Source organism: Vidua macroura, chromosome Z (genome assembly GCF_024509145.1).
Source record: "Vidua macroura isolate BioBank_ID:100142 chromosome Z, ASM2450914v1, whole genome shotgun sequence".
In the NCBI taxonomy this organism is placed as follows: Eukaryota; Metazoa; Chordata; class Aves; order Passeriformes; family Viduidae; genus Vidua; species Vidua macroura.
Genome location: NC_071611.1, coordinates 31,173,435 through 31,290,223, shown reverse-complemented (window position 1 = coordinate 31,290,223; position 116,789 = coordinate 31,173,435). Strand labels below are relative to the sequence as shown.

The following is a 116,789-nucleotide window of genomic DNA, read 5'->3' as shown; positions in this document are numbered from 1 at the left end:
CTAGGACAAGTTACAGTCTTCAGTCCCTTCAAATAATGAGTTGAAGCTGTGCAGGGAAAACAGCAAATACAGAAAATGTGTACAACAAAACTCTGGATGGAGAAGATGACAATGATCTCACCTCATGCTGTTGTTACCCAAACAAAAACTCTTTCATGCTCTGTTCTGCCCATGGTCTTCTCCTTCCTTTTAGGCCAAGAGGTCATGCCATGGAAATAGGCATCAAGAATGTCCTTTCTTATAGGACATATAAGATAGAAAAATCTTATCTCTTTAGTGCCTTTTGAACATTCTTCAAAGGGTAGCAGAGAGTTTTAAGACTTCAACAAAACAAAGGGAAAATAAAACCACATGCTCAAATAGCTAAGATGTACTCAACATTCACTCTACATAAAACTATCTCTAGCCTTCTTCAAACAAAAGATTCTGATCCTGTCTACACTCTCCTGACCAGCTAACACAGCCATGCATATACCTCACTATCTTTTCCTCCATGGGGTAGAAGACAGTGTTACAGAAACTTTTATTCCTGCATTTCTTGTTTTATCCCTCTTTTCTTTAACCTTTACAATCAAATCTGATATTTTCATAGGAAAAAAACCTGATGCACCACAATGCAGCCAGCACATCAACACATGCCTTCCTATTGTGATTAAAGTTCTCCTTCTAAAGGATATTCATTTACATATGCATGTCATAAGAGTTCATATAAACATATCTGAACTCCTTTTACTCTTCCTAGCTCTTCCTAGCTCTGTAACCACAGCAAAACTAAACCCAGAGCAAGGAACTAAAGCCTGCCTCAAGGACTAAGTAAACTCTCTTCAGTCTGACTAGTCTGACAAAGCTGAGCTGTACTTAATAAGCACCATGTCAGGAGGAGAGGTGACGGGAGAGGAGCTGGCCCTATGAGGTTATCGAACAGTTGCCTGGGCTGTTATTTGTCTGTGCATCAATCCACTTCGGGGATTTTACTGGCCTGACTTTATTATCAGCTCAAGCAAAAAACCCTGTATACCCCTTTGCAGGCCAACACAGATTCATTTACGTTGCCGTTATTATCCTTGATCTTCCAGCCAGCCATGAGAATATCTTTTAAGGAGACACTAGTAGCAGGCAGAGTTGTGACATGCTTGCAGAGATGGGCTAAGTAGTCTGGTTTTTTTACAAAGTGCCTGAAGTTCCTTTATTCCATTCCACTTACCTAAATGGCACTTGGAACATTTCAGAACAATGAATTTTACAGATAAAGATGCTACTTAATCTGTTTAAATGAGGGAAGCAGAGTTATCAAACTGTGAGGGTCTAGGCTTAAATATATCAATAGGTACATGCCCAGAAAAAGACATTCTGCCTTGGAGAAGCTGGAGCCTAAATCCAGTATTGAAGAAAGAAAACCCGCCAAACAAACTAGTGAAACCTACAGTCTCAGAAACCAAATGGTTTCTTAAAACAAACAAACAAACAAACAAACAAACAAAAACCACCAAAAAAAACCTAAAAAAACCCCACCACTATCTCTCTATTCTAGCTGAGCAATTCTACTTGTCAGCAAGAGACTTAAAATGCATCAGGGCATATTTTTGTTACAGGATATATCTCAGGCTTATATTGATGCTCAGAACCTTTTCCCAGGCAGACTTCTGACATTTTTCACAGCTGCATCTGGGGACATGTTAAGCACCTGCACAAGGCACCATTATGCTTTAAATAAATAAATAAATAAATAAATAATGCCTTAAATAAATTAATACAGCACTACAGCTTCAGTGTAGTGCTGTATTTATTGCTCTCCTCCTACTCCTTTTTTACTATGGTTAAATAGTAAAATTCTAGAGTAAAATGTGAAAGTGGGAATGTGGCTTCATATCAAATGGCAGAGAATTATTTCACTTTTAGGTGTGGATGGGCACTGAGAAAAAAAATCATAGAGTGGTTTGAGTTTGAAGAGACCATAAAGACCATCTAGCTCCAACACCCCTGTCATGTGCAGGACACCTCCCACTAGACCAGGCTTCTCAGAGCTCTATCCAACATGGCCTTGTCACTACCAGGGATGGGGCATCCACAACTTCTCTGGGTAACCTGTTCCATTACCTCAGCAGCCTCACAGCAAAGAATTTCTTCTGGAGAAGTCCTTTTAAGGGTGCTTGTTTTCATACCCCTATCCATTTTGACATGCCTTTACATCCATTCTAGAGTAGCCACAGGCAAAGCAATGGGCTGTAAGAACACTTCAGAGATTGGCTGAGCATAATGCAACTGTTTGCAATTGAATCTTATTTTAAAATCTCAACATTTCCAAAAAAGCTGCACTTCCTTCATTGTTACCTCTGCATCAGTCTAGGGACTGTTATGGAATAATACATAGTCTGATGTTTTTCATATAGAGACATTTTGGGGGCTAAATCTTCAGGGAAGTTTGCAAGTCCTACATTCATAGACCAGTTCTGCACCTGAGGTACTGTTTTCTCTGTGCATGTGACACCCACAAACTCAAAAATTATGATTTTTAGACAGAGCATAGGAAAAATTCAGTACTTCTAGAAGTTAAAAATTTCTCTTAAACTGGGTAGCAGAAAACGAATAACTGATGCTACTTGTAATTTCTGTGATTTTGACATGGCTTCTCAAATATTTCTGAAGAATATTTTGAAACCTCCTCTTTAATCTTTTCCCTGCCTGACAACTATTGTTTCATAGAGAGACTTACTGCAGTTGAGGTATTATATATATTATATTTGTTGTGCTCACGTTTTCTATTGAGAGATGCAGTAAGAGAACAAAATGGAAATTCTAAACTTAGGTCAAGATTTTCAGAGACATTTCATGTTCTTGAATGCAGCTGAAATGCTTTTTTGGTAGATATAATATAATGACTGTTACTTACTGTTGCTATTTAGTCACTCTTTCCTTTCTAAGGCAGCTTGTCTCTTTGTCAGATACTGAAGATGAGGAGAAGAAGTTACCTTCAAGTACTTTTGTTTTTTTCTGGTGGCAATACTTTGATATATGAAGCCATACAGGAATTAATGACCTTTGTCAGGACATGACCTCTAATTTTCTGGTCTAATCTTCTGGTCTAAGATTCTGCAAATTGCAGAGAATACTGAAGGAAGTTATCCTACATATATATAGAAATTAATGTTACAACAACCACAGCAACAAAAAAAAAGTTAAAAATACGTAAATGAGAAAAACTAACAACACTCCCTTTCTCCCACTCTCTTTTTGATTATCAGTTGGGTTACTTCTTGTTTTTGGATATCTGATCTTTGTCTTTACTACAGGATTCATAAGCTTCCAGATCACAAATAATTCAATCTAAATTGTGAAATGATTTCTACCATGATTTTATTATGATATATAAATAAATATTTTGATATCATTAAAAGAGGACTATGCAAAATGCCAAGTGGAAACTTCTCAATGAAATTGGAAATTGCTTTTCATCAAGTTGTATACAGGAAAGGTCAAAATATTTGTTAATCCTGTAAATTCAGATAAAGTTGTAAAGTTTTTAAAATTTGAACCACATTTGGCCCCCAAATTCAATATGTGTGGATACCTTTTGGAAAATGCATATCAATGCCAGAGCATTGAGTTTTCTTGTCTGAAGTAATACCGTGTGATCTAAAATACTAATTCCAAAGCTTTGCTTTTCCAGCTGTACATGTACATCATTGTATAGGGTTTGTGTATCCAGGTTCTGGTAGCAGGAGTGGCTCCTGTGAGAAGCTGCAAGAAGCTTCCCACGTTTCAGACAGATCCAATCCTAGCTGGCTTCAGGATGGATCCACTGCTGACCATGGCCAAATCAAGAAGGAACAGGAAGTTGTTGCACAGATGTTAATACACTCAGAGAAGAGCAGAGTGAGAATAGGAGAGAGGAACAGCTCCACAGGTGCCAAGGTCAGTGCAGGGTGCTTCAGGCACTAGAGCTGAGGTTCCCCTGCAGCCTGTGGTGCAGACCATGGTGAGACAGCTGTGCCTCTGCAGCCCATGGAGGTCCCTGGGGATGCAGAGATCCACCTGCAGCCCCTGGAGGACACCCACACTGGAGCAGGTGGATGCCTGAGAGGAGGCTGTGACCCTGTAGGAGGCCCATGTTGGAGCAGGTGCTTGCAGGGACCTGCCCACCCATGGAGAGAGGAGCCCATGCTGGAGCAGGTTTCATGGTAGGACTTGTGACCCTGAAGGGGACACACACTGCAGCAGGCTTTTCGTGAAGGACTGTACCCTATGGAAAGGGACCCACACTGGAGCAGTTTGTGAAGAACTGTAGCCTGTGGGAAAAACTCTTGATGGAGAACTGTCTCCCATGGGGAACGCCCCATGGTGGAGCAGGGGAAGGCCTCTTTTCCCTGAGCAATGACAAGAACAACAGGTGATGAATTGACTATAACTCCTATTCCCTGTCTCCCTGCATTATTATGGGGAAGGAGATAGAGCTGAGAAGAAGGGAGGAGTAGGGGAAGGTGTTTTTAATTTTCTCATTATACAGCTCTGATATATTTAGTAATTCATTTAATTAATATCCCCAAGTTCAATCTGTTTTTTGACCTATAAGTGGTCCCTTCCCCATCCTTATCTCAACTAATGAGCCTTTTATTTTCTCTCCCCTGTTCAGTTGTGGAGGGTAGTGACAGAGCAGTTTTGGTGGGTACCTGACATCCAGCAGGGTCAACCAACTACCAACTACTAAAAAGCCCTTTTTATGTCCCCTACCCGGGCCTGATTTGCTGTATTCATCCCTTTCCCTCTGTGCACAGGCACTCATGCAACCCTCCTCTGTTCCACTCTCAAAGTGCATAAGCCACTCAGAAAACCCACTAGAAAACTTCATTACAGTCAAAATCACCAATAGATTTTGCCACTGAAAGACAGGTCCTACACCCGTTCATGGTTAGGGGCATTTGCGGCTCCCGACATTACGTGGCACGACATTAGCCTGTTTTCGTGCCTTCAGGTCAATCTGGTAAGTATGAACAAGCTATAGAAGCATTACAATAGCGGAGTTTCTTAATGTGGCAGGATGGGGTCAAATGTCAGGGAAGTGCTTGCTTTTTCACAGATGCTTTACTGGTTAATCTTTAATAGTTAAAAGGTTTTTAGATTAGAGTTTCTAAGAAAACACCTTATTTTTTTTTAATAGGCTACAAAGAAAGGTGGGGAGAAGAACAGTCTAAGTAATATAAAAAGGGAAATAGATAAAGGAGAAAAAAAAAAAAGGAAGAAGAAACCAGAGAAGATATAGTGGAAAACTTTCTCTACGAATTCCTTTCATTATGCTGCATTTTATTTTTTTAAAAATCTACCAAGACATAAGAGGATTTTCATTCATGGAGAGCAAAGAAGCAATCCAATTTTGCAGCAAAGCTTGCTTTCTTGCCACTTGAGGAGAGGTGACACAAAATAAATTTTAATGATTTTGAACTCTATCACCCAGTTGCCAAGGACATGCCTGTAACCAACTGTACTGTCTTTAACAGCCCTGAGGAGTTCAAAAACTGTAGACACTGTGGTTCAAAAACTGCAGGCAGAGATGGCAGAGTGGTAAACAGGGCTGGCTGTCCCTGATTTTGTCATCTCTGGTAATACCTTTGTCTTCTTGAATAGGTGATAGCTCTGTCTGTAATAACATTTGGTGGATTTGGAATAATACAGAGTAACTACTTACTGGCAGACTTCTGCAGAGTCTGATCAAGGAAATCTTCTCTGGTTTGTGTAGCATGAGCTCAGATTTTATTAAATTTGGGAGAACTCTTACTTTCCTCAAGACATTTTTGACAATAGCTTTTAACGAAGCCAGGTGTCTCTGTCAAGGCACTGTAAAGCAATGCTACTTAGACAACCCCTTTATTTCTTGGCTAATTATCCCATAACAATTTATAAAAATTTATAATACAATTCATAATATCTATAATCTGTGGATGCAATAAAATGCTTTTTTGCTTTCCTGTTGGCATTAGATTAAGGTTTTCATCCTTTATGAAATCATTCATTTGCTTAATGTACCTCTACTAACAGTATTCAGTGGTATGAGAACTGAAGCGGTTAAAGCTTTAGGATAGCAGAAAGGAAGAGGAGTGGGTGATATGATCATGCAAAAGAAGCAAGGTCTAGTATTTGTCAGCTATACTCAGTTATCCATTTTCTGCGTTAACACTGGCCTGGGACACCACAACAACGGGATGGCATGGGATGCTGTTGAAAGCACAATGCAGAATCATCTTATAAAGTGGTAAAATCTCAATTCTGCATGGAGCAGATCTTGCAGCTCAGTACCATGGAATCTTCTGTCTTGGACATAGTGACAAGAGACAAGGCAATGACAACATTTTAAGACAAATTAATTCTGTTTGGACTAGTGAAACTAATGAAACTTGAATTTGACAAATTAGATTTGCATTCAACAAATCCTGATGTGAAAGGCAGGAATATTAATTTGGGTGAAAAAAGAAAGATCATCTACAAATGAGCATAAACAACAAAGCTGACGGTTTATATTGCAAAAATTATTATAAAACTGAGAAATACTTTAATATAGCAGTTAGTAGTAGTAGTGATGATGATTTACATCATCAAAGATTTCTGTAATATCTCAGCAATACTTTTATTTAACTCTCTTCAGATAAACTAGACCTTGATTTATATAATCACTTTTGTATATGACTGCAAGATTTTAAGAAGCTGCAGGTGACTGAGGAGAATAATGAACACATATCAATTATAAGAAAATATTAAAATGCCAAGTTTTCAAGACAACATTTTTGACTGACTTTAATGAATAAATGCTCCAGCTGTGGAAACCAATGAACTGCTAGCTCATAGAAAAACATTGTACTTGGTCCAAGCGAGCTAACAAGCAGCCAGTGTGATTCTAGAAACTGCATGTATATGTTAATACCGAGTTATAAAAAAGCTAATGAACTCTCCCTCCCATTTTCCTTACTCTGTGGTACATTTCTGCTCTAACAATGTCTCAGATCAATGTTCTTCTGCTCAAAACACTACTTCCTCTGTATGCACCTAAGCACAACACGTAACCAAACGGAATTCGAGAAGAAAGGGGAGGACATGCCTAAGGACTGCCCAGAGAGGCTGGGTGATACTTCAAAGCAAACAGAACTACCAATTTTAAGATAAGCTTGATGAATTACATTGGATATATAAAGGACTGAGGACTTTGGTGTACAGACAGGCAAAGATTATGTCCTGGCTTGGAGAGTTGTGTGGGCATGGCTATGTGCAGCAGAGAAAGGAGATGCAAATTAATAGGAAAGATTATTAACAGCCTGCTGTGGAGAGAGGAGACATGAGCTAGGGACCATGAAGGACCTTGATTTAATTTACCCTAGATAAAGCAATGGAGATAAAGGGAAGATGGAGCAGTGTAAAAAACATTGCTTTCACAGCTCCTATGACCTGCTCCACATGGAGGAGGACTTTCATCTCCAGGTCTGGAAGATCAGGACAACAAAGAAGTGAGCACTAGCCATGGTGATGCACCACTGTAGCATGGAGGATTGTCCACACCCTGTGTACCTTGTGGCTTTTCCATACGTAAACTAGAGTGGCTCCTTTGTTTCTTGTATGTGCTCATATTGTCTGGGGTAGAGTTAATTTTCCCCACAGTATCTATCATGGAGCTATGTTTTGGATTTGCACTGGAAACAGTGTTGATAGCAAAGGGATGTTTTAGCTGTTGCTGAGCAGTGCTCACACAGTGTCAAGGCCTTTCCTGCTCCTCAATGTGCCTCACCGTGGGGGGGACACAAGTAGCTGGGAGGGGACACAACCAGGACAGCTGTCCACAACTGACCAAAGGGATATTCCGTACCATATAGCATCATGCTCAGTATATAAAGCTGAGGGAAAGTGAAGAATGGGGAGGGGCATTGGTCAGGGGTGAGCAATTGTTTTTATTTGCTTCAATTGTCTTTCTTGAGTTTTATTTCTATCTCTTTGTAGTTTGATGTTTTCTTTGGTTGTTCTTTTGTTGTTGTGGGGATATTTTGTGTATGTTGTTTTTTCTTTTTCTTTTTAATTACAATTTAAAATTACAGTTGTAATTATTTCAATTATTTAAAATTTTTTATCTCAACCCATGAGTTTTCTTATTTTTATCCTTCCAATATCTGCCCCCCCTCCATCCTTCAGGGTGGGGGGGAGTGAGCAACCAGTAGTGTGGTGTTTAGTTGCTCTGAGATTAAGCCATGACACTCTTATTTTTCTTGTGCCTGTCACACTTAGTGCTTGAGCAGTCTTGTGAACTACTACCTTTTGACTTGCATAATTTTTCCTCTTTCTGGCAGGGAAAAAACTTTGCTAACACAGTTTTCAAGGCCACCACAATATATAATCAGCCTTCTTACTGATATGAGATGTACCAGTAAGACCTTTTACATGTTTAGGCTACACAAAGCAAGCCTCCTTAAGTAGTGAAACCTATAGTCCAACACAGGGGAATTCTGCTAAGCAGCAATATAATTCTTATACTACAAGATTCAGCAATTATCACAGGTATCTACATTTAATACAGCAGCTCATTGCTGAGTGTTATTTAAATTACTTTGATATACTTCATTAGTCAACCTAAACTTCAATAGTTAACCAGAGTGGCAGAACAGGATGAAGCAGCTATTTCAGACATTCATTTAGGCCCTCAGGTATATTAGCTGTCTGCGAAACAATTAAGTGTTCTGGAAACTTACTTTATAAATAATGATGAATAGTATTCAGATGTCAAAGTTCCATGCAACTCTAAAGTAGACTACTTTTTTCTTGGGAAATAATTTGTGCACTACCCTGAGAACATGCAATACATTCCAAGGACATGCCAAATGTGACCGTTTCCCACAGATGTGTAGGAGAATCGCTCCGTCTAAGGCTCCTGTTGCAGTAGTGTCAGTTTAAAACCACTGAACAGCATCAGCCTGTTTGAATACTTCGCTTAACTTCAACTCTCATAGGCCATAATGCACAATTCAGGTACAAAAATATATTCTCTGGGCGATATATTACACCTGGAAGAACTACTGATGGGGGAAAATCTATCATTTTATTAAGTCCCAAGACATTTTTTTTTTCCATCTTTGCTAGCATGAGAATAATCCTCAACTGATTTCCTGTGGTGTTACAGAACAGTGTGGGAGGTTGATAGCAACAGTAATTAACTGTTGAGCAACACAAGACACTCCCTTTCTAACTGCCACAAAACATGAGAACTTGATATTCTTAACATACACCTACTCTCTGGTGTATCTTTTATCACAGCAAATATGGGCTCCCCAAACAGCCACATTCATTGTGTCCTTTGACACAGTGTGCCTACAGAAAATAGGAAAGAAGCCTGTCAACAAAGCTCCATCCATCTAGGTGAAACAATGCAGCATCCCCAGGCAGGCGGATCAGCACGTGGTGGGGCTGCTCACATCTGCTGAACTCATCAGCTTTGTGTCACGCTGCTGCCTGCAGAAGACATACACTAAGCCCGACAGAAGGATTATCTTTTTTTCTGTCACTCTGTTTTCTTCCCAGGGGTTTCTGTCCCCCTTTTCTTAAAATGGCAAAGACATGTTACTCATACAGACCAAGATATATTTATGTGGATGAAATTAAAATACTGCAGGCAGGCATTAATAACTATATTTCTTTCAGAGGCCATCCTGGACTACTACACAGAAGATTAAGAATCAGCTTTAAATTCTATATACAAATGGAACTGGCTGGGTACCAAATTTAAATTTAATTCTTGTCAGTGATCTCCAGCAAAATCATAATATATTTCTTCATTTATAATGAATATGTATTTTGAGGTAACTTTTCTAAAAATATGATTCAAAATTTTCTTAAAAGGTTTTAATAATTCTGTTGGGAGCTAAGACCTTTAATGTAAAATAGTCTATTCAATGAAAGCCTTGCAATTAGAAACAAAAGAAAGGGACAATACTCAGTATTTTCCAAATGTGAAGAGAACAGCAAAAAAGTCTTTTAATAATCCCCTTTTCTCTGCCTCCCACATTAATCCATTTTATATTAAACAAAGGCATATACATATCATTTTTGTTGCTGAATACATTACCTGGTTCTTGCTTAAACATGTTACTTTAGATTACAAACATATGGCTGTAAAAATAACTGGTTGGACCGATTTAAACTGCTGATTATAATCTCCATTTTGGCATGAGGAAATTTATTACAAAACCTGTTTAGGACTGCAGATGTATCTCTGCCTCACAGCTGTAAGAAAAGGGTGGATTTGCAATCTTCCCAGTGTACAGATCTTAGTGAGTGTTTGAAAGAGTCCTTAGCACAAAGCTAAAATGTTTCACTAAAATATATTGGTTTTTTTCTAAGTTGGAAGGCAAATGGTGATAAAATGAAAATTAGGAAAAATGCTATATGCCTATGCAATTAAAATATTCTTTCATGTGTAAATAAAATGCTTCCTTAATAGCCACAAATATTCTTTTTTCAGTCTTTTGGGCTCAATGGAATTTGGCAGGACTGGGCGTGGGTAAGGGCTGCCGGCATGTTGGATGACATTGGTTAGTTGTCATCTGGGCAGAGCCTGTGGGCTGGTGGGTAAGGCTGACTACACACACAGACATGATTAGAAGGGATGAAGATGTGGAGAGTAGTTATGCACCTGCCTGAATTCCTGGCCATTCAGTCATCCCTTTTTATCCTCCATTCCCATCATTTTTATAAAATAGACTAAAAGAAAACAAAAACACTGGACAATGGAAGAAGGCATATCCATTTCATAACTCAGCCTTAACCACACAAAAGGACTTTATTGATATGTTTTACATACTTTTGTTTAGTTGGGTGTTACAACCACTAACTGCTGACCACTGAAACTAATATATTGCTTTTAAGAACATCTCTCAGGTGTCAAAACCTCAGCACCCATCTGGGTGGCAAAGTATGAGAATAACTGCATAACAATAGCACTTAGCAGCCAATACTCAAGCTCCTTCTTTAAGGACTACTTTAACCATGCTAAAAAAAAACCTCTATTTGCACAGATGTTGTTGTTTAACTGGTATGCCCATAATGTGACTAGGTATTGCAAACTTAATGTGTACTAAGCTAGCAGTAAGCTTACCCATTCACTATGGCAGATGCTAGGCCAATGTGCACTAAAGAGCCTACAATTCTCAACTAGTGAACCAGACCCTTGCCTCCATGTAAAAATGAGGTGGGACCAAAACCAAGAACTATCCTCCAAAGGTGCCAAAGCAGCTGTATTTCAAGTACTTTTATATCTTCTGTGCATAGATATATGTGTATGTATATGTGTTTATATTCAAGGTAGGATAAGAACTATAATACAAGTATTTAAAAAAAAAAGGGAAGAAAAACATAACAACCAATCCTATTGATGTTGGCAAATCTGAGATTTTTTCAGGTTTACTAGGATGGGGTTCTTAAATTATGGGTCCTAAGCTGATGGAGGAAATCATTCTTGATTAAAAAAAAAAAAAAACTGTCTTGTGAGAAGCTTGGCCTGACAAGAAACCCAAACAATGCAAAAAAAGGTGGCAAACAAATCCTTAAGTTTCAAGACTTGTCAGTCTGTGTGCAAAAGCTAGTACACCAGGCACAGAAAAAAGGGCAAAGGGAGGTAAATATATGGTGTTAACCTGTAATTACTGGAGAGAGAGCTATATAGAAATTTTCAAGTGCTAATGCTTTCTTCCAAATCTGTGAAGGAAGAAAAAAAGAACAAGGTTTTTCTTGGCTGTCTTAGTATCAGGTACTTGTTGAGCATCATAACCTAGGCATAAATAATCAGAGTTCTATCTTACAGCCTCCACATAACTCAACTTCCACTTAAGCTGAACGAGACTTGTCTTAGGCTCTTTGTATTTCTTCAGTTGGACTAGCTCAATCAGACTCCACCTTCATTGTTTCTTTAGGCTAGAAGGAAAAGAAAACTCTTTGATCTCTTGTAAGAACAAATAAATTTTTCTCCATCTTTTGATACTTACTGTATCAAGGTCAAATAAAAATCTCTGCCTTGGCACACAAAGAAAGTCTTCTAAGCAATATTCAATTCCCAGAACAGCCTGAAGAGATTAAATTCTCTAGAATCTAAGATTAGATTCTCTATGTTCTCTGATACAGTATGACTAAATCCCAGCACCACTAGTGAGATAAGAATGCAGTTCATTGCAGCCTAAGCTCTCTCCTTAAACTCTTAACTTTTACTGTTCTTAACAGTAAGAATCTAGCTATGAGCTAGTTGACTCTCAAATGAGTAATTTTATTTCAGTATGAACAGAGCACCCATTTTGACATCTGATTGGATTTTTATATGTGTTTTTTTTCTGACCGATGGGTAAGGATGGGAAGTGTGATTAAGTCTATACCACTTTACTTGTTCCACTTTGGGTTCTGAAAGAGTTTTGATACTATAAAAATACATGTCACAAGCATATAAGCAGAAAAGCATAAACAAAGGGGAAAGCTCAGACTTATTTCTAACATTTAACTTACACACAAGAAAGATACTGCAGTTGCAGCTGATATTGTTGGCTTATTACCTAGTTCTTGGCAGTGAGAAATCATATACACTGTACCTTCACTGTTCTTTAAATTTTTTCATTTTGAGGACACCAATACTCAGTAATTAAGTACAGCTGCCATAGGAATGCAGAAGATATAATTTTTTTTCTAAAAAAAAAAAGCTTAAATAAAAAACACAACTACGGAATGAAGTAGTGAAGGAAATAATAGCAAAAATGCCATTCTTCAAAGTAGAATTTTCACAGAAACTGGTGTTTGAGATGCTGGCTAGTACCAAGAGGTTTTAAAACTTGCAAACTAAACACCGCATGTCAGCAACTGCCATTATGTGGAAGGCTTGCAGGTGCTGGGTTGTAGAATGCGTCTGGATTCTTGCCCACATGAGAGACAGGTGTTTCTCATTTTCCTCATCAGAAACACCTCTCCTCCAGCAGAGGACAACAGTCAAGAAGGAAAATAATATCACCAACAACTGGTATCAGAAGAGGATTTGGAAGGACTCCTATGAAGAAAATATTAGCTGCCAGTAGGTGCAAGAAGCCCTCAAGGCAACTAATTTCTATTTTCAACTGTTTCAGACACTAAACACAAAAGTATCTGGGTAAGAAGATACTTGGACAAACAATTCACAGCCCACCTCTTCTTGAGCTGACTCCTTCATTCATGGTGCAACTTAAGCAAAAATGAATGTTTAAAAGTTTGTTTGGCAATAGTGCATCAAATCCCTCTCCCGATGTGATCTGAGAAATGCTTCTTAGGAACAGCACCCAGACTGAGCCTCTCTTGACTTACCTGTAAAACCACTGTCTGCTCCCAGGAATTTGTGGTATCTAACAAGCTCCTGTGTTTTAACGAACAGCCTTGGACACTTTTTTTGCCTGAGTAAGAACCCAAGTGTGACAATATGTTTTCTTCTCACACTTTCAAAGAAAGTGTCCAACCCAACATGTGGCCAGGATAGAACATTGTTATGACCAAAGCCCCTCTCCTGCAGCCCTACAAACAGTGCTCCAAAGTGAGACCCTTTGAGATCTCCTGGAGTGGCAGCTGAGACCAGCAAAGCCCCTGTGAGTGCGGCCTCTCAGAGCCAGGGAACTCCCAAGTTTGCTGTTCTCTGAGGATCCCTGAACAGTGATACCCCCGATTCCTTGAGGCTCCACCCTTCACAAAGGCATCTGAAGTGGGTATTTCACTACTTTTGAGGGGAATTTTTCACCTTGTACAGGCTCTTTGTGTCTGTGTGCGTGCACGTATGCATATTCTGTACCAAGTGCACAAGAAATGCTGCTCTCCTAGATTTTCTAAGTACTTTTTTCTAAGTACTTTCTCCTAGATTCTCTAAGTAAGTAAGTTTAGTAAGTTAAGTCTGTAAGTAAGTTACTGCTGTGGTATAGTAAGTCCTACATTAATCCTTTGCTAAATCATTTAACTTCAGTTATAGTTATGTGGCATAGTTTTTCGTTTATTTTGGACTGGATTGATTGAGTCTGGGTTTTCGTTTGCTTTTTCTCAGTGTGCCCTTAAGAGTGAACCTTTAAAATTAACCTTGTCTTGCTGTTGCTTTTATACTGGACCTGTTTTTACCAATACTTTTACTGGTGATGCTTTAAGCAATCTGAAAACATTATTTAGTGACAAACTACATTATGTCTGAAGCACAAACTAGTGACTGAGATGAGACAATAACCCCACAAAACTCCTCCCTTTCAAAACAGAGCAGGCATTAGGACTACAAATTGTTTTAGATGAAAACAGTTTGGAAGGATTACATTCAATATTTTTAACGTGAAATGTGATCTATTCTCTGCTTTGTACTGTACCTCAACCCTGTTTCTGTCCAGGAATCCTTCATGTTTGCTAAAGATGTGTGACTCATACATAGAAGGCTGGTCTTAAAAACCTGCTAACAGGAGCAACAAAAACTCTAAACTAGTTTCTATTCTTAGCTTTCTGGGGCAGATTCAGGTATTAGATGATAGGGTCACCATATAAATACTTGAATAGAGGATCCCTGCTATACCTCTTTCTGAAGTGAATACTGCATTTATGGAAAAACATGCAAAACTGAAAATGCAAGAACAGGCACAAACATCTGTTGACTCCCACAGCACATAAGCACTTGAGAATGGATACAATCTGCTCCTTCAAGACATTAATAAAGTAAGCTGGAAGTATTTCTGAGCTACTCCTCTTTAATGGAAAATCTTCTGTATCATGTGTATTGGAAATGAATGGGTTATTTCCTCATGTACTAAAGATAACAGAAACAAGTTAATTTTGACTGGTCCCAAGGGCTTTTATTTTTTTGCTTTATCAGCTGTTCAACACTGAATAAAGTATAGTGATGTGTAAGTACAAAAGTCAGCAAGTATGAAAAAGTAATCCTTTAAATTTACAGTGACAGAGAAACACAGAGAACAGTGGAAAGTTATTTCTGAAAGACCTTGCTCTAACAGAACTGTACCTAAAATCCAGTTGTGATAAATCCAACAATATCCAATTCTGTAAAAGTCTGTGAATGCAGTGCCAGAATGTCAATTTTGTATCAGCTCATAATTTAAATTCAGCCTTCATCATCACTGCTGCTCCATGCGTCTTCATATGCTGGATTTACATGTTGTTGAGGCAGAGACTAGGGAAAATAAAAATTCTCAGTGTTTTGCAAAATTAAAAATACTACAATAAAATATGGGCAAAGCTAAATGCACTTTTTAAATTACTACATGTAGACAAACTATTCTATTTCTCAAAAGTACTGGATTATTTTTAACTACTTTTTTAGACATTGTGCTGATTAGACATGATAAATTATGAAAAGAAATAGTACTATATTTAATTTCAATTTCAGAATAAAATATCTGGAGGACTGACTGGAAGTATTACAAATATTTGGTACAAAATGTAACAAATGTAGTAACTGTGTTTATTGTGTGCGACTGGTTCAATTTAGATCATAATATCCTCGGCCCATAATAACTTAGCACTACAGTTTCAGGAAGCAGCCCTGGCCTCTATCCACATCCAAGAAATATTTCTCACCTCAGCCCCACTAGGGTCCAACTAAAGGGCTTGTGTAGCTATGCACTGTACTGAAACACAGTGACTTAGGGTAACTTTTCTTCCTTGTTTACTGCTATTCTGGGTTCAGATTCTGGTCATACAAGCACTCAAATACCTATTCTAGCACCTGAGAGGAAATATGAATTAATGGCCTGTGGACAGCAAAACAGCTTCTTACAGAGACATCTCATCTACAGGGCTCATCTACAGCATTTGCAAACAGCAGCTGTAGCTTAACAGATTTCAAAACAATGGCATATATTACATACTGCCACTGCATCTAATTTAAAGGAGCAGTTCTAATCAGAGCTAAGTAAATAATCTTGTTGCTGTAGATTTTTGTTTTTCAGACTAAGAAAAATATAATTTTTTCACATCAAAATTTTCATGGTAAAAATGTTAATTTCAAGTCAACACAATTTGGGTTTAGGGTATCAAACCTTTGGAACAATTTTTCTTGCCTGCTTAGGTGCAGGATAGTTTTGAAACACAAAAACTTTAAAAAAAGCAAATATTACAACAATTTTATGGTTCTTATAATTTCTTCATCTAAAATGGAATGATGCTGAAATTTTAAAAACTGAAATTTTCACATGTTATGGGCCAAAACATTAATACACCTTTATTTTTCAGCATCAGTACAGTTTGTCAGACTCTGATCCCATGAATGGTTTCAGTTCCTTAAAATATAGACTTTTTCTCACTCAGGCTGTTCACTGAAGTATTTCTTGTCTGAGAGAAAGTATTCTACTGAAAAAGTCTTACATATGATCTTCCCTGCAATCAGCCTGAATGTCTTACCATGGGCACAAAAATAAACATATTTAGAAACTCCTTTATTGTATCTTCACATCAAAAATATTTGTAAATGAAGTGTGGTATCCCTAATCTTACTACTTAATATGCAGTATATTCTTAAACAATTTAAAATACAATCTAGCACCTCTACAATTCCAAAACAGGACAAACTGCAGAAAGCAGTTTGGAAATTAGAAATTAAAGAAGCAGAATTTGAAAGACCCATAGTCAAATGACATGAACTACTCTTAACTAAGTAGGAAGCTAACAGCCTGCAAAAGATTTGACTAGACTACAAGAGAAAGCGTCTTCTCAAAACCCTAAAAGAATCAAAAGATTGCACAGAAATGACAGGTGATAGGTGACTCTCCTCTTAATTAGAAATTGTTAAAAATGTTGGTGGTGAATCACATACTTCATACTAACTTTCCACGCAACCTTCCCAAGTATAACAGCCATAAAATAATACAGTTCAAACTCAAAAATTCACTACCTTTTCAGAAATATCATCAGGAACTGGCTCTCGGGGAGATGGTATCCACGCAAGAATATTGCAGTCTTTGCTACCACTATAAAGTTCCTGTAAAAAAACAAGCAAAAGTTACTTTCATACAAATTTACTGAATAGTGACATAGATACCATACTGGGCAGAAAAAAAGGTAGTGAATGTTATTTAAAAATAAAGGCAAATAGTCAATTTCTAATTTATTATAAATCTGGATAAGTAGCATTTAAAATAATATGGCAAAACAAAATTAATATGTTTTTATATTTTTTCCCCAGATTGCTCACCGTAACAGCAAAACCACATTGAAATTAACTGTATTGCTTAAATACATTTTTCTTCTTCCCTCTCTCTTAGCTCCTGAAAAGACACCTATTTTAACAGTTAGGCACCTTAAGAGATTGTTTATGGACAAGTTAAAAAAACTTGCAAACAAGCAAGAATCTAGCTAAATCCCACACAAACAAACAAAACAAAACAAACAAAAACAAACAAACAAACAAAAAAAAACAAAAAACAACAACAACAACAACAAAAAAACCAACCAAACAAATATTTTATTATAATTAAAAACCAGGAATAAACTCAGAAGAATCAAGGATCTAGTAATACACACCAGAAAAGAGAATATGTATGGAACAAAGAAGTATTAAGTAAATGTAGTTTCAGTATGCCTAGGGAAGGAAAAGAAAAAATAGAGTACAGTATGAGGCTTGTACCCTGTTGGGAAGGCATAGATCAGAAAGACTAATTTATTACTTTTAATATAAATAACTCTTATTAGTTATTATGGTAATGACTAAGGACTGAGATCCCATTGCACAAGGTGCCCTGCAACACATGGCAACAAACAGTCCTTATGCCAAACAGCTGTAAGTCAAATATATCTTAATTTTCTTACTGTTCTGTACTAAAGAACAGTTCTGTACTAAAGGAAATACAGACTTCTCTGTCACTTTAAGATGAGATTTTGTTGGTGAGAAATACTAACACAATCTCTGCAGTAAATTTTGCACCTATAACACCTGCATTTTCTGATGTGCTACTTAAATTAACAGGTATGAAGATATTCTCATATGCCTGCAATACTGAATTATATTCCTGCCTATTATATGTGATGTCTGACAACACTTGAGTATTGTCATGTGTTTAACTGCCTGAATGAGGTACATAGGTTTTTTTTTTTGTGGTATTCAGGCTGACAGTATGAAGTATGAAAGGCTTGCTTTAAGTATGCTGGCTTTTACACTTAAACTAGCAACTCTCTGCATATGTGTATGTTATGAGTATGTCGATTCAATGTAAGCTCAATGCATTATCACAGGTCTGTCTTTGCAGGAAGTTTCCTATATAATTTATATATAATTTGAACTGCATGAATTATGTTGACATTTGGTGCAGAAACTTAATTCCTACAAACATTTATGTGGATAATCTTATTAAAGCAAGCTGCCATACTTTTCAAAAACTGGTACTATGCAATAAATTGTTCATGCATAAAAAAATTCAAGATTAGAGTTTACAATTTTGAAATAACCATCCTACTTACCTTGCTTAAAAGAAGATATGGTACACCAAAGTATAGGTCAAATTCTACTTTATTCTGTCAGCAATACTCTGCTTGGGCCTTCTGTCTTTGATAGAATACAGAATATCACTAAGAACTTTAAAAGATCTTTCTACGCCAAAATATCTCCTTATGAGCAATGTCACGGTGACATCCGCATACTTCCATTTTAATCCTTCTTACCACTTGTCTCACTTTCTGATCCTGGTATGGCAAGATCTTCAGCTAATATCCACGGCATTAAGCAATACTTACAATTAATTATTACTACCTGAACTGGTGACTCACACCATAAGTCAATCAAAAGAAGAGCTAGTGACCTCTATGTAGAATTGTGTTATAATACAAGACAGACACATATATTGCACTACAAACATGCTCTATGCATGTTTATAGTACAATATATGGAAAGACTGCAAATAAAACCCAATTTAACTTTCAGTTAACTTTATGTAATAGCCTACTACTGGATTTGCCAAATACCTTTGCAGATGTCACTAGCATTTCTTGAACAGTATGAGCAGCAGTATGATTTAAATAAAAATTGTTTCCTGTTGTATGCCTACTATTTTATGACATGTTATTAATACATGATGATTTATGTGATTTCTTCTTCTGAAAGGGCAACATAGGTCTTGTTTGTTTATTTAAATCATTCTAAGCAGATAATATGGCACACTGGTATCTAGTGTGTTAGATCCAACTGTAAACATCATCTAAGGTATTGCACAATGAACATTTTCTCTTCCACACCACCCTTGAAATTACTGACCTCCTATTAAATTAATGCTTCTTATAAAAGGGCCAAATTCTGCAGTTCTTATTACTCAAGCAGTATAACATCTTATTAACTTTACAGAGATATTTATGTAAGAACAGTACAGGCACACAATAATATAGTGGATTTTATGGTTCTGTTCCTAGGATCAGACAAGGCATATATACACACATTAACTAAAGCTCATACCAGTCTCTGGAGACAGCTCCGTACTGTACCTCAAACATAAAGGGTATTTCACTCAAATATGCTAATTAATTTGGATAAGAAGAGATAAAGACTAGTATAATTGAATTTCAAATAGTTAGCTGCTTGGTTATCAGTGATCATATTTGATTATATGGTTCCAAGGAAACATAAGACACTTCTATTCTCAAATACATAATTGGTGCAAAGTTTAAGTTAGAGCCTATTCTAGTTATGAGGTGAAACAAAGATAGCAATTAAAATACAGTTAATGAACAGAAAGAACATGAGGGACTGATAGGAATCAATATCAGTAAGAAATTCTGAACACAGTAAAAAATAGTGAGAAATATCTAAGGACCAGACTTGAGGATGGACAGTCACCAGGGTTAAAGACAGCAGGAAAAGTTTACAAGACTGTTAATATGGAGAACACTTAACAACAGAGAATACTAGATGGAAATGGCCGAAACTACAGAGAAGATATAGATCTTGTTTCTCATAAACACAGGGTACTAAAGTCCAATTAAGTGCTAACAAGTAACAAAAAAGTTACAAAGCCATCTGCTCCACATTTCACTAGTGTATACACAGATTACATCAGACTTAGAAGAGCCACCAAGGAAAACTTCCAGCTTGCTTAATTATATTTTGATACGTATTTAAAAATTACAAAGCTGAAAGTGAGATGATAAGCCATTCAGAAAGAAAAAAAAAAGGCAGAATAATATAGACAAGAATGAACTGACATTTTTAATCCTAAACAAAACAATGGAATAGATTATTAAATTATTAAGTTACTGTAGAGTTAAAATATAGGTATATAAATATCACTCAACAGAATTTGCAATACAGCAGGTTTTGTTAAGCAGAAGTATTTTACTTAAAATTAGTAACAAAATACAAATATACAGTTGTGAATAACTTTACAGCATATTGATTTAAAAATGCTTGAGAGAGTAAAATAGAAGAGGTGACTATAAATTTTACAAACTTACTGGCAAAATCATAATTTCCATTGGAATTACAGGAAGACTGATGAATGCAGTTAATTGTGTCAAGATAGGATAAGATACTTGGAAGTGCATGTGTGAACACAGTGAAAATAACAGTAGCACTACCTTTGGTGTTGACATCCTGATTAGAGTCTGTGTATTTGGCATGGCCTTGGCACGGTTTTTTGGTAGCAGGAGAGGGGCACAGGGGTAGCTTCTGTAAGAAGCTTTGACCATGTCCAACAGAGCCAATCTCTGATGGCTCTAAAGATGGACATGCTGCTGGCCCAATTAGAGAGGTTGATAACGCCTCTGTGATGACATTTAAGAAGAAAATCATAACAGTGCACACACATTTTTTTCCCTGGGGTGGTGAGGCAGCATGGATGCCACCACCTGGGCGCAGCCCATGGCTTCCCCTTGCCTGGCCTGTGCCCCAAGCCGGCTGTGCTGCTGGCAAAAAGGGCCGGGGCAAGAGGGGCTTCCCCCTCCCAGCATCCTGCAGGAGGAGAAGCGTTAAACAGTGCCAGCTCTGTGGCAGCCACCACTGTTCACGTGGTGCTGGCACGGCCACATGGCTGATGGTGAAAACACGGCAAACGACTCCCCAACACGGAACCTAGGTGAGATCAACTTCTTGGTGCTGTGGGATCCTGCAGGAATTGTTGCATTAGTGGAACTTGTTGGCAATGGTACCTACGAGCAGCAGTTTTACTTCTAGATAGAGGAAGAAGTGAGGAGATGTGAAGGAAAAGAACATGGCAGCACCAAGGTCAGTGCAGAAGGAGGGGGAGGAGGTGCTTCAGGTGCTGGAGCTGAGATTCCCCTGCAAGCTGTGGTGAGGACCATGGTGAAACAGGCTGCCGCCTGTAATGCATGAAGTCCACAGGTGATGCAGAGATCCACTCACAGCCCATGGGAAAAGTGCTCATGCTGGACTGGGTGGATGCCAGAGAAAGCTGTGATCTAGTGGGAGACCCATACAGAAAGAAAGGGCCCCTGCTTCCAGAGACAGAGGGCCCTTGCTTCCAAAGTACAGCAGCCCATCCTTAGAGGATTGCACCCTGTGGACGAGTGACCCACACCACACCAGTTTTTGGGAAGACTGTTTGCCCATGGGAGGGATGCCATGGCATGGCAGAGAAAACACTGCTCTCCCTGAGTGAACAGAAAATGATCTCCAGTGATGAACTGACCAAAACCCCAGGCCCTGCCTCCCTGCACTGTTGGTGGGAATGAGGGAGGGGGTGAGGTAAAAAACAGTGTTTTAAAGGCCTATTTTACTTCTCATTATCCTCTTATGACTCTTTTAATTCTTTTTTTCTCTCTCCTCTGCTCAACTGTAGCAGAAAAGAGTAAGTGAACGACTCTTGTGGGTGCCTGGTATTTGGCCAGTGTCAAACCATGACATATAGCAATATGTTTCTCAAACTATTTAATACAACTAAAAACAAAGCATTTACAAAAAAAGAAAATCCAGTCACACTTCTACAGATAGAACTGAACTCTAGAAAAAGGTGCTTCTGAAAGAGAATCAAGAGTCACATCAGATAAGCAAATGAAGTTGTTGACATCACAAACTTCTAGATACCGTGACTGATGTAGTTCTTGTGTGCATATGCACACACGAGAAATCCTTTACCTTGGATCTTAAATGCCAAGGTAGACACACCACATGTAAAACAAGTAAAACATTTTACAGAGAGATCTAATTAGCCTTACCTCTTCAGTTTATCAAAAAGAACACCAAAGATAACTTTATATAAATACACTAGAAGTCTTGTTGGGAAGCTATTCTTGAAAAGACAAAAAGCTTTTCAAGAACGTTCTGGAAAAGATGTGCTTTAGCCACAATATGAATATTGCAGTTGATATACCTCACTGACTACTCATATCAGAACTGCCTTCCAGATCTAGTGAGGCTGATTAGCTTGGGGCCTACTGTGTTTCCATAATGTGTCCATAATTTTCAGTGAAGTCTGTCTCAGTGATACAGTCTCAATGATTCAAAGCTACCGGACTCAAAGCAGAAGCTACAAGAATCACTTCTATGATGCTTCATATGAGAGGTCATGAAAAGATATCTACACACCCTTTCTGCCTCAAATATTTCTGCCTGATACTTAGAAACAACAGGCAAGGAAGGGAAAGCTGGAACATGAAGTATGATCCTTAATACATGAGGGCAACTATGTAATGGCCTGAAAATCCATACTATCATCCATTCTGCTCTTGGCACAACACATGCTATATGAACAATCTGTTCTAAAGTATCTCATAACAAATTAAGTTTTGTTATCCTAAACTCTTATTACAAGAAAAAAATATACTAGAGGGGGATAGGAAAAGAAAAAGAAGCAGAGAAGAAAAGGAAAAAAAATCTGTCAGTACCATGATTCCCTCTAATGCAATGGTATTTCTCAGTTGAAATGTTCTCTGACTAATTAAAGAATCTCACAATGTTGTCAGCATTTTATCCAAAGTGTAACTACAGGATCTTGCTATATTTGAGCAAGATCACCTTAGCAAAGTATTTGAGTACTTTCTCAGTACTCACAGCAGTACTAATACACTTCACATTCTTTCTTAATGTGATTAGTCTCAGGTATCCCTGAGAAAGACAACTTCTCTTCAGTTTTACAGAAAACAAAATCCTTCATGCATATGCTCTATTAGCATATGCAAGCAAAAAAATTACTAAAGGTAATATTGAGAATATGTGAGACAAAACAAGCAGTGGAAGGAACCTAATCGAGAAAATGTCATTCCAAAAACGTGACTAAACTTTTCCTGGATGTAAGTCACAGTATTCCTTCTTATGATCTTTGATTAAAGCATACACCTAAAAAGTGAATGCTTTTATAGTGCAAATGGTATGTCAATCTGCATAAATATTCCTGTTTGTCTGGAATACTGCTTGTATTTTACTTACCTGAAAATGAGGTTGAAATACACAGCAGTTGACAGTACTATAATGCCCTCTAAGCGTAGTTATCAGCTCTCCTGTGAAAACTGTATAAACAGCAATGGTACTTCCATACGGAACAAAGGCAAACTCTGGATTACAGCCACAAGAGACAGCAAATTTGAGTCCTTTCCTACTTTCATTACAGACTTTCCCATAGTTCACCTGCAAAGTGAAAGATCACATAGTCAGCTAATAAGTAAAACCCCAGGAAATTATAATAAAAGGTCAATTTTACTTAATGTTTAATACTCCATAAAATTAATTTTGGGTTATGTTAATATATCTCTTGATATTTCAAAGTATAGATGTCTATCAAGAGAATGATTTTTATGTTCATTAAAGTTTACTCTTCTAAATATCAATTTTAAGAATGAGACAGAAAAAAATGCCTGAAATTAGCAACTCCACACTAAGAAATATAATTTGCACAGGGTGTTGCATGCCATATCTGCATCAAGCATGTAAACCGTCACTGAAATTAGACATGGTTAGGAATTACCACCTGTTATGGTTTAGGAATGGTATTTTCCAATTTAGTAGTTCTGCTAAAACCACTCACTCCCCTGCCTCAGATTCAAAGTACAAAAGGCAGAGATCACGGGTTGAGATAAGAACAATTTACTGGAAATAGCAATAAAAAACCAAACAGTAAGAGCAACAATATTAATAACAAAAGGTATGAGACAATGAAATTATTTACAAGTTCAACAAAAGAATAGTGGACCATTTTCTCCCAGGGTAGCTTTGAAAGGAAAAATTTCTAAAACTGTAATGGTGAGGTGTAAGGGAAGTTTGCAAATTAAAATAGTATAAAAGCACCTTATTAACACCTGTACTAATGTCTCAAGCTATAGTTTCATAGAGTTTCAAGCTCCTCACAAGTTTTATACAGATAAAAATCTCATAAAAGATTGAAAGTTTCCAAACATGTTTGGAAATATTCCAGTTGGCTATATCAGTCTGATTAGGTCAAACATCAAAAATGCATTTATGAAGAGACAGAGAAATATATTCATGGAAACAGCATAGCCTTCCTCTAAACAAATTTAATTAAAACAAAGCATTACCATTTTGACTATTTTTTCATGAAGAAAATGTGTTGTGTTAGAATATTTACAAGATGAACTTCACAAATTTCTTAGCTTATAGTCAAAAGATTTCACAATTGGAATTTTTTTTCCTTACTTAATTCTAGGCCTTCAGTTTTAGGTAGGGAGATTTAAGATTAACACAGAGAGCTTTGCTAATACTGTAAACAACAGTGACATTGTTAAAAGAAAATCATATGTATGGCTTAGTTTCTATATGTTTTGAAAGATATAGAAAACAAAATTTAAGTCAAAAGCATGGACTAGTCAAGGAAGTAAAAGGACTATGGTGTAAACTTGTATTACCTGTACATGCATTTATTGTTTGCTGATGCCTTAAAATTATTTTAAGCAATATCTCTGGGCAGTGTGTGAAAATACAGTACCCTGGACAATACAACTCTGAACTTTAAAAAGCAAAGCAGGGACAAGCTATTCCACACCAGATTAGAAAACTGTAAAATAGCCTATGAAACAAGCCAATGAACTAACAGGCACAAAAACAAAAAAAAAAAAAACTGTGATCCAGCTGGTAATGGGAGACTGAACAAACTGTATTATCTACTTTGGTGGTGGTGATTTGAAGACAGAAAGATGTTTGTCTATGAGGTGCTGGGAACAAGCTGGCAAATATGAATACCATGGGTCTTTTTATTTAAATATCTATACGGAATTATTTTTGCTCTGTTCTGAAACTAAGCAGCAGAATTTAAGATTTCTGAGGTATACCAAAATTTCTTTCATTCCTGATAGCAATGACAGACCATAATTACAGCTGACTAAAATTCCACAGACACTGACTTACCTAGTTTGCTCTTCTTTCAAAATAAACAAAGAAAACTATTTTCTTTACTGAACAGAAAATTAAAACAAGAACCTTCAGCACAAAAAAATCCACAAGCCATTGAAAAGACTGCAGTAGCAGTAGGGGTTTAACACATTTCCCACCCCTCATTCCTGCTGTTGTGTGCTTCCAACACAAATCTGGAAAGATGGATGAACAGATATTTTTAACACTGCCATGCAACTCCACAGGAGAGATTCCACGAAAAAAGAAAGAGATTTGCAGGAAAGCCAGGCAGCCAGTGAAACTCTCAGGTACAGCCAACTGCTGTATGGATAGTTACATCAGCAACGAACAGTTTCAAAAAACCCAAAACTTTCTACCAACAGTCACTGCTTATTCAAGTTTTTATTACTGTATGAAATTTTTATAGCTATACTCTCAAATTCATGAACTTAGAGTTACCATATTCAATCTGTAAGTATATTAGGCTTCTTCATATTCTTTTTCTTTATAATAAGTAGAAGAAAAGAAATCTGGAAGAAAAAAATGTTCACCAAATCTTCTAGTGATGAAATTGAGCAGCTATATCCTTTATGAAAATGAAATCCAAGTTCTACTGACAACTGCAGAAATTACAAATCTCTTAAAATTAAATGAAAGTAAAAACACAACTGAAGTTCCTTGAAAACTTACTAAGGTGTTTTCTCCAGTGGAGCTATTCCAGAGTCGCATCCGATCATCTGTACCAATGGTAAGCAGGTGAAGTCCATCATTTGTATAGCATAAACCATTAACTCTCCCATTGTGAGCAGTGTTTGCTGTCAGGGAAAAGAACTGTCTCAGGTTTCTAGAGAAGAGTTACTACTTTGTATGCATTTTTACTTCAATGTGGAGCACTGGAAGTGCTATTTAAATGGTAACATTCAGTTAAAAATAATTTATTTTTTTGTTTATAAAAGCATCTGGCCAGCTAACAGCCACCAACAGTGCTCCTCAGGGTGCAGTTCAAGGGCCAGTTCTGTTCAATCTATCATCCAGTTTCTGATGCCCCTAGCCTGTCAGTGTTCCAGAGGCATTTGGACAACACCCTCAACAACATGCTGTAGCTTTTGGTCAGCTCTGAAGCAGTTAGGATAAGGTCTCTCTGTACTATACTGCAGTACCTAATTTAGGCATACCTTTAGGTAGAAGTGTGAACTGCTTTTTAAAGATTTTATTAGAAAATAATTATTATCTGCTATTGATTCAGTTCATATACATTTCAATAAATTAAAAACCATATAAAATTGATATTAGATAACCAAAAAATCATCTTGAACCTTTCTAACAAAAATAAAGTTGAAAAGAAGTTGTGATTGAACAAGTCAACGTGTTTTTCAAAGGAATGTATGAAATGGCACCAGTTATCTTTGGAGTTACATCAAATTTTGTTTTTCATTAAACAGTATTTCTTCTTTTTTGACCAGGTACTAGCTTTCTTTAGAAAATTTTTCTCTCAATAATTTTTTTAGTTTCAATCAATTATATATTTATATAAAGGCTAATCCACAGCATAAATGAATTCTTCCACTCACGAAAAAGATAACAAAATTTTCCTTTTTAGAGGAAAGCCATTTATAATAGATACACCACTATGGTTAAGGCAATCCCTGTAAACAATGTCCCAAACAACAAACACTGACTCTATAACAGAAGTAACTGAACAAAGCTGAATGGCCTCTGTTATGTACTAAGTTACAACTGGATTATCACTACTCCCCTTGCTGGTCTTAGTATATAAAACATTCGTGAAATATAAGAATGACTCCAGTTACATATGAATTACCACCAGTTATATTTTGTATTACCTGTCTCAGAAGATGCTTTGGACTTTTCTCCATTGTACTGATCAAGTGTACTCAGACATCCAGAAGCTCTCCTCACATCCCATAATTTTACTCTACCATCAGCACTAAGAAAAACAGATTTGCTAAAATTAGGGAAATTGAGTGCACTATGGTTCAAAAACTGTCTTTGGTCAAAACACCTGGCACTCACCTTGGTCCAGCAACTATTCTGAACTACTCATCATGTGGGCACACTCAAGTCAACAGAACATTAAAAATATTTTAAGGTAGACTTCAGACTTTCCTTTACATGTATTAATAACTTCAGCTGGCACACTATGAGGACCTAACACAATACACTTGTCTCTTTGATTACAATGTAACACCTTTGCATACACAGAGAGCCTGGGAGTAAACTTGCTAATTCTTCTGTTGCCTAAACTGTAGCTACAGACTTCAGCATTGTCTGTAATAGTGGTCTGAGAATTTGAGCTTTTGATATCACAGATCTATTGGATCACTGGTGCAGAAGCTGTCTACAAGCAAACAATTTTTAATTTGCTACAAGACAAACAACAACAACAACAAAAACCACAAACAAACAAACAAAGCAATCCCTAAACAACACACTGTTAAAATATTTTCCAACTTTGATAAGCCTTTCAGAAGCCTGACTTCAGAAACCAAAGGTTTGCAAATCTGGTAAGTTCACTAAACTTATAAAACAGCCATTCCATTGAACTCATGAAATAGCTATTCTTCTCTGCAAAAGAAAAAAAACCACGGCATCTAAAAAGCAAGAAATGTCATACTATAATCAAAAGCTAACATACACAGAAGTTACCGAATAGCCAAGAGGATTTTTTACATTAAAAATGTCTGAACTGAAAACAAAAAAAGCCCAGGAATATCAACATACAATTCATATTCACTGAATTACTATTGCTTGGAAAGTTACATCAGCTAAGCTACCCAAGTTATTCCTTTTGACGTAAGTGATTACCAGAACAGTAATTTGAGCTAGACATGTTTTACTTTAGTACAATATGGATTAGCTATGCACACACTAATAAACAGTAAGAAGCATCTCCTTAATATTCTACTATTTTCTTATAGCAGTAGTTACAGTTAGTGTTTCAAAACTCTGTACAAACTTACTATAAAATAAGCATGACTTGTTGACAGCTCTTCAGGTTTCATTTTTCTAGGAAAAAGCTATAAAATTGTGAACAAGTAGAAGTCAAAATTAACTCCAGAAGTGCATTTGAATTGAAGTAAGTCTGCCTAATGAATGCATAAAATTTTTACTGACCAATATTTCACTACATTTAACAGTTCAGCAAGATGCTTACCTTCCTGTTGCCAAAACATATTCGTGGCGTGGGGACCAAGACACTGCCAATACTTCTTGTCTGTGACCTAAGAATTACATGAAAAAGCTTATTATACGCACCATTTTAGGTAAATAACTGAAAGTAAAAGCAAATATTTAGTTGTACAGAATTCACCAAGCCAGAATAATAATTTAAATTGTAACATCAATTAAAATTTTGTGAAACTATATTATTTTCGGACAGAAGCTATTTCTCCTTTTTCCTTGAGTGGGATTGCAGTGAGCAGAAAATGATGCACACAGTATTTCATATGTATAATTTTTGATAATAAAGATGGTTTTACCTATGAAAAATACATTACAGCTCAGTCACAGCTTTTTGTGCAGCACTGGTAATTTTATACATGGAAGAAACTTTCCATTTATTTTTCTTCAAATCCTTTAATAATGTTAAATTTAAACTATATCTGCCTTACAATTAAAACTTTACTCATTTTATCCTCTAAGAGTTTTGTCCTGAATTTGCAGTATTTTTTCCCTTAACTATTAAAGTACCAATGAAGCTAGTGAAGGGTGTTGAACACCTGTTGTGTTCCTGCAAGGAACAGCTGAGGGAGCTGGGGGCTTTCAGTCTGGAGAAAAGGAAATTTGAGGGGACCTTACAGCTCTCTAAAACCACCTGAAAAAAGCTGCAGCCTGGTGGGGGTCAGTCTCCCAAGTAACATACAACAGGAGAGGAAGTGGCCTCAAGTTGCACCAATGGAGATTTTGATTGGGTATTAGGAATAATTCCCATACTTTCCAAATAAAATTCTGGCAGGAACAGGTTGACGAGGGCAGTGGTTGAGCCATTACCCATGGGGATATGCAAAAGATGTATAGATGTGCCACTAAGAGACATAATTCAGTGGTGGATTTGGCAATGCTGGGTTAAAAGCTGGACTCAATGATCCAAAAGGTCCTTTTGTATATATGTATGTATGTGTTTTTTGGTTTTATTTTTTTTTGTACACACACATGCACAGATACACACACTTTAAGACTTGGCAAGTTATGTTAAATAACTACAGACAATGGGAAGGATAAGATGTCCTAAATGGAAAGACCACAATCATGCCTCATGCCATAACAGAAACATATTGCTGAAAAATAAACTAGATCATAAAATACATTTTTGCTAACACAGTCTAGAGATGGTGTGAACCACCTTATTCCTGGTGCACCTTCTAGTAGGTGCTTTCCCATTACCTGAATTAATCAAAGCACTGTGATGACCAGGATAATAGGAAAAACCTCCAAGATACAGGTACTACAGGATACACTAAGAAGGCTTAGAGCAGACAGATTGATTGGGATCCATTAATTAAACTACAGCCATGCATATACCTCCATTTCAGCTGCTAGAGTTAGCCTATGTGAAAATATTTATACATACGGTCTGATTGACCATATGACACTACTGATTTCTTCAGTTCTGCAAAGAATTACTAGATTATGCCTAATCAATAACATATTCTACTTCCACTTATTCCTCCAATATTGCACTTGAGGTGACAGGCTATTACAGGCTGTGTACAAAGACACAACAGAGCTTGTGCCTGGAAAGCATTAACTCTTGTGCCAAAATTAAGAAGCCCTGATGAAACCAAACAGGATCTTTAAAGAACTATTTTTGTCACTGCTCTGTCTGGAGTTCTTGGTTCTAGGAACAAAACATGATATGGCTGTTGTAGCCAATTAAATTTGTAGAAGTTTAACAGTTTAAGCTCTGCATCACAAAAAAATCACCTAGGCTCCTTTGAGATTTAGCTGGCTAGTGAAGAAATAAAGCTGCATTTGCACATTGCTGTGTCTGAGTTAATGTTTCTCTACAGTTGAAGCATTAAGATTTGCCTCATGATTGCCTTTTCTTGAGCATGTGTATATATATATATGCACACTCCAGAAAGTACACATTAGAAAAGGGCCACCAAAGGCAAATTCTCATTGAGTGCCAAAAGTAATGGATTATGGAACAATAAAACCTTACATTTAACTGAACTAGGAAAATGCAAAGGACTTGGTAATATCCTTCTACAGAAAGCTTGTTCTACAGAAATCAGAAACTTCTGAACAAATCCATTCAAACACCTCTATGGGATACTTTCTTAAAAGCAGTGAAATTTTCTTTTTGTTTTGGTTTCTTTTCTGGGTGGGGAGTTTCTGGTGGGGAGTTTCTCTTGTTTTACTTAGTCTTCTTTTTTAAAAACCAAGTAAAATATCACTTGTTGATCACTCCATAACCCCCCAAACCAATGACTACATTTAACCATGTAATAAATAGCAATCAGTATTGATTAGACCATGAAAATGCCCAAACATTGGTAGTAACTGCCCATTGACTAATGTTTGTATTCTGCAATTCATTAGCTCCAGAAAAACACCCAGAAGAACCTCTTGCCACTGTGTAACTTTCACAACTGGCTACAAATAAATTAGTCATGTTACTGACAAAGAATACATTGTATACAGTGCTTCTTTACAGGACTTGTTTTTAGTCAAAGTAGTTATTGTTTAACATTTATGTTTCAGACTAAAAAGTACCCTGCAGAATGTGAGAACTGGATCCAGACTTCAAATCACAGAGCTGTACTTTGGGGCTTTTGGTACCAACTGTAACAAGAGAAACAAAGACAGCTAAAAAAAACCCCAGTATGTGAAAGAACAACAAAAAAATCTTAGCAGACAAAAAAATAGAAGAAAAATGCTAGCTGCATAACTGCTTATTCAGTCAGAGCAATGCTTCTATTAATATGATGCTTCAAGCTTAATGCTTCGGTTAATAGATTTACATTTTTAGTCCAAACAAATTTACCATGTAACAAACAAAATTTAGAAACTGGAAGTAAACAGGATTGTACTTTGGAAACTTAAAAATACCTCCTCAAATATATATTTTTTTTTTGCTAAACATAGTTAAATTGTGTACATGTAAGCAATACACAAATCTATTTACAAAATTTACTATATTTGGATCTAATAACCTTTAAATGATAACTTATGTAATGAAAGAATCTAATTACAACTAAGAATTTTTTCAGTAAGGAGAACTGATTGATGCATTATTTCAGAAGAACAAATATGATACCCTCATGCACCTCATCCAACTAATGGATAATATTTTAATGGACCAGTAAACTTGCATCTTATCAAGACTTATTTATGTAAAAATAAGACAGAGTAGGGGAAAAACCCAACTGAAATATTATTTGCTTATTATTATAATCCTTATCTATCTATCTATATCTATCTGTTTGTTAAAAACAGATACATACCTGCTATTAAACAATGCTTTGTAGCAACTGGAGACATGTGATGGCTATAGACTGTCCCTTCAAAGTGAAATATATCTGCAGGCTGATAATAAAAATATTAAATTAATTACAATGAAAGTATATTAACAGAATGTAGATGCTCACCATTATTTTTCAAGTAACAGCTACGAGACTAATACAAATATTACTATTTACACAGTAATGATAACTCTCCTGGTTAGAAGCCAGATAACACAAACATCACAGAGTAAGCCTGTTTCCAACAGCAGGACAGCACCAGAGCCCAGAGATGACCCAAAAGACAGACCAAGAAAACTGACAAATGAGAAGCATGAATGGAAATGATTACAGTTATCAAAAATTAATAAAGCTAGTAAGTAAACAAAAAGTTAATAATATAGAAATAGTCAACAGGAAGAAGGCACTTCAGACTAAGTTTAAAGCCCCTTTTAATTCACTAATAACACACATTATTTTCAATTCCTAAAAAAATAAAACAGTTCCATATAAAACTATTATCTGCCTCATGATTGTTTAAAACTAATAGAATATATTTACTTTGATAAACTTTAATAGCTACTTTAATAAGTACAATTGCTTCCAGGTAAACTGCTTTTTTTGTCTCATTCTAAAATACCGTATATGAAAAATCTCTTAAAATTGAGTTGTTTGTATTTTCAAAAATACCATTTAGTGGCTGAACAGGTCATTCAATAACTTTTATGAGTATACGGTGTCTTTCAAGAGACGGTCACAAAACTATCTAACTACCTGAAAACTTAATTGTTTATGAGAAGATTTAGCAACTGCAAACATAGGTTTATATAAAAAAAACCAAAAAACCAAAAAACCCAAAAAAACCCCCACACTAAAAAAACCCAACCCAAACCAAAATAGCTATAAATTTGTTCTGTATTATGTCCCTAGAATGACAAACCTCTTTTCAAAAAATTATTTCACCATCTGTGAAATAGCAGTCAAACATTATCAATGTAAATTCCCGATCCCTATCTATGAACATTTACATATCAATGATACTATGAATCAGTGTAAATGTTCATAGGGAACAGGACAAACAGCAGTCATGAATTCACAGTTCAACACAAGATGTGAGGACTACTGAATCAAAGCAACATAAATTCCTAAAGAACCTGTTTACCTTATTAATGTCAGTTACATTGGTTAGCATGGTTTTAATGGTTTCTCTCATTCTCTACTGATTTTTAGAAATGGTGTTTATAGTGCTTACAACAGCAGAATTCTGGACCTAGATCCTGTATGCCAAGACTATCAGTCCTTCAAAAGTACTGGTTATTAGATGCTGGTTATTAAAAATAAGTAGTTACTGCCATTAGACTCAACAATCCCCAAGAATGAACTGCAGACTAGACCTTGCTGGACAAGTTTACCCAGCAAAAATTCAACTAGCTGTATTCCTGTTCATAGCAAAAGCAGAAAGAACTGTCCCAAGGGTTCCAAGCTCTCCGGCAGTTCAGACATTCAGGTCTTCAGAAATGGGCAGGTACACACCAAGGTGTACACAAATGCTAGGACCACCATGCCACCACCCTGCTGCTGTACCCACAGTTCTAACAGTTTTCATCTTCAAGATGCATAGTCCTCTTCACCTCTGTGAGAACTTCAGATATGCAATAAATAATGTACACAAAGAAGGTTGCAATCTATAGAAACTCACTTACTTGTAAAGTGTTTGTATCCCATATTTTCAAGGTTTTATCAAATGAGCTCGATGTAAACATGCCAGTGTCATGAGGATACCACTGGACTGTCTCCACACTGAATTTATGTACATCAGGATGACTCCTAAAATCAATGAAAATATTCCAACTGGTTAGAGTTTTCATAACCATCTTGTAGTTGTCTTGGTATTTAATAACAAGTTGAAACCATAAACATTTTTCTTAATTTGTCCTGAGGTTTTCAAGAAGAACTGTATTTTTGTTGGCTTGATTTTCATTCAACTAATACTCATTACTTTGAAGGGTCTTGATTTCAAGAAACCACAGATCATTACATTTTCAAAATACGGTAACTGTAGCATATCTCAAGACATAAATCACAAAAACTGTCTTTTGAAATATTTAAGTTGCAATGTTTACAGATCTTATGTTAAATGTGATGGCCTAATGCTACAAACCATTTATGCTTCTTAGAAATGGATCCACTGAAAAATACAATCATACATACAGTTCAAAAAATTCATTAGTATTAATGAATAATTACAGCTACATAGTTATTGGCAATTCCTGTCTGACAAAGTCACCAGAGAGTAGCAGCCTAAGTTACTGAGAGTCATTTATATTTGCATTCAGAAATCAAAGAGGGAGAACAATAGGAAACTTTCAACTGAACTGTGGATATTTAGAGACTGCAATAGAATTAATAATTAACTGTGGCAGAAACAACAGACAGCAGAGCCAATCTTGACAGGATACAGACTCAACTGACCAGGCTCTGAATAATATATGTCATTCAAATACCTGGTAAACGACTCATATCTGAGCTGAATGCACATGGATCCAGCTTCAGGGGCCCAAACCCAGCTGCTTGCTTACTCTACCCTCTGCAGTGGGATGAGGGAGAGCATACAAATGGTGAAGGTGTGAAAAGTTGTGGATTGAGATAAATACATTTTAGTAAGTGAAAGGGAACAAATCAAAACAAACCCTATGAATCTGGGGAAAAAACAAACAAACAAAACAAACCCCCAGCCAGTGAAGCAATGCAAAAGTAACCCCTTACCATAGGCTTAGACTGCTGCACATGACATTTTACAGTACGGAATATCAGTATATCTTGGTCAGTGTGGGTCAGGTGTTGCAGCTGTTTCCTCATAGCCTACCGTCCACCCCCTGAAGGGGCAGTAAGGAATGGTGAATGGCTTGACACTTTCAAGCACTGTTCCGTACTCACTAAAACATGAGTGTGCCATCAAGACTGGTTACAAGTCCAAAAAGTACTACAAACTACCACAAAGAAAATTAACTCCATCCCAGCTAAATGCAGTATTTATGACAAAACTGCAGCTAGAAAAGGGTTCATGAGATTTCATTACTTCAGCTCTTAGCTTTGCATTGTTCTATCAAATGTCCTGGCCTCCACAAGCAGTAAGTATTGCAGGGGTATCATTACGCAAACAGAGATGTAGATCTTCAGTACTGCCATGTATAGAAGAGTATGCACCTCTCAGCGTACCTATGCCTAGCCTAAATTTATGTACAGCAGCACTGCATAACTACCTTTTAAAGGCAGGAGTGGATCATCACAGAGGAGAATGAAAATCAACACCTTTCACCTCTGAAGGGAATTAAAAGAGATATCATCTCAATGGGATGCTGAATTCAAAATAACTAAATGCATGACAACAGTCTTACACTGTTGTAAACTATGTCAAAATGTAGTGAATTATGCTGAAGGGAGAAAACCATACATACTTGCTCTTCTAAACATGAGTGTTGGCATACCTTTAAAATATCCCATCCAACACTTGTGATTTGTCTTTGAACAGACCTAAATTCTCAACTGAACGAAGGCCTTCAATTCAAGAGTGCTGAAGTGCCATTTTTAACAACTCAGCCTCAGCCATCTATCGAACTGTCTCCTCACACTTATAACATTGATTCCTCCTTAGTCAAGAATACAGGTCAACAGTAAATGTTACTTAACTCAACACGGTCTCTCAAATAAGTTGAACTGTTGATGCAGAATAATGTTCCCACAATCCAATCAGCTCACTCACTGCTCCTAAAAACCTCTTATGCATGATGGACAGCATGGCTACATAAACAAGCCCTCACTTCCTCTAGGCAAACCAGGAAGGATGTGACTGGTATCCTGGGAACAGGATGGGGAGTTCTAAACAGCAAGACTCTGACTTATTAAGGAACAAAACTAGTCACAATAAATAGTGATTTAAATAAACTGAAACATCCTCTATGATCTCCCCTTTTGGCTTTTGGAACAATCAATGGTTTCAAATGGCTATATGACTTCAGTGGGAAGGTGTTAATGGAAAAGACCATAAATTGATCACAGATGCACCTAGTATAGTCCAAACCAATGTTTCTTTACCAATTCTATCCAAGCTCAACTGTGGATGCACTGACGACAGCTACAGTCACAAGGGAAGGCGAAGAAACCATTAGTCATTGAAATTCGAGAGGAAATTTGGGATAACACAACTGAATTTCAAAGAAATTCCAGTTCTGCTGGTACTTGGTCCATTTTACCTATGATCCCATCAGCAGCACAGCCACAGCTTTTGTGTTAACAATACAGAATGCTTCACTATATGATATAGACCCAGTCATTGCATTAGGATTAAACCACAGCAGAACTATATGTATCCTCTGGAGCACAGAGTATGGGCCTGAAAAGCACAGAGTATGGGCCTGGGAAATAAATGGAAGACTACTGATGCCAACATGTGCATTGCATGAGGGCAACAAGGATATATTTCTGAACATAACAACATCAAAACCCAAGGCATTTGTTGTGACACTGAGCAAAATTCTTCTCATTTTGAGATTCATCCTAATGAAAACTTGGAAACCATGTATATTGGTAAAGGATGAGCTTTTATGAGACCTTTTTGTGATTTTGTATTTGTGGACAACATTACTGTAGGCACAAGTAATCACTCTCATATCTGTGCTATAACTTTGCCAACTTTATGGAATGTAATTTAAGTTATTCAGCTCCTACTGTATCCTATTAAAATATTAGAATCTAATTATACTCTGATTGCAGCCATTGGTATGAACCTCATGCTGCTAAAGAAATCGTTATAGCATGAAGACCTGAGATGCTTGTTGAAAACAAATGCAAAAAAATGGACAACAGACTTTGTTTACTGTCGCAGAAGAAATAAATCACAGGATGGAGTATGTGAATAAAGTGGTGGGACACCCTTTTTGGATGGTCACTAAAAGCTACCAGAATTCTCAACAGAGTACTTCACCCTGTTGTCATGTTGTGGATGGTAATCTAATAATCATATTGTATGTTAACACTGTATGAAACAATTAGCCTATTGGCTACCCTCAATAATACCAGATAACCACACACTAGAAATGTATTAGGTGATCTGCACTGTATAAAAGTGTGAAACATTCTTAAATTCTATTTGGATATTATGAAGTTTGAGTGACTAATCATTGGTGGATTTTGTGGAAAGATGTCTGGGGGTGAAATGGGAGGAAACTGAGAAGCTATATTCACATCCTAACAGAAGTTATAATGAAGGAATTATAGGGTGAAGTGCAGCTGCTTCTTCTGGATGGAATGTGGTGAGCATGACTGAAAGCTATTCCACAATGATTGCCCATACAAACAGCCTGCAACCTCAAGCACCTGCTAAGGGGGTGAAACAGGGGGTGGAGCCAAGACACCATGGTGAGGCACTGTTGAAATCCCTGCAGGGAGGGGTACTTTGATAAACCACATAGCACCTGTCCCCCAAGGGAGACAGAAGATGTCCTTCTATTGAACCAGCAACTGTGGTGAAATCACTCCTTGGATGAACTTGGATCATTATCATCTAACTGTAATACTAACACAGACCTCCATCCCAAAGTCCAGAATCACAGAATATTCTCAGGCAGACACAAGGATGATCAAGTCCAACTCTTAAGTGAACGGCCCATATAGGAATCAAACCCATAACCCCTGGCATTACTAGCACCATGATCTAAACAACTGAGCTAACCTCAAGTTACCCACCTCCAGGGTAAGATCGCCCCTCACTGAGCATGTGCTCTGCATTTTATTGATTGTATCTTTAAGAGCAAAGGGAGAGAATTTTACACCATTTAGTCACAAAGGTGTAATACCTCAAGCTCCAACTAAACATAATGGAAAAGTATAGAAGTAAGTCAAAAATTGTGAAGTTAGGGAAGATTCCATTGTAACTTTTGGGATCAGCCAACAAGGTGATCTGTCTTCTTCCCCAGAGGAATGAAGAACCTTACTCTATGTGCGTTTTACTAGGGATTAAATTTTGTCTGTATATTGGCCTGAACATGTTTTTACAGTCAGAAACAATCTCTGGCAGGCTTCAAACCTTAACCTGTCATAATTTGCTTGTATTAATAAACACTGTTATTCCATAGTTAGAGTGAGTCCTTCATGGACACTGACACTCACTTGTAGTGGGTAATATACTTGGATAAAGTGGGAAACCCCACTGAGGGGGGTCTCTCTTATGCTGTTGGTGTGTATCCCTGAAAAAGTCAGTTGAACCACCCTCTGATCCAGCAGGACTGTTCAGTAAAGGGTCCCTAGAACAGGGTGCTGAGGGGCTGGTTGGACACAAAGGTCTCAGCTTTCCCAGGGCACTGACAGACTAATCTAACACTAGGGGTTGAGGAAATCTTCCCTTTTCACACGACATCTATATTTCTGATTTCATCTGAGCTAATAAACCCTTCTGCTCACTTGGGTTGCTACAAAGCAAAAAAAGACACCTTTAAAGAGAGTTAGCCTGAAGCCAGCACTGACAATACTAAGCAAGAGATATTGAGCAATTTTTGAGCTTAGTTTAATGACTTCTGCATTGCTTCTCCACCTCTGAGGCATATCCTAGAATGGCCTGTTACTCTGGCACAGTGCTAAAAGTCAACAAATTTTATGCCTCTATTCTTTAGGGAGGTGTGCTGGTTTTGGCTGGAGTAGAACAATTTTTTTTCACAGTGCCTAGCATGGGATACGTTTTGGATTCGCGCTGAACAGAGTAACATAGAGATGCTTTTGTTGTTGCTGAGCAGGGTTTACAGACAGCTAAGGCCTTTTCTGCTTTTCAGACTGACATGCTGGCAAGGGGACTGAGAGTGCCTGGGAGGCTGGGAGGAAACACAGTCAGGACAGGTGATCCCAGCTGACCAAAGGGATATTCCAGATCATGTGACATCAAGCTCAGTATATAAAGCTGGAGGCAACAAGGAAAGAGGAGGAGACACGTTTGGAATGATGGCATTTGTCTTCCCAAGTAACCATTATGCGGATGGGGCTCTGCTTTCCTGGAGATGGCTGAAGAAGTGAATTAATTTCTTGGTCTGCTTGTGTTTGCAGCTTTTGCTTTCTCTATAAAACTATCTCAACCCAGGAGTTTTCTAGATTTTAGCCTTCCAGTTCTCTCCCTGATCCCACTGGTAGGGGAGTGAGCAAGCACCTCTGCAGAACTTGGTTGCCAGCTAGAGTTAAACCATAGCAAGCTAAAAATCTTCAGTACCTGCAGAGCCAGGAAATCAAGCTTGACTCAGAGTGAGCTTACTCCTGAAGAGGCATTTCTACGCAATGTGCAGAAAAATCTAAACCCATGGAACTAATTATCTAGATACATTAACTGTAAGTGTACAATACTACACTGTAATCAACTCTGCACAAGAAAATCAATTCTCCCATAATCCACAGGGCTGAGGAATGCACTAATGAACTCTTGAGTAGCTCTGCAGAAATCACCTTTATCTGGCTAAGCTTAGTAGTGGCTACATGCCGTTCAGGATAGTTTCATGTCTCAGGATGTACACTGTTCCCAGCTCATTCCATATGAAGTATTTTCATCCATTAATCAAATTATCCCAGCCTTTTCTACCAAAGACAAATACAGAATTAATTCTATGCATAATAGGTCACTGTCATTCATTCTTCCTAGACATGTTTTGAGAAGTAGAGACTACCTTAAAGATAAGCATTATCTGCATATTATCTAGAAATGGGTACTGTTCGTTTACTCTCAAATGCCATTTTTTGTCACAGGTCAGCATGAATCATATGAAACCAGGTAAAGCTCTTTGTGCTCGCTCCCAGGAAAACAGGAAAAGTTTTATTTTTGTATTTGCAGTAGTGGTCCTATATTCCAGATGTGAAACAAAGGGTAAATCACAGCCTACCACCAGGAATTACCTCTTTTGTTGTTCTATACTACTGGATCATCAGCAAGCCCAGTTCAGGGTGTATTAAGAAAAGCTTTAAAAGGCCTTTAGCAAGATATACTTTAAGCAACTTTGATACCAGACCTGTGTTCTGCCCTGCAATCTTGGAACACAGGCAAACTTTCACAAGATGTCAGCACTATATCCTTCAAAGATAGGAGCTAGACAGAGGAAAGTGTTTCTGCAGTATAAATTCACTTATTAAGTCAGGAACTCTGAATAATATTCCAAATATCTGAATATATATATATATATATATATATATATATACTGTAGCTAATTAGCTAGTAAGTATTTAAAACATACTAGGAAGCTTCATGAATACTACAAATAAATAATTAAGGCACGAAACCTACTAAGGTTATTTAAGCAATAATAATCATAAGCCTGTCATTTAGAGCAGTGCCACACAAAATCCAATTCTACTAAGAAAATTTATGCCTTGAGTGGAAAGAAATAAAAGACACGTCTATGCAAATTAACACTTACTCAATAAACAGATAACCAACTAACCATCCTCCTAAACAGATTCTTCAAGGATGGAGTATTTCTACTGATCTAACTGAAGTTAACAATAGCCTGATTTTAGCACAGATTTGATAGCTTTTACATGATGCCTTCTTAGTATGAATTTCTTCAATTTGCTGCATCTGTTTCAGAATTCATTTCAGTTTTGAGACTTGGAGATGTATAGTCATTATAAGTTCTTAACTACAATTTAAAATAATTTTGTGCAAGAAGCCTGGCCATCAACACTTGTTCTATTAGCTATGTTCTGTTAGCCTTTTTCTTTCCTATGACCCAAGATATTGTTAAGGCCTTTTATTGTTACAAATCTGTTCTGTTCTTTTATAGTTGACTCATGAAGCCTCTGACTCTTAGACCTCAAATAATTTGCAGACTGGGAAAAAATAAGGGGAAAATGCAGCTACCAATCTATTATGAAATAGAATATCTCTTACTGTGAGTCTCTGGTGAAGTTCTAACCTACTAGACAAGCCTTTTTCCAAATAAAGGAAAAAAGAGCTTTTGCTAGAAGATTTAATGTCTATAATGGAAAAATTTGTATTGCCTGCAGGGATGGCCTGACAAATCAATAAAGGTTTAGACTCTTTATAAAAGATTACACACAGCACGGTAATACCCTGTTCTTTAGAAAAACACATCCTATTTTTCAGTAGCACACCTGTCTTCATTCAAACATGTTCTTAAGAAGTTTTGTAGAAATCACTTCTGTACCTGCTGAACACCTGATGAACTAAAAATAGCTACTAGTAAAGCTGGAAAGAGAGAGAGTGGAAATAAAACAAAACTGCAAATAGGTATTGGATTTTTTTCCAGACAGTTGAAAAGAATTGTGCAAATAATTGCATAATAATCTTGCTTAAAAGAGTATTTACTCAAATATATGTATTATATATATTTGGGGAATACAGGAAATATTTATACAGCAGTACTAAAACTTCTTTCTCAGTTACTGGCATAGAGGCACCAAATTTAAAAATGAAACATTAAGAAAACTCACAGGTCAGAAATGATGAGTTAGAGGAAGGTCTGGGTTTCTTTTTTTTTCCTGTCTTCTTTTTCTAGTGTTAAAATTTAAGGTTAGAATACTAGGTCTGCCTTCTTTTTGTGGTGTCTACAGCAACATAAGACTGTCTAACTTTAGTTTTCATGTGAGTACAACTGGTATCCTTAATTTTAACTTTTGAAACTGCCATAGATTTGCTCAAACAATACCAGAGTTGCTTTACAGATATTGTAACTATTAGAGTAGACAAATCAAGCATAAAACAATTAGCTCTTGCTACTAGCTTTCCAAGATTTCTGGCAGTATTTTCTACAGTCTTTTTATCCTAGAAATAAGAACAGACATTAATTTGCAAGTTTAATTTTAGCCACATATGAGCTATATCGTGTACTTTTGAAAGACTTTCAGAGTACTTACCTTCCAACTGAAAAAAGTGCTTTACAAGTGTAACTTGGTTTCCTGCTCAAGTTTTCAAGGTCATAAAGTACAATAACACCATCCGATCCACCAGATAACATGCTGAAAGTGTTAATGAAGCACAAAAGTTAAAACACTCATAATCTCGATATGCTCAATGTAACGATCATGTTCAACAAGACAACAAATCCGTAGTACCAAAACACAGTGAATTACTTATGTACATTTGTACCAACCAAAGTATATACTTACTATCTTCCCTCAACAGGCTCTATATCAAGGGTGTTGATACCACTTCCATGTATTCTTTCCACATCTCGATCTTTATTTAATTCCAAACTTAAAACCCTACCCAGAAAAAAAAAGGAAGAAAAAGAGATGAAGAACAAGAACAGAATCATTAAATCTTATTATGTACCTCTGAACAGCTGAAACCTAGTTCCATGCTCCTTCAATGCATTTAACTTGCCATTTTTTTGCAAAACTACACAATACAGAGATAGAAATAAGTCTTGTGAAGTTGGCAGAAAAAAAATACTTTGTTGTTTGGAATGTAAGGGAGAAATAAATACATAAAATGGGCTCAAAGAAAAAGTAAAATTGCATTTTGGGTCAACATATTAAACAAAACCTGGAATTGTAATTTGAAAACACTAAGAAAAAGAAATATTAAGAAGCTTGTAATCACCACAAATATTGGCTACTTTGAAGCTTCATCATGTATCATCCTTTCAGGCTTCATCCTGCTTGGAACTATGGACACCTAGTGGACGAAGTAATTTAGTTTACCAAGTTTACAGTACTTCTTTTATTGAGACGAAGTTTGTATGCTACATTTTCTGCAATACTAAATAAAAACTAGGCGACCCCCAATGATGAAGCTTCCACGACAACATTTTCTGACCTGCAATTCTTAGCGTGTATTTTTGAATACATTAATATTGCAGAATCCAAAAATATATTCGGCTTCATTAAATCATACTACCAGATATAAAATTTAGCCTTGCAACATGATCAGAGCCTCCTACAGCACCATTTAGTACAAAGCATAACACCACCACAACAAAAACATAACTAAATAGGTAACCAAAATGCTGTGAGTAAGAGTGCCCCTACTCAGCTTCAGCTCAAGGGGCAAAAAATCCTGTTGTGACAACCTTAGGCTGCTACAGGCAGGCCCCCAATATCATGTCTGTAGACATGCTAAAAAAGCAGCAAATCATTTAAGCTCTCTTAAACTATGTGAAATATAATTATGTGAGAATTCACCTAGAATAAGAATTCTGACATACACAAGACACCCAATTTAAAACCTTTGAGCTCCAGATGGAATTTCAGGAAGCAAGAAATCCCCCTGTGTGGAAATGGGTTAAAATATATGACTTCAAAATGCAGTTATAAATAAAATCCACTTAAGACTAGTGATTTTTTTATTTTAAAGTCAAAATTAAAAAGTTTCAGGAGGGAAATGCTAAGCAGACAATTGTCCAAGTAAGGTTAAGTCCAGCCAGTGAGTAACCGTTCTTAACACTGAATGCTACATGAGGGCAGAGGGCACAGAGGGACATAACTGTATTGTCAATATGCACCCAGAAACAAGCTTCCTGAGCTACCAAAATTAATTTCAATTTTAAATATTTGTTTTACAATGATACAGCATCCTAAAGCCATAAATCGCCAACACAGATCGAGAAGTTGTGTGAGTAACTGAACTAAGGTAGGCTTTATTTGATTTATCTTGAAATACATCTGCAAAGTAGATTCCCTGGTATTGAACAAATATCACATTATAACCTTCAGCAGGAATATTAACAAACCCGTCTATGCTGCCACCTATTCCCACAAAAATTGCTAAGAAACTCCCTGCATCTGATTCTTCTTCAACCTGCCAAAAGGCCGGGTTTGGGAAAAGGCAGGACGAGCAGATGAGGGCACACGAGAATTACAAACACCTGTTTGCTCACAAGCGGAGCACAGCCGCACGCAGATCGAAGCCCCTGGAGGAACGGCGCTGACAGCAAGGGCGGTAACTCAAGAGGTGCAGGGAATGAGGCACAGTTCATTGCGCTGTGCACACTCTGCCCAGAGCTGAGCACACCGTACACTAACTAACACCAAGGCTGCTGACCCACTGCTGCAGCTCCCCCGCTCCGGCCCCCGCGCACAGGGCGGCTGCGGCACTTCAGCCCTTCACCCCGCCCCGGGCCGGGCCGCCCCAGCGCGGGCCGGGCAAAGCGAGGTTCCGCGGCAGGGCGGAGCCAGGGGCTGCCGCTCCGGGGCCTCCCCGCGCAGGGACACCCGCCCCGGCCCCGGTACCTCCGGGTGCGCTCGGCCCGGCGCAGCCGCGCGGGGTCGTCCAGCCCCGCCTGGCGAGCAGCCATGAGCCCCAACATGGCGAGAGCACCCGGCCCGCGCTCCGCCACGCCGCCATCTTGTGGCGGGCGCGGCCGGGATTGGCTCGGGGCAGGCCGGCCCGCGCCAATGGCAAGCGGCGTTGCTGGCGCGCCCGGCCCCCATAGGCGCTGCGCACCGGCTGGCGCGAGGCGGCGGGGCCGGGAGGCGGCGCGTGCTCCGTGTCTGTGTCCCGGTGTCTGTCCGTGGGCGGTGGTGCCGCGATCTTCCCTCGGGATCCCGGCATGAGCCGTGCCTGGCAGGCTCTCCGCGCTCTGCGGCTGCGGTTCGTGGGGCCTGCCAAGGAGCTGGTGGGCACCGACCAGTTTGGCAACAAGTACTACCGGGTGCCCAAGCACGAGAACCGCGCAGGTACGCACCGGGGCGGCGTTGGCAGGCGGGCCTGGGGGCAGCCGTGCACTGCGCCACTGCGTGGCCCTCCGCCCGCCCGCCGCTGTCCGCAGCCGTCGGGGCGGCTGGAAGGCGGCTGATAAAAAGTTACAGCGGCTGAACAGTAGCGGGAAGGAAAGTGCCGCGCATCGGGAAACACGTGCGGGTTTTTGGTGCTCTAATGTCAGAAAAACTGTAAAGCCACTCACTGGAGGGTTTCAGAGCGCAGCCTGTACTAGGTAGGTAGGCAGCAATTATTTGCTCTTCTTGGTAATTCGGAGCGCTTCTGCATAAGATTGTAAAAGCTAAGTCCAGAGAAGGGTAGTGGAGCTGGGGCAGGATCTGGAGCACAAGTCCTGTGAGGAGCAGCTGGGTGTTCATCCTGGAGAAAAGGAGGCTCAAGGGACACCTTATCGCTCTACGACTGCCTGACAGAAGGGGGTAGCCAGGGGTCGGCCTCCTGCCTTAGGCAACTGGTGACACGACTAGAGGAAATAGCCTCAAGTTGCAACAGGGGAGGTTCAGGCTGGACATCAGGAAGACTTTCTCCTCGGAAAGGGCTGTTAAACATTGGAGTGGCCTGCTCAGGGAAGAGGTGGTGTCACCATCCCTGAAAGTGTTTACAAAACCACTGGACGTGGCACTTAGTTCTATGGTTTAGTTGACATGGTGGTGTTTGGTATTAGGTTGCACTAGATGGTCTCAGAGGTCTTTTCCAACCTAACTGGTGATGTAATTCTGTGAAATTAATTCTTATGTGTACATTTATCCCACTCCTGTAGAAAATACTTTTCTAGATTTCTGCCTGTGTTTCAGGAGTTCAGATACCCTTATTCTGTATGTACGTAGAGAATAGGAGAGTTCATATGGGAAGTACTACTGTGTGATTTTGTGAAAATACTACTTGTGAAAAGTCTGATTTTTTTTCTGAATATTTGTCACTGCTTTAGCTTGATCTAAAAAAACCTTAATCACTCAGCATCAGCAGAATGACAGAACTCTGAAAGAAATAAGCATGCCTTCTGCTAGCAAAGAAGAAATTGATGTGATTTTTTTAAATGAAAATGTTAAAATGTTGCTTTTTCTGTAGTACTACGTGTATCAAAGTATTGTGCTGTTATAAATTTCCTTTCTGTGACCTCATGATACCTATTTTTTTCCTCCATTTCTAGTTGACAGACTGGCATTCGCTTTCCTTACAAAATGGACTTCCTTGTGAATGTTCATTATTGTTTTAAGATACAGTACTCCCTGACTTTTGTTGTCTGGGGTTACTTGGATGTAGGAGATTCTGTTTCCCCACATACTGGTGACTCATTTCCACTGTAATTTATGCCTTTACTTCTGTGAATGGCCATCCTTGTGCTGCCAGTATAGAAAAGATATGAAGTTTCATCTATTCCAGAGCAGGAAAGTATGCCAGTTTTCCCTCAGGCTTGTGGCTAACGAGAAAAATCATTCTGACACTAGTGAAGTGATTACAGATAGTTGCAACCACTGCTGTGGGTGGTGGCAACTAACTGCCTCTCACAACATTTTTGAACAGCATCCTGTGCTGTACAAACAGGATCACACATGGTATTTGTGGGCTTTAATAATTTTGTGAAGAAGTTTTAAGATATGGATTGCAAAGGTAATAGAGATTGAGGAAGGTCTATAGAAATTAAAATGTGCACTGAAAATTTCTGACGGTTTGTTTTTAAAAGGAACTAGGAATTAAAAAATGCTGAGAAAGCAATGCTCTCTTTTCAAATGTTGGTAGTAAATTAGAAAAATCTGCTGCATATATAATTCATGGTTCACCCAATGTTCTAACCATATAGACACCAGTGCAGGATTGGAGCAACACTAGAAAGAAAATGAGTTGTAGATGAGACCAGTGAGATGTTGTGTGTAGGTTTCACTGCAAGATCACTGCAGTGTGTCTGCACTGTGCTTTGCTGTCTGCCCTATGGATTTAGGGAGAACTGAGTAGGTCTATCACAGTGCCAGGCCTGATGTGCTCGATCCCTTTGTACTGTACTGGATTTTGATCCAATATATTGCAGAGTGTGCAAAAAAGGCAGGTCTTGATTTCTCTCTCTTCACTTAGGGTAGATCTGTCAGGACAGGCTGGGCTTTGTTTCAGACCAACATCTCACCTTAAGCTGGAGGTGAGAGTATATAGTGTAGGTAGTGTCTGTACCACCTTCTGCTTTGATCAAGAGGCATCTGACACCTTTCTTTTGGCCTGCCCTGGTCTTTGGCAGGAGTTTGGAACAGAAATAGTGGACTGTGTGATGCAAAGAATTAATGTTTTCTTTCTGTCTGTTGTGAATTGTGCTCTTCTACACTTGAGTTCAGGGTCCAAAACACTTTTGGAACCTGAAGCCTTGTCTGTAGTAGGGAAAAGTAGGAGCAGGTCAATGTATACATTGATGTTGAGTTTCCTAAGTGGTTGATGTTGAGTTTCCTTGTACCTCCATCATCTGTGATTAAGAGAGTTTGCTTCTTAAATTTAGTCTGTTTTCCAGGACTGAATATCTGAATATAGACTTTGGAGATCTCAAAGGGATACAAAATTTTTAGGTATATGCTGCAAGTATGGCTTTCACATTGCCACAGCACCTAATATGCTGTTATTTTTCAAAATGTTTTATAAATGAGGATTTCTTCTTAAAAAAAAAGGTAAGTTATGCATTCAAAAACTACTTTGAAATCCAAATCAGTATGTGGTAAATAAAGGCAACACAGAATTAACAAAACTACACTTGCTTTGATTCAAGTCACTACAGTAGATGTGGTCTCACCAGTATCCTAAGGTCTTGGATGACCAGGTCAAACTCAACGTGTAGCAACTTCACCCTGAGACCACCTTTACCTCTGTCATCATAGGAGAGTTACCTGGAGTTCCTGATTTTGCCTGTCTCTGAGTAATTAGGTTCTTAGAAGAACCAGCAACTTCAATAGGTTTTGTTGGGATGAAGGGAATAATTGTGGAGAGTAAAGAAGCATCACTGATGTGCAAGTACTGGTTTAACATGTGTTTTGCCTTCATTCAAATTGTTCTAATGAGAACAGCATAAAGGTATGAGTTTACAAGAGTACTGTAGTTCTCTGGGGCGAATATAGAAAGGATTGGACTTCAGAAGTGGAAGGGAAGAAGGGTGTAAAATAATGCTCTTTCAGTCTGGTTGTCTTATTTCTCTTGAAAGAGAGAAAGTGAATGTTTAAAATTCCTAGACTATGAGACTAAGAAGTCATTAGATTCAGTAAAGAGAGTAATGGCTGGAGAAAAAAAGAGTTAAGAAAAATTTGAGTGCCAATATAGACGGAAAGATCCTAAAAAAGTAACAATACTGCCAGCAGGAATATGGGAGAATTCAAAATTAGAGTAGTTAATTTCCTGAAAGCATGAAACTTGAGACTAGGTACATTGTTTACTGTTTATCAAGAACTTTTATTTTCAAGTGGGGAAAAAACTATCATTTTGAAAGTCAGGTCACACCAACAACAACATAGTAAGATGGGCTTATTTGATGTAAAGATGGTTCTGTATTTAATGATATTGTGTAAGTGGTGGATTTTTACAAGATCATCCTAAAGTGATGACAGTGATAAAATGCAACTATACCAAGCTTGTTGTGAGAGGAACATCCAGCATAACTCATTAACTCTGAGATGACTCTTCAGTTGGTTGTGATAAAAGATGGGAATAGACGATGGAGTAGTGGTGATTGATGACTCATTTCAATATCTTGGACAAGTATTTCACTAAATAGACTAGACTTATCAATGTAAGTAATTTATTTTTCTTATTATATGACATACTGGCAGGGCATTGCCGTAGCTTTGGTACATGATTAATTGTTCTTGCAGTGGAACATCGAGTGGTACTTAGAGTGTTCATATATTTTTAATTGAAAAACAAATTCCTCATACAGTTTATGCATTTATTGCAGCAGCGTTGCACTGTTTCTCCCGGCTCCGGGCAGCTCCGGCGCCTTTCGGCACCGCCTCTCTCCAGAACTCGGGCTCGCCACTAATTCCTGTGTGTCGCTGCTGCTGCACGCCAGTCGGAGTTTGCCCACGTGAGGGTCCTAGGCAAAGAGGGAAGGAATTTGTCCAAATCACCCACAAAAGAAAGCAGGAAGGCTTTATTGTCGCAGAGAGCTGCGGTGGGGGGTTGCCACCTGCGATTCCCACGCCCACGTGGGGAAATGGTGCCGGCACCGGGGGGAGTGGGATGATATAGGGAGTGTGACAGGGAGGGCAGACACCCCCCCGCCCAATGAATACAGATGCTGTGGTGATGACATGTACTACAGTGACCAATAGGAACACAGCAGGGGCAGATAAGGGGCTTCGGGGCGAATGGGTCCATGGGATCGGGGTGACAGACACAGAACTCCTCAGGACTGGACGGGGGAGTGGTGACAGGAGTGACAGGAGAACACTCCAATGGCAGGCAGCCTGGAGCTAACAACCATGGCAGGGGGGAACACGAGGGTACACAGGATTTGGCTAGCTAACATAGATTAGAACCCCTAATCTAAACCCAAACCTGGGATGCAACAATTACAACCAAATATATCTTGCTGGAAATAGCTGATTCCATTTTCCATTGAAAATAATTTATAAAGACTCTTAATAACCATTTTAGTTTAAAAATGCAGGAAGATAAGGGGCCCTAAATACTCAAGATCTGGTATATAATTTTCTAATCAAAAGGCTGATTAATGAGCAGGTTATATTTACATTTTCAATATATTCATTTGTAGTTTTATGTATTGTAATGATTAAGAGTTAAAATGAGCAGTATAAAGTACCAACATATACAAATTTTTTTAAGAACAGTAAGCTATCATCAAGAAGTCAGTTTATTTCAAAGATGATGTATGAGTGTTTAAAAGCATTTGGCTTAAGTTTTAAGTTCTCTTTATGGGAGCAGCAGACTCAGGTTTGATTTGATTTGATTTGATTTGGACCATCAGCTTACCAGGAACTGCTGGAAAAAGCAGGAAGCATTCTGTATTCCATAGGTTGCACAAGCTCTGCATTGGGGGCTGTGGTGGCTACCTACCACGACCTCAAGAAGACGAGATGCGCTGGCTAGCACTGCCCATGTGAGGCCAGGTGGCCGCCACGTGTGTGGGCACTCCAGGGAAACGGTGTCTGCCACCCTGATAGTGCTGAGTGCTGCGGCGTGGGTTATGCAGCTTTGGTAGCTTCACACACTGAGAGGAGATGAAGAGATGAGAGAAGGACACTTGTTTATGAGCCCAAAGAGTCTTTATTCCCCCAGGTGAGGCAGGAACAAAGACGCTCTCAGGGTGGGTGCAGAGACAAATGCCGAAGAAACAAAAGATGGCTGAAGATTAAATAGGGAGTGGGCAGACAGGGGTGTAAACCTGTTTCGCCCAATGGGGACAAATGAGAGAGGGATGACATCGACTATAACAACCAATGGTAACGTAACAGAGGTGGGCTGCAGCGTCACACTCTTTCTCCCAGGTCCAGGGCAGCTCCAGTGCCCTCCGGCACTGCCTCCCCCCGGACTTCTGGGTCCGCCGCTTCTCTCCCATGTGCCGCTGTTGCTGGCATGCCAGTTGGGGTCAGCCAGGTTCTGTCACCTGCGCTACGGGTCCGAGGCAAAGACGGAAGGAATGTCCAGATCACCCACAAGGAAGGCAGGGAGGCTTTGTTGTCACTGAGAGTAGGGGGGTAGCAACCCACTCCACATGGGGGAAATAGCCCTGGGACCCAGGAGGGAGCGGGATGATACAGGGGATGTGATAGGGAGGGCAGACGCCCCTCCCCCCAATCCGTGCGGGTGATGCGATGATGACATAGAACAGTGACCAATCAGGGAACTGCAGGGGCGGACACCGAGCCTCGGGCTGAGTGGGATTGTGGGGATGGGGCGGCGGACACGGGGGTTCCTGGGGCCGGATGGAGGAGTAGTCACAGGAGTGGCAGGGGGGGAAAATCCAAGGGCAGGCAGCATGGGGCCAGAAACCGTGGCGGGGGAAGACACAGGGGAAGCACAGGGGTACCCAGGACTCGGCTAGCTAACACAAATAAGAGCCTCTAAAACCCAATCCCAGGATGCAACAGTGGGCACAAAGTCTGGGGACAAATAGAAAGGCTAAGGTGGGGTGATTGATACAGAACTTTCTTGAAGAAGCTGGGGGTGGTTACAGGATTGACAACCGACAGGGAGTGAACAAACCCTGACTGATGGGACCAAATAAGGAGAAAACTGGGAGAGGTGAGAAGATTGACAGGTAACTGGCAATCTGAGTGGCAGGAACTCTCGGGGTAAACAACTTGGAACAAACCACGGTGAGGGGAAGAATGGGGGAGTACAAGGAACAAACCTAACTAACATTAATAAAACAACTGACTAAATAAAACCAAACCACAACAGGGGGCCATTTTTGACCTAAGTTTCTGATGCTAAGAGCTTAAGTTATTCAGTACTCTTATCAAATACCATTGAGAAATACATGTGGCATCACGAAGTTTCAGTGGTAAATTTTGTTGCTAATAATTGAAAGCAAGCACCAGCTTCTGTGGGAAACATTTTCTTCACATGAAATGCCTACTCATATTTGCATAAGCCTGTATCTTGTGCAGTAAATTCTCAACAAACCAAAAATGTATAAATAAATAAGAATCTATATAAGGAAAAGTACAAAGTATTCAGTTGCATTATGTATCTGTGAATTGTCTTATATCTGATTGAATCCAGTCTTCAGTAGATGTACACTTTTTAATAAAATTTAGAAAGATTTAAAGTTCTATTGAGACTAAAGGAATCCTCCATATAGTTTTAGTTGCTCCTTGTTTCCTGTTTTAAGTAGTGGCCTGTCACCTTCCTGTTCATCAGAAGTTTAGAGCAGAATTTCTGCTTTCCTTCAAAATATTTTATAAAACACAGCTTTTAATTGAAGACTAGACTGAAACTTTCCTGTATTGTTTTATGATGAATGGCAGAGAGTGGAAGAAGCAACAAATCTCCAAAGCATATCTTCAGAGATAAAAGCTATGGTTTTCTTCTGAGTCTGAATGTTAGTTTCCTCGCTAACAGGAATGAAGTCTGAAGAAGAGACAGAAACTGGTTATGATTGTATGAAGCATTTGTAAGCTGATTATTTAGAACTGCAGATAATTGTAAGTCATATTACTGGACATAAAAAGTAGTTTCTCAAGTTTTTCAAATGTTGGTGGAAAGCTAATAAATTTTACTTTCACATGTCTAATGTTAAGATACTAATGAAACACAAAATTTGAATATTAAGTCATGAATAGAAAACCAAATTTTAGAGAATTTAATTTGCTTGTTTATGAAAATAATTCTATGGAGAAGGTGAGAGTTTGTTTTTTTTTTTCCAGGTACAGACTCACACCACAGCAATACCAGTCAGAGTTTTGTCCAGGTGGTGGCAACGTTGTTTCAGAAACAGAACAGCAAGTACTGCCAGCTCTCTTGAGTATTCCTTTATGGAGAGGTTTTAGAATGCAGAAACATAGTTCTAAAATAATTGTGTGTATGTATGTTGTACAGAGGAAGGACTTGCACTGCAGTCTGCTAGTTTCTAGGACGGTAATTCTGGAAATGACAAAAGAGCTTTTCAATCTGGGTGATACATTACGTAGCAAAGCAATTACACTTTGAAGAGCTCATTGCAAGTTATAAAAGCATTAATATTTGAAAAACAAATATCTTTGTTTGCAGTGATATAGAATCATAAATGTATGAAAAAGACTTCCAAGTTCATTTAGTGTAACCTAATACCAAACACCACCATGTCAACTAAACCATAGAACTAAGTGCCAAGTCCAGTGATTTTGTAAACACTTTCAGGGATGGTGACACCACCTCTTCCCTGAGCAGGCTGTTCCAATGTTTAACAGCCCTTTCCGTGAAGAAATTCTTCCTGTTGTCCAGCTTGAACCTCCCCTGTTGCAACTTGAGGCTATTTCCTCTAGTCATGGCACTACACTGGCTACCCCCTTCTGTCAGGCAGTCGTAGAGCGGTAAGTGTCCCTTGAGCCTCCTTTTCTCCAGGATGAACACCCCCAGCTGCTCCTCATAGGACTTGTGCCCCAGACCCTGCCCCACCTCCATTGCAGTTTTCTGGACTCACTCCAGCTCCTCAGTGTCTTTCTTGCAGTGAGGGGCCTAGAGCTGGACACAGCGCTGGAGGTGTGGCCTCACCAGTGCCCAGCACAAGGGGACAATCCCTGCCCTGCTCCTGCTGGCCACACCATTGCTGATCCAGGCCAGGATGCCATTGGCCTTCTTGGCCACCTGGACACACCCTGGCTTGTGTTCAGCCACTGTCACCAGCACTCTCAGGTCTTTTTCCATTAGGCACTTGCAGCCACCCAGTCCCAGCCTGTGGAGATGTCTGGGTTTGTTGTGATCCAAGGGCAGGACCCAGCACTGGGCCTTATTGAGCCTCACACCATTGGCCTCAGCCCATGATCCAACCTGCCCAGATACCTCCAAGAGACAATGCTCCCACTCAATTTGGTGTCATCTGCTAACTTACTGACAGTGTATTCAATCCCCTCATTGAGATCATCAGTAAGGAAATGAACAGGCCTGGCCCCAGTATGGAGCCCTGGGGAACTCCACTGGTGACCAGCCACCAGCTAGATGTAACTCCATTCACCACCACTCCCTGGGCTCAGTTAGCCAGACGGTTTTTAGGGAGATAAGCGCATCTGTCCAAGTGACAGTGCCAGCATTTCCAGAAGATTGCCGTGGGACACTGTGTTGAAGGCTTTACTGAAGTCTGAGTAGGTAACATCCACAGCCTTTCTCTCATCCATTAAGCAGTTCACCTGGTCATAATCAGGTTGGTCAAGCAGGACCTGCCTTCCCTAAACTCATGCTAGCTGAACCCGATCCCATCGTTCTCCTGGATGTGCCACATGAGAGCACTCATGATGATCTGTTCCGTATGTTTTTCTTTTAGCTGGCAGAAGTAAACTAGCAAGAGGCATGGTATGTTAATCTCTCTGACTTGAAAAAACAGGAATAGCAATAAGTAGTCATGCGGACAGGTAATAACTTGCATATTATCTGGCTGTTGCTGCAGCCAGGTTTGATCTTCAGTGTGTATATTGGTGTTAAACAGAGATGCTGATTTGTTGAATTCTGTCTGCTACTATTAACATTCATATGCTGTACATTTGCAAGTTAATTGTTGTGCATTTGGCTTGAAAAGCTGTTTTGATTCTTTCAGTAGAGGTGTGTGAAGAGGTAATGATTTGAGTGGGTATCTTTTTTTAGATTTCTTCAGTTGCCAAAAAGTCAGATAGTGTGAAAAAAAAATATAAAAATTTCCATGTATTAGTAACTACAGCATATAGAGAGACAAAGGTGGTGTAGTGCTAAAAAGATAGATGTTTTCAATAGGTAGAAAAATTGTAGCAGTGTTTTAATTGTGATGATTTGAACAGCCGACACCTGTAGAGCTGAGAATAATAGGGTTGGGTATGTTGTAAACATGATCAATTACCAACCATACCAATCAGGACTATTGGTATATCATCGTGCCTGCTTTGTGACTAAATTCCATTTACTTTACTTTCATTATTCTGAAATGCAAGGAGAATTCAACTTACTTTTCTGCTTCAAAAGGAGAAAAAAAGTCCATCATTAATATGCAGAAAAAGAACAAATCACCTATGTTTAAAGTTTTAGGGTTTGAAATCATGTTGGAATCATGTTGGGAAATGAAAGAACAGATTTTACAGAATAGAACAGAAGAGAGTTCAAGTAGTCAGTAGCAGGTACAGGGAACTTTTTTTCTAATATGTGTGTATAATTAATTTCAGCACATTATTTACATGAATGTGGGTAAACAAGATTATAAATACTATATACATGCTTTGTTACTTGTGATTCTGATGTGAAAATTTGCAGTGTCCGTTTTTGCTGGTACCTAATTTTGTGTATCTTTTTTTAGGAATTGTTTGTTACTCTAAAATAAGAGTGCAAATAAAATTAAGCCTTTAAATAAAAGTGGTGGGGCTACCCACCAGTGGTGTAATTTTAAAAAAGAAGATAAAATGACAAAGAGCTTAACAGAAGAGTGCAGTTGAGAAACCATGAGATTAAAAATAGCTGAGTAATGTTGGCATGCTACCCTATGGGCCACTGTAACCTTTTAAGGTTGTCTTGAAGAATAGAGAAGATGGTAAAGAATTAGGTCTGGCTTCTGCTTTGTGCAATAAGTTTATTGTGCTCTATATTAATCTTTAAATTAACAAAGTTTTTGTCACCAGGGGCTTTATAGTTTTAAGGTCATGTTTGCCGATACAAGAACTTCTTTGCTTTGAGGAAAGGGAAGGATCAGTTTCCTACTCAGGAAGAACACTGAGAAATGAATGTGACAGGTTGAGGGAGTGGAAATGTTGAAATAGGGAGGTGAGATCTTAAATTCGAAATGTCCCTTGTTTATGGCCATCTGTGTACGAAAAACAATGTTATTTCATCCTTCTTGAAGTGAAGGAGTGATTTGACTAGCCTCTTTCAACTAGATGAACTGGAGACACCATCAGCAGGAATTCCAGTCAGTATGAAATTTTTAGAAGAGGTCAAAGAAATGGTGGATTCTGGCAGACTTCTGCAGGCATTGGTCAGTGCTGTAGGAACTGAAAATGTCACTAGCTTTGGAGTGATTAAGTACATGTGCTGATTGATATTTTGTGTCTGTAAGAGGGATATCAAACTCCAGGATGACAAAAAGTTAGTGCAGACAACTACAAACAGAAAGATGGAATGGAAAGATACATAGCAATATGCAGCAGGATGTCCACTGAATAGAGCATCCACTACAGATGTTGCTGAACAAGTCATATTTCTTCAAGTAGAAGTCTGTGCAGCAGTGGGGGAAGATGTTGGAAAATTATTTTAACTCTCAGACAGTAGTATATGACCCCTGTATTTGTGGTTAGTGCTTAGTTTTGGACCACACAGTGCTTAGTACAAGTACCATAGGTAAGTGTGGCCTTGTGTTGACTCCCTGTTGTGACTAATAAGTCTTGTGACACCTAGTACTTCATTGTTAATTTATACTAGTGATTAATATGTACTAGTTGATGTCTTAGTTTTGAGAACACAGATAGAGTACTGGAGTAAAGAATGATAAGTGCATCATGACCTGACCACATATTTGAGATACTCTCAAGGAAAGAAAATTTGTCAGAACATCTGGGACCATAAAAATTAATTTTGAGGAATGGGGTGTTCCCAAATGACCACAAGAAGACCCTCAAAAGACTCATATCCAAATAAGTTTGGGCTACAGGGAAATCTCTGTTTTGACACCTGCAACACCTTCTTACCCTTGTTCTTTGCTTTACTTTGGTGTCTGCAGAGTTTTACTGTTGCATCCCGGGTTGGTTTAGTTAGGAGTTTTAATAATGTTAGTTAGCCGGTTCTGTGCACCCCCATGTTCCCCCCGCAATGGTTCGCTCTGGGTCACTTACCATTGGAGCTTCCCCATGCCAGTCCTGCAGCCACCCCCTTTTCATTCCTGAAACTTCTGTATCAGTCACCCCATCCCTGCATTCCCATTCATCCTGGAACCCTGTATCCACCCCTGTCGTGTTCCCGTCGGTTGCCGTGGTCCACGTCACCCCCCTCTTGCCTGTCCCCATTGAGCAAAGGGGCTTCCACCCATGTCTGCCTGCCCCTTATTTAACCCCATGCATCCTTTGTTTCGTTGCCATCTTGCCCACGTGGGCACTAAGAGCGGACACTGCTCTCCACCGCAGTGACTGTGAGACAATAAACCTTCTCCAGCAAACCGCAAGGCAAGGTGTGCCATTCCTTCACCTCTTCATCTCCTCCCAGCACCAGTTACAGAATGTGGCAGCCCACGCCAGTGCGCTAAGCACCAGAACGCCCGGACACGCGGCAGCCCCGGACCCCTGGACGATATGCAGAGCCTAGCCGGGTTCCCCAAGCCACTCGGGACCAGGGAGAATCACGCAATGCCGCATTTTACCTCTGACATATTCTCATTATTCTCTGGTTGCAATTTCATCCGTGTAACTGTTTTATCAATGGTATCAGGGAGAAGAATGGTCCCCCTGTTATCCAAGAGGAGGCAGTCAGAGAGCTGCTGAGCTGCTGGATGTTCATAAATCCATGGGACCAGATGGGATCCATCCCAGAATGATAAGGGAGTTGGCAGATAAGCTTGCAAAGCCACTCTCCATCATTTACCAGCAGTCCTGGCTCACTGGTGAGGTTCTAAAGGACTGGAAGCTGGCCATTGTGACACCCATTCACAAAATGGGTGGGAAGGAGGATCCTGGTAATTATAGACCAGTTAGTCTGACCTCAGTAAGGTTATGGAACAGTTTATACAGAATGTCATCAGAACCTAAAGGATGGCCAGGGGATCAGACCCAGCCAGCACAGGGTTTATGAAGGGTAGGTCATGTCTGACCAACCTGAACTCCTTTTATGGCCAGGTGACCCCCGTAGTGGATGCAGGAAAGGCTGTGGATGTTGTGTACCTGGTCTTCAAGGCCTTTGACACTGTCTCCCACAGCACACTCCTGGAAAAGCTGGCAGCCCACGGCTTGGACAGGAGCATTCTTTGCTGGGTTAGGAACTGGCTGGATGGCCGGGCCCAGAGGGCGGTGGTGAACAGTGCTGCATCCAACTGGGGCCAGTCACCAGTGGTGTCCCTCAGGGGTCTGTGCTGGGGCCAGTTCTGTTTAATATCTTTATTGATGACATGGATGAGGGGATTGAGTCTTTCATTAGTAAATTTGCAGATGACCCTAAGCTAGGAGCATGTGTCGATCTCTGGGAAGGTAGGAGGGCTCTGCAGAGAGACCTGAAATGGCTGGATGGATGGGTGGAATCCAGTAGGATGAAGTTCAATAAGTCCAAATGCTGAGTCCTGCATTTTGGCCACAATAACCCCCTGCAGCATTATAGGCTGGGGACAGTGTGGCTAGACAGTGCCCATGCAGAGAGGGACCTGGGGGTACTGGTGACAGCTGACTGAACATGAGCCAGCAGTGTGCCCTGGTGGCCAAGAAGGCCAACGGCATCCTGGCCTATATCAGGAATGGTGTGGCCAGCAGGAGCAGGGAGGTCATTCTTCCCCTGTACTCAGCACTGGTGAGGATACATCTTGAGTGCTGTGTCCAGTTCTGGCCCCTCAGTTTGGGCAAGACATTGAGACGCTTAAGCATGTCCAGAGGAGGGCAATGAGGCTGCTGAGGGGCTTGGAACACAAACCCTGTGAGGAACAGCTGAGGGAGCTGGGATTGTTCAGCCTGGAGAAAAGGAGACTCAGAAGTGACCTTATTACTCTCTACAACTCCCTGAAAGCTGGTCTTTTTCACCAGGCAGCTACTGACAGGACCAGAGGACAGGGTCTCAAGCTGTGTCAAGGGAAATATAGATTGGATATTAGAAAAAGTTTTTCACGTAAACAGTGATAAAGTTCTGGAATGGTCTGCCTGGGGAGGTGGTAGAGTCACCATCCCTGGATGTCTTTAAAAAAAGACTGAATGTGGCACTCAGTGCCATGGTGTTACCAATGCTGCTGATGGGCTTGGCCTTGTGCAGTGATGGGTCTCTGCTGGAGCTGTCCGGCCTTGCCTCATAGGGGAGCTTCTCACAGCTTCTTAGGGAAGAGAAGCTCTCTGTAGGCATCCCCTCCACCAACAGAACCTGGCCACACAAACCCAATATAAGCGACAATGCGTTATTTTTCTCGGCTCCGGTCAGCTCCCAAGCGCCCGGCTTGGGTACCTCAGCTTCTCGTCAGGGCCGGCGCTTGTTGTGATTCCCAGGCGCTTCTGTTGCAGTGCACCAGGGCGGGCTGGCCACGCTTTGCCGTCGGCGCGAGGGAGGAAATAAAGAAGCAAGGGAATCATCCAAATCCATCTGCGTGGTGGCTGGAGGCTTTAATGGCCACGGGAGCCGCAATGGAGAAGCTGCAGACCTCTCCCAACCTTGTGTGGACAAAAATGGCCCCAGGACTGGGGAACTGCGGGATGATATAAGAGTGGGACAGGGAGGGCGAGGGCCCTCCCGGCCAATGAATACAGATGCTGTGGCAATGACATGGACCACGGTGACCAAGAGGAATGTGGCAGGGGCGGACATGGGGCCTCAGGGTGAGTGGGTTCGCGGGAATGGGGTGACGGACACAGAATCCTCAGGAGTGGGCAGGGAGTGGTTACAAGAGTGGCGGGGGGAAGCTCCAATGGCAGGCAGCCTGGAGCTAACCACCATGGGGGGGGGGGAAACACGGGGGATGCACGAGGGTACACAAAACTGGCAAACTAACAAAGATCAGAACCCCTAATCTGAACCCAAATCTGGGATGCAACATCTCCCAGCTTTAAAAAATATAAAAAAGACAGTTGCTTTGACTTGGTCTCATGCGCGGTGGCCTCTTCTCTCAGCTTCTTCTGCTGCTACGACTGCAGTGACTGGCTCGCAGGTGGAGAGGGCCTGGAGGTGATGCTGGGGCTGGTTCTTCCCTTGGTGTTTGGGGATAGGGGAACTGGGGCAACAACTTTATTACAAACACGTGGACTGGGGACATACATGGACTGAGGTAGCTGTAAGGAGAATGCTATTTAGGGAAATGTTGGGTCCTTTCTCTCCTTGCGGCACCTGCAGTTCCAGTCTGTCTAAAGACCTGTTTAGAAAATTGATGGTAAATAATGCCTTGCAAAGCCTCTCGTGCGGTGACAGCACCTGCACATCTCCCCGCTGCTTCCGGAGGACCCGCTTCAGTGTCTGGTGCATCCTTTCTATTATGGCCTGGCCGGTGGGGGAGTGAGGAATCCCGGTTTTATGTTGGACCCCCATTCCTGCAGGAAGTTGCTGAACACTTGGAAGTATACACTGGACCATTGTCAGTTTTAATTGTGGCTGGGACCCCCAAGGTGGCAAAGGCGTGTATGAGGTGTTTTCTCATGTCTGTGGTCCTTTCCCCTATGTGGGCTGAGGCAAAAACTGCTCCCAAGAAGATGTCCATGGCTACATGGACATTCCTGAGTTTCCCAAATTTGGGGACTTTGGTGACGTCCATCTGCCATACCTCACAACTGTGGTGGCCTCTGGGATTCACACCTGCTCCCAGTGTTGGTAAAGCTGCCTCCTGACAGTTGGGGCATGAGGCCACAATTTCCCTGGCTTGGTCACGCCGCAGATGGAACTGGCGTACCAGACCTGGAGCATTTTGATGGAACTGCTGATGGCTGAGCCTGGCCTGATCGACTATACTTGGCTGGCCTCCCAGCTGTACTGGGGCTGCCCGGGCATCTGCTCTGCGGTTCCCCTCAGCAATAAAGCCTTGGAGATCCGTGTGTGATCTCACATGCACCACATAAAAGGGATCCTCACGGTTAGAAAGCAGGTGTACCAATTTTGTGAGCAACCCAAAGATGACCTGATTCGGGACCTCCTTTGAGACTGCATGTTCAGCTCTAGACACTGTTCCTGCTACATACACTGAATCCATTACCAGATTAAAGGGTTGATCAAATTTCTCAAAAGCCTTCATGAAAGCATCCAACTCAGCCACTTGTGGGGAACCTTCCACTATCTTAACATCAGATTCCCACAACTGAGTCTCTGGGTCCTTCCAAGTCACCACTGACTTGTGGGACTTCCCTGACCCGTCTGTGAACACTGTCAGTGCTCTGAGTGGCTTCTTACTTTGTAATACTTTTGGTAACAATTTGAACTCTGTGTTGAACAGATGATGGCCAGGATGTCCAATTTGAATTTGGCCTGAGAAGCTGTCTAGAGCAAACTGCAAATTTTCATTTTGTCTTAAAAGGTGTTCAAAGGTCTCTTTGGTCATCTTCCCCGTGGATGTTTTGATGGGGAGGTGGATACATGTGAAGTCACATCCTGCTAGTACTTGCAGACAAGCCCTGGCCTGTATTATGAGCTGCACCATCAGCTCCTGTGGCCTGGTGATACTCTTGGACTGTTTGTGGCCAAGGAACACCCACTCTATTTTTAAGAGGGGGTCCCGTTGGCCCTTGTCCCACTGGAATATCATTCCGTATAAATGGGGTAACTCATCTAGGATGATGAAGCGGAAAGGCAGCCCTGATTGACAGCAATGGACTTGCCTGCTCGCAATGGTGGTCTGGACCTTCTTGAGTGCGGCTCTGGCCTCCTGGGTCAGGACTCTCAGGGAACCTAAACCCTCATCCCCCTCCCTTTCTGCTAACAAGTCAAAAAGAGGGGATAGTTCCCTTGTGGTGAGTTCCAGCCATGGCCTGATCCAATTTAACGATCTGCACAGGCGCTGGATGTCATTCAGTGTCTTGGGGTTGTTACTTATCTGAATTTGTTGAGGCCTAATTGTTCGGTTGTTAATTTCTAGGCCCAGGTTCTTCCAGGGTGGTAGCAACTGTACCTTCTCCTTTTGTAATTCAAATCTGGCCACCAACAAGGCGCTAACAGTGTCTTCCAGAGCTACTTGTAAGACCTCGCTGTCAGGGGCACAAATCAGCACATCATCCATGTAATGATAGAAAATACAGGATGTCCACTTGGCATGCACTGGGGACAGAACCCTGGCGACATACCACTGGCATATAGTGGGGGAACTTTTAAGCCCCTGAGGTAGTACTGTCCAGTGGTAGCGCTTCATAGGGGCTTCTCTGTTGATGGAGGGTACAGAGAAGGCAAAACGGGGAGCATAATCCTGATGGAGTGGGATTTGGAAGAAGCAATCCTTGATATCAATTACGGCCAAATTATAATTTTGGGGTAGCATAGATGGAGATGGCATACCTGGTTGGAGAGAGACTATGTCTTCTATGGCTTCATTGATTTTTCTTAAATTGTGGAGGAGTCCCCACCTGTCCTTCCCCAGTTTTTTAACTACAAACACCAGAGAGTTCCAGGAGCTGTTAGTTTCTACTATGTGTCCCTTTGCCAATTCTTCCTCCACTAATTTTGTGAGTGCCTGCAGTTTCTGCTTACTCAGCGGCCACTGCTCCACCCAGATGGGCTTATCTGTGAGCCATGTTAATTTCTGTGTGGGGCACTCCTTAATGGCCACACCTAAAAGTGCTGGGGGGGCGGATATTCCAGTTTGGGTCCCCACTGGGACATGGCGTCTCTCCCCCATAATGTAAATTTACAATCGATCATGAACGGACGTACTGAGGCTAGCAGTTCGTTCGGACCCTTAATTTGGATAATATTCTTGGATTGTTTTGCTGGCTGGGGCCCGCCTAGTCCTAAGACTGGCGTGGCCACGCTTTGTAGCTCCCAGTGTGACGGCCACTTCTGTGGTGGGATGACTGTCATGTCTGCCCCTGTGTCCAGCATCCCCTGAAGATATGCAGAATGCCCCTCGCACTTGAGTTTGCACCATACGAGGGTTTTTCCTCTCCCAGCTTCCCAGCATAAAAGACTGAGAGTTCCAAGTCATTGCACAGAGCATGGGGAATAGGAATTGCCTGTGCAGTGACTTGGCCCTTAGGTAGGAAGGGGAGGGGCGGACGCGAGATAGAAGAGCCTTGGATTAAGAGTGGAAATTGCCGGAGGAGCCTCTGTCTCTAGTGGGGTGCTTTTTGTGTCTCTGGCAACGAGGTACCTGCAGTTCAGAAGGTCTTCCTTCCTTGTGGTTTCACAGCAGCAGATGTGCGATAGAAGCTCTGCTCTATGAAGAACTGCCAGTCCTGGGAACGAAAGTGGACAGAATTGGTGAGTCAGAGCCAATAAGGCTCCCTGATGTCAGTAGTCGAGAGGCAGCCGCTTACAGATGGGACAAGATGGTGTATCGCGGCTCCTCTTGTGGCACCACGACTTGCCTCATTTTTATCAGCACGCAAGGCAAGTGCGCGTTCTTTCCCTAGTTTTTTGAAATTGTGGGGTTCCCGTCCCCCCTCCCTCCTCCCGCGGCCCCGGGTGGTGTAGTCTTTAGAAGTGGGCAGCGATCCTGAAAATGTCCCTCCTGATGGCAATGGAAGAACCGGCGTGTAGATGGAAATCGCCTCGGAGCTGAGTTCCTTGGAGGAGCAGCAGCCAATGCGACCAGCTTATCTTTGGGTCTCTTTGGGGCCTCCTCCTCCATCAGCTGTGATTTCAGGGTGCATTCCCTGATCTGGTCGAGGGTCGGCAGTGGTGAGGCCGGCAGTGACAGGATGATTCTCTTGCACATTGTATTGGCGTTCATGTGCACTATTTCTAGGACTAATCCGTCCCGGTGTTCAGGTCTCTCCACCCATCTCTCGACCACTGCCTGGACCCGGTCTACAAAAGCTACAAAAGGCTCCGCAACACCTTGTTTAATTGCTGTACAGGGCACCATTGGGTCCTGGGTGGGCACGCCCAGGAACGCACGCTCTGCTGCACCCCTGGACGTGTCCAAAACAGCCGTGGGAATTCCCCGAGCTTGAAGTTGCCCCTCACTCCATTCTCTCTCACCCACAAGATGGTCCAAAGTGATTGGCTCTTCCACGAAATCCAGGCTGTGTGGCCCCTTGGATTTCGGGAAGCAGGTCTGCTGCCAGTTTTTTCCACCTCCTCTCCCACAGGTTGTATTCTGATGGGAGAAGCAGGCAGCTAAACTGCTAAAGGTCTGCTGGCACTATGGTTCTAGATGTTAAAGTTGCTTTTAGAATGCCCTTAAAGAATGGGCTTGTTCTGCCGAAATTGCGCAGCATTTTGCAGACCTCATTTACTGATTCATAGGGAAGGGGTGTCCATGTAGGGCTCTCCCCTCCCCTAGTGTAGGAGGCTAGAGTGTGGAGCGACTGCTCGACTTTGTAGACTGGGCACCATCTCCTCCCCTCCCCCGGGTATCTGAGGAGCGGGAGGATGTGGGGGCAGGGTGTGAGGGACAGGGCGGGGAGAATCTTCTCCCTGGGACAGTGGGGCGGAGGTGACAGAGCCCTCCCTGTCGGGGGTGGGTGGGGCTGATGATGTAGCAGGCAGGAGATGGAAGGAGGGAATGCCCACCCGAGGGGGAACAGGTGGTGGGGGGGCAACCCGATGCCTTGAGTGTGCGGTGCCCATGCCCACAGGGAAGCAGGAAGGGGTGGGGTCAAAGGTGGGGACAAAGGGAACAAAGGAGAGAAAAGGATTGTGGGAAGGAGAAACCCCTCCACGTGGCCGTCCTCCATCTTGGGAAGACAAAGACCCCGACCATGTGGCCGCGGCCTCCTCAGGGGAACAAAGAAAAGGGTTCAAACAAACAGAACTGCACGGGGTAGCGCCAGAACTGGGATTTCTGATTGGGAAAAAGGGATTGGAAAAGGGGTTTGGGGTCAGTTCCTCAGTGAAGTAGCTAATTTCGCTAAGGTGGGGGAACTGGGGGGCCTTGGGGGAGCCAGGAGCAGGGTCCATGTTTGTGGAGCTGCCCTGTGCCTTAGAGCGGCGGAATACTCCCCCCTGCCCACCCGGGTTAGGGGAAGAAAGGGTAGGAGAGGAAGGTGGGGAAACGGGTTCAGGGGAAGCAACAGTTTTTCTTGATGGCTTTTTCCCTTCCCGGCTTGCATCCTGCACAGACTCTGTTTTTACAGACTCCGATATTAACAGATGGAACTTGGGGAAGCAGTCTTTCACAGAGGGATCCCTGTTGATTCCCTCTGCTAACCTGGCTCCTACCCGCTCCCAGAACTCCGTTTTGTAAGCATCCTCCGTGGTTACGTGGGGGAAGGAAAAGCACAGCCACCGTACAAACTGTTTAACCAAACTTTTGGGGTAGAATTTCCTTAATCTGGGAATAGAATTCCCTCTGTTGAGTAGTTAGCACGGTCCCCATGCTACTTCTACCCACACCACTTCACCCCAGTGCAGAAAAAGCGAAAAAAAATCCAAAAAACCGTGAAAGACCCCGGCGGCCGCCGCTCACGTTGCGTGCTGCGTGTTCTGTACCCTCGGAAACGCAGCAAAGCCCACCCATGTGAAGGGGAGTATTAGCTGGGGAGTGCCGTATTAGAAGGGGAGTGCCACTAAATACTCACCAAACCGGAATCTTCACAAATAAAACTGCTACCAAGGTTCTCACTCCCGGGAAGCGTCTGTTCTTTGGCTTTGTTCTGTTCTGTGGCCATGAAAAGTTGCGCTTCCAATCCCACGCGGGGAAAGCACTGCGTGCTTTCCTGTGGGTGGCAGAGACTTCACTGACTTACTTCGGGGAGTTTGTGGTCCCGTTTTCAGTCTGGCACAAAGCACTGTTCCGGCACGCACCACGACTCTGTGGTGGCGGCGGCAGTTTTCCGCATGGACTGTGCTCACTCGTCTCAGTAGCGGAGCTCGCTGGTCGGCAGCGCGGCTTCGTGGTGGCGGCGGCTCTCTCCGCGTGGCTCCTGGGCTTCTTGTCAGGGCTGGCACTTGTCGTGATTCCTAGGCGCTTCTGTTGCTGCGCACCGGGGCGAGCTGGCCGCGCTTTGCCGTCGGCGCGAGGGAGGAAATAAAGAAGCAAGGGAATTGTCCAAATCCGTCTACGTGGCGGGTGGAGGCTTTATTGGCCGTGGGAGCCGCGATGGAGAAGCTGCAGACCTCTCCCAACCTCGCATGGACAAAAATGGCCCCAGGACTGGGGAACTGTGGGATGATATAGGAGTGGGACAGGGAGGGCGAGGGCCCTCCCGCCCAATGAATACAGACGCCGTGGTGATGACATGGACCACGGCGACCAAGAGGAACGCGGCAGGGGCAGACATGGGGCCTCAGGGTGAGTGGGGTCGTGGGAATGGGGTGACAGACACAGAATCCTCAGGAGTGGGCAGGGAGTGGTTACAAGAGTGGCGGGGGGAAGCTCCAATGGCAGGCAGCCTGGAGCTAACCACCGTGGGGGGGGGGAAACATGGGGGATGCACGAGGGTACACAGTACTCAGCTATCTAACATAGATCAGAACCCCTAATCTGAACCCAAACCTGGGATGCAACAAATATATATATATATATAGCAATGACTCATTATTATGGCTAAGAGTGTCCCAATTTAGCAGTTGTAACAGGAAGATATACAATGTAATGAAGAAATTCAGATAAATAAATTGAGCACTTTGATACCATGTTTTGCTCTCTGGATTATAATGTGCTACCCAAAGACTGATAGCAGTCAAGGTGAAGGTTCTGCTTCAATCAGGGGAGGAGTTCATCCAGGACTACAGTTCATATTTGATTAGTATAAACGTTAGTCATGAAGGTCGATAAGTAAATTTACTGCTGCATTGTTAAACTTAAATCAGCTGAATATTGATACTGTTTCTTGGAATATACAGTATGTAAGAGAGGAATTAGAAGTCATGTCTTAATTCAGCATCTTCGGTACAATAAATTGATACTCAGAGGAGACTGCTGGCTGCTTCTGCTCTTTCTCCTGTAAAGCAGACCTACCGATTAGGAATTGAGGAAGAGGGAAATAAAGTTACCAGGCACTCAGAACGTCAAGATCTGTGTTGTCCAGGCTGGTGGCTGTTATCTGGAGTAGATGCATCCAGATAACAGGGTGCTGAAGGAACATTTGCTCCCATGACCAGATATGAGGAATTATTTAATTTGTAAAGAAAAGAAACTGCTAGCAAGTTGCTAACAGTTTTTGTTAGCAAACAATTGCTAACAGTAGCAATTATGGGGGGGCAGGAGGGGGGTGGGGAGGACGTAACACCCCCAAAACCATAGGCAATTAAGGATAGTAGGTGTTGTCTGCTTGATGGTCCTGCACTCTCACTCCAAGTGACACTTGCTGCTACTTTTTCAGACTATGGTAAGGAGATCCAGGCACAGCAAGTTCAGTGTTAGCCTGATTTTTTTTTTCCTATCTAGCAGCTTTCCTTGTTCTCCTATCAACAAGCCTTCATTTTGTGTTGAAAGAAACTAAAAAACAGATAAGCCTGCTTCATGCACTAGAGCTTCATTGTTATATGAGAGTTGTGAAAGGTTGAGGCAGAGCAAGAGTACCAGGACACTGCAAAGAAAAATAAAACTGTTTAAATATGCCTAAAAGTGCTAGAGTTGATGTTTAACCATCAGACCTTATATACTTGTACTTTAGAGGTGGTGGCTTTTCCTTACAGGCTTTTCCCTATGTTAGCTACAGTGCTGGCTAGTGTAGTCATCACAGTATTGAAACAATTAAAGGTTCAGATGGACTGGTCCTCCAGAAATGTTAAAAATGTTTGTTATGGTGCCAACAACCTCTAATTGTGGAACTATACCTGAATGTTTCAGATATAGTGACACAACTTTCATAAGCAGTTGTAATGTGTCTTTTCCTATTTTTAATCAGTCAGGAAATGTTTGTTAATATATGATGGCTTGATTATGGTCAGAAGCATCTTTATGTTTTCTCTTTTACTACATAAGGTTTTTAAAATGCAGACTTTGAATGGTTTTCCATAAGAAATGAGACAAAACTTACTCTTTTGAAGCCAATGACAGAATGTCTTATCTTCCAGAATTCTACTTTTTGCCATTTTTGCAAAATACATATTGAGAGAGTTCTGTATTTTAATGGCTAATTTAATGCATGTAGTGTGTTCTGGTGTTTAAACTGTAAATACTTGATCTAGGCAATATGATAGAAACGTTGAACTCTAAAATTGCCAAAAATTAAACTTCTTCAATTTTCTGCAAAACTATTTGGCTATAGTAAAATTACCATCCATATTTATTTGTGTGATAAAGTAAATCTCTGATCTGAGAGTTAGTAGAGTCTAGTATTTTTGACAAAAAACAGCAGTCTTCTTCCTTCTTCTGGCTGCTCATGTCTGCTTTCTAATATTCATTACAAGTGTTTGTGCAGCCTTGTGCTAAGTCTGTTACCTGTCTGACCTAGTGTGCTGTTTTTTTTCAGCAAGAGGAGTTACTTGGTCTGGTTCATGGCACAAGCTGTGTAAAGAGTTAAAAAGCATCCAGGAATGAGAACAATCCCAACTGGCTACTTTCTGTGGCTCGTCTAGTTTGAAATGTTAGTTGAACTACTAATATGGGTAATTCTAGTAATTCTAAAGAGTCAAAGGCTACATTTTTACCTATCTTTTGAAGATTTGCAAATACTGGTATTGTTTTTCTTAGTTCCCATTTGTAATAGCAATAAAACTTTTCCACTGTTGTCTTACACAAAACAAAAATCTAAGTTAAACTTATGTAATGATAATAAAATAATCAAAATAGTAGTTGTGGAAATAAATTGTGATTATTATTTTATCTGTTTGGGATTTTTTTTTTTTACTACTCAGTGTAATAACTAACTCTGTAAGAGTTTCTTCAGATCAAAATGGAGACATTTTTCTATGCTATTAAAATGCACTTTTAATATCTCAGATATTTCTATATGGATGTTTTCTAATTTCAGGGAAAAAAATTTGTTTAGTCTGTTTCTGATTTAAGAACCAAGAATCAGGATCTACAAGCATTGACATTGGTTCAGCGTAAAGTACCAAAACTTCCTAGGTTGTTCCTGAAATGACTAAGTGGGAAATGACAGGTAGTTTATGAAATCATCTGGTTTTGTGACATTTTCATCATCTTGGATTGAAAAGACATGCTGTGTAAGCAATTTCTGAGCCAGATCTGGAAAATGAGCAGCTCTGGATTTGTGTCTGACCCAGATATGTAATAGCATGGGAAAAAGTGCAAAGAACTGGAGCCAGAGTCTGTTGTGAACCTGAAGGTGAAATGAGGTTGACTCTGTTGATTAACATGAATTTGTCATTGATGAAAGGGAGAGATCTTATTCATCCTTTACCTTCTCTTCTTTAAGTTGACAGTAGCATTCATGAGAACTGTTTCTGAGCTAGTTTAATTCAGTTGAAAAAGTTGAGCATGTGGTTCCCTGAGTTAAAAGCATGGGACAAAGAAAGAAGGTGGAACCTTTGAGCTAAAAGTGGGAAGGGAGATGGGTGACTGGGTAGAGGAACCTAGAAGGGGGAACACATGCCTCCTTATGTAGTATTTCTATTGGATTACTGATAAGATTCTGAATTTTGTTTTGTCTTAGATTAAAACAAATCTCTTGTATGAGAAAGAAGTGATAATATTTGCTGAAATTGGAAGCTTACTATGATTTGTTGTTACAAGGTTTTGGCAGGTAAATTAAACTGTTTTTCAGTTCTGGAAGAAGCCATTTAACCCTGTCACAAGAAGAGAAGGTTATCAAATTGAGTATTTTAACAAGCTTTATAGAAACGTTTGCCAATGGAATATCTATTAAAAGGTCTGTGAGCAGATCCTCTACAATAGTAAGGTAATGCTTCTGAGAAGGTCCTTGTCCATTCCACACCAGGACTTTCCTTTGAGAGCAGGGAGGAGTTAGGAAGGCACAGTCTCCTGCAGGGCATATTTGATTTTAGATTTTTGCAACAGGCACGGTATTTCCAAATGTGACTCTATCCTCTGAAACAGACTATAGGTATTATCAAAGAGATGTAATTAATTAGTTTCTGGAGTAATTAATCGGTTAACTGATTTCTGCTTGTGTCACCCAAGCACCTTGGAGCCATTTACAGCTGTGTCTAAAATTGAAAGAGGGCTTCAACTAGTTACACATCCTAACCTGCCTCTTGAATGACAGCTTGACACTGTCTCTTGCTATCTTTTTTTTTTACTAATTGTGACTGTATCTCTGACCTTGTACCTTTAGTATGAAGGGTAGTTATCAAACTATCTTGTACTAATACATTTGTAAGTTATTGAAGTATGTAAGACATCAGGTCTTTTAGTATGAATTACTATCTCATGACCCAAACAAGACTGTTGAATTTTACCAAGTAATTGATTAGGGTATAAGTATTGTTTAGTTGGCCATGAAAGGGAGTCACCTTATCCCAACCAGTGTGGTCCTGGCAGAGTGACAGAGTAGGGGCAAACACTCAAGTTGTTCTAACCAAGGGAAAATGGAGATCTCTCAGATTTTATTCTACTGTCTCTCTAATCTAAAAGATTATCTAAGTTTTCACCCGGGGGGCCTACTGCTATGAAAATCTTGCTGGTTCCTGGACTTTACCATGAAGAACTGTAGGAAAGTAGAGGTGCACTTTCTTGAGTTTCCCACTTTGCCACTCTTTTGGATAAGAAGAAAGAATGAGGTGATGGGTGAAGATGGAAACTGGCTTTCAAGCATTTGTATTAGCCATTCCTTGCTAAAATTTGTGAATCTGTTGTGCTGGAAAAACTGTTATGTTGAATGCTTTTTTTGCCTCGAAATGTTCCCAAAAACTTCTGCATCTTGAAAAAAATCATTTGAATTGTCCTCAAAAGTCTAAAACAGCAAGAAGTTTAGATATAAATTTAGTTTCAGACTGCTTACCAACATTCATGTACTTACCATGCAAACTGAATGCATTCAGTAATCTGGTCTGTGGTATATGTTTACAGAATGGCAGGTACTCTTTAAAAGGGGTTGTAATGGAAATGCCAGTACAAAGTTACATTACCTCTGTGTCCCAGATTGAAAAGCAAGATGTATTCATTTACCATCTGTAAGGCAGTTGTCTTGTGTTAAGTGGGCAGTTTTTCCTTATCTCTTCCACAATCAATCCTCCCTCTGGGGAGACATCTGCTGATAATGGGCCATTGAGTGTCCCTGCATGACTGATAAGAACTATAAGGTCCCATTGTGAGATGCTCTGTCCACAGGGAGGAGCCAAGCATTCCTACCTGCATATATAGTCTTGAGTTTCTGGCCCACGAGCACAGCTTTTTCTGCGCTGGATTTTCCCAGAGGAACAGCTGTCTCTTTCACTGCCTCTTCAGAGGAAGACTGCACCCTTTTCTACAGAATCAGTACTCCAACAGAACTACACCTGACACTCCAGGAGGACTGCAGCCACAATTCCAATTGGACTGCTACCAACACCTTATCCAGCAGGGTGTCAGGTTGTATTCTGACTCTGTCAGTGTTGTTTTGGTTCACTGCATTGTTTATTTTATCTTTTTATTTTCTTCCCTAATAAAGAACTCTTATTCCTGCTTCCATATTTTTGCCTGAGAGCCCCCCTTAATTTCAAATTTATAATAATTTGGAGGGAAGGGTCTACATTTTACATTTCAGGGGAGGCTCCTGCCTTCTTTAGCAGACACCTGTCTTTCCAAACCTAGACACACTGTTAATCAAAAAAAGGGAACTAGGATTAAAATACATCAACTTGCAGACTGTCCTCTTTTTAGCTGAAAGGGATTGTGTTTCTTCTCAAGTGCTCTTGAATCCCTGTACCTGTATTATCCTGGCGTAGAGAACATGAAGGAAATTGTTCTCTATTACCAAGGTGTGGCATAACATGAGGAAGGACTACAACTACCTAAATGTAAATGGGCAATTAAGTGGAAACTTCATGAGCTAGAAGAGAAGAAATCGATAATCTGTTATAGTAGCACAGTGGAAACCAAAGACAGAATCAGTGTGATGCTGAGTCCTGTTCAAATGTGTAAAGTGCAAATTGGGTCTTCTTTATAGAGGGGTGAGGGAAGGAAATAAATTTTACCAGCTGTTCTGTAAAATTGGTTTTGTTTTTTTTTCTTCTGTTGGCAAACATGTCCTGAGATCAGGTCTGACTTCAGCGTCTAGCTTCTTGTATCTTCAGGTGTAATAGATATATTAGATAAAATAGGCATTACTTAAGAATAAAATCACTGATGCTAGATCATGTGTTCTGCATGTTATCAAGTGTGAATTTATAGAGGCTTGTGGTTTAACCCCAGCCAGCCACCAAGTCCCATGCAGCACTTGCTTCCTCTCCCACCAGCAGGATTGGGACAAGAGTTGAAGGGGTAAAAGCTGGAAATATTGAGGGGTGAGATAAAGACTGTTAAACAGGGAAAGTGAAAGCCATATATAGAAGAAAATCAGCTATCTCAAGATAGCAGTGTAATGGTTACTGAGGAAGATAAGTGGTGTCACTCTAAATGTCCTCCCCTTACTCCTTTTTGCCCTGCTTTGTATAGTAATGTCACCTTGTCTGGAGTATACCTTTGGTCAGCTGGGGTCACCTGTGCTGGCTGTGTGTCCTCCCAACCTCCCAGGCACTCCCAGTCCTCTCACCACCATGGCAGTAATTGGTGGTGAAGAACCAAAAAATACCTTGGCTCTGTGTGAGCTCTGCTCAGCAACAAAAACATCTCTGTATTATCAACCTTGTATTCAGCACAAATACAAAATGCAGCCCCATGCCAGCCACCATGAAGAAAACTGCCTTTACTCCAGCCAAAACCAGCACAAGGCTACTAAGTGGATTATAGGCATCTTGACTCATACACTGACATTGCTCGATGTAATGCAATAGCAGTGATGATTCCTTGTCATTTTTCTTTCAGCCTCCCTTACTATCTCTTTCTCCCTTCAGGTGTTTAAGAAAAAATCAAACAAAAAAGTATGTTAGGAAATCTCAAATATTTAACTTCCTCCTTACTGCAATTTCATTGTCTGCCGATGCCTGTTTTCTATCTTCCATATTCTACCAAACAACAACAAAAAAACCCTTGAAAAGAAGCACCTTCTTCTGAAACTAGAAGAAAAAGAATTAAATTGGAAGAATAGTGAAGCACAGTTGCTGCTGGTGAAATGTATTAGTTTATATACAGTTATTTCAGATTTTTATCTTATAGTAGGAAAAGACCTGCTGTAGAACTACTTCAAAATTTTCTGTACTGCTGAGGAAAGAACAAGAGCCATATCTACTTTTCTTTTATCATCCTGTATGTTGTGGCACTATTTTTCCCATCTGTGTTGTTTAAATTTATTTTCAGATTTTTATTATGCCTATGAGCCACAGCAATGTCTTGCATCTCTGGTACCTGCTTGGTCATTGAGATGGAAGGATAGCCTTTATTCAAGATGTTTAAAGTTGATGCCTAAGAAGAGGTACTGTAGATAAATATGGATAGTAATGGCTATCCTCATTACCAAAACCACAACCCTTTCATGGTGGAAATTTTATACTTCATGTCAAATAGAAGGTAAAAGAAAATTTTGAAATTACTTTGTGGTTATTCATGGAGTTCTTCCATTTAGTGAATAGAATCAGAAAATAAATTTTGCTTGGTTGACACAGACCCATATGTGATTGAAGTCCACGTGTCTCAGGCTATAGAAAGAGGAGAAGGGTACAGAGGAGACTCCTCCTTGCATAGGAGTTTGAAAACAAAGTACCCTGTAGTCCAAGTGAAAAATAGAAACCTTGTAGAGGGTCTAAAGACACACTTGAATTCCCACAGTTCCTGACTAGATAACTAATCTTTGCAGCAGTATTACAAATTCATGAGTAGGGTGGGATGCATATACCTTGATGTGGGAAAATTATTTTGTCATAGTTGTGTCTGAATGGCAGATTTAGCACTGTGGAAAATCAGGAAGATGATACAGAAAATATCCTATGCAGAAAGAACTGACATATCAGAGAGAAGTCCTGAGTACTAGAAAGAAAGAAGGCGAATGATGGCATTCATAATGAATATGTGGAAAGGGAGGATAATAAGACCTGGTTTAGGCATGCAATTTTTTATATGAAAATTATACATGTATTTGGAGAAGCCAGTGAGAGAGATGGTAAGACAGAAGGAGGCAGGACTAAACTCTTAGTAGAGAAGAATTTGTTTCTATGTATAAGATGGGTGAACATTGTGATAGGAAACTCAGTAGAACTATGGTAGGTGCTTAGCAGTAATTTGAATCAGAAAGAAATAGTAAGAGTGATTTGATTTATATTGTGGTATCTGTACTACAAATACTTGTCTGAAGGGTGTTTGTGTTGCAAAGATTGCAGTGTCTTCAGAGGTGAAACACAGGAAGACAAGCAGGGATGAAGGACAGGCAGTGCCATGAGGCACTTGCCCTGTAAGTAGTCCAAGATAATTATTAGTTATGTATTTCTGAGAGTAGCTGTTAGAACAATTGCTGTAAATGCAGTAGTACACTGGATCTTTTCTAGCTCATCTTGCTGATGCAGTAGAAAAAGCTGGAAGCCAATGAAGTAGCATAGACAGAAAATGCAACTGTAGTGAGAAAGGGTGTGGTACTGTTTTTTTTTTTTTGTTTTGGTGTTTTTTTTTTTTTTTTTTGTTTTGGTTTTTTTTTTTTTTTTGAAAGCAGTATTGTTGACGGACTCTATAGAGGAAATACCATGAAAGGCCAAATAAGTAAACATTGGCAATAAGGTGAGAGGTGGAAAAGGGTTGGATCAAATCAGAAATTTTCCTCATAATGAATATAGTTAAAAAACAAATGGAATAATGGAATTAAAAGGACTGAAAAGTTTTGAAAAGCACTCTCTGGTGGGAGCTTTAATGTTGGGTGGTGATTGATATTTGTGATTCGGTCCATTTATAACTCATTTTTTAACTGGTAAAACAGTTCAGAGGGGGAAAGTGAGCAGAAATGTATCGGCATTTGAGATCTAGAGGAATTTCATGCTGCAGTGTTTTGTTCTTTTTTTTCCTCTGCTGTCTTGGTTTGACACTAAAGGTGAACACTCCAGAATGAGTGGCCTACATTAATAGGTTCAACCAATCCCTCCCGTTCCAATCCAATTGGTTCAACCAATTCCACCAATGAGGAATGAGTATTAGTAGATACAAATGGAAAAAATACCAGTTGACTAACAAGCAGAGCAGCAACAGTCAAGAAATAACAGCACATAACTACCAGATACAAAATTGCTAAGTCATACAGACTCTTCCTAAACAGAGACACAAAATACTGTTTATTCATGACAACTACCAATACAAAATGTGTGTGTTTTTCCTCAAATTAAACCACTGTGTATTAGTCTTTAACATATAATTTAAGTATTGCAGAAATGTATAGTGTGATATAATGATGTCAGCTCAATCTCTACAGCACTCATTATTTTTGGGATGATGCACCTCTTCTTAGAAGGCAGAAGGCAGTATCTTTCAGTTTAATTTGAACTGTATTTTAGGTATTGGTCCAGTTAACAAACAGTAAGAAATTCCATCTGTTCAATTGTGGAGAAGAACATTTATTCTCTGAAGCACATTATAATTTCTAAAACTGACAGCATAATCTGTTGGGTTTTGGGCTTTTTAAGTTTTATTTATACTAAGGTGACTCTTGGTACAGTGTTGATTCAGAAATAAGTGATTTTTTATTTAAAACTGACCTATCTCAAATTGTGAGGTTTTTTTCTGTCACTTCTATGGCCTTGCAGAAGCCACACAAATTATAATATGTATGCAGTATTCACTAATATTAATTATCTCTTTTTCACCTACCTCCCCCTCATACCCTCAAGTTGTGAAAAGTATAGCAACCGTTGTGCATAATTTTAGTTACAATTCACAAGTAGCAATAACATTTTACCCCTTTGACTACCCAGCTCATTTGTAGCTGGCGTATCTCTGAATACATGCCTCATGCACATGCCTCTTTTTCTCAGGGTAGTTTCCCAAGGTGTGTTCTGTTGCTTGCCTTCTGTTGTGCTGAAAGACCTTGCAGATGATGAAGGCAATACTTCTGTGAATTTGGAAATTTTTGTGTTCTTAGATGGCAGTTTGTCATTTACTCAGTATTGCTTTATTTTGTGTCTTTTCAATAGGCATTCAGATTTATTTTTTAAGTTAGCGGCAGACTGAAACTTCTGTGTTACTGTAAAGTTTACACAGTAGGTTAAATCATCACTATTTAATACTTTAAAGTGTTAATGTTTTAAAATAATGATGTTTTCATAAATCATATGCAATAGAAGACCTCATAACTGCTTGTGAAATTGAAACAGTTTATAGGAGGTAATTTCTAGGCAAGAATGGATAGCCGCATGAATAAGATGGCAAACTCTTGGACTGACATTGGCATAATGGGGTTCTGATGCATTTTTTAAGTGAACAGACGTGGATGCAGAGATTCTGAGGTGTTTCTATAAAATACTGAGCCATTTCTGTGCAATGAGGTTCAAGAATGCATTGGCTCTCGATTTGGATCTGTAAGTATATATGTCTACCCATTTTATCTAGTTGGACTAAATGAAATTATTTCAATTAGACCAACTAAACTGGGGAGAAAAGAGAGGACTAGAAGGAAGATTGAGCTGACTAAAGAAATTATGACATTACTAATTGGGAAGACATACAGCATAAGGAAGTTGGCCAAAAGTATAAAAAGTTGACAGAGTTGGCTCAAAAGAAAAGATGCTATTGGATGCATGAGAAGTTTTGTGTAAATGCGATGAGTAAAAAATTACTGAAGATGAATGAGGACTAAAACACAGTACTTAATTCTATGTAGATAAAAAGAACCTGCAACTTGTAAAATGTAAGACAGAATGCAAAATATGTTTAACGTGGACAATAGAAGTATTATTCATTAGAATATTTTTTAAAGCATGGTAAAGACCTAACAAATACCATGTCTGCATCTGAAAAACGAAATAGTGGACTAAAAGGAAAGTGATTGGTAGTTTCTTCAGTATAGTAGGTGTTAAGGTAGTGTAAGTAATAGATGTTTCATTGGTGCTAAAGAAAGTAAAGTGGTGGAAAAAATTGTTAGAAGACAACTTTCCTGATGGATGTATAGGATATGATGTTGGATTAGTCTGATAGGTTCTACCCTGTATCATAGACAGGACTTCCACTGTTTGCCTTCAGAAAAAAGGTGGATCCCCTATGCTCACCTCTTTTTTTTCCAAAGGTGTTCCATTCTCCTGGATGGGAGAATCCATACACTCCTGTTTTCCTTTTCAGTGCTCTCCTTTCAATACTTTCTCTGTAGGACAGTACACTGAACCTGCTATTTGTGAGGCAGACTACAAGAGAAATTAAACTTAAGAGAGTCTTTAACATGTCTGTCTGCATGGTTGACAGCTAAATTCTGTAAGACTAATGTCCTTGAGGGAGGGAAGTTTGTGTAGTGGAGTTGAAATGTCATAGGAAACAACTGTGAAACAGTTTTTTGATGGTAGCTGGTTAATTGGGTTTTTTCCCTTTGTCAAGAGAAAATAGGCAAATAATAAAACAGTTCGAGCTAATCTTTGAATAAATGAAAGAAAGACATTGAAACTTGTGCTAGTTTTAGTGGTGACTAGGAATGCAGCTGTAAATATTAATGAACATGGAAGGTTAGAATTTGATGGCAGATGCCTAGAAATTGTTTAGTGATTATATTTTTCCTTTTACATCAAGATTTAGAGAACTTTTATATTGTGTGCACAGCTTCTTTAGGATCTTTAGTGATTCTAAATTCTTTTTGTTGATAATCTCATTGATGGAAAACATTTGAAAATTACACTTAATGTATAGAATAACAGAAAAAGGATAATGTTTGTTTGATTATGCATTAATTAGCATGGCATCACTCCAAATGAGGCTTTCAAGGCTATCATAAGTAGTGATACTGAAGATCACTGAGCAACATGATTATTCTTACAGTTTTGCTAGTGGTTCAGAGGTCTGGAACACAAGCATCTCTGCAAACCTGCACACAGATTTCTATTATACTGAGAAAATTTTTTGGACAGGCTGGATATTAACCTTGTTTCCTTTTAAAAGAAAAACCTTGTGTATAATTGGGTGATGCAGTGTTATTATAGATGCCATTATCTAAGCAATGCTTATAGAATTCTAGAAATGAATCAGGTTTTGCCTGAGGGATAAGCTGACATTTCCATTCACTTTTTAATTTCTCGGACTTTACTGGGTTAATATGACAATTTTTCTCTAGGGATCCATCAGCTGATGGAAGTACTGTGATTCTGTTTCCTTCTCTCTCAAAGGTAACAACTGTATTGTTTCTTTTTTCTCTTCTTGCTGGTGTCCAAGTGCTTTTCTACAGGCTTTTCCAGAGAGAATTTAGTTACAAGGTTATGGCACTGGACAACTGGCCACTGTTGCAGTATTCTTTGTGTATCATATCCCCGCTTCCTTGTCAAAGTGCCATAAACTGTGAAGGCCACGTAGAACATATGAGAGTTCATGTTCCCAGAGAGGGCGTGTGGTGAATCAACTGGCTGTCCTCCAAATAACACAGTTTTAACTACTGCATGTGCCTGCTTTGGAAACTATTTCTTGTTTGCTTTATAAGACTTAGTTAAACTTCACAGCAATTTTCAACAAGATATTTTTCAAGTTTTTTTTTTTTATGGAATGATTAGATTACATAGGGATTACCTTGCAACAGGACATTTGGATGAGAAAAAAATGGATCTGTTGTTTTTTTATTACTATTCACTTCACTTTTGCCTGCTTCCAGTATTAGCAATAATTTTGCTGTATTTTAAAAATCAGCTTCATAAGGTAGTAGTGCTCCCAACCTTTTTAAGCAGTCTTGCCATTTACAAACTTTTTTAGTTGTCTTTGGATGAAGGTGAGAAAAAGGAAATCTTCTTGAACTTCTATGCATATGTGTGCAGGAGGTGTTATTAAATTAAGAGCAAAGCTTTTTAATGTGGGAGGAAAGTCATGCAATCTGCAGATTGCAGTAATGCAATCTGTACCTTAATACCATAAAAGTTACAAATTTTGTTTATTTGTTGTACTTCTGATACCTGGCCAAAGGACAGGTTTAGTGTTATCCTAGGTTATATTGGAAGGAAAAAGGGAATCACACTTCTTCAGTGGCTTTATAGTGCAGAAGATGGCATTGGGGAAATACATAGATCATAGTGGTTTTTAAAGGATCACAGATGGGTTTGTACTGCTGTGGGTTTTCTTTTATATAGCTTTGTGTGGCTTATTAACACTATTTTCCGTTTTCATTTACTTCCCTAAGGTTTGAATTACTTTGGTGTTTTCAGTTTTGGTAGGATGCCTAGAGGTTAGCAAACGTGACTCCACACATAAATTGGAAAATTCTGCACTTTCATGGATTCGATGGAAGTTTAATCAGCTTCCTTTGGAAGTGCTTCAACACCCTGCACTTTAATATGACCTAGAACTTGGAAGATAAGGATAAAATATAAGTAATTTTTTTTTGAGAAATTGTGAAGTTTTGAAATAATACAAAATAAAGTTAAATCCTAAAGAGGCCAGCTATTAAATGATTAATCCAGTTAGGAAGTATTCTTTGTTCCTGTGCTTTGAAATGATTAAAAGCTCTTATAAGTAGTTCTCTAAATATTTTGAGAAATAGAACTAGATTGTCTTGTTATGCCTACCTTCCATTCTGGTAGGCTCCACAGATAAAAATAACCAAATAATAGTCAGGAATCTATTATAATGAAAGCTATTATAATACATTCAGTAATTACCACTCTTGCTACCTACCCGAGCAGAATTCATAACTAAAACTTGTGACTGGAAACCATGTGGGATAGAACATCTGCTTCACTATATAAAATTACTTGTATTAGAGGAGAGATTGGTGTGTGTCTTTGTTTTGCTGTTAAAGCTAATAACTATATGACAACTAAAAGTGAAAGTATCAAGATTATTTGATCTAGATGCTGTAACTCAATGAAACGAAATCAGAGTTCTGTCCAAATAACATTTTCAGCAAAGTTGAGGGCTGTTTTTGTCATTCTGAGCAGGAAACATGCTAAGAATAGCAAATTTATACGGGTCAGTTTAGTAAGTGTAGGAAGCCCAGTAATTTTTCTCTGAGCGACATGCCCCTCTGACCTATCCGTTTGCCAGAGCATAAGATTTCACCTACTGCAAGTCCTTCTCCAGCTGCATACCAGCATTCTTTCCTTGGGTGTTTTTTGGAGACTAACCTTATTTTTGACAGACTAGTGCTCTTGCATATTTATTGGTTGTTAAATCAGTGAATTAATTATACTGAAGTTTAAGAAACCAGTGAGGGAAAGTGTGTAGATCAGTTTTGAGGGTTTGGAATTGTGATCAACTCTCAGGTCATTCCAGTTCACATAAACCAGAATGCAGGACAGGTAACTGAAGGAGGGGGCAGGGAATGGGGAATGACTCAGCTGAAGAAATGATGTAGTGATAAAAGAAGTAGAAATGATAAAGTGATAAAACCATAGTACACTGAAAGTCTTTTGCAATGGAATTACTCTGTAGCTCACTTTTAGGTTTCTTTCCTCATTCTGATAATGAACTGAAAGTTTGGTGTATACAAAAGAAGATACCCATTTGAATTTTCTCTGAACTGAAAGACAGGCTTGTGTTTTAGAATGTGGTATTTGTATGGAAACATCCAATACAGTGTCATTCTTTTCAGTGATGGTGAAGTGCAGTTCAGTAAACCCTTCACCCATCCCACCACAATATTTATCCCCAGAGAGGAAAAAATAAAGTCAGTTAGTTCTCAACTGCATGAATATATACATCGTCATTAATAGTGAATTTCTCTCTGTGAATATTTCTTACTTCCTTTGTATATAATAAACAGGCTAATTAGTTGGCTTTCAAATTGGTTAAGTGGTATTGTTTTATATATTTCATGTCAATGCGTAAAGAAGAGAGAAACAAATATTTGTCTAAAGCAAAATATTTGAATTGCTATAATATACCTGGTAAGCTATGTGCGCCTCCTAAGCTACTACAAGAAACAGTAATTGAATGAGAAACTTTATTTTGTTTTATTATATACAGAAAAGAGTAAACAGTTTGAAACTTTACTAAAGTGTTGATTTTTGTAATTTATGCATCTATTTTCTGTTTTCCATCAAGATTTAATGTAAGTTGGGACTTAGAAGAAACAAACTATCTCTATGAACTATTTTGGCACCACAGAAAATTCTTTAAGTTCTATTGCAGCTACTTTCTGGGGGTTTATCACTGCAAAATACTGTAAAACGAATAGCAGATTCAAATAAATGATTTGAGAGTATTTGGAGTGTTTTGAAGGCCTTTCTATTTTTCTTCTAAAAAGAACAAATGGGATTTAATTTTTTATGTAAAATAAAAAAGAAACAGATAATTTTTCTTGGGTTATTTTTAACCCTTTCAGTGTCAGAGTTGAGATAATGAAGGGGAAAATTATTTGTCTCAGTCTGGCAGGCACTATATCTGGGCTGGCTCTATTTTAGTGCAGCTCAAATTCTAACATGGGAAAATTGCAGAAATTTACAATTCAAAGTGTGTTTCATCAGGGAGAAATCCACAGATTGTTTTGACACTCAGTTAAAAATTCAGCATGAAGATGGACATCTCATGAAATTTGCAGCTGCTGATTGAATTTATATTTCCATAAAGGCCATCAACAATAGCAGCCTGCAGGGGAAGTGGGGGGAAAAATGACAAAACTTGTGAGGCTAGCATTTTTTCCTCCGTCCTGTAGTAACAGGATTACTTGTAAATTACTTGTAATAAGGTCCTATACTGACATGATTAAAGAGAAATATAGGCAGCCAGAAGGGAAAGATTTTTCAGTTTAATTGATTTGAACTAAAAATGTTTGAATTTTGATCTTTTAATATACATGCAGTCATCTGTACAGTATGTAAAATGCAACTGTAAATCAGAAGTGTCCTTACACTGAAAGATAAGACTCTTACTGATAATTACAGAAGATTTATCATACATGTAATTTGATTGTATAATAAATTCCCAGATTAGAAAATGAACAGTATTGAAATATACTAATATAGATTATCTTTTTAGGGGTGAAAATCTCATCTCATCTGTGGCATACTCCCTCTCATTCATACACAGATAGGAGAGAATGTGTAAGATTTGGATTTATTTGTCTGAGTAACAAGTCTCATTATATTAATAATTTACAAAAAAAAAATGTAGTCACAAAAAAGAAATTCATGTTATCAAAACACTTAGTAAGAAATGCCATTGAGACAAATATTATGATAGAATATAACAAATTTGTATATTTCTGTCCCTTTCTGTTTTTATGGAAGAAAGAGGACAGGAGAAGAAAAATGTCGAAATATTTCTGAAGTGTCATCTTTTTTAATAGAAGCAGTAAAGCACTATCGTTGTCAATCCTTGACAACTTTGTTTCTGAATATCTGTGCATCTTAAGACTGTGGAGCAGTTCAGTGTTGAGATGTTTTCTATAATCTTGATGTTAGAGATTTCTGCCTGTAGCTCTTAAAGCACCGCAAGGCAGCTATACACACCAAGCTGTGTCCAGAAGTCTTTTCCTCATAATTTGTAGTCTGCATTGGTGCCATCCTTTGCTGCAGTTAAGGAAGGTCAACAAATATGAGTTTTGAGGTCAGTAGGCACTCAAGTGTTGCAGAAACTATAAACGGAGTTCTCCACAGCGTGGCAATGCAGAGTTTAGTATGGTGAGACACAAGTCATGTGTTTTTGATATTTAAGAATTAAAGTGCTTGTGTGACATCTTAATACAAAGACATAAGGATCACATATCTTAGCTGCTCACCCCAAAGAATGAGTTGGAACGCTAATTAGGTTAATTGAGCAACTTTGCAATAATGAAAATCTCTCTGAATGTCTTTATTTCTGAGAGTTTGCATTTTAGAGATTAAATTGATAAAGCATAATACAGTAACTGTTTTTAATTTTACTACCAGTAGGTTTAGGAACCTACTAGTCTTTAATGTAACAAGAAATGAAATTGTTTGGTTATAGAGTTTATGAGTATCACAGCTTGTGCTTTTGGTAGCTGTAAACTCTGCCTGTCAAACACTTGTATTGCAGTTATTACAAGCTATACAATTCTAAAGGTCACCATCCAAAAGTGGTCATTCTTTTCTTTCTCTGGCATCAGGGTAAATGCTTTCACATAGAAATTTTTGTATAAACTTATTGACAACTATTACAATAGTTGCACCTGGTGCAATACTCTTAAATCTATGAGCACTCAAATAGGTATTTAATGATTAGGTACCTATGTACATACTGTGAAAGCACATAAACCTCAGTTTTTTCTGTTTAGTCTACAATTTAGTTAAGCTGGGACTGTGGAACTAGAACAGGGAAAATCGTCAATTGTATATTGCTTTTTATGTGTGTATTTGCTCATTCTAACTTGAAAAGAGACCACACAAAATCTGAGAGTTGAGTAGAAAAATAAAATAATGGGTTGACTCAGATGTAAAAAGCTTCAACTTACAGTTAGTCCTTGTTCTCAGCTGTTGCACTTTAAGTCTTTTTCTGCTCAAATTAGGTTTGAAAGCAGATCAGGTATTGCTGCAATTCCTTGAGTATGTGAAGGCTTTTTTTTAATTTCTTCACCACCTACACCACTCTGAGCCCACTAAAATCAGCTAAACTACAGGGTTTTTTCTCCAGATCAGTGTTACTGGAAAGTACCTTAACTAATGGGTGCATGCACACAGGCTAGCTTAAAGAAACAAACTTTTGAAGAGAGCTTTGAAAGTAACCTAACAGTGTAAAGCTAGAGGGTAATTAAAAAAGCCATCCCAAAAACCTGTTGAATGCTAAATGATTTTACATTACTATTAATCAATTAAAATATTGCTTACCAGTGTGTGTTGTTTAACATTGTTTACAAAAGTACCTTTGTAATACTTGTTTATCTCTAACCAAATAAACGAAATATTCTTTATTTTTGTGTAAATGAAAGATGCCATTTTGTAGAAAAAAGAATAACATTTAGAGCTCTTTAAATGTTTGTAGGATATGCATATACATGAAGTGGGTAATACATCTCAAGGATTTTAGCTAACTTTTCTTCAGAAGTTTCACTATTGGGTTGACTGTGGCTGAAACAGGTGGGTGTTCTTCCCTAACCTCCACAATGAAAAGCAAACACAATAAAATAGTAGTATCAGTATTCTTTAATCCTTCAAGTGCAGTACAGTATTAGCTGTAATTGTGTTCAGACCCTGTATAAGACTGAATTTTTTTTTGCAAATCTCACACCTGTAATCCTTTTGTAAAATTCATTAAAATATACTAACCCCCAAAAGAAGTATTAGTACCCTGAGAATGTATGTGCTGTAATAACTCTATTTATTCTAGAAAAAGTGAAGATGGTAAATAAATTTTTTTAAAAGATTCATTGAAAACTCATTTCTAATTGAAATGTAATGAATCATCCAAACCAGTCCATAACACTGCCGTGTTGGGTCATACTGCAAAATGGATGTTCCTCACAGCTGTGACTTTCTTTTAATTTTATTTATGATTCACACTCTTGCTGTCATTTACCCGTTTCTCTTCCCTATATCACTGCCTTTTTATCTCCCTGCATTATGTTTTTATTTATATGAGTACAAGTTATTGTGCGCTTCCTATCTGCTTGCTAAATTCCCTTTATACATGCTAAGTTCCCATTTTAAGCCATTTTCCATACATTTACAGAATAAATTAAGCACCTCATTCTTGGATTAATTCACATTTTGACAGTAATTGATAGAAAAGTGTTTCTTGAATCTGATAGACCAAAAGAAACCAAAAGAACAGTTGGGAGAAAGCTTCTCTGTGGCTGACCACTGAGCTTCCATCAGCTCACCAAGGAACTATCATTTGTACTAGTATCGTTTGCACTTCAGTTCCCAAAAGAATGTAATGTTGCGTAATTCTAGTAAGCTTATCATAGACTAATTTACAAAACTGTGCTTCTTTTTAAATACATGGGCTTCACAGATGAGGAGGAAGACATAAGGCTTTCCAGTGAGCAGGGGGTGGGAGCTGATGGCACTGCATCCTGCAGCCCCTGTACCCCGAGGCTACAATGGCAGTGGATATTTAGCAGAGGGGTTTGTCCCTTGAAAGAAATTTTTCTCAAACAAATGTTACTTAATTTAACTGCCACAGTCTAAGATACAGCAGGTTTTCAAAACATAAGATTTGTGTGAATATACATGAATTCCATGGGCACTGATGCCAGAGGAAGTTACTGACTTTGTCAGCTGGCAATCCTTTTGGGAAGTGAAAAGGGACTGTGATGTTTATAGTGTATGTCAGTCTTTTTCTTTGACAGTACATGCTCCCAAAAATTGAAGCAATTTCCCTGGCTTTAAGCTTTCAGTAGAAGTCTGAGGAAATGTCTTCCTTTGGGAAGAAATTAGTACTTGCAGACAACTCTGGAAAGCCAAATGTATTTCTGTTAAAATGTAAATATAAGTACCAAAATTGAAACACAATTCTTGACAGTGAGTGCCTGGTACTTACAGCTTTTGTAGACTTGCTGAGTCAGCACTTAACAAGTGTAATAGCACTTGATCCTGCATTGCTGTAAAACTGGAAATCACTGATCTGGTTCATTTCAGGTTAATGGAAATCAGAACCATTGAACATCTGTGGCCTTGCTGGCTCTTAAAAGTTGAAATGTGTTTCTTTTACGATTTTATAAATCATAAAGCATTTTGGATAATTTAAAGTGTTTATTTATGGGAGAAAATATAACTAAATCTGTAAGTGATAGATGTTAGGTGCAAATACTTAACTTTTTATTTCAGGATACTGTATTTATTGTTTGAATTAATAAATTGAACTAATAAGTAGAAGTTATTAATTTGTCACTAAGCAAAAGTTAATTAACCTCATAGAAATCTAAATTTGGAAAAAAACCCATAATTCTTTGGGAAAAAGACATTATTTTAAAATATTTGTGTCTTTCCTAAGGTAAAGATAATTATTGCAGAAACACTGGAAATATGACCATGAGAAAACATAAACACAGTCATCAGTGAATAGACTCTCTCAGCTAAAAATCAATGCAAAGAAAAGATAGTGGCTTTCACAAACCAATACTCACCTTTAACATGGTTGTCTTTTATATCAAACTTTTTTCCCTTCTTCAGTGGAGATGAAAACACTTGATCCTGTTTTGACAGTGATGGGCTGCTCCTGCAGCCTATAGATACGTAAAACCATATTTGTTTCTTCTAGAGAAGTAGTTCTTCCTTTGCTTGGTATGAAGAACTGCTTGTAGATCAGTTGTTTTGGTAATTTAAGTACTGGTTCACATTTAGCAAATCTACAGTTCATTTGGTGGTTACCTGTTGTGGTTTGGTTTTATTTAGTCAGTTGTTTTATTAATGTTAGTTAGGTTTGTTCCTTGTACTCCCCCATTCTTCCCCTCACCGTGGTTTGTTCCAAGTTGTTTACCCCGAGAGTTCCTGCCACTCAGATTGCCAGTTACCTGTCAATCTTCTCACCTCTCCCAGTTTTCTCCTTATTTGGTCCCATCAGTCAGGGTTTGTTCACTCCCTGTCGGTTGTCAATCCTGTAACCACCCCCAGCTTCTTCAAGAAAGTTCTGTATCAATCACCCCACCTTAGCCTTTCTATTTGTCCCCGGACTTTGCACCCACCTCTGTTATGTTACCATTGGTTGTTATAATGTGTCATTTCTCTCTCATTTGTCCCCATTGGGCAAAGCAGGTTTACACCCTGTCCGCCCACGCCCTGTTTAACCTGCTGCCATCCTTTGTTTTGTCGGCATTTTGTCACTGCACCCACCCCAAGAGTGTCTTTGTTCCTGCCCCACCTGGGGGAATAAAGACTCTTTGGGCTCATAAACAAGTGTCCTTCTCTCATCTCTTCATCTCCTCTCAGTGTGTGAAGCTACCAAAGCTGCATAACCCACGCCACAGCACTCAGCACTATCAGGGTGGCAGACACCATTTCCCTGGAGTGCCCACACACGTGGCGGCCACCCGGCCTCACACGGGCAGTGCTAGCCAGCGCATCTCGTCTTCTTGAGGTCGTGACAGGTAGCCGCCGCAGTTACCAAACAAGAGTTCCTTGTAAGATACTGCTGAAAAAAAATTTAGAAAACTTTGTTTTGAGTAGGTGAAGTTTATGCTGGATTGCTGACAAGGAAATAAGAGGCTGTTAGTGAATGAAGTACTGTGACAATGCATTATTTTTCTCAGCCCTGGTCAGCTCCTGAGTACCCGGCTTGGGCGTCTCTGCTTGTCGTTGGGGCTGGCGCTTGTCGCGATTCCCGGGCGCTTCTGTTGCTGCATACCAGGGCGGGCTGGCCACACTTTGCCGTTGGCACGAGGGAGGAAATAAAGAGGCGAGGGAATTGTCCAAATCCCTCTGTGTGGCGGCTGGAAGCTTTAATGGCCGCGGGAGCCGCGATGGAGAAACCGCAGACCGCTCCCAACTTTGTGTGGATGAAAATGGCCCCAAATTCCGGGGGGACGTGGGGTTTTATCGGGGGCAGTGCGAGGAGAGCAGAGGCCCTCCTCACCCAATGGGGACAGGCTACGGGAGAGTGACATGGATCGGGGTAACCAACGGGGATGTGGCAGGGGCGGACACAGGGCTCTGGGGTGAACGGGGTTGCGGGAATGGGGTGACAGACACAGAAGTCTCCAGATGGGACGGGGGAGGGGTTACAGGAGTAGCGTGGGCTAGCTCCAATAGTAAGAGATCCAGAGCTGACCACCACGGTGGGGGGGGAAACACGGGGTGTGCATGGAGATACACAGAACTTGGCTAGCTAACACAGATCAGAACCCTAATCTGAACCCAAACCCAGGATGCAACAAAGTACAATTTAATCTCTTCAAAGTACATAGCACTTCAGTAAAAAGGTATGCTTTAGAAATGCGTCTTTCATCATGAAGTTTAGAGCACTGCTGTTCAAACTGGAATTTAGGCCATTTGCCTTAAATTCACAAATGCTGCAAGTTCAGTCTGTGCATTAAAAAAAAAAATCTAAGTGAGTGTTTCTTCCATGGACTCTTAGCATGCAGACATTGCAAATCAACAAGCCAAAGAGTCCTGATCCTGAGTTCTCATGAACATCTGATGTTCATTCAGTTTGAATGGGAATTGTTACTTTCACAATCTAATAGTGTGTGAGAGGAAGGTCCTCTTTCCAACTGCTGACTGCAAAACATGCTGATATTTTATATGTGACAGGGGCTCTTGTTCAGGTAGCTCAGTTCAGGTACCAGAAACATCCAGTTCCCTGTTCCTGGTCCCATTTCTGCTCTCACGCATTATGTGTGCCATAGTTTCTTTAGCTGCACACATTGTGCAGACTTGTTTGAGGATTAACAGGAAATCTTCTTCAAATACTACTTTTGTAAACAGTGAAAATCAAGCTAGGGCTCCTGAAGATCTTTAGAATAGTGTGTACACATATTTTTTTTTTAGAAATTGCTGTCTATAGTAATAATTTGTTTATAGAACACCACAGTTTTGGGATTCATTATTTATTTTCATGTGAAAGATTCTTCAATGGCTTTTTCTAAATGTAAAGACATGTATGTAGTATTTAATGACTGCTGTGGATTAACTAGGATATTTTGCCCATAGAAAGACTCTTCCTTAGAAGTTACTGAAAAATTAAAATACTAATTTTATAACATCTGTGCATGTCTACTGTTAACCATGGAGTTTTTTGTGAAAATATAACCTGGTTTCTGGGCTCCTTAGTGTATGGATAAGGCTGTAGAAATTTAGAAACTGCTTTATTATGCCATTTGCTACCCCTTTATGTTTCACTGAGTATTTCCTTTGCTGGCTTTGACTATCCCCTTCTTATTCCAGCAGGCCACAAAACTTTTGCTAAACACTTTTGTTTTGGAGCTTTTATACAAATTCACTTCAGTCCTGAAGCATTGGTTTTTCTATAGACTGGGACTGAAAGGTTTCAAGAAAATATGTGAAGTGAGAAAATATATAAATGTAACATATGTAAATACTCTATAACTTGCTGAAAGATCTGTCAATTACATAGTCTTCTTGGCTCTTTTGCTGGCTTGAATACTTGTGCAAATCTTGGCTACTTTGGTGTTCAATCTAAACGATGTTGTATCTGTTATTCTGTTTTACTATTCTGTACATCTGCTAATTTTTTTCTGAAGAGACCTGCTATCTTTTTAAGATGCAATTGGATATATTGTGTTATGTATATAATCCCAGTTTAAAACATTAATCGTTCTTAAGTGTTTCTAACATACAATGGTCACATGAAAATGAGGTTAAAGTTAAAACTGTTCTTATGGTGCTATTTTTAATTGCTTCATATGTATGCTTTTACAAGTGAAGTTTCTTGCATTGCTGTAGCAAAGACCCAAGTATTTGTTTGAAAATACAGGGATGAATTAATAGGAAGCAAAACAGTCAGTGAAGTCAATCTTTAGTATGAAAAACACTTCCCTAAACTGTAGAATGTTTTAATTACATCTAAAGAGGCCTCAATGCAATGTTCCCTACAAAAGCCTATGTAAATTATTTGTCAGTGCTGGTCTGCCAAAAAAAGCCTAGGGGACCAGGCAAATCAGACAGTTATCATCAGTTGAAGTTAATTAGTGTCATGTGTACATCACAAATGCAGAGATTCTTAAAAGCCACCAGCAGTACTCAAAATAACATATTTGGGAAATAATTTGAGTTTGGCTCTACAGTGTGATTTGACTGTGGGACCTGGAGGGTGAGTTTTTATGAGAGTTTTATGAAAGTTTGCAGCAGAATAAGTGGAATATTTTGTTTAATAATACCAGTCACAAGTTGTGGTGGCAGTTAGAAAAAAACAGTTATTCACTACTCTTTCTAATAGTGATTTATTCAGATGGTGTAATACTCAAATTATGGGCAGTTTCTTAAAAGGTGCTGTTCTAACAGTAAAGTCTAGTAACTTTGCAAGATTGGAGAAGAATGTTTTTTTCTGAGACTTGTATAGGATTAGATAGCCCTAATTAGATACCTCTGCATCTTTTCTGGAAATCTTCTGCATGGGAAGAAAGTAATTCTGTAGTTTTGTTTTGCTTTGTAGATGAACAGTGTAAGAAATTAAATCATCCATGGTGTTATTGAAAAAAAAATTGTGTTACAGCTAGGTACGAACTATAATTTCATCATCTTATAGGAATTGTATACTTTTAAAACAAATAAGTTTCAATCATATAACTTCCAACACTGATTAAAATATCTAATTTTGAAGATGAAGGCATTCTACACAATAGTCTTTGCCTGATGGCATATCTTGAAAAAATAAAATGTTGCATTGCTTAAAAATAAAATATAAAGCTAAAGAAAAATCTTAAAAAAGGAATTTCACATTATATACAAGTTATTTTACTGTATTAAATACTTAATAATAAATAATTGTTTTGAGTTTAGCTACTAATGTTTCCAAGTGCCAACTGGTATCAGTTTTAAAATAACTCAGTTGAAATACTTGTTGAAAACACACTGAAGGAATGAACTGCATTAATCACTTCATTATGAAATAAAATATTTTATGCAGATATACTTAGTGTTTCCTCAAAATGTCAAATTTCTCCATATCAGCACCCCAGGAAGAGAAGAAGCTGGTAGAAAGAGCCTAGGGAATACTGTTAGGTTTTTCCCGATGAGGGATGGGAACCTTGCATATATTTCCAGTACCTGCTAATTTAAAAAGCAAATTAAAATACTGTTTCTCAACACAGTAGCATAATATCTGACAGTCAATCTGCTGTGTACCACCTTAAAGTTTTTAATTCTTCTTCAGCAGTAATAGAATCAGAATGTGGGATGTAGATTCAGGTTCCCCACGCTGTCTCCCCTTTCAATATACTGTTCCCTATCAGATTCCTACCTTATGGTTTTTGGTTTTTAACAAAGAAAAGATTTAGTTTATAGGTAGTTATGAAAAATTGCACAAACACAGGGCAGAAGCCAGTGATTGGAGATGATGTGGCCTCATGGCTTTGTAGACCTAACCAGTGAACTTTGAATGCTGTTTTTCATGATCAATAATACAAGTCAGCTTCAAATTAGAACATGGAAGCTTTTCTTGAAGTTACTGAAATATAATGTTTCAAATGGACACCTAGATGGTAATGATTTTCCCAGTATTTTAATTTTTTGTTTTCATCCTGTATGCCGTTGCACTCACATGAATAAATACAGTTTTTTTCAAAATTATAAGTCAATCAACAATTATAAATATATATAGAAATACATAATATAAAATACCTATTATATAAAAATATATAAGTATAACTAAATATTTTAATATTATATATATAGCTATATAAAATTATATATAAAATAGATAATATAAATATATATTTTTCTTTCTTTTTTTTTTCTGCTTTAGGGCAGATTATACCAGAAAGAAGATTCGTAGAAGCAGTAAATCGTGAAGCATATCAGTATCAAATTGGTGACTTTCCAGTAGAATGGGAAGGTAAATATCTTGGTTTTATTTCAAGATAATTTTGCCATTGAATGTAGGCTCTGTATTTTTAATGGAAAGCCTGACTATGTGAACGAGTCATTTGTTATCTTTCATTTTAAGTAAGGCAGGTTTTTATTTAACTGCATAACAATATGAATTCTTAAAGTAACCTCTTTAAAAATAGGATAAATTTTGTTTGAGAAGTCAGTACTTAATGAAAGTAAAGCCTATGTGGAGATTACTTATTCCTATTAAATGTGAAAATATTTGTGCCTGTGGAGGATCTGATTGAATAACCAGCATGAAGTGCATTAAATAAAACAAAACTTCCTTATTATTCCTTCACTGCAGTGTTAATATGTAGGTCAATGGTGATGGGGCTGCTTTTTTTATAGTGTATTTGGTTTCCTATTCTCTCCCTTGTGCAATCTAGTAGAGAGTTGGAGAACCTGTTTAATAAGTAACCATTTTGTCCAGCTGCTACTGATTAAATTCTTGTCTGAAAATTTGTGATACAATAAACATTTCAGGGAAGTTAACACATTTCCTGATCAGCTCTTGGAGAAAGAGAGAAACAAGAAGAGTATATGTTGGTCTTTGAGGATGTTAGGTGCTTGAGCCAAGTGTGCGGTTAAATGTGACTTAAAATCCAGGACTCTGCAGCATAAGCAAGGTAATCCCTGAAATAGAACATAGAAGCTACTCATTACTCAGCATGCTTTTGGGAGAGAAAAATACCTAGGCATCTCCCAGAAGTTGGTAGGTTTAAAGCAAGCAGATTTTAAGCAGTATGTATTTAAGCTCTGGAATTCCTCGTCGTTGACTATTCTGCTTGCTGAAAGTTTGCATAAGTTCAGTAAGAGGTTAAAAGTATCGGTGGAAGAAAAAGTGTTCTTATACACAGATATTACTGTGGTTTAATTTGTCAATGAGCTGCAAATGAACTGAGTCTACAACATGTTTGGAACAAATGTCTTAGTATACTTGCTTTACCTCATTCTCTTTCCTTTATGCTTGATGCTCTTCTTTGAGGGAGATGATACTGAACAAAGAAAAAACTTCAGGCCCATTATATCCCTTCATGGAGTCAGTAGAGAAATAGAAAACATTCTTATCTTGTTTTTTATCGTTGTCTTTACACTAAGTCCTAGGATTTTTGCTGTGATCAACTGAGGCTAGTAGTTAGAGCAGAAAGCTTCTGGAAGGTGTTTCAACACTATTGGCAGTGTTTGCCAGCTACAGTGACACCACAGTGTCAACAGTTTCTGTCTTCTGCTGCAGTACCCACAGGGGGTTGGCAAGTCTCACTCTAGTTGTTTCTGGTTCTTTGTCAGTCCAAGAGAGCCATCCTCTGAAGGAGAGTAGCAACCTGATAGGCTTGTCCTAACAAAATCATCTGGTGCTTGAATGGATGAATGCTATTTATCCAGCTTTCTGAAGGTCTTTTTCCTTATCCAAAAGTTCTCTAGCTATCAATTAGAGCTCATCTTAGTTCTCTGTGACTGTCATGCAAACACTGCACTATAGACACCAAGAAGCATATATGAAGCTTCAGGTAACTCTGCTCTCCTGTGAAGGAATTCTCATCCATGACAATTCAGTAGTCTCTGTCTGCACTTGTCTGGAATTAACAGGAACACAACATGGACAGTCAGACTGTCTCAGATGGGTGTGGGCTAATAATCCTTTCACAAATGGTCTTAGACTGCAGTGTTCAACCAAATTGCTGTACAAACCCATTGCTTCATGCTGTTGGGATCTGTGTAGCACTAAAAACCTCTTCTATATCTCTCTTCAGAAATTTAGCACAAATCCATGGAATTTGACAGTGTGATGCCTTGAAGGTTGCAGATTTTTGCAATGTCGTGTGTGACAAGACCTTGAAGTCAAATACCACGTACCCTCAAGGGCATATGGACTTGCCTAAAAAGCTACAGCTGCCAGACCTGAGACACACTTTTCAAATCAAGGCATCCTGTTCAGATTTGTTTTAGAGAAGAAGCGATTAACTGCTCAGTTCTGTTGTTATGACCTATGTTTACAGTTTTATTCCTTAACTTCCTCATCTTTGTAACTGTGAGGTTTTCTCTTTGTGATATTGTCAGCAGATACAAATACATTGTCAGTACAGAATTCACAGAGGAAAGGAAAATTTGCAGTTTGCAGATTGAGTAATAGTCTTTTTCTATTAAGTGTTTGTCCTGATTTTGGCCAAGGACGGAGTTAATTTTTGCAATCACCAGGAGAGGGTGTGGCTGACAGGGTGTGGCCAGAATCCAGATGTTATACACTAGCACCTTAGGTTATTGCTGGGAGTAGGGGAAGGGGACTCTGGCTTCTGAGAAGAAAGGTATGGCTTCTGCTTGGGAAAAAACATGGCTGTGGTCATCTCACATCTTTCTTGGTGAGCATTTTGCACGTAAATTACTCTGTCTTTTGTATGCTTTTATTATTAGTGTCAATATATGTTTGTTTTCTTATCTCATTGCAGTTTCCAGTAAATTGTTATCTCACCCCGTGATCTTTGCCTTTTCTGCCTCCCATCCTCCTCCCTGGCCACCCTCACTAGGGAAGGGTGGAAGAGGAGGGGAGAGGGAGCAAACAGTCAGCAGTGTGGTTTGGGGAGCTTTTGTGGGAGAAGTAAACTGGCAAGTACCATTCCTCAACCACAACACTACTGAATTTCTCTAGAAAGAAGAGATACATGCATGCTTTTTTCCCAATGCATTTATTAAGCATGGGTGCCAGGGTGTGTAGTGTATGCTTCTGAGAGATAAAGAGGGGAATTCTGGAAAAAAGGCTAACCTGTACTTTTTTGTCCAATGCTAGTCTAACCTTTGCAAGTGGTTTTATGGATGTAGAATTTTAACAAGACAAAATTGGTGGGCATCGAAGCCCACCACTGGCTGCTGTGGGCATAGAAGCTGTTGAAAGAACTGTTATGTCTTGGCTACATATTGTGGGGTGTGAGGGATGTAGGATGCTCTGAATTTCAATACATCGTTACTTCTTTTTTGCCTTCTGTAAAAAAGAAATTCTGAATTAGTTAAAAATGAGAAGGAATGGAAAGTGTAGATTGTTCAAATACTACTACAGAAGCCAGTTATCTGAGAAAGAAAAGTTTAATTCAAGATTTTTAGACACTCTGCTGAAATGCTCATTACATTTCTGTCCCAATTTTTTCCTCTTTAACATTGGTCTAGAAGTTTCCCAGGCCCACAGGACCTGTGCTGAACTTTCACTATGTGTCTTCTGTCCAGGTGCTTGAAAATATCCCAGTACATTCTTTCTGTGGGTGCTCACGTATAATTCATGCTATTATGGATGCTGATCATTCCAGCAAATAGCCTGAGACTTTGCAGAAGGAGTTGTAAAATACTTGCTGTTTCCTCTGAACAGTAAAAGATTAATGTAAAGTTAGAATCTTATTTAATATTTCCTACTTTGTTTTCTCTTTGCTCTTGGACTCTGCTGGGCACACACTTATATCTCCAGGGGTCTCCTCTCCAAACCCTGAGTATGTACTTTGACATTCATGGCCTCTGCTCAAGTTTCTGCTGGCTCTCCTTCCTTTTCCTTTCAGGCTTTTCACTTTTAGGACTGTGCTAAAGAGTCTGTTGCCTTATCTCCTCTTTTTCTTGGGACCTGTAGAAAGTTCCTTTTACCTGTACCGTCTTTGTTCTGCAGGACTCAGGTTTTTTTACTTGTGGACAATTCTAAATGGCCACCTCATTTAAAAGCAGTCATCCCAGCACCCTTTCCCTTTCTTTGTCACCCTGCACAAGTATATGACTCACTGTATGACTAGAAAAAGAAACCCCTTATGACCAAAATTAACAAAAGTACCATCCCTGGAAATACTTACAGGCATCACTTCTCTGAAGAGAACATCCATGAAACCAGGGACAAAGAATAGTGTAAGGAGTGGGAACAGGCTGTAGAGAAATTGGAAGAGGGGACAAGTTAAATCTCATTCTGTACCTAAGACATTCAACTTGGACAGCTGGTAACCTAAGGAACTGATTCTGGTGCTGTGTTTATCAAGTTTTAAATATGTAATAAAGTAAAGGAGACCAAGTAGAAAGCTATAAAGCATCATCTAGATGACAGACTCAAGCTGTGCAAGCTGTTTATTTGACTCTGGAGAGTCAGTACACTCTTGTGTACTGATCCTGGGAGTTTACTGAATACAAGCCCAAGGTTTTACTCCTGAAGGACTTGTCTGGAAATTTTATCCTAAAGATGTTAATTTTAAGTGGTCTGCAGGATTGAATTATCTATATTCTCAGACTCCTGAATTTTACAAAAAGTTCTGAAATGTCCATTAAGGCTTTTGTAAAGCTAAAACAGAATCCCTTATGCTATCCTCAGTGTTGTCTCTTCGTACATCTAAAATTCAATTAATTTCAATTTAAAAAATCCAAAATTGTATTTCTTCTTGTACTGTAGTTTTAAATTTAGAATGCAATCCATATACAAACATTTGTATACAATAATAATACAAATATTGCCTGTTTTTGTTTCAATGAAGTCTCTTATATTTTACTTCAAAGTGTGAGTGCCTACTTTTCCATAGGCAGTATGGATGCACACAACAGATAACATTTCTGTATTTTAGTTCTGAATGTTCACATACTGAAGTATGTGTACTTTACCTCCTCAAGACATGTCAGTAGTGCTCATGACGGGAGATCTGTAATTTTGCATACCACAGAGATTCAGGAGATGGCATGCTTCATACAGCATTTTATTGGCATCTACTCCTAATATCTCTTTCATTTTTCTTGGTAACATTTAGTGATTAATGGGAGTCTTAATTTGCATATTCACTTTTATGGCCATTGCAGTGTATTATCTGCCAGTAGGAGTCTTAAAGTTCAATAAAAATTTCATGCATACTAATAAGAATGCAAATGAGTGCTGATGAAAAAATGCAAATGTCTCAAGGTAGGAAATGTCCAGCTTACTTGCAAAATTCCTTTTAGACAAAAGTGGAATTAAAATGAGTGCATGAAGATAAAATTAGAAGCAACAGTTTTAAATGGAGGCAATGATTCATTTTGCCAAAGATTTGGGGGGAAGGGAAGATATTCTGGTTGCAGTCAGTACTTTCATGTTACCTTCTCTGCCAGGTTTAAAACATCTTGGCTGACAATGGTGAAGGCATTCTGTTTTGTTATCTTGGGGAATGGGAATGTAATATAAATATGTTTCCCAGCTATAACTGTCAACTTTTAATTAAGTATATGTATATATGTGTGTGTATATGTTGTTCAAATAAAATGTAATAAAGCACCTACCTACCTTGTTTCCATCAACAAATATTTGACTATGGTGTAAAGCTGTTGAGTAATTTAAAAATGCATTCACCAAAGGTGTAATGCAGATCATAAAGGTACAAGAGCTTTTTCTTTACTCAACTGTATACATAGATATATTTTCCAAAGAGAATGCAAAATATATAAAATTCAACATATTTACTTGAATTTTGTTAAACATAGTTCTAACACAGTAGGAAATTGGTTATATTTTTGTACACCTTCATTCTTCCTTTCTACCATGAATTTTTCTTACACCTGAGTTATGAGGTGTTGGTGCTTTTTATGAATCGTGTGTTGGGTACTCACAATTTTATTGATAACTTAAAAGTCAAAGATTTGAAGGGCTTTTAAAAATCTTCCTGTCTTAAAGAGAACCACATAAAAACTGGTGAGAATTAAATATATTAGAATCCTCCCATTCTTACCCCCAAAGATTAAGGAGTCATCAGGTGAATTATTAGTAAAATGCATTTCTTTTGAAAGACTGATAAAACCATTGGGTGCTAAACTGCAGTGTGCTAAAATATACTGACATCAGATGATGTTTTCTTTGCTTTTTTCATCTTGAACTTTATGAAGAATATTTAAGAAATGGATTTGCACAGAGGAATATGATAATGTTAAATGTAACAAAATCTTATGGATATAAAAAGATTTTATAAAATACTGTATTCCTCCCTCAGCTACATGACAGTGAAGAAATCTTTGATTAAATAATGACTTTCTTATGCAGTTCATGAGAGATATTAAAATTAGTTTACTTGTAGTAATTCAGAAAATAGTATCAATATTTGTGCCAACAAGTTTTATGTACCGTTAAGCTGTAAAAGATTTGTACTCCTGACATTTATTAGAAAACAGGAAGGTTAATAGCTCCAATAAAACAAAGTATTCAAGTGTTGTTATAACTAGAAAGAAAAAGAGCACAGTGTTAAAACGGTGTGCATACAGTTCTATTACAGAACGTTTGATACAAAAAATCTTCCTACATTAAAGTTTGTTTCTTTGCTTTTGAGTGTTGGTACTGAGTTCAGTTAATGAATGAAAATGTATTGTGGACTGGTCCTTACTTCACAGCCTCTGTTCACAGGACATATGTGATTGTGTTACCCCTCACTGTTTTGTTTGCAGCTTTTTAAATGAGGTAGATAATTAAATGATAAAATAATTTACTAGAAGTATTCCATTCATCTGAAAATCATTAGTCAAAGAACAACTGAAAGTCACAGGTACTCTTGAAAGAAAATCTATTGTAATATTTATATTTCAGGAGTACTTTATAACTGCAGCTTAATTTTTATTTCAATTTTTTTTCTTTAGGGATCAGTTATTATAATCATCTGAAATTAAAATGCAGCTGGTGTTTTAAGAAAATACTGCAATTTCAAATAAAGTAAATCAATTTTTACCTATTGAGAGCTGTGGGATTGAAAACAGTGGTACTGTCCTTCCACTGGTCAGAAGCAAGGCATGGCAAGATAGATGATACTTTGTTGCAAGTAATCTGTTAAATTTTTATAGTTTAAAGCTTTACTTTTTATGACACATTTTGAACTATTATTTTTCCCTTTTTTTCTCCAGCTGTATCTTTTATTGATTAGTGTCTAGTATACACACTGCTATATGTGAAATCTCTACTACTTTTTGCTTTTTGCTGAATGTTGTTGCCAAGTATTTCAGTAATCTGAAACTGTTGCTAAGTATGGACAAAGGTAACTTCCTTCAGGAGGAAATGCTTATGTGATAAGATTTTCTTTAATAGCATGGTTGGTTTATTACAGAGCATATGCAAAGCTGCCAGCTGAGAAGTGACAGTTTAATCTCTCATCTTGCCAGATTTTGCAGTTTGAAATCCTTGTCAAATCTGAATGATTTTAAGTGCTACAGGTACATGCAAAAAGTTCTATAGTTCTTCTATAGATTTAATAGAAAGTCACTTAGTTGTATTTTGAGTTACATTATTGGGCTGTTTTTCTTTCCACTGACATAAAACTTACAGAAGGGGTGATGTTGATGCTTCATAGCTCTGTCACTTCTCCACAATGACAATAGATTTAGATCTATTCCTATTGTTAGGAATGCTGAGAAGAGATGACAGGGACTGTTTTTAAGAAAAGTAGTTTGAGAAAGACATTTAAAAGTACATATCTTCAGAATTTGGGCATCTGATAGACAAGAACCAGAAGTATTACCTTGCTTCATATCTTTACAGGTATTTTACCATTAAACTTTACCATTAACCAAGGCTATTGGCCCTGCCATCCTGGCTAAATTCCAAGATGATCTACCATTTTGTGTCCCTTTGTTCATATGTTAATTGAAAGCTATTCTCCCTAAAACCAGTTGCTGAAGCCATGATGTTGGTGTTTCATCTTCTATGTAATTGCATTTTCAGAAGTGAGATGATGTTATGACTCTGTGCAGGTTTTAGTGTCTTAGGCTTATCTAAATCATTCCCTGGTTCCCCTCAAAATACAGCACAGATGGTATTAGAAAATTAAAATATAGAATATTTACTATTTAAAGCATTTCTGTAACTTTATAGATGCCAACAGGTGAGGCCAGGAATTTGAGGGGGTTATAGCAACATGTTATTTTTGCTCTAATTTTCAAGCATAGTAACAAAAATCTTAATTACTCAAACAAACATATGAAATAAAATTTTGCTGCATCTCAACACTTGGAAGTGGCTTTCCTTATGTTTGCCATTCTGTTCCTTACCGGCTACTTGAATTCTGCTGGTAATTAATTTGAAAAATATGGGTAGAAAAGGCAAATTTCTTCTGTCCAATCAAGAACCTATAAATTGTGTAGATTAAGAAGGCATGAAAAAATGCTACTGTAGTGGTATTTCTAAAAAGTGGTGTCAGGTGATTCCTCTAAATAATGTCTGTAATAGTTGGAGCTCTCTCTATCAATTCATTGACTACAAAGTGAGACCTGTCAGTGTCTGCAATGTGGTATCTGGATTGTTGCCTCCTGGCAGTCCCAGCTAACAGCAGTGTTAGTGATGGGAGTGGGCAAATGTCTGTGGATCTCATTCAGAAAAACTGAGCCACAGGACAGCTGTCATCGCCACTGCTTTTGTTCCTCCATTCCTCTGCTGTCTTTTCCAGCATGAATTAACTGAGATGGAGGGATCCTTCCCCAGTCATAGTACCCACCCCTCCTGGCAGTGAGTAATCCCACAGAGCCACATGATGTGTTCAGTCCAGGCTCTGCAGTCCCTCAGTCAGGTCTGGGGCTGTACCTTTCATATCCGTAAAGGAATTCTATCTGGTAGCAGCATAAAAAAGTTTTCAGTTTTAATAATGTCTGAAGCATTTACAGGAATCCTTTTTCACCAGAGTGGTCTAAGGCTGTTTACTTTCCATCACTCAGCTTGTAATTTTCTCAGGGTGTACCTCAACTCTCTATTGCAAGCTCAACAATAAGCCTGTGACATAAGCCCTGCTTTTTAAGCCCTGTTTTCACAGCCAAGGTGGTATGTAAACCATGCCCAAGGTCTCCACACAGAGGTGACAGCATCCCCCACCCCTCCCTTCTCTGAAGACTGAGTATTGAAACAGGAAATAACATCTTGTTGCCTACATTTTGGGAAATGACAGGTTTGCCAGGTTGTGGTGAATTCTCTTGTAATTTTTTTCATAAGTACTTGTTTTCTGTTACAAATTAATAATAATTTTGAGTTTTAATACCATTTTTGCTCTTTAAAATAATCCATTTGATTTTTTTTTTTCAGCATGGATAAGAAAAAAGAGAGACGATCCACCCACCATTGAGGTGAGATGAAATGTCTTTAAATTTTCAACTGTTGAAATGAAACTACCATAATTAATTTATAGTGAACTTATCTGTGCAGTAATCTGGCACTTGTGGAGGACAATTTAGTATGTTCCTTGCCTAATTGATGAAAATACACACTGACTAGATATCTAACACCTGGAAAAGTAAAATAAACTCCATTATTCTTTAGTCATTCTCTATGAATTCTTTTAAGATGATATACATAGGTTCTTTAAGATGATCATAACAATTGAAGAGTCTCTTCAATTAAAAAAATCTTAAATTTTTGCTACAGCTTTTAATTAATGTAAGGTTTTTTCATGGTAGTTGATACTAAAATGTGGGTTTCAAACCCAGCTGTCAGTGGATTCATCAAAACAGGAAAACCAATTGTGCTAGCATTTTGCAGTGCTAATGCTACAGGGAGTTGCAGCTATGTCTTTTTCCATAAGAGAAAGCAGAGAAATGTCCCACAGTGTCTTTCATGCTGATGAGTTTGCATACACATACATGACTTGCCCAGCATTTCTATTATAAGTTGCTAAGCACCAGCTAGGAATGAGAGAGAAGACATAGTTTGCTGCACAAGATTCAAAATTACACCCAAGGAGGCAGACACATGACTTGCATCAGGAGTACCTGTGTCAGGTTCAGATCCCTGAAGATATGTTGGCATATCCAGCCATTTAGTCACTGAGATCTTCTGGAACATCCTGGGCCGTGAAAAGTTGTCCTGACTACCTGTGTGTTGAGATGACCTGGGGAAGTTTGTAATTGAAACAAGCTCCTACACAACATACAGCTTTTCAACTAATTCTCTCTGCCCCTCTTTCACACTTGCCACTGAGGCTATAGAGACAGTAAGGACTATAATACTTCCATGAATGAAAGAACTATAATATATATATTATAACTTCTATTATATAATATATATATTACAACATCTATTATATGATATATGATATATGATATATGATATATATAATATTATATATAATATATATTATTTTATATATAATGTTATATATGATATGTTATATATGATATATTATATATTATATGTTCTATATTATATAGAATACAGAATATAATACATCTATTATAACTTCTATTTTTTATATATATATATATATATATATATATATATATATATATATATATATATATATAATTATTATTATATAGTAACTATAATAACTTACATGAATGAAAGAAGTTTAAGTTAAATTTTTCCTTAGACCTATTTAAGGAAGTAGTAGATGTGGGTTTGGTTTTTTATTTTTTAAATATTTTCCCTTTCCTCCCCAGTCTAGTTATTTATGTAGAGCCATGGAACTGATACTACAACAGTTACTCCATCTAAGTTTCTACTGACTTCAATTTAATTTCTTCTGGCTTATATCAACTGTATGCAAACAACTTTTATTGTTGAAATTACCACTTAATGTGATACTTGAAGATGGGAGGTGTTGTGTCTTTTGTTCTATCATTTCTGTGAGCCAGGTGAGAGAACTGTGGAACAATAGTGTTCTAAATATTTTACCTTCCACAAAAAGCAATTTATGGAGAGTGAAAGATTGCTGACTACTGGTGCATTCAGAGTTACAGGACTTCTTATAGTTTTAGTTTTGCAGGGTAATAGATCTGAGACATAATTTAGCAGCTAGGTAGTTCACCTGCAGGGCTTTGCATTGACCGTATCACAGAGCAGAAATTATAAACTAGGAATTTGAAAATAGTTCATTTTTCAAGTAATCTCTAAATAGTTTTTTCCTGTGAAAGAAAAAGTAGTTCCAATATATGTATGTTAAAAATTTTTCCTAATATTTTGAAAAGAGTACGCCAGTCATATTTTTAATATATTATAGTAAAGCCTAGTTTTTTTCTCTATTACGGAGAATAGTGAGGGGTGCTATATATGATCTACTTTTCTCCTAATTTGAAACTGGCACAAACCCTTGCATCTCAATATAATTATAGTAATGAAGCACATATAGCATATTGTTTGGTCCCTATTTGTAGGGCTGATTTGCTTTAGTGTTTTAGCTACATAAACTTTACTGGCTGCTATTCCATATTATATTCCCCTTTTGACAGTAAAGGTGGTATGGTAAACTACTGTTTGACAGCTATGAAAGAAGGGAATATTTGTGGCATATTCCATGTTGAAACCCTGTATAACAAATCTCTATGTTCTTTTGTGTATTTCTCATGAGACCAGACTATTTCTGAGAAAGGATGTAAAGCCCACAAATTTTACAGTTTTGCTTTAATGACATTTTGCTGTCAGCATCTTATTGTAACAGCCCTAAAGTTCCCAAAGCGTAAGTTTCTGGAGCTGTGCCCATGTCTCTACCTTTGCAGTCTGTAAAAATATTTTTGAATGGTTTTCCTCTCTTTCCTGTCCTTTGCCCTTCATTTTTTTTTTTTCTTTCTAATATCAAATGACATATGTTAAACTTTATTACATTTTCTGTTCTACTTCTGTTAGCCTACCATCTCCCTTTTGAATCTTATATATGGGTTTTTTTATATTTCTCTATCTTGTCTTTTATTATATCTTGGCTAGTGATGATAAAGTTTGCCCAACTACTCAGGTTACCAGTTTTCATGATGAATTTTTAATTGAAAATACTGCAGAGATACAGCTTCACAAAGCAGTTGGATCTTACTGATCACAGTGATCACATGTTGGGAACCAATTCTTTTGTAAATACTGTAGGCTAACAAAATGTCATTCATAATCATCAGGACATGTCAGTCATTTAAGTGAGAACAAATGTGACTTGTTCCTCCCTCATAGTGGTCAGAATAATTGGGTCGTGACATCAAATTAAGTCTGTTGATGATTTTCTTGAGACTTGATCATATTTTGTATTCAAGCCATTCTTTCTTCCACAAACACCTAACTGTTTTTTTTTTGTTTGTTTGCTTGTTTCCATTATAAAGCTTTCACTTTTGCTCAGAAGAAGTTGCTTTACCTCTCTCTTTAGTTTCTCTTTCCTGATTTGTTTTTTTTCTTAATGGAAGAATACTCCAAGTCAGCTTGTGCAGTGTTAAATGTACCACATCCCTAATGGTTTCATTCCTCCTTGTGTGCCCATCCCTTTTTCCCCATTTTTGAAGGAAGTCACTTGGCCTTCTGTATCTGGCTCAACATAACTCATGAATGCTGCTCATCACCTTGGTTATTTCTAACCTGGCCAGTTACATAAGGAATGATAATGTTGGAAGCCTTGGGTTTTAAAATAATTTTCTGGGATACTGGTTAACAGTTGATTTTTTTCCAGCTTGAAATATGCCAAGTCTCAGCTCAGTTATGATGAGTGATAACTTGACAAATTAGTGCAGATCACATTGTTTCTTATATTCTGCTCAAACATACTCTGTTCCTATGGTAATCAGGGAATCTATCTTGATATAGAATTCTGGATCACGCCTTTGCCCTACCTGAGCATGTGTACAGTACATATACTCCTTAATAACAGTGAGAATCTGAGCTTGAATACAAATATTTTTGCAGTACTGTAGCATCTTGTCATCTGTCCCTTTATATGTGTATTGAGTATGATCATATATGGTTGGCCTAGGAAAATCATTACCTTTATTCCTGTGTGGCTCTTGATACATTTCTTTATTATGTATATAGGAAATTAGGTGTATGTAGCAAGTGTATTGGCAAGTAGGAAATATGTCACTGTCTAAGGACATTACAGTTTTAAATTAATGAAAATGTTTTAAAGGCTACTAATATTAAAATAATTTTAATCAAATGCTATTTTGTGGAAGCAGATTTAGTAATTTATCACTTTACATGTGTATTATTCCACCTGCTAAGCTTTAGTGTTGTCAGAATTTAATAAGAAAAGTTGTCTTGAGATATAGCAGTTGTTTTATAGAAAGGATGTTCCATCCATGGAAATTATTTCTTTGAGATGCTATTCTCTTCCATTCTTTGAGCCATAGTCCACCTTCTGTATAGCTCATCCAAAAATTTCCAAGGTAAATGTAAATGTGCTGTCTTGCATATGCCCCTACCCCTCAGTTTTCCTTCAGGATACAGAAGTGTAAACCTGGCATCTTTCTATTTTGGATTTTTCACATCTTGTTTAGAAAGGAAAGAAAAGATGCTCATGAAGACAAGGAGGCAACCTCTCTTCAGGCCTTTCTGTGCCTAACTTCTATTTGATTTTTTTTTTCTTATTTTAGAGGGCATCGGATTTGTAGAGGCTTTTAAAGAATTCTGCCATCTGTAACACAAGATACCCAAATATATTTAGAAATCTAATCCTTATTTTCTCCCATAACAGATCTTTTAGCTACCCACTGCTTCAGACAATGTCCTTAGGTTCAACTGTATCTGAGAAACTTGGCATTATTTAAGACTATGTCTGTAGAATGGAGACAGAAATAAAGTTACCGACTTCCTTGGGATGTCAGAAAACTAATGAGGAAACTTGCAATTATGGCAATGCTGAGAGAAACTGGTATGGAGGGAAATGTGGTTTATCTCTGAACTCACCAACATGGTATCCTTAAAGTGGTAGATGTGAACCCATAGTAACACATATTTGTGTACACAGGTCTTTGTACTAGATAGCACTTCCCTGTTGATATAGAAGCTGCTTCCTCTGTAGCACACACTGGGCTGCACAACTGCAAATCTCAGTTTGAACTGAAACCTCTCTGTTGCTCTGTATATGTGTGTTATAATAATATTTCATGGGAAGTAAAGTAGAATTGCATGTTCCTTTAATTACCATCAAGATCCTGAAAATAGTTTGAAATTGAAAACCACAGTAAATGGCTGCTTTTCTCATGCAGTATGTACTTGTTACACAGTAACAAAATTCAGTGAGTTCTGAATTGCACAGTTGGATAGAAGGTGAAAAGCTAAAAAAAAACTTCTGTGATGATGCCTCTATTCTTTCAAACTATTTCTAGGGTATCCATAATAATCTGTTTTGGCAAGCTCCTTGTCAAGTGAGGAAAAAAGATACTTCAGTAAGTTGTAATAAGCATAAGGTTTCTTCCTCTCAACCCCCAAATAATTACATTGAAATTAAATGTTCCCACAGTGTATATCCACTCTTCCCACTTGTTTGATCATAAGTGTTACTTATTTGAGAGATGGTATGATCAAAAGGAGGTTCATTCATGTAGATTAGTTTACACAGAATTTACATTCCTTTAAGGAGAATTGAATGCAGTTTAGAAAAATGCTTTGTTTGACACTGTTGGTATTGCATCTTATAGTTCTGCCTCTGTCTGCTTTCAGACGCTTCAGCTGAGAAGTTGTAAAATGAGAACACTGATACGGCGATTCTACATTCTTACATAGAGATTAGGGCTTAGCACATGAGTAATTTATGTCTGAAGCCACCAAAAGCTGTAATATGATTAACAGGTTCAAGGAAAAACATATTTTAAAAGGCCATGGATAAACATGTCTCTGAGCAAAATATTTCCCACCATTGTTGTCCAGAATCACAACCAGGATTTGGGCCATATTCAATAACTTAGGTTGCACTAAATAGCATTTTGCATGGTAAATTATGCATGATTCCAAAGAGGATTATAATTTGGTGCAAAAGGGCAATAAATTTTGACAATATAAAGAACTGAGTTATGAAGCCCTTAAATAGAAGGGAGTAGCCATAGTCAATGAAAAAAATAAATTGAGCATTTGCAGAAGCCATCATATTTTGGATTTTTTCCTCTTGTTTATTTTTGCTTTCTCTTCAAGTTTGAAATATAGCTGCTTGCCCAACCTCCAGAGGGGAGTGTTGGGGCACAATTTGTCCCTTTGCTTCTAGATTGCCCATTTCAGATTCCAAGGCAGCAGAGGAAAGAGCTTCTGCTGCTCTTCTGCTCCTATCCATGTGGGAAGGAGTGCCTGGAGCACTGGTTCTGTGTCCTGATTCACTGACAGCACAGCTGAGCAGGGATGCAGAGCAAAGGGAAGCGTACCAGGAAAGGGCTGGTACAAATTACATCATATGTAGACTAGGGAAAGCAAGGGCCAAACGGTGACAGAGTCACAGCTACAGTTCCTTGTTTGCTCTGTGGGGATCAGGGCTATGCGTTGCCCTTTATTCAGGGCAGAGTGCAGTGGTGCCAGGCTGGTTTGTGTTTTTTGCTGCTTCTACAAAGTCTCATCGGTAATCTTGAATATATGTGTAGTTGTGGACAAATATCTTGGCAGAACTGTAAAAATAAAGGCACAGTCCCCTACTGTCTCCATGTGTTGGTGATGTGCTTTACAGTCTGGTGTGTCTTCCTTTTGCCTTTTGCTACATGTTCTTACCAAACACATGTGCTATACTGTGGTGCCCTAGAAATTATGTCAGTTCATGCCAGAGATTCTGTAGTTCATATCTAGCACTGTAGTACTTCAGTAATACTAAGCACTGCTTGTCTGTAGATTAAATTTAAACAAAAATTACTGTGAGTTATAATTAATATTTAACTGATTTAGCATGGTAGTAAATGTGGTATTAGCACTGCATGTAAAACTAAATATTGTAACTGATCAGAGATTTGCTCAAGAACTGAACCTGCATAAAGCAAATCTTAAATTGATTTCATTAATGTTGTTTGTTGATGGACCAAGGTTATTTAGTGTGGGTTCTTTACAAAATTAGCAGTCACTTGAGTCAGTGTTTGATTTAAATAACTATTTTAGCTAATCCAGATAAGCCTTTCTATTTCAAACTACTCCTCTGTTTTTGCCATGGAGCGACAGCTTTTCATTTACCACATTATTTCTCATTCCCAATCTGATAGTGCTGGGCTCATGTTCAGTTGCTGAGTTATCAAGATCTGCCCTGGATCAGAACATTCAATGCTTCCCAAAGATGAGGTCCTCTCTCTGCCTCCTACTCTTAAAATATGATATAATAGCCAATTATCTCATCTTGCCTATTTAACTTGTCAAACTGGAAAACGGAGTTTAGTTTAATCATTTGGTGATATTCTAAAAAATGGTGATTCAGCTTAACTTCTAGCATTTTGCCCAAGTTTCAGTTAATTTGATAATGAAAAAAAATTCTGACATGTTAAATTGTCTTATATTAATTGTTTTTAACTGCCGAAACAATTTTTTCATTCCATTTGTTGTTTTTTACATTTTTGTCAACCTACAGGTATGAATTTTTAACAGGCAGAGTTCTAAGTTCAAGTTAATTCATTATTAAACATAAAATATTCATACTAGACACAAAATGTGAGTATTCTATGAATTGCACCATCTACAGTTCAAAAAATCTGTCCACTGTTTCTCAGTTCTGGCATCAAACAGTAACTAGCTAACAAGATGCAAATCAAGAGAAATCATGAGTGTTTCAACTTATGGTAACTTGGGAAGTTGAAATAGTTTCTAAGACAACATAGAGAAGCTATTTATTTCTAATTTAATCAAAATACAAACCCATCTGAAAAAGAAAGGTGACATTTTTTTCAAAATTAATAATAAATAAAAACCTTGTAATTAAAGGGTTAGCTGTTCAGAAAACCTTCTGGAAAGTGTCAATCTGTTAAAATAATCCTTAAACCCTGCCCCTTAGAAACTATACATTGGTACTGCATATCTGCATTTGCCTGCATCCTTAGAGCTCTGTTCATGACTTTGTGCTCAGGAGTTTGAAAATGTTTTGTGGGACGCAGGTGCTGGTGTGACTATGGCTGGCTGGAGGGCCAAGGGGCACACAGAGAGGGGAGGGCTGATTCCTCAGGGTGTGAGGTTCAGCTGGTGCTGCAGGATAGAAAGGGTTCAGTACCACTATCTGTCTGTGGAGAAGAATATCAAGAAGTGTTCAGCAAAGACTGGTTACTGAGCCAGACTCCACTTGAAGGAATGAGTGTGTCTAGAGAACCCTCTTTTGTATTCATGACATCTTCCTTCCAAGAGGAACTCATTTTATTCATTCTGTAAGGCTACTCATTTTTTCAGGAAGGGGAAAGAAGTGACAATATGGGAGTATTTAAGAGCAAAAGAACACTGCATTGCCGATATTTACCCTACAAGGCAGCTCTTCCAGTACAGAAAGGTAGGCGTCTAAAATCCTTTGTCTAGATTTTTTTCCTTTTGTGGAGTGGAGGTGAATACAGTTTCCACACCACAGAGGATACTTTGTGATACAGCTCAGTTGCTGGAGTTAACTGAGAGCTTCGAAAAATACATAGTTTGTAACAGAAGTGAAAATTTCATGCTGGTGGCAGGAAATACAGCCAGATGCTGTTTGCAGAAATACCCTTGGAAGACAGCAACATGTCTAGAGCTGTGTTGCTCCTAGGAGCAGGCCATCTTTCATTCTTTGATCATGCAGCTGTTACCAATACTAAGATGTCAGATTATGCAGAAGTCAGCAGTTTTGTGGATGAAAAACAGCTGCCTCAAACTCCACAAAGGGCTACTTTGGTATTTCCTTAATAATAATGTTCTTCAAGAAAACCTTAGACATCACTTTCTTAAACTCTGCCTTCCTAAGGAAGAAAGACACACAGCTCCAAAGTCAGAGGTGTTAAAAACCTCATACAACATAAAATAATCACCAAAGCTGGACAACCTGCAGTGATAAAATGTCTTGTTTTACTTTACACTTAAAAATAAGCTGCAGAACATGTATTTGGACGTAGCTCATGGCATATCACACGTATCCTATTCTGTATACTGGGAGCTGATACGTTTTAAAGTGAACATCTGCACACAGGGATTTCAGCTGCTTTAAAATATGGCTGGATATCTTAAAGCTTTTTTTGTTTTTTAGTTTTGCAGCATAGCCCCAGTTTTTAGAGTTTTCTTTCAGTAAAAATGTTGAAGGACATTTCTGATGCCATGTATTTCCTCAGAAATGCTGGTTCAAACAACTTATATAATTTATTTGTACAAAAAGTGAGTGTTGGAAGAACAAGCTAATCCTTTAAAAACTGCAGCTATCTGATAGATAATGTGTTCTCTGGGTTGGATGGAAAGATTTTGTACTTCCCTTAATGGTCAGAGCACATTACATGTTAATGTACTTATATTTTATCAGAAAGCTTATTAGGGGGCAGTTTATAGTAAAGATAGCCATCTTATAAAACACTGTGATTCATCTTGAAGAAGGAGAGAATATAAGTGTTCTGAACCTGACAATGTAACTTAAACAAACAAAGAAAAAAACCCACAAACAAACTAACTTTTAGCCCTTAGTTACTTTTTATAGCAAATCAGACAGTAAAGGATTGCTTATCAGTGGAGTCTCAAAGTAAGAATGTATTTGACCCAGTTTTTCTAACATGCCAATTGACCCAATATTTCCAATTAATATTTTCTTTAATTTGAGCACAGGAACCCAGTGATTTCAGTGTGTGGTAACTCATGTGTTTGTGGCATGAGTTTAATGCCAAAAATGAATGTGTGCATTTTGTAGTAGAAAAATTTTATCCTGGTAAATTTTATAGAAAATTCTCAATAAGTCACTTCAGTTTGGTGTTTTTTTGCAATTGCTAATAAGAATAATTTCTCATGCTGTTTTGGATTTTTTTTAAGATCCACTTTTTCATTTTACTCTATCACAATTATACTTTGTCCACAGAAAGCTGATTAAAAGAGCCTTATTTGAGTCTGAAAACCAGAGAACAATTGTATATCAACATTTAAAATGGACTTGGAGTACTTGGTGTTTAGTTACAGCTGCTCTTACCTGATTAAGATAACTTTATGTTGAAGTAATCACTTGAAGAGATTTTAAATTAATAGCTGTTCGCAGTAAGTAGATTATGTTTGTATTTCAATAAATCACTTCCCATTGTTTTACCAGAGACAATGATGCAGTTTTCAGTTATCACAAAGGTGATTGCTTTACTTGTTTCTTAATAGTTATTTAATACAAGCACCATAGGAGTAATCCCCTTGAAATCAATAACGTTGTGGTGGATTTACATAGGCATGTGGTAAACAAGGGTAGAATTGGGAGATGCCACAAAGAAGTTTTGCTATACTGACAGTTGAAAATTTGATCTTGTAATGCTTGGCAATATTTCTATTGGAGCATGTGAGAATTTTCACCCCTCTTCAGTTTGCAAAGTCATTTGTGTATTACTTGCGTATTTCCATTCAATTTCCATTTGTATGCAAAGGGTTCTGCCTCTGCTCTGTGTATCTGTGAATTTAAGTACAGAGGCAACTAAGAACTAAGAAAAGGGGTTACTTTCCATGGTACCTCTAAGATAAGGTGTATTTGGTTTGTATGGCCAGGTTTTGGTAGCAGGGCAGCTACAAGGGTGGCTTCTGTGAGAAGCTGCCAGAAGTTTCCTCCAATTCTGGCAGAGACAGTCCCAGCCAGTACCAGGATGGATGTGCCTCTGGTCAAGGCTGGGCCCATCAGAAATGGTGGTAATGCCTCTCTGATGATATATTTAAGGAGACTTAAAAAAGTTTTGCAGAAGTTTTGTGCTCACAGAAGTGCAGGGTGAGAATATGTGAGAGGAACAGCCCTGCAGACACCCAGGTTAGGGGAGAAGAAGGTACAGGAGGTGCTCCAGGCACCAGAGCTGAGGTTCCCCTGCAGTCCAGGGTGAGACCATGGCCCTGCAGCTGTGGCCCTGCAGCCCATGGACATCCAGGAGGATGCAGAGATCCACCTGCAGCCCATGGGGAAGACCCAGGCTAGAGCAGGTGAATGCCTGAGAGGAGGCTATGAACGTGTGGGAGGCCTGTGCTGGAGCAGGGTCCTGATAGGGACCTACCCACCCATGGAGAGAGGAGCCCACAGTGGAGCAGGTTTCCTGGTAGGACTTGTGACCCTATGGGAGATCTACGCTGGAGCAGGCTGTGCCTGAAGTACTGCACCCCATGGAAGGGACCTATATTGCAGCAGTCTGGGGAGGACTGTTGCTCATGAGATGGACTTGTGTTGGAGAAGTTGACGAACTGTCTCCTATGGGTGGGATCCTGTGGTGGTACAGGGGAAGAACTCCTCTCCATGAGCAATGGCAGGAACATATGATCAACTGACCATAACTCCCATAACTTCCCTGTGTCTCTGCACTTGCTACAGGGATGAGACAAAGCTGGGAAGGAGGGAAGGGTAGGGGGAAGGTGATTTTATGATTTAATTTTACTTCATCATCCTGTGATAGGATTGAGTCTGTTTTGCTTGTGATGGTATTTGGTGCGTGATCTCTCATAGTCCTTAGTTTGTGAACTCTTTATTATATTTTCTCTCCTCTGTCCAGCTGTGGAGGGGAGTGACAAGCTCTGGTGGGCATCTGGCATTCAGTCATGGTCAGCAAAACCTACATAAGGTTTTCTTTAATTACTGCCTTTTAAGCATGCTTAGGTGTTCATAGTTGCTATTTAAACTCTTGTCAGTACCACATGTATTTTAACACCTAAATTCCTAAAATAATATCATGGTCTCTTGTTCACAGAGGAGTGTACTGCTATAGTTTCTCCTTAACTCTGTATACTTCTAATCTGGAGAAAAGAATTCAGCCTTTTTCTTAATTCTGGAGGCCATCTCTATCCACATGGATGACTGGAAAGTCAGCATGAATAGTCAGCACGGATTCACTGCAGATAAGTCATGCTTGACCAACCTGATTGACTTTTATGATTAAACAACTACCTGGATGGAGGAGGGGAGAGCAGTGGAACCTTCACTTCAGCAAGGCTTTTGACATGGTCTCTCACAGCATCATTGTAGTAAAACTCAAGAGGTGTGGACTGGATGAGTGGACAGTGAGGTGGATTGAGAACTGGCTGAATGGCAGAATCCAGAGGCTTGTAATCACTGGCCCAGGATCTAGCTGGATGTAATCAATCACTGGTCCAGGGTCTGGCTGGAGGCCTGTCACTGGTGCTGTTACCCAGGGTTCAGCACGGGGCCCAGGACTGTTTAACTTACCAGTGACTTGGGAGAAGGGACAGATGCCTCCTGAGCAAGTTTGCTGAGGATGCAGAGCTGGGAGCAATGGCTGATACCCCAGAGGGCCGTGCAGCCCTTCAGAGGACCTCAACAGGCTGGAGCCATGGGCAGAGAGGAACCTTCTGAAATTCAGCAAAGGCAAATGCAGGGTCCTGCACATGGGGAAGAACAACCCCAGGCACCAGCACAGGCTGGGCTGACCTGCAGGGAGGCAGCTCTGGGGGTCCTGGTAGACAACAAGCTGTCCATAAGCCAGCAGCGTGTCCTGGTGGCCAAGAAGGCCAGTGCTATCCTGGGGGGCATTAGGAAGAGCATTGCCAGCAGGTGGAGGGAGGTGGTCCTGCCCCTCTACTGAGCCCTGGTGAGGCCTCACCTGGAGTGCTGTGTCCAGTTGTGGGCTCCTTAGGACAACAGAGACATGGAGCTGCTGGAGCACATCTAGTAGAGGGCAGTGGAGTTGATTAGGGGACTGGAGCATCCCTCCTACAAGGAAAAGCTGAGGAGAGATGACTGAGAGGGGATGTGATGAATGTCTATGAGTATCTGACAGGAGGGTATCAAGAGTATGGAGTCAGGCTCTGCTTGGTGGTGCCAAGCAAAAGGACAAGAAGCAATGGACAGACACCAATGCCCAGGAAGTTCCACCTGAATGTGAGGAAGAATTTCTTTATTGTGCGAGTGACCGAGCACTGGAACAAATTGACCAGAGAGGTTGAGAAGTCTCCCTCACCGGAAATAATCAAGCACCATCTGAACACAATCCTGTGCCATGTGCTCTGGGATGACCCTGCTGGAGCATGGAGGTAGAATGAAGTTGGACCAAATGACCCACTGCACTATCTTCCAAGCTGACCAATCCATGATTTTGTGATTTTAGTTATTTATTTTGTAGTCTTGCACTAGCAAGACCCCAAAGGTTGCACATGTGTTTCTCCCAAAACTGTGCCCTGAAGCACAGGTACCTAACACCACAGGCATAGTGAATTACAGGAACTGATGCAAATGATAATTAGCTACTGTAGCTAATTCCTACACAGGAAACAATGCAAAAAGTAGCCTTATTGTTAATGTATTTTCACATTCATTGATGTATTTAATTTCTTAATTTCTTCTTTTTGCTCCAATAGAATAGTAAAGTGGACACCACAATACATACAGTTAGGGTTGAATTTGCAGTTGTGAAAAACCAAACAATTTTGCCACATCTTATTTTACTTTAATACCTGCAAATGTGGGTTATAAAATTAAGAAATTACTGTTTAAAACGGTTTTTTGCAACACTGTATATTGCATTTGCTTCTGACTTAATTATCTTTCTACTGTGTTTTTAGGAAATTCTTAGGAATGAAAATTATAGAGAAGAAATGAAGCAGAAAGTCAAGGATGTATCTGAAAAGGATAAGCTGCTTCAGGCCAAAGAGTATGAGGAAGGACTTGTTGCTGAACCAAGTCATACTCAGGTTAAAGGCCACGCGTCTGCCCCTTACTATGGAAAGAAGGAGCCCTCACAAGACCCCACAAGCACTGCAAATATCTTCCAGCCAGGTGCCTGGATGCCACCAGGCAGTGATAGTAGTCAAAATAAATAAGCAATTTAATGGACAGATACTCTTAATGGATTAATATTTTAACAGACAACATGCATAGCTGTTATATACTAGTGTACAATAAAGCCGTATTAAAGCAGTTTCAGTTATTTTTGCAGAACTATTCAAATAGGCTTGATCATGACAAAGTATGTAAAGTGTTTGGGTTTAGTGAAAAAGAATTCATAGTTAAAAGACTATCTAAATTTTCTTAAAGTCTAAATTACTTTTCTCCTTGAAGTCTAATTTAGTTTTAAAACTGTTCCTAATGTAAGAATTGTTGTCTATACACTTACATTTTCTAAAGCCTTGGCCAAGATGTCTTTTTGGAATAAATCCCTTGGCAGTGCCAGCATGCTTTCTGCTGGCAAGCAGACGGAAAAGTTGATTTCATTAACAGGAATCACTACTAGACTGCACTGATTACGCACTGTGTATTTATCGTAGAGATGGTCGTGTAACTTAAAACAGTCAACAAATTTGAATGTTTGATTTTAAAACAGTCAACATATTTGAATGTTTGATTTTAAAATAGTCAACATATTTGAATGTTTGATTTGCAGACAGCAATTTGCACAGGGTAAAATCAGTTAAAATACATATAACTGCTATAATAGAAGATAGAAGTACTTGATAAAGCTGCTGGAAAATAACACTAGGTCTCGGACAAGGGACTGTCATGAATATTTTAAAAAAATATTAGTTTTTATTCTTGGTGTATCCATGGACTTCCCTAGATGATTAGATCATTTTGGCCATAATTTAGATACATAAAATGTGCAGATTATTTGCTTAGAGATGATGCTTGAGAACTTCAAATAAAAATAAAGACCACACAATTTTTTTTCAAAAAGTATCAAATTTATTTACGGAGTGTATCCCTCATCAGTTTTCCTCCCTGTGTTTCAAGCTATGTAGGTATCAAAGGTCGAACACATACATATTTGACAACACTGCATACAAAACATGGAGATTTAATCTCACATATTATAAAATCCCCAGATATCATAATCTAGTAATGCTTGCTTTCACCAACAAAATTGAAAGGGGATCAACTTCACATTTACTTAAAAGTAATTTCAGTTAGACTCCCCACTTCTGATCCCCCTTGGTGTCAGCCAGCTCTGTAGGTCTCTTCATTTGAACAATGGTATTATTTTAAGGTTTTATTTTTAAACCTGACCAAAGAGTAGCTGCTAGAATGCACAACTCTGTGCTGCTGTTTAGAAATATGCAAAATGTAAATCTTAATGGCTACAAGCTCTTTTGAGCTAGACTACGTAGAGGCCACCACAGACTATTACTAAAAAATTAGGCTTTGAAAAATTAATCAATTATATTAAGAAGAGATTAACTGGAAAGAAGGTTAAATAATTTTGATGTATTTACAACACAAACGTTTTTTGACTATGTCATCATCTTGCAACCTGTAAGGCAGCCAAGTTTCAAGGGCCATGAGAACAAAAATTCTACCTAAACTCAAGTCTTAGACCAAAGGTAGCCAGGAGGTTACTGTCACCAAAAGCACTGTCAGCAGCTTGTACATCATCCTTGCACAGCTATCTGCTATAGCAGAACACCAAGCCACCTGGGTCTTTGGTCTCACCCAACTTATGGCTATTCTTTGAGGCCTAAAGAATTTATGAAGGCAAAAACAAATTAGTTACAGGTGGAGTATTCAGGTGATTGTTAGGGAAGATCAAACAACAGTACTATATTTTATAGAACATGAATGCCTTAAGAGAAATGAAGTTAATAAGAACAAGCAGTTTCCTGGAACTTGAGCTGAAGTTAAAGGCTGTTGATGGCTTGTAGTTCAGGAAACAGGAAAAGCTAAGGTAGGTTATTTCTGCAGACAAGCAGCAGCATCAAAGACACTGCAGCAGCCACTATGGGCACACAGCCATATGCAGTGACCTTAAATTAAATCAGTCATGTCTGCTAACTAATGCTATAGCTAGCTTGTCTGCTCAAGGTATGTCAAAACTTGCATTTCTGTAATCCAGTTTATTATTCACATTTTCCCCTAAACTTGACAATTTAAAGATACTTGTTAAGTCATAGCTCAGCTAAGAAAAAAAAAAAAAAAATCTACCTCCAGAGCCACCAAGAGGTTAATTTTTTAATTTAACATGCAAATTTAGAAAAGCAACCTGCACTAGAATACAAGTAGTAAATATAATTAACAAGTGTCGCTTGGGCAAATTTTAACACAAATCAGCAGGAAAAAAATACACTGGAAGTATTAAATTTCATACTTCAAGAAATAACAGGATCAAGTATCAAAGGACAATTGCAACACAAAATGTACAAGTATTTCATTTTAAAAGTGGATTCCTTGCACAAGGCCATTTTTGCCCATTTAATCCTTCTTTGTTCGTTTGGCCTTTGCAATGTTCTCCTGGCGTTTCTGTTTCTTCTTCAGCTCTCGTTCCCGGGCCTCAATCATTTTTGCAAGCTTCCATGACAGCGCTGCACTAATTACAAACAGTGGCGTGAGAGCCAGGATCACAGTTGTGAGAAAGCCGTAGGGGTCCTTGGCAGCCCACTCCACGATGTACTCAGCCCAAGCCTTAATATCAAACATCTTTTCTGTTTTCCTATTGAGAAAACCTGTAGAATATTTTAAAAAAATAATTTCTGAGTACTCATCAAAATAAAAGCACACATACTCAAGAACAAAACACAAGAAATTCCACCTTCACATGGGGAAGAACAACTTTACATTGAGGGTGGCTCAGCACTACAAAAGCTACCCAGGGAAGTCATGGAGATATGCAAAGCTCACATTGACAGGTTCCTGTGACACCTGATCGAGGTGACCCTGCCTTGGCAGTGGGGTTGGACTGGATGATCTCCAGAGGTCCCTTTCAACCCTACCGATTTTGTCATACCAAGTACCATTTTAATATAAGTTGTCCTTGTTCACTATCAAAGGGCAAGATCATTTTTGCTAGAAGTTAAAAGCAGTGCATAGTATGTGAAAGTGTAATACAAAGCATTGATCCTAAGTTAAAGTTCAGCGCTTATAGAATAATTAGGCGTTGAATCCAACAGAGCTGCAAATGCTACCAAGACTGTATTGCTAAATGGGAAAAAAAGTGCGGTTTGTGGTTCTCTGAAGTGAAAGAAAGGCCAGCCTGGTTGGTTTATCTCTCTATAGGTTTCACCAGGCAGGCGAGGGAGCCCCGGCAGGGCTTTGGGTACTGAACTGGCGGCAGTGGGGCAGCCAACACCCCCGCAGCGGTGCCGGCCCCGGCGCGCCTCCCTCCGAGCTTCCCGCCCCCGCCTCGGCCGGCACCGCCTCACCTGCGGCCCCGGGCACCCTCCGGGCCTGCCGAGCGGCGAAAGGGCGAGCCGAGCTCCCTGCGGAGAGAACACACGGGCGGGCCGTGAGAGGACGGCGATGTCCCCCCGCCGCCGGCGCCCCCCGCCCGAGCCGTGCTCCTGGGGCCGCCCCCCGCCCGCCGCTGCCCCGCGGTACCGCGGCCCTGGAGGGCTCCGGGATTCCGAGCGGAAACAGGAAGGAGGTGCCTGCCCCGCCCAGCCCGATCGGGCGGGAGCGGCGAGCAGAGCCCGCCCGCCGCGGGGCTGGAGCGGCCCCGCCGCGCCCCATCCGCGCCGCCTCTGCCCGGGCCCCGCCCGCAGCCAGCGCGGGGCGGGCGCCGCTGCCCGCCGGGAGCCGCGCGGTGGGGAGTGGGAGGGCTCGTCGCTCCATTAAGAGAAAGCTGTAAGCCGGGAAGAAGGAGTTTCCGAGGTACCCGGATGGGTCGTTCACGTTCTGCTATAGCCTCTGGAAACTGGAATGCGGCTCGCAGCAGAGCTAGGAGCCCCGTGGTGTCTCCGTGCGCT

At 39.2% G+C, this 116,789-nt stretch overlaps 3 protein-coding genes across 11 annotated transcripts in view; 1 reads left to right on the top strand and 2 right to left on the bottom strand.

Moving 5' to 3' along the window:
• Nucleotides 1-14,811: 14,811 nt before the first annotated feature.
• On the bottom strand, nt 14,812-44,086 carry ERCC8 (ERCC excision repair 8, CSA ubiquitin ligase complex subunit). Of its 7 annotated transcripts, XR_008441377.1 has the most exons (13): nt 43,963-44,086; nt 41,899-41,994; nt 41,647-41,748; nt 33,447-33,570; nt 31,747-31,828; nt 31,016-31,084; nt 28,452-28,518; nt 27,121-27,224; nt 25,967-26,091; nt 23,363-23,560; nt 18,454-18,538; nt 17,521-17,578; nt 16,892-16,978 (listed from the first exon to the last, which is right to left on the bottom strand). XR_008441377.1 is itself a non-coding variant. In XM_054003791.1 (12 exons), the coding sequence occupies exons 1-12, from the start codon at nt 44,037-44,039 to the stop codon at nt 15,104-15,106; spliced, it is 1,200 nt and encodes a 399-aa protein (XP_053859766.1). In that variant the 5' UTR covers nt 44,040-44,086; the 3' UTR covers nt 14,812-15,103. The 7 variants fall into 7 exon arrangements, 6 of the variants coding, with proteins under 6 accessions (XP_053859766.1, XP_053859772.1, XP_053859767.1 ...); XM_054003791.1 differs by lacking the exons at nt 17,521-17,578; nt 18,454-18,538 and adding an exon at nt 14,812-15,172; XM_054003797.1 differs by lacking the exons at nt 17,521-17,578; nt 18,454-18,538; nt 43,963-44,086 and adding exons at nt 14,812-15,172; nt 43,599-43,684.
• An 84-nt stretch (nt 44,087-44,170) lies between these two features.
• On the top strand, nt 44,171-113,776 carry NDUFAF2 (NADH:ubiquinone oxidoreductase complex assembly factor 2). 2 transcript variants are annotated; one of them, XM_054002964.1, is made up of 4 exons: nt 44,171-44,409; nt 90,252-90,341; nt 99,396-99,436; nt 112,683-113,776. In XM_054002964.1, exons 1-4 carry the CDS (start codon nt 44,283-44,285, stop codon nt 112,938-112,940), a joined length of 516 nt encoding a protein of 171 aa, XP_053858939.1. In that variant the 5' UTR covers nt 44,171-44,282; the 3' UTR covers nt 112,941-113,776. The 2 variants fall into 2 exon arrangements, with proteins under 2 accessions (XP_053858939.1, XP_053858938.1); XM_054002963.1 differs by lacking the exon at nt 44,171-44,409 and adding an exon at nt 64,639-65,126.
• A 1,269-nt stretch (nt 113,777-115,045) lies between these two features.
• Nucleotides 115,046-116,789, bottom strand: part of SMIM15 (small integral membrane protein 15) — a 77,814-nt gene continuing 76,070 nt past the window's right edge. The window contains exons 1-3 of one of the 2 annotated variants that reach the window (XM_054002965.1): nt 116,422-116,505; nt 116,247-116,303; nt 115,046-115,550 (exon numbers count right to left, since the gene is read on the bottom strand). In XM_054002965.1, coding sequence (XP_053858940.1) covers nt 115,300-115,524 — 225 coding nt within the window. In that variant the 5' untranslated portion in view covers nt 115,525-115,550; nt 116,247-116,303; nt 116,422-116,505 and the 3' untranslated portion in view covers nt 115,046-115,299. Of the gene's footprint in view, nt 115,551-116,246; nt 116,304-116,421; nt 116,506-116,789 lie in introns of those variants that run through there. The other variant, XM_054002966.1, reaches the window with a different exon arrangement.

Coding starts and splice junctions, on each gene's coding strand:
- NDUFAF2 (XM_054002963.1), top strand. CDS start 64,967: ATGGACAAAAATGGCCCCAGGACTGGGGAACTGTGGGATGATATAGGA. Junction 65,127..90,251: donor GGCAGACATGGGGCCTCAGG/GTGAGTGGGGTC, acceptor TTTCTGCTTTAG/GGCAGATTATACCAGAAAGA. Junction 99,437..112,682: donor ACGATCCACCCACCATTGAG/GTGAGATGAAAT, acceptor CTGTGTTTTTAG/GAAATTCTTAGGAATGAAAA.
- ERCC8 (XM_054003791.1), bottom strand. CDS start 44,039: ATGTTGGGGCTCATGGCTGCTCGCCAGGCGGGGCTGGACGACCCCGCG. Junction 41,995..43,962: donor CGGGCCGAGCGCACCCGGAG/GTACCGGGGCCG, acceptor TTTTCTGGGTAG/GGTTTTAAGTTTGGAATTAA. Junction 15,173..16,891: donor CTGATGATATTTCTGAAAAG/GTAGTGAATTTT, acceptor TATTTTCCCTAG/TCTCTGCCTCAACAACATGT.